A 144,179-nucleotide genomic window follows, 5' to 3' on the forward strand; every position below is an offset into this window, starting at 1 on the left:
GCCAAGGCCCCACATGCTCTTGAAGGAGCCCCTCCCCTTGCTCTCGGCACCTGGGTCTGTCCACTCCCCTGGCTCAACTCCCAGCCTCTGCCGGAGCATGTTCCACGCTCTCTGCCTCCCTCCACAGTTGACTTCTTGCCAGGATCTCTGTTTTTTCACCGCCAAGTTTCTTGAGTGAGTGATGTGCACTTGATACACTCATTTGTCACCTTCTCCACACCCTCAGGTCTCCAATAGATACCTTTACGTCCGCCTCCTGCTTCTGCAGCATTTGATGCTACACACCAAGACCTCCTCCTGAGCTTCCCTCTGGCTTCCAGGATTCCTCTCTCAGATTTCCTTGTGCCTCACTCAGGCTCAGCCCTTCTCTGTCCCTCTTTCACATGTTGGTGTTCTAACCACCCTCTTCTCCCCAAGACCCTAAACCTAGCTGCTAACTCCCAAATCTCTTCTCTAGCCCAACCTCGCTCTTGCCTGCAAACCATACCCTCTAGACATCTTCATTGGAACCTTAAAAATTACATATTTAAAAGCGAATGATATATCACCCTGCCTAGACTCCTTACTCTTAAATGTCTTTTCCACTGTGTGTCCTCTTTCATCCATCTACCGAGACCAGAAAGAAATGAGATCCAGTCAGGGTCCTCCGTACCTCTCACTCTCTCACATATGTGGGCCACTAAGTCCTGCTAGTGTCACTTCCCAGCTCTCTGGTCCCCACAGGCATTGCCCTTGCTGAATGTGATGCTCTCATCATTTCATACATGAACTGTCACAACAGCCTCTAAACTGGGTTCCTCACCTTGTTATCTCCTGTCCTCTCTATACCCTCAAGGCATTTGGAAAAATATTCTAAACCTCATACATGAACTTCCCTTCCCCAGTCACTGATTTCCATGGACTGTATGATCGAGTCCAGACTTCTTAAGAGCATATGAAGGCTCTTGAGGACTTGGTCCTTCCCGCTGGTCCAACCTTGCCTCCTGCCACGGAGACTGGCCATGCCACCCCCACACTCGTCTCTGGAGCTACACCTCACCCTGTGGTCTAGCCCCAGGGTGGCTCCACATCTCTGTGTCTTTTCTACTTCTGCTCTTATCAACCTAGAACAACAGGCCTCTCCTTGTCTGATTTGCAAACTTCTGCTGATCCTGCCACCTGAACTCAATGATTGCTTCTTCTGAAGTTTTTTTCCCTTACCATTTCCCCTTACTATTGTCCTGTTTCATTTTCAGAGCTGCTCCAACCTTCTTGCACGTGTTCCTACGAAAGCACCCATCCCCGGCAGCTATCACAGTGCCTGGCTGGAAACTAAACCAAAGAATCAGAATCACGAATAACAGTTTGGAAACGTGATTCATCTAAAGGCTAGCCACTATATCAAAAACCTAGGCATCTGCATAAGATTTACAGCTCTTAGCAAGCAGGGAAAAAATATAGCAAAAAGAGATCCAGAGTGCCTGGAAGTGGGGAGAAGGGCAGATTACAACTTGAGGTGGGAAGGACAGAGTGAGTATCATTGAGAAGGGAGTGTAAAGCAAAGATTTGAAGGAGGCAAGGGAGTAAGGAAGACCACGTTCTGGAACATCTCAGGCCATTGTGCCTGCCCCAGAGCGAGTGGGAAGGAGGTCAGACTGGATGGGACTTTGCCTGAATTATAAGGACAGTGGCTTTTCCTCTGAGGGGAATGGTGATCGTTGCACCGTTTTGAGCAGAGGCAGGAGAGATCTGCTTGCTTCATTAGGAATCACTACAGCTGCTGAGTTAGAAGAAGCCTAAAGGTCAGTGCAGAGGCACAGGTGGGGCAGGAGGCCATTCTAATAATCCCACCAAGAGCGGGCAGCAACCATGGAAGAGGAGCAGAAAAGGAGTTGCATTCTGGGGAAATCCAGGTCCCCAAAATCAAAAACATGTCTTGGGAATCAATTTGGGATTTTCCAAGTCCATACATCCTGGAGCCATAATCTCAAGAAATTTTCTAGCTCTGACCTATGCATTTATTTGGAAGGTTTGGTATGTATCAACTATGATAGGAAGGCTAAAGTGTCTCTTCTTTTTCCTGTCAATTTCATTCTCCTTAATTACCTTTTTATATTTACATTTATACATTTGATAGGGTTGTGCAATCGAACTACTCTATAATGATGCAGGTTTAGAAAAAAAACTACTGCTCAGCCTATGGGCTGGGTTTCGTGTGTGTGTATATATATATATACATACACACATATACATACACCTATAAATATGTATATATGTACATATATATATATATACAAAACCCGAAGCATGCATTTATTACTCATAATTATATACCTGCAGGTATACCTAACTCCATAAAAATATGAGTTACATTCTAATGGTGTCTACCACATTTGAATTATTTAATTGCCCTTCACTATGAGACACTAGTGCTAAACATAAATGGACAAATCAAAGAATCAGTAATCAGACATTGAAGCTTCTTTTTAATAGACAATGCTTTCATTCGAGGCTATCAATCCTTCAATATCTCCACCAACGTTTGTGAGCCCCTATTTGCACCAGGCGTGATCCCTAACACTAGAGATATAAAAATGAACGGGCCACAGTCTTTGGCTTCAGATCGCTGACAGTCTAGCAGGAGAGACAAACAGACTTTACAGTTTAAACTTCACCCCCTGTAAGACTTCTCTCGCTTGAGCCTATTCCTTCTGCACACTGGCAGCAGTTGTGGCCTTCCCACTCTTTCCTGCCCAAACACTCTATTGGGTCCTGTCTCCCGTACTTCCCCTAAGTGAATTAAACATCAGTGGTGGGAGGCCCTGCCTACACTTTTGTTCCTTCACTTTCAGGAAAGGCACAGGGACTCTTCTAGTCTACCTGGGCTCTAATTCATCCCAGGGGGGTACTAGGCAAAAAAAAAAAATAGCATAGAAGAAAATGTAAATAACTACTTCTAGGGGGATTTTAAATTCTGATAAATACTAACCCTCTGGCATAGGGCAGGGCATTGGGCGTTGTTAAAAAACTCCCTGGGCGATTATCAGGTCTACCCAAGAATGAGAATCCCTACTAGGAACTGCAGATAGAGTACATTTTTGCTTTTGATAGCTCTTGTTTCAGTATTTTGTTAAATGATAACAGCACACTTCTGAGAAGCACTGTGAGGCATCTCTCTTGACCCTGGAGAGTTTCTGTCATTCCTTCGCAAGGAGAGTTACTAGTGATGTCCTGCACCCCCTTGCCACTTGTTCAAGGGCATTTACCTCCTCCTTGCTAATTCCCCCCTGTGCAGAATTCCATGTTCGGAATTTACGTTCCAAGAATGTTTAAGGCTGGTGGCCCATGCTCACATTTTTCAACCCTCAAATGCAAATTCCAAGTGTCGCCAAGCAATTCTTTACCTCCTTCTGCAGCAGGGCCTTCCCAGGAGGGGTCAGCCAGGACCTCCACGTATTTCCTGTAACTAGAGTCCCGGCAGGGCATGCTGTGCTTGTCAGCCACTAGCTGCGTAGCCACTGCGTATCTGTCATAGGGCGAACCCAGGGAGACATCGGTCATGATCATACACAGGTCATCAATAGTGATCCGGGTTCCCAGCAGATCCTGTAAAACCAAGATTCCAATAACCCATTAAAGAATATGCATGCTCAGCAATAAAAAAGAATAAACTCCCAATGCATGCAACAACATGGATGAATCTAAATGCAATATGCTAAGCGAAAGGAGACAGACTCAAAAAGCTACATGCTGCACGATTCTATGTAGAACATTCTGGAAAAGGCAAAACCATAGGAACAGAATGCTGATTAGTGGTTGTTTCGGGCTGAGAGAAGGGACTGACTGTAAAAGGCTGGGAGAAGTTGGTGGGGTGGTAATGGAAGTGTTCTGTATCTTAGTTGTGGCGGTGGTTACTAGAATGCCTGTGTTTGTCAAACTCAAAACTATACACTAAATTCACTCACTCACTGTATGTAAATTATATCTCAATATTAAAAAATTTTTTTAAAGAATATACATGGACAAAAACTATGAAAATTTTAAAAACTAATAGACATAGAACTAGCTTTCAAGTCTAAATGCAATTTAAATTTGAAGTTTATTTTAAATGTCTAAAGTGGTTGCTTTTATTTAAAGAAGATACAAATAAAATAAATACAAATTCCTACAGGATGAGACTTCTGGGTTACTTAGCCTGGAAGAGGATTATACAAGGCTACTTCTTGTTTGATTTTTTTCCCTTGTAAAAGATGGGAAATAAAAAAAAAAGACTCAATTCACTTAATTGATTTGCAGAGATATTTGGGGGAAAAAAAGAAGAAGAAGATAATCTCCTTGTGTGAGACACATTTCTTACAACTCCTAATTTGCTCTAGCACAGGGGTCTCTGGGATTCTTGGCCTATGAGTGAATACTATACTTCTGCAACTTTCTAAAGTTATAAAACTTTGTACATTTGCCATATTCTCAGGACTGTGGTACACAGAAGTATAAGGCAGCATGCCTGCCCCTGGGAAAGCCAATCTAGATGAAAAGACAAGACATAAGGCAAAAAATAATACATGAAAATTAGCTGCTGGTGGGCTTCCTATGTAGGAGAGCCACATGGGATTAAGGAATTACTGGAGGCTTCTGGAGGAGCTGAACCCGCAAGGTTGGGCAGGTGCAATAAGAAAGTGCATTCTGGTGGCAGAAATGATCAGCCACTAAGAACAGCCCAAAGAGGGAAACAGAGAAATGACCTGGCAACAAAATCATCCTTCGCCTTAAAAGCAGGGTAGTGGCTTTTCAGCTAAGCAGTAGGTCAGTCTGGGCTTTGGTGGGTCTGGCAGACCCTGAAGCCAGAAGCTCAGCTTCCCTGTCGTCAAAGGACTCCGCTGCCAAACCCAACTTCAGCCAGGTCAGTGTTCACCATATAGCTCAAGGGGCCTCCAGCGAGTTGGTTGATAACGTATGGCTGAAGCTTCGTTATCCCAAGGTATGGATTAGATGTTTTGGATTGAACCAGGGGAAGACGCCTTCGATAGCATATTTGCTGAGTGCATACCGTATGAGCGGCACTGTATTGGGTTTCATGGAATAAATGGTTTTTCCTCATTTCTCTGAGGCTCTCCAGGAACAAACGTCAATCTTCACAGTAGATCTATACATTCAGGTCAGGATTTTAAAAAGCCACAAGATTTTCAAACCACTTCCTACTCCTTAATGTGAAAGGAACCTTTGTTTTTAATTTTAGTGTATTCGCAAAATGTAAGATTGATTTTCTTTTAAAATGGCAAGACAGAAAATTTGAAATTTGCAGTTACCAACCCACACATGTCCAAAACTGTTCTGAGATTCTCTGACTTAAAAGAACAGTACAGTCCCTTAAACACACATACACACAACAACAACAATGAAACACGCGTATACTTAGCAAACTTTAAATGAAGGATCAAAGAGAAAAGTCAAGTCTTTCCACTTGTGTCTTTTAGTCACTTCCCATAAAACTCCACCCAGAATTATTGGGTGTGGTTTGTTTTAAAAAGAACTAAGCCAACACGTGCTGAAGGAAGGAATCTGGTTGGCTGGTCAAGAACAAAGTGTGAGTGTGAATTAGGACACTGGTTTTCATCAAATACCACCATCGGCTCCAGGGAGACCTTGCTGTGGATCAACATGGTGGGCTATATTAGTTATTACATAGCTGTCCCTAGTTAGCCAGGTGGTTACCTCACTGTGCATCAATGCTCTTAACTAGAGGCATGGAGATTAAAATGTTCGCCTCCAGAGCTATTATTCCAAATAAATGAGAAAAGGTTTATGAAGCTGCCCAGCAGAGTAGTGGGCACAGAATCAGTATTCAGTAAATTGATGGTATACTCATGACAGTGTGAACATTTAATTTAGTAAAAAAACAGACCAGTAGAATGGAATCATTGGATTGATAGAGTCCTGAGAATCAGAGTCTTTGCTCTAATTTGATTACATGTGAAATTGATCAATAGGCCACTTGTCCAGGTGTGAACAGGGACTACAATGACAGGGCAAGTAAGCCAGGGCCTTGGGAGTCAGACAAGTTCTCAATGAACCCGGCCAGTTGTTCACGTCACTTCAGACAAGTCACTGAAACTGCTCAAGTCTCAGTTCCTCACCTGTAAAACAAAACTAACATGGGGAGGATTACAGAAGAGAAAGAGCAGAGACCACTTAGCATACGGCTGAGGTCAGCTAAGTTCTTGGTTTATGGAAGGTGCCATCAGTATTGTTCATTAACTAAATGGAACGATTCAGAGAGCTTCAGTGTTCATTTCTGGGCAAATTTACTATTTTTACAAGTCCAATTAATTGGCCAAAGACCAAAATGCATGCTCTTACTTAGCCTTCTGGTAGAACAATTCTGTCTGCATTGGAAATTAACCTTTGAACATTTTCCAGATCACTGGAGACCAGCCAGTAAGTTCTGGACCGATTGTCACCTTTGCAGAGAGTTCCTCCCCAAGAAACGGGACACCTAATGCCCCAGCGATAAAGCAAGCAACCACCTTCCTTTTAGTCACAGGCGAGATAGGCGGGCATAAAATTAGTGATACACGGATAAAAGAAGCCAAGAACCCCTCCCTGTATAAATTACAGGGGAAGGCATTGGTGCTAAAATGTGGATCTTGCATATCCATAAAAACATAAAAATGCATATTCAGTCTACTCAGTTATTTAAAGTGATACAAAGACTTACACCAAGCATGCAAACTAAATGAAGAATATGCAAATTATACAGCAGATGCCAAATCTATCTTGGAATTACCCTGGGGGAAAATATGAAGGCTACTTCCAAAAGGAAGAAAAAGGAATTGTGACCTTTGTCACTTAAACAAAATTATCCAGGTGTATTTTGTTGGGAAGGAAAGTAGTTGTAGATGACTTCACACATTTCAGACCACTTGAAACTGCATTTTTGGAGTGAAGTTGTTGAGGGGATTTGCTACACGGTGCTAGCCTCACGATGGCAACTCTTTTCCTCTGGCTAGGTCTAATTATTCCTGCAAACTTCCTTCTGAAAAGAACCAAACACAGGAATTGGCTGGGCGCGGTGGCTCACGCCTGTAATTCTAACGCTCTGGGGGCTGAGGCGGAGGTCAGGAGTTTGAAACCAGCCTGAGCAAGAGCAATACCCCGTCTCTACTATAAATAGAAAGAAAACTAATTGGCCAACTAATATATAGAGAAAAAATTAGCCAGGTATGGTAGCACATGCCTGTAGTCTCAGCTACTCGGGAGGCTGAGGCAGTAGGATCGCTTGAGCCCAGGAGTTTGAGGTTGCTGTGAGCTAGGCTGACCCCATGGCACTCACTCTAGCCTGGGCAACAAAGGGAGACTCTGTCTCAAAAAAACTCCAAAAAACAAGGAATTATTAAAAATACAGAATAAGAGAGAGGCTTATAGGGTTAAAAATATATCTTTTTTATACATATCTTATATATTTTTATATATTATATATATTTATATATATACATATTGACATATATATGTATATGTGTTAAGCTTGTGGTTTTATATTCAGTAGGGACCACTGTCTAAGGTTTTTTCTTTAAAGTGAGATTTTATTTTGCCTCATAAATGTTTTTCATATGATCATCCTTTGTAGAAAATTTTAAGAATACAACCCAGCAAAGAGAAGGAAATAAATTATACCATATTAGTTTATATCAAAGATTACAAGAAGTGGCTACGTTTTTTACACACAGTAATCACTATTTTATGTTTTGAAATAGCTTCTAAATATTTTAATACAAAAGATGAGTAAAATACAGAATTTTGAAATAACGTAGTAAAAGGTGTGCTCATCATTGAGCCTGTGCCAACTCCACACTAAATGATTCATGGTCCTGAGGACTGGAGATGTGTGTTTATTTGTTCATGTCTAAAGAGAAGCCCATAGCCTAGGTACCTGGAAAAGTAGACTCTTCAGTGTAATCTCTCTAACCTATGCCTGACGTTGACAGCTCTCAGTAAGAGGACACCCACTTATTTTCTGTCCTTTCTCCCTCTCTCAGCCCTTTTCTTCCTTTCCCCATTTTGCTTACCCCAAAAGATGTGTCCTGTCTATTAAACTGAACAGCCTCCATAAAAGGACTCGCCAGACAGTCCAGGAAATAGGCTGAATCCATTTCCGAGTTAATTTGCAGAGTTTCACACACTCTGGAGGAAAGAAAAGCATGAATATAATTTTGATTTCCATTCCATTGAAGTTGCAAATGTAGAAACAAAATGAACCAATGCTAGAATCAACCCTAGACTTTAAATAGTTTACGTTGTTTCTTGCAGGTTTATATTGGTCGAGTTATCAGTTCCAGCCAACATTTTTATTTTTCAAAGGGAATGGTTTGTAAATACAATTCCAGCTTACTTTATGTACCATGGCAATTTTTCAAAGTGATTTTATGTAAGGTATTTTAAACGTAGATTAAACTTTTAAAGTTTTATAACAAAGTTTGTAAAAGGGTTTTTGTATCATTATGAATGAAACACCACACTAAGAATGAGACGTTAAAAACATAAATTTGGTTTTTTATAATCAATACTAATGAAATGACATCTGTAAGCTATTATCACTGATTCAGTGAAATATTTATTACCGAACAGAACGTGTTTACACAATTTATGAAAACTGGCCTTAAAATGCCTGCATATGCCAATCATCACAGTCTCTTTCTTGGACTTTGTGACACTGTTAATTATTTACTCTGTCAATACTCTCAAACTGCTATAAATGCCTATTAACTCACTGCCTTTTGGGTTTCCTGATCACTAATTAAATTAATTGCTGCCGGTCACAGTGGCATACACCTGTGGTCCCAGCTATGAAGTAGGCTGGGGTAGGAGGCTTGCTTGAGCCCAGGTGTTCAAGGATGCAGTGAGCTATGACCACCACTGCACTCTAGCTGGGCAACAGAGTCAGACCTCGTCTCCAAAAAAAATAATAAATTAACTAATTCTTATAAATTGCTTAAAAAATAGGGTCTGACACAAAATAAAAGTTCAATAAAGGTTCCCTCTTACTATTATCATTTATTATTAATGAAACCCAATTGCCCCCCTCATTAAGGTTTTATAGAAATGTGATTTTTTTTAATTAGGCTTATTCTAGAGTTAGAACTTTAATTTTCATTTCTTAACTTCCTTTAATATTTTTATTTTGTTTCCATTAAAAGAAATGTGAAAAGAAAACTTACCAAAGAAAATAAACTCCTAATTTTATTTTAGATATTCAGACCTATTGTTTAGAAATTATGGAGCAATATTATGTCCTTGTCTAATTCCTGCATAAAATGATAAGTGCATTTGTGTGCATACACATTCATTTTATATTAGCAGATAGAGAGGGAAAAAATTCTGGAAAAAAGAATAGACACCAGATTGTTAACAATGATTACCTCTGGGGATGGGATTAGAGTAGATCTATCTTTATTTCTCAAGCTATATAGTTGTGTTAAAATTTTAATGTTTCAGCAGTTTAGACTTTCTTGTAACCATGAAAACAATGAAAATGTTAAAAGATAATTATCTTTCCAGTTATATTGGTCAATACAATCCAAATTTTCTGTAGTTACCAGCACTATTGTGTGCATGTGTATGTGTACACACATATGTGTGTACAAATATTAAAAAGCCCAAATACCGTGTAATAATGATGCAGAGATTATTAAGAAAAATTAAAAGTTCTATCTCTTTTGCCCATAGCCCTTTATACCTTTCTGATTCTGTGGCCCACATCTGCTTCCATAAGATTCCCACCCAGCCCGGCCTAGAACACTTGCTTCCATCATTTTCACCCAGATCCTACCCTTTATCCCAATGGCCTTTGGGTTTGGAAGTGACTGCGGTGTTGGATCCTTGATGCTTCTCCACAGGTCACAATGTGAACTGCCTGATGCTGCCCCATCCTCCCTGAGCTGGAATCTGAGTCAGTGTTTAGATGCATTTCACACTAGGAGATTCCAGATTTCCCCAGAATAGAATTTATTCCGAGAAATCTGAAGTACTTTATAGAAGCTATATGCCCTACTATGTGTTTCTAAATTCACTGTGGATTTGCCATGGGCAAGTTTGGTCATGGTACATGTCTCGTCGCAGCTGCCTTGATACTGTGTCTTTCACATGGAACAAACTTGGGGCCAGGAGCAGTGGCTCATGCCTGTAATCCCAGCACTTTGGGAGGCTGAAGCAGGAGGATCACTTGAGCCCAGGAGTTCAAGCCTTCAGTGAGCTATGAGAACCATTGTACTCCAGCCTGGGCAACAGAGTGAGACCCGGAGGGAGGGAGGGAGGGAGGGAGGGATGGAGGGAGGGAGGGAGGAAGGAAGGAGAGAGAAAAATTATCTCCTGATTGCAGATTGCATTTAACCTCAATTAGCCATCTTGAAACCTGATGGCCAAATATCTCTGGGCTCCAGTTTCCTTAGCTTTGAACCTGACAATATGTTGTTTTCTAAGATCCCTGGGAGGTCCAGCTTCTAGGATCCCATGGGGCATAGCCAGCCCACTAGCTAGTCCAGAAGAGACAAGGGGGTGTAGAGGGTTTGTTATAACCCTCAGGGCTCAACCATCAGGACTCAAGATAGTGCCCCTACACCTGAAAGATGTGGTGCAACTTCTATAAAAAGCCTTTGTCCCCACGTCACCTATTCCAGGTCACTGACTCACAGTGCCTGGCTGTGTGTTTAAGCTGACTTCCCATTAGAGGTGCTGGATTTACATCAATGCCTTGACAGTTGATGGGACTAGAAGTTCATGGCACAAAACAGAGCATATGGGGATAAAACCTATATTCTGGATCTCATTAGAATGAGCCTCTAAGGAAAGGATCAATAAGACCCTGGTTTGTAATACGTCAAGTCAGCTGTTAAGGAATTTTAAAAGAAGTAACCAGAAGCTATGATTTAAATGTTAGCATAAATTAAAAATTGCTTTCACCTGGAGAGGTTTCATTGGTCATGACAGTGTTTTAAAAGATTGCAAAACTTTATTTTCATCTGATTAAAAGAAAAGGCTGCCCATAATGATTGGGTTGTGTTAGGTGATAGAGCGATTCCTTAGAACAACTGTGAAGTGCTTCGAGAATGATCAAATGCACTGGAATTTTTTCTTTTTTCCTGTTGTACAGTTTCTTTGCCTAAATGTTGTGAGTTTCTAGGTGACCTCTAAGTTGATGTACAATCCAAGTGGCCACAACAACCAGGGGATTTGATGAGCCTCCCCAAAAATGACAACCTCCTTTCCTGCCATGATATAGAACATGTGATTTGACCTTTGGCAACTATCAGGGGACCTTTGCCATCTAGAAAGGGTAATTTAAGGACATGACCTCCCCTGGTCTCTCTCCCTGTCTTCCACAACACTGGTGAGTTTCATTATCAAAATTAATCTTTGGGAAACCAAAGAGGGACAAAAGAGTGAGCAACTGGTGACAAATTCTGAAGATGAGCTTTCTAGGTGTCAGGTCCCTTCATAGCTAGCAAAATTCCTTTTCCAAAACATATCCTCAGTTCCAGAAGTGTCTCCTTGACCTTTCTGTAGCCTTTGGCCTACGACAAAACTGTTTTCTAAGTCCTCCTGTTTTTCTTGATCCTAAGACCCATTGAAGTATTCAACTGTGACTGGCCTTTGAGGGACTATCTTCCAAGACAATAGTATGCACTCTTATATACAACAGTATATTCTTCAAGGAAACAGTGAGAACCACTCCTATATATCCTTTAACGATATCTTACTTTCTTCTACATTCTTCTCTTCAACAGAACTCTATTATCTGATAAGAAGCTCTTTTACTGTCATTTCAACTACACTCAGAGCAATCAACCAAACATGAGACTTTCACCTAGAGGAGGAAAAAAAATCTCGAGTGTAAACAATACTTGTGTTTGGTATAAACAAGACTCCTTGACCCACTTCATGGTTTTGAGAGCCCAAAGTCCTCAAATCAGTAGGTTTTAATTTAAAGGAATGTTAGTGATGGTAAAAAATTCAGAGTCTGTGTCAGGATTTTAGGACCTGCAATCCCCTCTTTATTGTCACATAGAAACCTTCACTCACCTGAAATCTCTTTTCAGTTTATCATAGTTTTCTGGGCTTTTCAGCATCTCCACCACCATGTCAGAAGCCTGTCTCACCATTTCTGGGCATTCACTATTATGTGCAGCCAGAGAATTTTGAATGACTTCAAGGTATTCTAGAATATAGAAAAAAAATTTAAACAAGGTCATTTAATATGATTGGATGTTGATAATTTAAGCACCAGAACAATTTAATTCTTTTAAAGTTCTCTGTGACCTCCTTTTTAATATAGAGATCTAGAAATTGAAAAATTAAATGATTTTTGTCAGGATGGAACAAAAAGTCAATATGGGAACAGAGAAGTACAGCCACATTCTGCAAGTGCTTGTCGATTAATCAACTGGGACTCAGTTGTGCTTTCTAAAAGAGGTAAGAGAAGAAAGATTCAATTTGGGGGTTTTATAGACTTAGAAAAGAATGAGCTTATAGTGAGGCTACAGAAACCGGAAATAGTATACTATTTAATACTTTTTCACGTTGAAACATTTAAATATTAAAGCAAATTCTACCTAAAAATGCATCTGAAATTATTTATTTTAGAAGTACCTATCTGATTAGAAGTTTTATGCCTTTCCTAGTTTGATGTGAATGATGAGTGTTTAATCATATAAACCCCAAATCTGAAGATATTAACTGTATGTAATTTGCCATAAAATAGTTAATTAAGACAGGTTATAGAAAGGAGAAGAATTAAAAGGCAACTCTGAAATTAGAAAACCATACCTATCAAAAATAAGAGCTTTTCTTTCATTTCTTTAGAAATTCTAGATTATGATGTCCTTCCCTCTTCAAATCACAACTGAGATAACCCATTTTAAAGCCAACCCAATCTGTTACCTTTATAAATAAACTACTGTCACCCTGTGTGGCCTGTGCACCTCTCGTGGAGCTATCATCATACAGTGGGGGGTGGAGGTAGACACAGGTCAAGTTGGATGACCCTGCGGGTGATCAATCAACTTATTCCATGATTCACCTACTTACGGAAGTCTGTTTCTGCATTAAATGTAAACTCACCATAAAAATCAACTTTTGCTAGGAGCGGCGCACTGCTGCCCACAGCCACAGCAAACAGGTCGGGGTATTTCATTCTCAACCACACTGCAAGGGCTCCTGCATAAGAACCACCAAATGTGACCCACATGTTGTTGGTGAGCCCCATCTTCTTGGCCATGACGTTTCGGAAGTTGGCAAGATCGGCCAAGGCTTGCCTGCTGCTGAGGTAGCGGAGGCTGGAGGTGCTCAGGTCTCTGCAGTGAAAGCATAAACACGCTTTGCTTATGACGAGGGTCAGAGGGGACTGACAGGCTACTTAGCACACGCTTGACTACGAGGCCAAAATGCAAGCATGGAAAGCATATTGAGGATATTCCCTGCTTACACTTCGAACATTTTCACAAAGACATGAACAACAGTCTAGTTAACAGTGACACGTAAATGCAGGCAGCAGAAAGCAAAAGGAGCTGCCATTTCTCAAATCTCTTTTGAGTAGGATTCCCATCCTCAGCCCTGGGTAGGAATTCCAGAGGTTCTCCCATCCCAAGACACTCCTTCCTCCTGCCCCTTGCAAAAGGAAACAGGGCAATCAACTTATCAGCCTCATTCCAAGGTAGCTCATATTTGAAAGAGATAAGCTAGCATTGCTTCACTGTTTTCCAAGAATTTAGAGAATCCATGGTTAATTGTGTGGAGGGTGTTTCCTGGTCTTTCTGGTTCACCTGCTAACATCCAGACAAAAGCATTGGGTTTTCTAAGGAATAACAATTTACCACTGAGCTGCTGTTCGGTGGGGTTTCCTATAAGCCTAAGGGAGTCTGTTGTTTGTGTTAAGGTTGTTTTCAATCCTCAGCACCAAAAGAAAGGATACATCCTCCTGTCTCCTTGCTACTCATTCCAAGCAGCATAGTCCTCCGTGGGGCTAAATGCATATCTCAAAAAATGGGCTACAGACATAAAAAGACAATTCACAAAGAAGAAATACAGATAGCCAGTGAACATATGAAAAAAAGGTAGTCCCACTAATAATCATAAAAATGCAAATATAATAATGATGTACTTTTTTCTCCTATCAATCTGTCACATCTTTTGTTTTGATGACAATAGTAAATGTTGGCCACCACTGGATGAAGCAGACAGTCTTGTGCACTACTGGAGAGAGAGTAAAGTGGGAAATCATTTCTGCAGAACATTTTGGCCCCCTACATCAAGGGCTTTGTGGAAGGTAAGGGAGCATTTGACCCAGTAATTTCACTACTGAAAATCTGTGCCAGAGACTGCGAGGTGGACCCAAATATTCATTTTCCCCTTCTTCTCTTAGGGGGAAAAATAAATTCAGCTAGGCTCATAGAATTAGTACTACATTTCTCAAAAAAGTACTACCACCAAAAAAGGAACCATATTATATGATTCACAAATTTTATCCAATGCTTAATACAGTAAGAATCACTATCATATTACACAACAATCAACTAGCATGACAAATTAGCAGTCTGGGGCAGAGTAGTACATGCTAAAAAGTTTGATTTTTTTTAAAAAAATTATGTAACAACTTATTATTTCAATAATAAGCAGTGATTTTTCTAACCACCAAACACAATTTCCATTATAGATAGATCCTCTGAATAAATTGGTGAGGAGGGGTGTCACATTGCTTAGGGTTCAGTCTATAAATTCATGTTTAAAGAGGCACAATTCAACAACTGATAGCATTTAAAAGGGAAGTGTGTTCCTAGCAGGTGCACTTCAAAGAATATCAAAAAGCATAACAGCCATAACTCACCCTAAAACTTCTCAAAACCTCCTTCTTCCGCTCCTAATTCTATTTAGGAAAATCTCACAAGCCAAACTCTTAGTCTCAACTCTAGAATTTCTTTTTTTTTCCCACTCTCTCTAGAATTTTTTCTGCATGTGGATCAACCTAATATCTTTCCCAGGCAGCATAAAATTCTGCTCTTTGGGGATTAGGGGGCAGGGTGAGCATGAGAGAGAAAGGGACCTGGCACGTAAAGGATTGTCTATAGTAAATGAGGAGGGAGGACAGCTGTAAATACTCAGGACGCATAAGCTTTGCCCCATCAAATAAAGGCCAACTCCGCCCCAAAATAATCAATTGGATCGCTTTCATATTTTACAGATTAATTAAATTAAGAGTTTGAGTTGGTTATTGTTTCTGACCTCATCGACACATATTGTAAATTTGGTCAATACAGGTTTGTTCCAGAACAATGCAGAACGCCTACTCTTGAAACATCTTATAGAATATCAAAATTCCAATAACACCCACACACAAATCAAAGTTTCTAAGGAAAAAAGTAGAACTAGTGAAATTACTGAACTGTTACCACATCATAAAGAAGTTAGTAACTTAGAATTCCAAAATCACATTCTTTTTGAAGCTAGAAAAAGACCTATGCTATTAACCTAAAATTATTAATAGTTTCTCACTGTAATGGTACCAAGAATTATGACTCATATAATAAAGATGTCATTTTGCTGACATTAATAGCATTCTCGGGATTGTAAAAAGCAATGCATGCTTCTTGTTAAAATGAGATTTAAAGACCAAATTTTGATATTTTTACAACTTTCAGAAGCACTTTATAATCCCTTTTGTTTGTTTGATTTTACATAATGATATTAATTATAAGTAAGTTTAAAAATTATACTTTTCCACTACACCATACTCAACGATATCAGACGGGAAGAATAAAATCTTGATGAACAACTGAGTCTCCATATCCTGCCTCTGTGTTGCTGCTGTAAGTCAAAACTTGACATTACACTTAACAATGACAAACTGCTTTTAATAAAATGGTCACTACTGCCTCTGAGTGGTGGGTTATTTTCAGAGTTTAAATTTCATTAATTTCAAGTCCTCTCAGCTTAGTAGGAGAGAATTTTGAGACTGACGGAGTATATATCATTTCAAGTTTCTGTTTTGAACATAAGATTATAGTTTAAGAACATGAAGAGTATGATTTTGTTTAGAGAAAGAGTACAGAAAACTCATAAACATACGCAGTTGGCCGGCTTTGTCCGTAAAATCTGTGTTCCACAAAGAAGCAGAGTGCTCCCAGTTTCTCGGCATATTTCATCCAAGGAACATTCCTGGACAGCCATACGGTATCAACAGCCCCCTCACCTCCAACAATCAGAAACACTGGGCCACCAGGCTTATATAATTCATCTGTCATGAAATACCTCTGTGGAAAGGAAAGTATCATTTTAAATCATTAAAGCATTGCAGTTAGGATTTGTTGCTTGCTTATCTAATTATTATTTCTAATAATAGAGTGGTAGCATGATTTAGTTAGTCACAAAAAAAAAAAAAGATTTGGATGATGGCCTGATATTTGATCTAAGCAAGTAACATTATAAATCACTGTTCCTGCAAATTGTACGTACTTATTGAAGATTTGAAGATTATCACCCAATATTATAGGGGGATCAACACCATTAAGTATATTGGATTCTGCACTATATGATAGATTACTACTTTCTTCTCCATTCTGAAATAAACCATGCACAAAGAAAATTAACATAAATGGCAACTCAATTTTTGAGTAAAATAGGAACCTTGGGAAGAGCTGGAAAAGGCACAGTCTTCTCCCAAGTGACGAAACACCCATGGTACGAGTCAACGGCCTCTAGCGTGGTACAAAAAGACCTGCACACATGAGCTGGGCGGGGGCAAGCAGAAGCCCCCTTGAGTCCCATGTGACACCACAAGGGACAGTAGAACAGTAATAAATCAATGAGACATCCAACCCAAGTACCTAGACAAACACAAACAAAATGGCCCCAAAGAAAGCCTGAAATAAATAATGAAGATAAAAGAAGAAACAAATAAATCAGGAGAATGAAAAATAATGGAACTAAAAGTAAATCCAAGAACTTGTTCTTTAAACACTAAATGAAATTAAACACACACACACACACTCACAAAATAAACCATTACCTAATCTATTGGTTCTAACACGTGTGATTTTGCTTCACTCCCCTCCCCAGGAGACATTGAGCAATGTCTGGAGATACTTTTGGTTGTCACAACTGGGGTGAAGAGGTTGCCACTGGCATCTGCTGGGTAGAGGTAAGGGATGATGCTAAACATACGATGACAGCCAGGAAAGCTCTCCACAACAAAGAATCATTTGGCCCCAAATGTCAGTAGTGCCAAGGTTGAGAAACCTTGATCTAATATAATAAAAAAAAAAAGGGTAGAAAGTACACATAAATATAATAAGAATGAGGATGGAGAAATAACCTAACTCAAGGACATTTAAAAAAATTATAGAACACTTTACTCAAATCTAAGCAAATAACTTTGAGAATATGTATGTAATTAATGATTTCAGAAAATAAGAATTAGCAAAAGAGGTTGCAGAAAAGATCAGGCTTCTAAATTAATTATCATAGAAGAAACAGAGAACACTGAAAGAAAAAAGAATATGCAAGAGGAAATGAGAAAGAGAAATGATTCTATCAATTTTTAAGGAACAGATTGTTCCAATGTTATTTAAATTGTTTCAGAGAGTAAAGAGGAAACCTTCCTGTTTTAAAAAATTGGAGTTATATATAATACCAAAACACGACAAAGAGAGCCCATGAAAAAGGAAATTACAGAGTGATTTTAATTATAAATTTCAATGTAATAAAATATTGACTGGATGATTCTATCAGCACTTTAAAGCAATAATGCATGATGCACTAGTGAGATTCATATTAGGGAGGGAAGTTTCACTATTAGGAAATCTAATATAATTTACCACTTTAATAAATTACAAAAAATTAATATGATCATCTTTATTATATCTGAAAGGCATTTAATAAAATTCAATATATGTCCTTTAAATAAAGAATAGACACATATTATTTTCATGTTGTGATTTGATACACCTTGATAACTATCCATAGGATATCCATACATATATTTTTGTAGTTATGTTTAGTTCAGTGTAAATGTGTGTGTTAAATATATATGTTTTTTCCTAATGTCACCAAGAAGAAGAGAAAGGCTTTTTCTCAGGATAGGCTATTCCCAATGTTTCATAGCCAAGGATACAGAGATTATTCCAGAAAGGAGCACATGACACAAATAGAACCAAGTGAGTTCTCTCACCTAGAATTGTGAGTTACCCTTGGAAAGCCTTTCTATGCTGTTGGAGTCATCAGTCTGACTTTGGATTTCTGATTGCAGACTCTAACCAAGCCTTTGAATCCAGAGAATCCAGTGGAAAGTATTTACAAAATTGTGAGAGTTCTGATCCTACTAGATAGGAAAGATATGAAAAGAATTCAGAATGGAATCAAAGAATTAATCATTGAATCCAATTCAGTGTTGAGCATGTAAGGGCTACGTTCTCAAATCTAACTGCAGAATTAAATGACCTTAGAGAGGCCTGTAAGACATCCCATTTGACAGGCATGGACTGGAAGTTCCTATTGGCTTAATGGCCATTGAAAAAGGCTCTACTTCTCCCGCTGGGCAGCGAGAAAAATACCCTCCTATTGTGCCCCAGATATCATGTCCCAACCAAGATTTCTGGTTGTATGCAGCCTTGTTAAGAATAGAAATAAAAACAATCTGTGCACATTCAGTAGCATAAACAATGGTAATACTGTTAATGCCTAAGAGAATTTGCTTACTGAACAGTTTAGTCATCCCAATATAAAAGGGCATTTGGGTAATTGATTTAGACTTGAATTTTTAAGATGAAAGGAATAAGAGAAGTTGACTAAGGTCACAGAGAGTATGAGAACATTTAAGAGAAGTTAAGATTCTGCATATGTACAGCTTTAGTGCATCTGATTTATCAGAAAATCTAAGATTTGGGAAGGTTTGTGTGTTAATCAGACATTTGATGTACTTCCAAGAAAATGGAATATATTAAACTTATAAGTGAAATTTAAATGTTTAAGGGAATTTTATTAGGTTATAAAAGCCCCCTTAAAAGTGATTGTTGAAATTTGCTAGATATATAAAACAGGTGACAAGATTTGTAATCTCATTTTTAAAGCTTAAGGAAGAATTAGGTACCTAAAATTTGTAACTTATTAAAGTTATGAATTTTAATAAAGTCAGATTTTGACTAAAGTCAAATTTTACTTTTCTATGTGCGGATTAGATGTGAGTAATCTTGTTTGAGCACAAATTCCCCCCTCCATGACACTAAAACACTCACTCTGACATGGAAATCACAAGCACCCAAGATCCCTTAGCCGGGAGAGCCCAGAGGCCATCTCCAGTTCTACAGAGAGAAGCCTGCCCAGGAGCAAGGGCAATGCAGAAGGCAGAACCAAGAGATGGAGAGAGATGACCTTTTCCAAACTTCTGTATCCCACCACGCCTGAAGTCTGACCTACCCTGAACTTTTGTGAGCCAATACTGTCCTCCTTTTTCTTTAAATTGAGTTGAGTTTATCTCACTTGCAAACAAATGCACCTGCCTCAGCACCTCCCTCCTGCCATCTTCTCTTCTTCTCTCCCAGCATGTAAATTGACAGGTGATGTTAGGGTGACCAATATTTAAACTTATGTTTCAGTCTATTCAGACATAAATTGCTTCCAGTCCATTTTTGATGTGGTTAGAAAGGAGTCAGGCAAGTTATAGCACTTTCTATCAATGCAACTCCTGCAAACCAGAGAGGAAAAAAGACAGAACTCCCAACAGGAAAATGGGCAAACAATATTAACATGTAAATCACAGAGGGAAACTGACTCCTCATTAGGGTGAGAGGAATGCAAATTAAAGTAATCCTGAGATACTATTTTCACCCATCAGATTGTCAAAAATTTGGAATATTGATAAACTCATTTGTTGGTGAAGATGTGAAAAAACAAGAATCCTTATTGCACTTCTAGCAGGATCATAGCTTGTGTGTTTTTTGGACAGTGATCTGGCAGGATTTTGTGAAATTGAGCACGCCAGTGCCCTCGTACCCTGCTTTTCTACTCATGAGTCTATATGCCAGAAAAATTCTCTCACAGATGCCCAGGGGACCATGTACTAATGGGATGAATACACCATTGTGGTTTCCAGGAGTCAGAGACAATGAAGATGCCCATCACATGGGAACAGGTGAGGGAAATGTGCATGGCACATGCAATAGGATGTTGCACAGGATGAAGAAGACAGGAAGGAAGGAGCCAGCTGCACATATAGCAACATGCACAGATCTCAAAATCATAACACTGATGGAAAAGAAAGTAATGAATTGATCCAGAGTACCATACCATTTCAGTACATTTTTTTAAAGCAGAAAGCAATACTGTATGTTTTTCATGGACACTCATGCAAAGAAACTTACTGAGAGTCACTTGGAAGGGCACATGCAGTAAATACATAAGACATGAGGTGGGGAATGAGAGGAGGGACCAGAAGTGAAAAGAGAAGAAGATAAAATAACATTTAAAAAGAAGAACTAAGCATAGAATGTTGGTGATGACATGCCCTGAAATTAGGAGCATGATCAGCTCAATTCTATGCTTTCAAACGATCTTTGGGATCATACTGTGCAATTAAAAGACAAAAAAACAAAAAACAAAAACCCAAGAGAAATAACTAATATTTTCCCCAAAGGAAATTTGGGCATATTAGCTCAGTGGAATACGGAATGGCTGGTAGCCACTACAATTTACCATGGATGCTAACTGTGTAGCAAAATGGAAGTTTGTGAATTAATATTTTGCAACCCTTAGCAGAAGGAAAGTAGAACACAGAATTACATGGTTGCAACTACGATAAAAAGGACAAAAATGCGTGAGAACACAGGGAAATAGAAATACTTGTATAAGGGGGGTGGTATGTGTAAAATTTCCTTTAATAAAAAAAAATCATTACAATGCTTTTGAAAATAAGGCATTAACAGAATATAAGAATTGATACAAGAACCACATCACAATTGGTCTTCTTAGCAGCCAAGTACTGGCTTTCACTTCCTTGCTTATCTGTTTTTAAAATTACAGCAGCCAGGCTTCTCCCACACGCCCTCAAAGCAACCCCTTCAAGGTGGGAAGGCCGAGAAGCTAATCAAGACCCCAGAAGAGATGAGAAGGAATCCGACAAAGTGTTTACATTGGCTCTAGGCAGGCACCATTGCATAAGCCCATGATGTTATTTCCTGGACTATGTTGTATATCTGAGAGATTTCCTAGTTAAAAGTAAAAATAAATCAGCGTGATAAGATGCAGAATGGCCAGCTCAGAGCCTGGCCCCTTCCCCGGCCCTCCCGCAGCTGCCCCAGCAAGGCCTCAGGCCCACCCCGTCCCTCACCTGGCAGCACCTGCCCCGCGCTCTTCGCTTTTTACCTGTTGCCAGACTTGCCCGCTTCCTTCGCTAAAATGGTCGAGCTTTTGTGGGAACCACTGCGCATTTTCGTCCTTCTGAGTGGACGGTGGCGCCGACCGTTTCCACCTGGGGATGAAGCCGTGGGTGGAGGAACACAGGGACAGCAGCAGCAGCAGCAGCCACCCCAGCGCGCGGGCCATGGTCGTCCGGCCGCAGCGGCCGCTGCTGTTTCTCCTGCAACCACCGCACCCACCCAGGTCCCTGGGCAGGTCCCCCAGGCATCGGCGCCCTGTTCTGGGCCCCTGGGCTTCTTTGATATCAGCAATTTAAGATGCACCTGGCCATCCCCAGGTGGGGACATTCTTGTTTTTTTTTTTTGTTTGTTTGTTTTTTAAAGCCTGAAAGTGGAGGTGAGAATCGAGAACTTTCCCACCAGCAAGGGTCAGAGATGCCTGCCAGTGGCCGCTCACCCGGTTTTGCAAGGCCGACGCCCTGGGCTGTCGGTTCCCCGGGGCGAGGTGCTGAGATATCCCAGGACTGCCTTCTGCTGAACAGTTCCCCTGACTTTTGTCCTCGTCTGTGAACCATCCTGCCTCACTTATTGTTGTCTGCTGGTGGATGTCCCAAGACCCCAAGCCTGAGATGACAAGATCGCAATGGGTGCAACCGTTTTGCTTGAATCCAGGGCTTTTGAACCGCAGGTCTCTGTTTCGGTCTTCGGATTTCCATGGTTTTGTTGAGATCTACCCCTGGGTAACTCTTCTTCCTCCTCCTTCTCCAGCTTCTCCTTTCTCCTCATTCTTCATTCTCTGATTACCAACCGCGCCCTTGTGCTGGGTTCCCACACATTTCCAGGGCTTCCCTGAGAGCTAAGGAGACTCCAAGTGCCCTGCCCTGAAAGAGCGTCCAGTGTAGCTGGGAGAGTAAGAAACCACAGGGAAAGTTGAAGAGCAGCAGTGCAGCCTGTGCTGAGTGCGAAGCGGGAGTTGTATTCTAACTAACACTAAGTCTTACTGCATTCAGAGCCTCCTTCAACAGCCTAACAGGCAGGAACCCGGCCCAGGGCTGAGGGTGGAAGGTTAAATGGTCAGAGATTGGGGTCAAAGGTCAAGGCGTTATCAAGGCTTTTTAATGGTAGGAGGATTCAGCCCCCTTTGCATGCTCAATCGCTAGCATTTTTTCAGAGCCAGAACCCCAAAGAAATGCTACAATTATAAGAGACAAGAGGACATAATTCTAGGGAAGGCCTTGGACAAGCTGTCTTGGCACTGACTGGAGATACCAACTGGCTCTGACCCAGGGACACACAGGATAAGCGGGGCTGTGAATGTCCTGCCCTCGGGAAATCCTAATGACTCATCAGCCAGGTAGCACTCTGGGGCAGCTAGCTGAGTCTTTTTTCCATTAGTAATAATATTTCACTTATTTTAATTTCCAATGATTGGAAATGTCCCCGCTCAGGTTCCAATGGGCCATATTAGTACAGAAAGTATTAATAGCAGTTTCAACCGTAGGCTCAGTGTATCATTTCTAACGGAGTCCCCTAATGTTTTTCTCCAGGAGGTTAAGACTATAATGCTGTTTAAGATGTTTCAAACTAGCATTTCAGATAACCTTCACTTGCCTGGTAACTCTTCCTTTCAAATATCAGGTACCTTCTATCTTTTAAGATCCTGATTAATTATAAGATTCTGATTATCTTTTAAGATCCTGATCTGAGAATATCTTAATAAGGCCCATATTCTTATTTTTAACTAACCAAAACAAAAATATCCATATTTCCCCCCTATAAACACACACTTCCTTTCATGTTTGGCAAAAAATATTTCCTGTTCGATATTAAATAACACCATTAGAAGTTATGTATGCAGCAATGATGGGGTAAGAGAGTGATGAGAAAGGTCAAATTAGGAATAATAATAAAAGACTAGGAAAAAATATTATAAGAACAGCCTCTCGCCAAAATAGTGTCACAGCCACCCACGGACAGCCTTCAAGAGACAGACAAATTACAGAGACAATGTAGCAACTGATAAGAAAGAAATGAGTGACTATGGCATAGGAGAAGATTAGCATTTAAAATCTGTGATCCTCCTAATTTGGGAGGCAAAGCTAGTTTCTGACACATAGAAAAAGGTTTGTGTTACTTTAGAGCCAATATGAATTTTTCCATTAGTAATATTTCCCTAATCTTAATTTTCAATGGTTGGAAATGTTCTCTCTAGATAAGGTGTACAAAATATATAGTCTGATTTTGTAATACATAATCCTCTCATCCATAAAAATTATGTTAACTCAAATAGGAGGTAGCATCAATCATTTTTGACAATTAAACACAAAGAAATGAGTAATATTCATCTGTGAAGCAATGTTTAAAACAATTGGGAGTCCCCAGGAATCAATCTAACAGGTGTCCTTGTATTTTTTGTAATTGGCCCCAAATGTACTAGATTGGGCCCATCTGAAAATAATAAGAGTGGGCTAGAGACACGGAGAGTCAGTGGCCTAAGGTTTAGGGGTGTTTTTTGCCCACTTTAGGTTAATGTAGATTTTTTTTTTAATTCAATGCAAATTCTTTCAAATACATGGAAAGCAACAAAACAAGAAAATGAAAAAACTGATCAAAAGCAAATGACAGAAACTAGTCCATATTTAAAGGAATCATTGCATAATCAGCTCTCAGAATAAAAACACTTCCACTTATGATCACAAGGTGGCAACAGCACCCTACTCATTTGATACACATGAACCCAGTGCCCTGGGAGTTTGTGAATACACATTAAAAAACATGAGAGTGTATATTGCAGATATGAGATATCTTTTACCTATGTAAATTACCAAATACTCTGGCCACTATTCCTCTGTCCTAGTCACCCCCAGGGCCAGGTACCAGACAACTAGATACAGTCCCTACACCCCAGAGCCTACTGAAATTTTTCAAACTAGTCAATCTTTGCCTGCTTACCCTGCCGTGCCTGTTAATTCCCATGGAAACCACAATACAGGCTCTCACAATTTTCCCTCGCTCCCTCTGCCGTCTGACTGAGCTTGGTGCGCCCCAGTGTGGCCCTGAATGGTGCAGGATGTCCCTCTGTTGGGAACTGTGAGCAGCAAACTATCTCTCCAATGGCAGCTGGCAGTCCTCTCCTGATCTAGTGGCCACACCATACCCGAATAATAATAAAACCTACATTTTAAAACACCATTTTAACAATGTGCAAGACAGCTTGAAACGCTGATATTTTCAGTGTTATTAGAATTAAATTCTACACATAGACATTCCACCCATTGACCATATCCATATGCTAATTATAATGCACAGGTTAAATTATTATTTAACCTGTGTTATGAGCTGAACACTCTATTGTGTGATTTGAGGAACACAATAATTTTAAAAAGTAATCTGCAGTCTTCATGATCTTACCCTCCTTAGAGAAATCAAGTATATGCACAACATAAATAACATGGATTACAGGGCAAACTGTGATCACTGCAATATAGGAACACTAGAAAATCATGTGAGAGTGGGAAAAGGAGAGATTAATCCTAGGAAGAGATTTCCATTATTGATAAAATCCAACATTTTTATTTTCTCTCACGCGTTCTACATTTATTTATTATACACAACTAAGTCTTTTCAATGTTAATTTGGAGATTTATAAAGAATTTAAAATCACCTTTTTTAAAAAAAAGTATTTCTTGATTAATTCAAGTAAATCATTGCCACCTACAAGCTTTTTATGCTCCAACAGAACAAATTATAAGTCTTTACAGCACACAATTCCTTCTAAGAGACAAATGAAGCATTGGAATGTGTTTATACTTGGAAAACTCAATCATATATGTGGGCAACTTGTATTTGGTTGCCAACTAACTTGGCGTAGTGACAATCTAGTAGGCTGCATGTGTTCTTAGCATAAAGCTTAAACAGGAATAAAAATTAGTAAAAGAATCTAGAAATTGTTTTAACCTTTTAATATATAACTTGCCTGCCTCTAGGATTATCATTTTTTCACTTATGGGTTGATTTTTAGGATAAATAAAGTATTACACAAACAAGAATTTAGGCATCAGCCTGTGACATAGGGGAGTCATCTTACATAAAATGACTGCAGTGGATTTTTAATATAGAATTTCTAGGTAGTCCCACTAAGACTTCTTCACGAGGCTGTCTTTCCTGCCATTTCGCAGTTGCCTCTTCATCTCTTCCTTGATAAGGCCATTGCTTTCTGTCACTGTCCCCTTCCTGCCATGCCTTCCTGGGCCCCTATGTATGGCACCCTTGAGTAAATTAGAAAAGGGGCACATTCCTCATAACTCTCAACTGCTGCCTTTGGGAAGTGACAAACATGAATGCAAAAATGTTCAAACAATGATGGCAGCTCCTCGCGTGTGCACAGCCAACCTGCACAGTCATATGAGAAGGAGCCTGAGTGCACCCATGAAAGAGAAATGTGCCTTCCTTGTCTATCTCAGTCAACTCTGGGTGTCTGTATCCAAGGCTGTTTGATAAAAATGCTAGTGTTTTGCAATTAGTAATATAGAACCAAAATTTATATATTTTTGTTAAGACTCTACGTTATTCTGATTATAACCCCACTTCCTATCACTTGCATTCTGATAATCTTTCTGAAGCAGAGTCAAAAGAATGAAGTTTATGCTGGCAGAATGAAAACATCCCTAGACCTCAACCCCTAATGGTAGCCTGGGATTGGTGTGCTGAATCGTGAATTTTGTTTCTCTGTCTCTTTTCCTTGTCCTAACTATGGATACATTTTTATTAAGAAAAGGGCAAGAAAGGTGAAAATGTAGAGTATACCTACATTTTTTGGGAGTGCAGAATAATGTGAGAACATTTCTGTGGTTATCAGTAGAAGTTAAATCACCAAATAAAACTAATGAGGCAAATAATACAGTATATTATCACAAAAAATCAAGTAAGGTTTATATAAGTTTATTCTTCAATACTACTTTGTCTTAGTCCATTTTGTGTTGCTGTAACAGAATACTTGACATTGAGTAATTTATAAAGAAAAGAGGTTTATTTAACTCACGGTTCTGCAGGCTGGGAAGTTCAAGATTTGGCAGCAGCATCTGACGGCTTCTGGTGAGGGCCTTGTGCTGCTTCTAAATGTGATGGAGAAACAGAAGGGGAATGGGGAAAAGTGCAAAAAAGGCAAAACACAAGAGGCAACCTCAGTTATGACAGCCACTCTCCCAGGAACTAATACATTTTCTCAGGAAATAACCCAGTCTCAGGAGAATGACACCAATCCATCTTAATGACCTAATCTGCATTTAAGGCACCACCTCCCAACCCAGCCACATTGTGATTGAGCCTCAACATAAGTTTTGGGGGAGACAAACCATATTCAAACTATAATATTCTTTGCAGAGTAAAAGTAATTACATTTAAAATAGTACATTCCGAATGTTTATAGCAGCACAATTCATAATTGCAAGGCTGTGGAAACAGCCCAAGTGCCCATCAATCCAAGAATGGATTAATAAAATGTGGTATATGTATACCATGGAGTACTATTCAGCTCTAAGAAACAACGGTGATATAGCACATCTTATATTTTCCTGGTTAGAGCTGGAACCCATACTACTAAGTATCCCAAGAATGGAAAAACAAGCACCAGATATATTCTCCACCAAACTGGTATTAACTGAGTAGCACCTAAGTGGACACATAGGTACTACAGTAATAGGGTATTGGGCAGGTGGGAGGGGGGAGGGGGACAGGTATATATATACATAAGGAGTGAGATGTGCACCATCTGGGGGATGGTCATGCTGGAAACTCAGACTTGTGGGGGGGGAGGGCATTTATTGAAACCTTAAAATCTGTACCCCCATAATATGCCAAAATAAAAAAAAAATAACACCAAAAAAATAAAAAATAAAATAGTACATTCAATTAATATTCATATTTTCTCAAAAAATGAATTTTGAGATCTTTCATGTTACTGAACCCCATATTTACACCATGTGTTTATTATGCCTTGCCCTCACACATACAAGCACACATGCATATACACATACATTTGGTGGGAGTTGAGGGTGTCAAAATGTGGGTATGCCCATGGACACATGTTTGCCTTGGGGACATCATCTCTATGTGTTTCTGTGAAAAGAGTTGAGAATTACAGTGTATGTGTTTCCTGTGGCTGCTCTAACAAAGTACCACACACTTTGTGACTTAAGAAAACATCAATTTATTATCTTATAGTTCTGGAGGCCAGAAGTCCACAATGGGTCTGACAGGGCCCAAACCGAGATGTAGGCAAGGCCAGCTCCCCAGGGGTTCTGGGGAAAAACGTGTTTACTTGCCTTTTCTACCTGCTGGAAGTCGCATGCATTCCTTGGTTCCTGACTCCATCCTCATATCACATCACTTTCTTCCTCCTCTGTAGTCAAATCTCCCTCTGCTGCCCTCTAAAAGTTCACCTCCAATAGGCACCACAGGATCATCCCAAATAATTTCCCCATGTCAAGACCCTTAACTTAATCACGTCTGCAAAATCTCTTTCACCACATAAAGTAACACTCATAGATTCCGGGGGTTAGGGCCAGATATTCCAAGGTGCCCTTACGCAGCCGGCCATGTAGGTAACGTCATGAAGAGTCCAGAATCTGTGACCTGGACGGCTTGGGCTCTCCTTACTAGCTGTGCAAGTGACTTCCACTCTTTTTGCCTCAGTTTCCTCATTTGTTAAATGAGGGTCATAATAATACCTCCCTTGTAGGGTTGTTGTAAGAATGAAATGATTAATATTTGTAAAAATCTTACAATGCGAATTGTACACTTCAAAAAAATCTTAGATCCTCAGACATTTTGAGAACTCATCCTGATTATTACCTTACCAAAGAACAGCGCATCCCCTGGACAGAGTGCCCAAGTCACACACAGCCTAGTCTCACTTCGTCTTTTCTTCACTTGCTTTTTTCTTACCTTGGTTCCAGGCCCACAGCCAATGGGCTCTGGCCACGCTCTGTGTTTTCCAAGCCCCATGTTTAAGATGCTCAGGACCCTACCCTTCTCCCCATGGCAACGCCTCCACTGAGGGTCAGGGACCTTGGTTCAGTTCCTGTCGCACTACACAAAAGGTCCTGTTGTCATGGCCATTGTCAACTGACAGCAGGATCTTGGACCGATTCATTTCCCCATCTCGCCATGTCATGGTGCTCCCCTCCCCCTTCCACCATGAGTGGAAGCTCCCTGAAGTCCCCACCAGAAGCATGTGCTGACACCATGCTTCTTGTACAGCCTGCAGAACCAAGTGAACTTCTTTTCTCTATAAATTACCCAGCCTCAGGTATTCCTTTATAGTGACACAAAACAGACTAAGACATCCCAGCAGGCTCATGCCTTCCTTCTCCCCTGGGCTTCCTTCCCCTCCTCTGTGTAACAAAATCACCATCCAGAGACACACTCTTCTTTTTTCCTTCAGTGTCTCTCCCAGGACAGACCTGTGCCACCCAGTCACTGCCAGCTCCCGAGTTGTCCATCCTGCAGCAGGGGACCCCACGGGATCTTTGTGCGACTGTGACCCAGAGGTAACTAAACAGAAACTACAGAGCTGTTGAATGAAGGAGGCAATCCTCTTGCCCTTATATAAAAACGAAGGTTCTGGCACCTGTTTCTTAATAAATGTTAAAATATCACTCATCATTGCTTCTTCCTGGGCCCCCTCCTCATAACACCACTGGGAGTGGGCAAGAAAACTTGTCACAGCCACGTGCAACTGCTGAGAGAACAGAGGATATTCATTTATTTCATTATGTACCTTTCTATTTTCATCCAGTTCTGTAGGCTTTCTGCAGAAGTAACCCTACAAAACCTAATATACGCATAGAAACTTACAATCCTCATTTTAGTACAATATAAGATAGAGATGCGTCAGTCTGCAGCATCACTGAATGGTGCGCTACATATGAAATTCCAGTGGTGACAAAGGGCACATTTTCTGACTTAATCAAGACCACCCAGGATGCAGTTACACGTTCACCTCTGTCCTAAATAATACAACAAAAGAGAAGCATTTTCCTTATGAAGCAGACTTCAGTTGCCTCATTGGATTATCTCTTTTTGAAATGCAAACTGCAAATATTCACAAAGTCAAATTGGGCATACAGTCTCTTTGAGCTAGCTCAGACTTTCATGGGTGTGGCTGAAAGCAGACTCTGGCCCACATCGGTGTGGTAGAAACTGATGAGTAACCATCTACGGAGGTGATGTGCTAATTATGTATCTCACGGACCTGATCCCAACCTGGTGCTCATTCCTTAGGTTTTCATTCCTATGGCGGGTTTTTGTAGGGCGACATTTATAAAGCAACGCTTGTGTTGTTATGCTTTTGCACTCAGGGAACATTTCTGTGGTGTCTGCAAGGGCCTCTTAAAGCTTGCTCATTTAGCACAGCAATGTGCAATGTAATTGAAACCTGGTTCTCTGGTTTACATCGACTACTTCTTTCAGAAATGGGAGAACTGTTTTCTCCTGAGAAAGCTCCAATGATCAATTTGTATCTCTTTGGTTGCAAACCAGGCCAACATTTCCTAAGTGTCTAGCACTTTGCTGCTTGGTAGGAGGGGCTCGAGACATTGTCGAGAGGCTGTTTGGAAACCCTCCACACACACAAGGTGGACACACACATATTCTCAAAGCTGTGGGGCATCACTACTGTCATTTAATTATCTTTGTGGCTGCAAAGTGTCTCAATAGAAATTACTCCATTAATACTTCTTCCCAGCAGGTGTTTCAGACTGATGAGGTAGCCACTCAGGTGGTAAAGCATGTTAATTATGATTTTTTTTTTTAAATATCAGATTGAAGGCAGTCAAAAACAAATTTTAGCCTCCAACTTTTCAATTTATTGGAACCAGTTTAGTGTCCCTGTGAAGACTCCCTTTCAAGCCTCAGTTGTTCAGGGGCAATTTAAGAAAATAAAAATTGGGGAAGGCAATTGACTTGAAAAAGGAGAGTTAGAGTGAAAAAAATACTTAAAGGCTCTGGCTACATGTGGCTCAATGATTGGTAACTTAGCCTGTAATTTGATATGAGAAAAATATTGGGAGACGGGAGAAAAGCCAAAATTATTTACAGCTGAATGGGCAACTCCAATGAAACCAAACCTATGCAATATGTGGGCTGTATTTATACTTGCCTTTATTGGTTATTAATTCCCAGGGCAGCGTTTAGTATAATATTTGGCACATAAATTTTATTGCTCTGAATTATAGGGCAGAAATGATTACCTAGAATTATGAAAAACAGGCCTTGGGGAGTGTGTATTAAAACCAAGGTCAGAGATAACGTAAATACCCAATACTGATACAATAGGTTAAGAGCAGCACGTGTATGGATAAAGTGCTAAATGGCCACAATCCAAGGAGATCAAATCTTTCATTCTTTCCTTCAGTCAGTTAATGCTCGCTGAGTATCAGGTGCAGTTTTAGGTCTTAGGGATGCAGTTATGGAGATGACAGACAGGTCCCAACTCCTATGCAGTGAAACAAGGACTTGGGTGGCAGCACGGTGGATGGGCAAAGGAGGGTCACAGATGATGCAAATAACTAAACCGGAAAAGACTGCGTTTAAGTGCTCTGTAGTGGGTTGATTGGTGGCCCCCCAAAAGTTATACCCATATCCCATCCCCGAGAACCTGTGAATATGAACTTATTTTGGAAAAGGGTCTTCGTGGATATAACTAAATTAAGGATCTTGAGATGAGCTCGTCTTGGACCATCTGGGTGAGCCCTAAATCCCATGACAAGTGTCCTTACAAGAGACAGAGAGAAGACATGAAGAAGAGAAGGTGATGTGAAGAGAGAGGCAGAGATCAGAGCTAGCAAAAGCTGCAAAAGGCCAGGAAGGATTCTCTCCTTGGGGCTCCAGAGGAAGACTAGCCCCGACAACGCCTTGATTTTGGACTTCTGGCCTCCAGACTGTGAGAGAATAACTTTCTGTGGTTTTAAGCCATGAAGTTCATGGTCATTCGTTACAACGGCGCTAGCAAATTAATGTCAGCTCAAAGGAAATAAAGTATACGGAGGGACACAGTGTGCTGGCAGGTCTCACACTTTCTAAAGGCTCTAAAGAGACGACCCGAAGCCCACGTGCAGGGACCCCTCACAGGGAACATGCAAAGGGTCATCTGCTCTTGTTACCAGCTGCAGTTTGGCCAGGAGTGGACGCCTGTTTTTGTTGTCTGTGGCATCTCTTCTCACTTCTGACCAACAAAATTCTCTTTCCTGTGCGGAATCCTGCCGTGCAGTTGTGGTGGGGCCACTCCAGCCCCGCCGGCCTCCCAGCCCCGCCGACCTCCCAGCCCCCGCATTCCCACAAACAGACGCAGAGCCAGGGCCTCAGCAATAGGAGCGCCTCATCCCCCAGAAGAAGCCGTTGGTCCATAGATAAGCACGTGACCCAGGCCAGGCCAATCAGAGACCTCGCTGAGAATTTCCTTCCGGAACTCTCCAGAAAGACTCCCTAGTCCCATTAGGGGGCTAAGCTCGTGGGGATGTGGTTCCCTGGCAGTCTTTTTAGCTACTCGACCCAGTAACTTTTCTCGTACCTGTTTTAGCTTAAATCAGTTCTCAGTGTTTCTTGCTTGGAAACAGGAAAGGGCTCTGGCTAATTCGAGGCCCTGTCCTGTAACGTAGGCCAGACCCCATGAAGCCCATAGGATTTGGGGGGGGGGGGTTGGTTTATCCTGGACGGAAGTCACCAGGCGGACCTACCTCTCCGAGGGGCTCCGCCGCCCTCCAGACGGGTCCCCTCCGGCTTCCTTCCGGAGCGCCGAAGCAGCGGGGGCTGGCCCTGCCGGCCGTCACAGCCCTGAGGGAGAAGAAAGAAGCGATCCTCAAGGAAAAGAGTAAAAGAATCAAAGCCAAGAGAGCTTCAAAGAGACACAGAACCCCTAAAGAATGGTTTTTGACATCTTTGTTTATCCCCTTGAAAATGTAGTTCCTTATGGGGTGCCCCAATTTTAGAGTTGGCCTTAACCGCCCTCAGTGCCGCGCCTGTGCCAGCCTCCGTTATTCGGTGCGAGAACAAGACTGATTCTGGCTGATTCCAGCTGAGAACGAACGATCAGAGGCTGCGAACTGGGCTCGGAAAACGCACAAGAAGGAAGGAAGGATGAACTCGCGGATGTCATCCACAATCAGGCCACAGAACCAACTGGGTCTAATGGCCCCATGGCCACCGGGCCAAAGACTGGACATGGCTTCTCCCTGGGACCCGAGCAGTGCTGCCCACCTGTCCCCCACCGTAAAGAAGTCTGCTTCCCTGCGTGTGAGCATCAAGACTCCAGGTGAGAACACATGATTGGCCACGTCTCATTTGTGAGCCCAAGTCGGGGGAGATGGGGATGCGACATCTTCCAGGTGAGCTCTGCCTCCCACTGAGATTCCTATGGGACATTTCCTAAACCTAAATTAATCTGTAAATATCTACTGTGTCTTCTCTCGTGGTGAAGCAGAGAAAACAAAAGGGCTTGGGGATGCTCCCACAGTAATTCAGATTGTGTTACAACAGTGCCCTCTGGTGACAGGCTTATGACAGGGTAAAAAAAAACAAGGTAAATATTTACACGCCCAGTAAAAAGTCCTACTGGAATTGAGTCTCACTTAATTTTGTGAATTTGACCACTGCACAAAGCAAGAGAAAATTCTAAAATGCAATTGCAATCCTGTGAGAGGGATATAAAAAGGACCATGACTTATAATGGGTGTTTGCTTGAATCAGTCACAGTCGGTGCCTGCAGGGATTCAAACAGCAAGACTGTAGCTGTCTGCAAGCCAGGAAGGGTCATCACCACAACCCAACCATAATGGTACCTTGATCTCAGACTTCCAGCCTCGAGAACTGCAAGAGATAAATGTCTGCTGTTTAAGCCACCCATTCTGTAGTACTCTGTTAACAGCAGCCCAATGTGACTAAGACAGTTTCTTACCCTCTGGTGTCCAGAGAATGGAAGCCTCTTCCGTGCCTCTATTCTTTGCTGTGCATTTGTTGAACAAACTATTTGTAAGAGCACCTATTTGTGTGTTGGGTGCTGGGGCTCTTTAATAAGGCCTCAGCTGGTCAGGTCCCCTGCAGCAGGGATTTTAACCTGAAACCTAAATGACAGCAAGGAGTCTGGGGCAGAGTGTGCCCCAGGCAGACAGGACACGTAGGGCATGCTTGGGGAACAGAAGGGAAACAAGGGTGGCATCCCAGTCATTTGGGTGCATGGCGTGGGGGCAGTTTGGGACCGTGCTGAAGCTTGGACCACCCCTTGTTGCACCCCCTTTCCAGGGGCAGGATGCTGGAGTGGTTGGAAGCACAGACTCCAGGTTCACACTCAGGATTCTAATCCTGACTGTGCCACTTACTCATCGTGCAATGAGGCTCCAGACCTCTCTGTGCCTCAACTTCCTCCTCTGTAAAATAGGATAATCACAGCACCTACCTCACGGCGTTGTTGTGAAGATCAAATGCTGAGCACAGTGCTTCACATATAGGAATTGCCAGACAGGTTCGCCGACATTAGCAGCTGAGATTTGGTATCATTGTCCATCCTTAGGATTATTGTCATTAAAAGACGAATCTTAGAAACATCTCTGGAAGAACTGGGATTTGTGAAAACTATACTTTTCTTCTCACACTAAGCAGAGACCTTGTTGTGTGTTCAATAGCCTACGTAGATTCTCTGAAATAATAAGGCTTTTTAAATGATTATGTTCGAAAATAGAATTTAGTGGAATAAAGTTTTTAACATCATAAATCCTAATTAAGTGCCCTGGGGGCCCTAAGCACCTTTGCTTTTCCTATTATGCGCTGCAGTGATTTTTTAAAATTGCAAATTGTGAGAAATGCTCAAGAAACATCCCAAACCTCAGAGAAAGCTTTCGCAGGTGCAAAAGGAGAGAGCCAAGGACGGAGAGATCAGTTTGTTCCTAAGTGATGGGGCTTCACTTGACGGAGAGCAGAATCCCGAAGATGAATTGGGAACTGGGGAGAAATTCCTCTGCTAAGGCCTCTTCTTTCTCCTCCTCTCTGGGCTTAGCCAGGGAGGCCTGTTTAGAAGGTGCAGCCACGTGTCTTCCCCCAGAGGGAACCCCGAGAGATGCAGCAAAGAAAAGGTGTTTGAAAACACAGCAAAAAATAGAGAGAATATCACATTGATGCACAAGATGAAGGGAGGAGGAGAGGGAGGGAGAGGAGAAGAAAGGAAGGAATGAAGAGGCTGGGAGAGGGGAGGGAAAGGAACAAACAGAGCCCAGCCTATGATGACTTAGAGGAGATACCAGGACGGATGACAGCATTGAGTGATTTCGGCAATTTCTGAATATGTAACAGAAATGAAATTTAGGAGTTTTTAATTGACAGAAAATGGGGAATGTGCTTGTGGCTCCATTCTCTTGTTTTTTATTTTATTCCCCTTTCTCTGGGGAAGAGGAAAGGGGCTTTTCCACCAATCCGTGTGTAACTGGATTATTGGGGAGTGATGGGAAGACCCAACCCTTCTAGAGTTCTCATTGGAGCAGGCGGCACGTGGAGGCTGCAGCTGAGATGTCAGCTCCACCTGCCTTTGAAAATCCAGATGTGTCCATCTCTTTGAGCCTCCTTCCTCTCCACCCCAAATCCCACTTCCCTTGCTCTACTTCTGCTAAGGAACAAATATGTTTGCAAGTTCCTAAATGTTACCATTTCTGTAAATGGTTAGCAATGTCCAAATAACGTTTGCCAAAAAAGTGCGAAATACTATTAACAAGGTTAAAAATAGACAAATAGCTGCAATGCAACTGATTTTTAATGTATGTATACAGGTATACCTTGTTTTATTTCACTCTGCTTTATTATGCTTCACAGATAATTGTGTTTTCTACAAATGTAAGGTTTTGGCAACTTTTTATCAGGCAATTCTGTTGGCACCATTTTTCTAATAGCATGTACTCACGTTATGTCTCTGTGTTACCTTTTGGCAATTCTCACAATATTTTGAGCTTTTTCATTTTTATTATATCTGTTTTGGTGATCTTTGATGTTACTGGTGCAATTGTTTGGAGGTACCATGGACCGTGCCCATATTAGACAGTGAACTTAATAAATATTGTGTGTGTTCTGACCACTCCACCCACCATTCCAATATCCCTCACCGTCACTATTCCCTGAGACATGACAATATTGGAATTAGGCCCATGAATAGCCCTAGAATGGCCTCTAAATGTTCAAGTGAAAGGAAGAGTCATATGTCTCTCACTTTAAATCAAAAGCTAGAAATGATTACGTTTAATGAGAAAGGTATTTTAAAAGTGGAGATAGGCCGAAAGTTAGCCAAGTTTTGATTGCAAAGGAAAACTTTTTGAAGGGAATTAAAAGTGTTACTCCAGCAAACACACAAATGGTATGAAAACAAAACAGCCTTGTTGCTGATGTGGAGAAAGTTTGAGTAGTCTGGATACAAAATCAACCCAGCCGCAACATTCCCTTAAACCAAATCCTAATCCAGAGCAAGGCCCTAACTCTTGAATTCTATAGAGGCTGAGAGAGGGGAGGAAGCTGCAGAACAAAAGTCTGAAGCTAGCAGAGGTTGGTTCACAAGGTTTAAGAAAAGAAGCCATGTCCTTAACATAAAAGTGCAAGGTAAAGCAGTAAATGTTGGTGTAGAAGCTGCAGCAAGTTATCCAGAAGATAACTTGTTAGGATACCTAGTCAAGATCATTGATGAAGGCGGTATACCAAACAACAAATTTTCCATGTAGACAAAACAGCCTTCTATTAGAAGGAGATATTATCTGGGACTTTTCATAGCTAGAGAGAAGTGAATGCCTGGCTTCAAAACAGGACAGGTTGACTGTAAAGCAATGCCTGCCTTTAAAGGACAGGCTGACTCTCCTGTTAGGGGCTACTGTAGCTGGTGACCTTAAGTTGTAGCCAGGGCTCATTTATCATTCTGAAAATCCTAGGGCACTTCAGACTGATGCTAAATCTACTCTGCCTGTGCTCTGTAGATGGAACAACAAGGCCTGGATGACAGCACATCTGTTTACATCATGGTTTACTGAATATTTTAAGCCAACTGTTGAGGCTTACTCTCAGGAAAAAAAAAAAAGTTTCCTTTCAAAATAGGAAAGCTCCTTGACAATGTTCTTGGTCACCTAAGAGCGCTGGCGGAGATGTACAAGGAGATGAATGTTGTTTTCATGCCTGCTAACTTAATATCCATTCTGCAGCCCATATCAAGGAGTGATTTCAACTTTCAAGTCGTATTATTTAAGAAATACATTTTATAAGGCTATAGCTGCCATGGACAGTGATTCCTCTGATAGATCTGGACAAAGTATATTGAAAATCTTCTGGAAAGGATTCACTATTTTAGATGCCATTAAGAACATTCATGATTTGTGGAAGAAGGTCAAAATATCAACATTAACAGGAGTTTGGAAGATGTTGATTCCAATCCTCATGGATGACTTTGGTGGGTTTAAGACTTAAGTGGAAGAAGTAACTGTAGATGTAGTGTAAATAGCAAGAGAACTAGTTTAGAAATGGAGTCCAAAGATATAATTGAGTTGCTACAATGTCATGATCAAACCTAAACAGATGAGGAGTTGCTTCTTATAGATGAGCAAAGAAAGTGGTTCCTTGAGATGCTGTGAACATTGTTGAAATAACAATAAAGGATTTAAAATATTGCATAAGCTTAGTTGATAAAGCAGCAGTAGAGTTTGAGAGAATTGACTCCAATTTTGAAAGAAGTTCTACTGTAGGTAAAATGCTGCCTAACAGTATCGCATGCTAGAGAGAAATCTGTTGTCAAAGGAAGAATCAATCAATGCAAGAAACTTCATTGTTGTCTTATTTTTCAAAATAGCAACAGACACCCCATCCTTCAGCAACCACCACCTGGTCAGTCTGCAGCCATCAACATCGAGGCAACCCCCTTCTCCAGCAAAAAGATTCCAATTTAGTTAAGGCTCAGATGATTATTAGCATTTTTTAGCAATAAAGTATTTTTAATTAAGGCACATACATATTTTTAGACATAATGCTATTGCACAGTTAATAGAGCTCAGTATAGTGTAAACATAAGTTTTATATGCTCTGGGAAACCAAAAAATTCCTGTGACTTTATTTATTGAGGTATTCATTTTTTTTGTAGTAGTCTGGGACCAAACCCACAATATTTCCAAGGTATGCTTTTATTTAAATAAAATGTTTTGATCATCAAAAACTCGTATTTAAAAAGTGATACATTATACAGCTTAGGAAATACAGTATAATTATAATTAAGTCTGATTAACTTGATAAATTGGGTTAAGCTAATTTATAGTTTCTCCTTGTCCCATACAATCTTTATTGAACTTTAGGATTTATTTGACTATTGGTTACACATAGTTTTCCTCTTAGCTATAGAAATATAAACAAATGGCACACATAATAAAAATGTTAGAAAGGTGGATTTTGAATTGTCTCATTGATTTTACTAAAATTGTTTCATCAAAAATTCTTTGTTCTTATGATATTTGTAAGCTACGGGTTTGAAGGACCAATTATATGAATAATACATATTATATAAAATATAATACAATAATAAGATATCTCACACATTTATAGTGCTTAATAATATTCAGATGCTTTCATATACATAATCTTGATTCTCCTGAGGACCTTTTGTTGAGTAGATAAGGCAACAGAGGATCAAAGAGCTTGACATGTTCAAGGTCTCATAAATAGTAAATTTAAAAGCTGAAACCAAAATCTGGGCCTCCCCCACCCAGTCCACTGGTATTTCCATCCCATCATGTTGTAAATTGAATTCCTATGTTGAGTAGGAGAGAGTAGGTGACATTTTAAGAGTATATTATTTTACATGTCAATTTTGTAAAGGCACTCATTCAAATTTCTCAGTATTCTTTATAATTTTCATGCACTTATAGTCTTACCCATGTATTATGTTAAGGAAATTTAGATAACAGTAAAAAAAAAGTGGAGTAGAAATTTCAAAAGTTCTCCCTGCTGTGCCTTTCAAGACAGCTCAACAGTTCAATTTATATAAGACTTTCATTTTTTTAACTCATTATAAAAAGCCATACCAAAATTATATTCTTTACTCCATTTTCTAACACCAAATTTTAATCTAGGGAAGAGAGAGGAAATGGAAATGACAATATATTGATGTTTTAAGAACCAAAAAAAAAGAAATCAATTTAGAAATCTTGTCTTTTTTCAGTTGCAATTCTTCTTCATTTCTGTCCCTTCACTTCCACAAGATTTGTCTCTTGGCTTGAACTCACCTTTCTTTCTCTCCAGTTAGGTGTACTAAGTATGCAGGTCTCCAAGTGATCCAGCTTGAAAAAATAAATTAATTTTTAAAAAAAGAGAGAGATCCAGCTAAATTAGCATTTATATTCTTATGTAACATCTCTCCTGGAGAATGAGGTTCATTGAGTAAAATAACTTTATAAATTAACTGAAATACACAGATCTCAGATTTTTAAAAATGTTTGTATAGATCTAACCCAAAAATTCAGCATATGGGCAATATCTATACCTTATATACAATGCCTTATTCAAACATGGATGTTCAATAAATATTTATTGAGTGAATACATAATGAATGAATGAGTATTGCAAAGGAATTTGGGGATTCAAATATGGCCAGAAGAATCCAAGTCCTGCTCCAGTGACCTGGTCAACCAGTCCAATCTTCCTGCCATGCTCAGTGGAGATCTCAAATCATCCAATCATCCTATGGTCCTTCTTGATTTGTAACAAGAACCACTGTCTTCTTGGAGTAGTGAAGAAACAAACAAGAAAAAGAGGAGTAGGAAAACTCTAGAGCTTAGCATTCATTTTTAACCTGATTTTCTGGTTTCCAGTGTGTGGGTTCATTAAACAGGAAAAAAATAGATTGTTTTTAATTTTCAAAACACTTTGCATTTTTACTTATTCCAAATTCAAACAACTTTAAAGGCAAAACCATGAGAGGGTATGTGATTAACAGTGCCTAGTTACCAAAGGAGGTCACATAAAAATTGAAAAGCACTAAAGAATGAATATACCCCATTCTGTCCAGGGGAATGAGCTATGCAACCCAAGTAAAAATTAAAACTAAATTACATACACTAATCAGCACTGCATAACACATCCAATTCATTTGCATACAATGCAATTATCCTGATAGGTGCTGAATTCAACACCTCCAGCTGGGTTAGTACACCTCCAGGGAACACAAGCACTGGGCTTTGTTCCTGTGCATTGGCTGTGTTCTCTTATGAGTTTGATGGTAAATAAACAAATCACTCCCAGCACCTTTAGACTTTGAACATTTGAAATAAAAACAATACAAATCTGTGCATGGGTAGCACTAGCACAGCATTCAGGCCTCCTCAGAAGAGCAAAAAACAGGCTGATTCTGGGTCAGTGTTCCATTTCTAGAACATTCTATCTGCTCTTGTGTTTTAGAAAACCACATTTGTTTTACACTATATAAAGAATTCTTCTTCTTCTTCTTTTTCTTTATCCTGGAGTTGCAGAGGAAGGGAACATTTTGAGGTTATCTTTTTTGTATCAGTGACCCTTTGTCCAGCCAGCGACAAAGGATAGACTCTTTCCTGAAGGACTCTGCTGGTTTTGGAGGTAGCCACCCCTAAGGAAGAGGCTGGCAAGCAGGATGGTGGCTGGCTGGTCTGCACATCCCTTGGAAACCTGCTCAGAAAAGATTGCCCGGGTTCAGAATTGACGGCAGTGAACCCAGTGTCAACATTAGTCTCTTCCTCAAGCTTCTGAAAGCTGCTTTCCCAGCTGAGTACCTTCATTCTGGCCCCAGGTTCAAGGTGGGGAGAAGGCAGATGCAGCTGGGCACTTGTGGGTGGGCTGCTGGCCTCGAATGACCAGCCAGGGCGTTTCCACAAAGTGCTACTAGAGCTGACTGATACTGGGCCCCCACTGGGCCCAGGAAGCTCCAGAGAATGCACCTGGAACCTCCTGGCCCGGCTCCTCCGGCTCCTTGATTCTAGAGTCCTCTTTGCAGAGACAGGAGTCTGCCTGAAGTCCTGGAGAAGCATGTCAGCTCCCACGGTGCCATTCAGGAAAGAAAGTTCTCCATTCCTAACACCAACTCCTGGATTTAACTGGATCTATGGGACAAGGAAAGGAGGAACAAATGAAACATGTTTCCCATTAACTAAGTGCCAAGAGCAGACCATGCCTCCTTCACCCTCTGCTATGCCATGCCCATAGTAGACACTCAATAAAAGTTGGTTGAGATGAAAAGAAGTGACAATTCTATTCAATTATGAGGTGTATAATCAGCAACAGCTCTAAATCTCTCTCAGGCTCCCTAAATTAAGACTTTGTGGAATCAAATGGCCACTTGGTAACACCACACTTCTGGTAGATCAAGTTGTTAAACAATGCAAAGATGTTCATAGATGTTATTCAGTGACCTCACTTGATGTTATAAACAATATATTACCAACTATGCAAAAAGAAAACCAAAGGATCATAAAACATGTGGTTATAGTCAAGATAAGGATTGGAATAAGAATTCAATCTTCCAAAGTTGGTGGTCCGCCTTTTATATCATGCTAATAACAATATCTATCTTGAGCCATTCTAAGACATACGGTCACTCCAGGTACGATAATAATTTGGCACCTTTTGAAAATCAATAGTCTTGAAATTTTGGGGGCACCATTTATTTAGAGTAGAGGTCTGGTATTGTGTGGGAAAATAAAGAAGCAGACTGCTTATATGGAACCCCTGGTGTTTTGATCCCTGGAAAGTTCACTTTGGTTCCAAATTTACAGCAAGGTAAGCAAAACTCCCATGCTGCAATTGACTATACTCTCCCTCCACAGATTGTAGTTCATTGACTCATCTTCCAGACATGAACTCTTGGAAGCCTTACAACACAATCCCCTACACAACATTCTCCCCCAAAGTATTTCTGGAAAATGATGGGATTAAGACCACTGGTATTTAGGGATGCTATGTCCAAGGCTGTGAGAGGAGAGGAGGTGAAGGAATTGCCTGAGCAGAAGCCTAAAATAAGGGAAGATGTTAACTGCCTAGTTGGGGGACATATATCAGCAATCTGGGAGTACAGCAAAGCATGCTCCAACCTCAGAGCCTAAGGTGTCTAATGCCTGAAAAGCCATGGAGTGGCCTGACATGAAAACTTCTCATGGCTGTAGAGGTAGATTGCAACATGTCAGCCTGGAAGAAGGGTCTCAAAGCTTCCATTGTTAGAACACTTGGCCAAGCTCCTTCTCTCTGTTTCCCTCAACAATGCCTCAGTCAATGTAAAACCAATCTCCCAATGAAAAGCATGTAGTTTCTTTGTTCCTTGATCAAATGGGTCGCGGCTACTGAAAGTAAAGATTGATATCTATGTATATAGCTTGAGGTTGGGATAAAATTAGTTAGTTTATCTTGGGACAGGTTGTACCTACTGAAGAATTATGTCTTTTCACTTTTAGAAAGGAGAAGGCAATTAGCTAGGACACCTTGTGATTTGGGGGGAGCCCTGAGACTTTTCTTTATTGTATCCCATGATTTTTTCACATGAGATCATTTTGCAGAGTGGCAAAGAGAATAAAAAGCAAGTGCTGGGTTTCAGTCACCACCACCTTGGCACCGGAGTGCTGGTGGTCCCCTGATTTCCCCTCACTCTTAAAATTATTCCTGTGACTGTGTCTGTGTCTTTGTTTCTTTCATCTCTTGCAATGTATTCTGCCCAGGGACCTTATCCTTATCGGGGACATCATAAAGCCCCGATAGGAAAAGACAATTTTCTCCATCTTGTTAACAGCCCTTTGAAATTGGTATGTAGGACCCATCCCTGCCTGGCCCCAGGATTTTGTTTAATCAAATATCAAAAGAATGGTACAGAAGAACTTTAAATGCATACTACTAATTGAAAGAAGCCAGTCTGAGAAGATGACATACTGTATAATTCCAACTCTATGACATTCTGGAAAAGGCAAATCTATGGAGATAGTAAAAGATCAATAGTTGCCAGGGGTTGGCGGGGGAGGGAGGGATGAATAGGCAACGCACGGGATTTTTAGGGAAGTAAAACTATTCTGTATATAACCATAATGGTGGATATATGTTCTTATGCATTTGTCAAAACCCATGGAATGGACAACCCCAAGAGTGAACTCTAATGTAAACTACTGACTTTGGGTGATAACGATGTGTCAATGTGGGCTCATCAGTTGTAGCAAATGCACCACTCTGGTGGAGGATGTTGATAGTTGGGGAGGCTGTGTGTGCAGGGGCAGGGGGTACATGGGAACTCTCTGCACCTTCTGCTTAATTTTGCTATAAACCTAACACTGCTCTAAAAAATAAAGTATATTTAATAGGGAGGGGAAATGGTATATATTTATCTCACAAAGCAAGAAGGCATAAATCAGGACACTGAGAAAGCAGGTCTAAAAATGAGTAAATTACCATACATATTAACATAATATTTGTATATATGATACACATGTATGTTCTCTCAATTTTCTGTCTGATGGAAATGGTGAGGTGATTACCAATTACCAATTACTAATTACCAAAGCACAAAAACAAAAAACAAAAAAACAGGGACTTCTATTGATTCTTTAACACAGAAGACAAATATTTTCTGTGATGCAGCATATAGTAAATATCTGAGGCTTTGCTGGCCATGTGGTCTTTATCCCGACTACTCAACTGTGCCGCAAAATAGCCACAGACTATACAAAAATGAATGACGTGGCTGTGTTTCAGTAAAACTCTATTTATGAACACTGAAATTTGAATCTCATATAATTTTCATGAGTCGTAAATTTTTTTACCAACCACTTAAAAATGGAAAACTATTCTTAGCTCCCCAGCCAGAGCCTGCCAACCCCTGCTCTATCAATGATTCTCATTCTCTCTCCCTCTCTGCCCCCACCACCGTCCCTCCTCCCCTCCCCATCCCCCCTTGTCCCTCTTCTCTCCTCCCTCCCTCCCTTCCTCTCTCTCCTCCCCTCTTAAGAATAAGAAGGTTTTATCCAAACACTATTCTTCCTGAAAGCCCAAAATATGAAATAGTTCAATTGGAGCAGGCCCAGTTGAAGGTCAGGGGTAGCCCCTGCCTTCTGGGTTGACCTTAGCTCCTCCTCCTCCTCCCAGGTCCCTAGGCCTTCTCAGAACCCAGTTTGAAAACCACTACTCTAGAATCTTTAAATTCTATTCAAGCCAGTTCACTAGAGAGCCACCCTGCCCGAACTCTCCACCCTGTCACAGATGTGCTTCTGCTGAGCCACACCTCCACCTCGTGCTGGGAAGCGCTTCTGCCCACCAGAAACTCTCTCCAAGAAGGCGCTGTTGAAGGGATGCCACCCCCGTACCACAAGACAGGCCCTCTGTGCAAACCCACAGAGAACCATCTGTTCTAAACTTTGCTGCACAGTGGAACCACCTGGGGACCATTAAAATACTGTGATGCCTGGCTCCTGTAGAGGATATTAGAAAGGGCATAAAGGCCCGGGTAAAGGGACTGTGACAAAGGTGGAAATCTGGCAGTCCCGCAAATAGGATTTGGGGTATGATTGTTATCTGCCAGCTTCATACAGTAGGCTTTGGAACGCATGGGAGTGTGGCTGATGTTAGGTCCCTGCCCTTTCCTTGATAGCCTTAAGAAACAACAAGGAAATCACAAGATAATTATGTTTAATGTGTATCACTAAATAGATTTGTTTAGTACACGTGTTTAGTACACGTGCTTGCCATATGACACCAAAGATTTTACCTGTATGCTCTTTGCTGTAAACACGTATGCCTTTCCTTACAATAAATACGGAAATTTGGAGAGGTTCAGGAGCTCTTTGAAAGGAAAAGAGTCTCTCCTCCTCCTTCAGCCTGGGATTGTGGTTTGGAGCGTTCTTCATTGCGCTGTGACACTCGTAGAGATGCTGGACCATCTCTACAATTGGTGACCATGACGTGATTTGGCCAATTCACACGTGGAGAAGTTTCCACGGACTAATGGAGAATCCCAGTAAGGGACAGTCCCACTCTATAAGAGGATGGGACCTATGTGTGTAATACTAGAGGGGGATTTCATCATTTAATTTTGAGTCATGTGTCAGGAAGTCACTAAAGAACAGAAATTGTACTTTAAGACTTTACAACAATTACTAAAAGCAATTCAATGTACAATGGAACCGAAGGCATTACAACAACTATTACTTTCTATTTGTGAACACTGTCCTTGGTTTCCAGATGTCGGCACTCTTGATCTTGAGCTCTGGGAACAGGTAGGACGAGTTTTAAAGAGACGGTCTGAACAGGATCTTATGACTAACATTACTCTGCTGACAACCCGGAGCTTAGTACGTGGTGCTCTTTATCGATTACATATGACAGATCACAATGATCCAGATCACCCCTCTCCACAAAAGTGGAGGGATGCCTCATGAAGAAGCAGGGCAGCATATTGATAAACCTGAGTCTCTAATGTCTTTGGATTCTGGTGAGTCAGATGTGAAGGAATTGCCATTTCCACCACCATTAAAAGAGCAGGATGAAGCACAGCCATCTGCCCCTGTGGCTCACCCTCCTCCTCCACCTCCTGTGCCATTGTCAGGAGGAACTTACCATGAACCGCCTCCTTGGACTCTGCCACCGCCTAAAGCTTTTTTTCAGAAACTAATTCAGGGTCACGACCCTCCTTGATTGAGGGTTGTCTAATAGAAGGGTTAAAAATCAGGAGATCTGATGCCTTCATGGCCACATTCCCTGTTGTGGTGAGAAATGATAGGAGACAACATGAAACTCTCCCTTTTACTGTGTTTAAGGAACTAAAAAAGAGTATCCCAGAAAATAGACCTCACTCTCCATCTACCACCAGCGTGGTTGAGGCATTGGGAAATAGTTATGAAATGACTCCTTTTGACTGGAAAACATTAGTTTGTGTCCTAGTTTAATCAGCAGAATATACGCCATGGCTTATGGAATATAATGACTTAGCTATTCAAGAATCCTCACAAAAGTGAGATCATGAAATACCAATTACTATTGAAATGGTACAAGGCAGTGGCGCCTATGCTACAGTTCAAGCTCAAGCTCAGGCCGATGCTAGACTGTTTGTTCAGTGTTCAGCCTTAGCCATTCAAGCATGGAAACGTATCCCTATTATCCAAACACAGGGATCGTTTGTTACTATAAGACAAGGCACTTCTGAACCTTATATTGATTTTATCAATAGACGGCAAACAGCGGTAAAAAGACAAGTGCCTAATCAAGACACTGCTAAGCTTCTCATCCTACAATTGGCTTATGAAAATGCTAATAAGGATTGTCAAATAGCATTAGCTCCCATTCATACCTCCTCCTCAGACATAGGAGCTTTTATTAAGGCCTGTCCACATGTGGGCACTACTACTCATTTAGCTCAGACCTTTGCCACCATGATGCAAAAAGATGCTTGCTATAATTATGGGAAATCTGGCCATTTAGCAAAAAATTGTAAACAATCATGAAAAAATGGTAAAAGCAAGAATTTTGGGAAAGAAAAACAGCCTTCTAAAACCTGCCCAAAGTGTGGAAAGGGCAAAGATTGGGCTAATCAGTGCCGATCTAAGTTTGATAAGGATGGTAATCCTATATAGGAAAACTTGAAGGGGGACACTCCCTCCAGTGACCCGAAAAATGTCTGGGGGGAGGGCAGCATTGGCCAGTTAGGCTCTTCCAACCCTCGACAATGAAATGCCATTGCTGACCTCTCTGCAGCAACAACCGGTATGCCAGGTTGGACCTCTCAACAGAGAAGATAGTTCTTAAGGAAGAAGACGAGGTGTATCTTATCACCACAGGAATTTTTGGGCTGCTCCAGAAAGGATTTTTTGAGCTATTACTAGGAAGATCTAGTTGGTCTTTAAAAGGAGTACAAGTTTTACCCATAGTAATTGACTCTGATTATCATGGAGAAATCAAAGTAATGGTAAAGCTGTAGGCCTTCATGTTTTACCAGCAGGAACACAAATAGCTCAGCTCCTTTAATTCCTTATTTACAGAGCAATACTCAAAATAAACAAAGAAACAGTGAGGGATTGGGTCATTCTAGCTCTACTGCATTCTGGTCTGCTTCAGTAATTATATAAAGGCCTCAATTAATAGTCACTATTAAAGGAAAATAATTTCATGGAATTATAGACACAGGAGCAGACAAATCTATCATAGCTTCTCAACATTGGCCTACAGACTGGCCTATGATTAATGCCCCTGTTATGGTTTAAGGTGTTGAGGTTATCAAATACCCAATTTAAGTGCGTTTTGTCTTACCTGTGAAGGGCCATGAGGTAAACCAGCCAATATCCAACTTTTTGTTCTGAATATTCCCATCTCCTTATGGAGAAGAGATTTACTTCAACAGCAGGGACTGCAGCTTTCTATTTCCCCTTTCTAGGAGGGGCCACTGCTCTAATCCAGCCTTTAAAACTAGTGGAAAACAAATAAACCAATGTGGGTTGAGCAGTGGCCCATTAAAGCTGAAAAACTTTTATATCTCAAGGAACTCGTTCAAGAACAGTTAAAAACTGATCATATAGAGGAATCCAACAGTCCTTGGAATACTCCTATCTTTGTTATACCTAAAGAGACCGGGAAATGGAGGTTACTACATGATCTTAGAGCTATTAATGCTGTTGTGAAACCTACGGGCCCTTTATAACCTGGACTGCCCTCCCCAGCTATGACCCCAGAAAATTGACCATTAATAGCAGGCGTCCTCAAACTATGGCCCTCGGGCCACCTGCGGCCCACCAAGGACATTTATCCGGTCCGCCAGGTGTTTTTGCCACCGCTGCCTGTCCTGCTTAGCAGCCAACTCATCCCGGCATATGTGGAATGTGTACTGCACTCTCTAAGGGCCCTCCAACGGTCTGAGGGACAGTGACTGGCCCCCTGTTTAAAAAGTTTGAGGACCCCTGATTAATAGTCATAGATCTTAAAGACTGTTTCTTACTATTTCCCTACATCTGGATGATAAAGAAAAAATTGCCTTTGCGGTACCTATAATCAACCATCAAGAATCAGTAGCCAGATATCAGTGGAAAGTTCTGCCTCAGGGAATGATAAATGGCCTCACCATCTGTCAATATTTTGCTCATAAGGCCTTACAGCCTGTTAGCAGATGTTTCCACATACAAAAATATTCCATTATATGGACCATGTCTTACTTGCTGCAGCTACCACACAGGAAGTTGAACAAGCCTATAAGAAAGTAACCCAAGTTACTCATGAACAGAAGTTACATATTGCACTGGAAGAGGTGCAGACTTCTAATCCATGGAAATACTTAGGTGATATTGTAACACACAGGAGCATTCACCCACAATTTACAAAAATAAGTATTCCTCAACCTCTCACTTTAGACTTTTTACAACAATTACTAGGACAAATAATTTGGGTACATCCCATCTTGGGTATTTCTACAGTGGAATTAACACATTTATTTAACACTTTAAAAGGTAACTCAGACTTAAATTCCCCTTGCCCTCCCTCCGAACAAGCATGACAGGAATTATCATTGGTGGAGGAAAAATTACAAGGTTGTTTCTTACCTAGAATTAACACATCTTATCCCATTGATCTTTTTCTCAAACATAGCCCGTCTGGCTTGTTAGGACAGTTTATAACTGAGTTACACTGTTTAGAGTAGATATTTTTAGGCCACACTTACTAAAAAACTTTTAATAAAGTCACAGACACGTTAGCTCATATTATACAAAAGGGAAGGGCATGCTACATTGAGCTTTCTGGTTATGACCCAGCACACATATGTGTTCCTTTAAACCAACAAAATGTAGACACTTTATTAGCATAAGACTTAAATTGGCAATGCGCTCTTTCAGATTATCTTGCTAATTCATTATCCTTCATCCAAATTGTTATAATTTTTTCAAACTATTCCTATCGCCTTACCTAATATTTTACAGTGTACCCCATCACAGGTGCTAAGATCATCTTCACAGTTGGCTCTGGCAAAACAGGCAAAGCAGCCATAGCTTAGAAAGATACCAAATGGAATTACTTATATAAGAAAGGTTTCCAATCCACTCAACAAGCTGAAATAGGAACATTAATACTAGTATTAGTTTTTCTGTGCAGATCTTCGTGGTTCGCCTGGCGACGGTTTCTTCACAGATTTCACATGTGCCCCCCATTTTGCCCCTATATGCCACCCGCCGTGCAAGCACGATGAATGCATCGGGCCGAATAAGTGCAAATGTCATCCTGGATATGCTGGAAAAACCTGCAGTCAAGATGAATGCTTCTAACCAACTCCTCTTCACCAAGGCAGTGAGCAGTCTCTGTTCCAACTTTGGGATCATCAAGCCACAAGTTTACCTTCTCGGGGTGAGCGTGCCTTGCCTCAGGTGGTCTGCTCCCCCACCTGCACGGCTTCCTGCAGTCCTGTCACTTCTCGCAAGTGTGCTGGACACTCGTCCGGAGCGCCCAGCCCTCAGCCCTGAGCATGAGAACCGGGTGGCAGGAGCTGCCGCCAGCGCTGATCCTCCTTGCTCTGAAAAGCATGGAGCTCCACCATCCTTTAAACACCTCACGTGTTATTGCTTTTCTTCTTCTTTTCTGGGCTTTGAAGTGTTTTCTAAAAGTCAGATAGCAAAATAACTTTTTCCTGTGTAGGCAAAATCAGGACTTCCAAAGTGACTGAAATTGGAGTTTTCACGCCTTTTGCCAAGCAGATTTTAGATGTGGTCAAATCTTCTTCCCCACAGCCATCTATTTGAGGCGTAAAGTTTTAGTTTATCTGGAAATCAAACCCTACCTTAGTGTCTTGCATTGGGTATGCATTTCGTGATACCAGAAAGCCTAAGTTTTCTGGTTCCAGGATGGCACTTAATTAGCTGTTTGATTGAGAGCAAGTTGTTTTAATGTGTCTGGGTTTTAGCAAACCACTTAGTAATGGGGCGGGGGGCAGTCATTCCCGCCCTGTTTGCCTAGGGGTGGTTGTGAGGATAAAACACTGAAAATATTAATGTCTTCATTATGCTGTAAAGATTTGTAGAAAAGTAATGATCGGAGCATAATTTTAGTCTCTCTTGTAAGAGATTTCATTCCTCACCCACTCGTAGATTTAGAAACTTAGAATAACCAAATTAAAATAGTTTAAGTTATTAATTGTTGTCTCTCTGCCAATAGGGAGCTTGATGCATTTGTACATCTTGTGCACAAGGAATTGGGGCAGCGGAATTCATTCCAGCGTCATTGATAATTTAAAGAATAGAAGTTATGGTAGCTGACAGATTGACATGTTTGCCTATGACCTCCACTTTAGACAAAATTTTAAAGTTTAGATTTCTGAAACATTGTTTAAGCATCAAAAGGGGGAAATTCCAAATGCATTAAAATGAATGCAAGTTTATTTTCCTTAAAAAAATCCATTGGGTTACCTTATTCCGTGAATCTTGAGATTTTTCAAGCTATTTTTCAGTGTCTACGTGCTAATAAAATTTCTGATTCTTTTTCCTGAAGTGTAATAATCATGCTATTGCAGCTTACATTTCTATTCTGGACCAATTCCCTTCTCCCTACCCCCTTCTTCCACCCAAGCTCCTGAATTCACCAACCCACTTAACTGTACTTCTGACAGTAATAGAATTGTATAATTAATAATTAAAGCATTTGAATATAAAAAATACTAGTATTAAATACCTCTCCTAACATTCCTATTAATATTATTAGTGATTCTCAGTACGCTGTGCATACTCTCTAAAAACTTGATAACTCCTTCATTAAGGACATACCTAACAAAACTTTATTACATTTATTTATTAATTTACATGCTCTGTTTTCTCAGCAACATCATCCACTTTTTATTACACATATTAGATCACATACCTTCTTACCTAGGCCACTTACAGATGGCAATAATTTTGTAGACAATATTGTATCTACCCAATTATGTCTCCTTGCCCAAGATACTACAGCCTTTCAGCAGGCATGCCTAGATCATGACTTCTTTCATCAAAATGCTAAGGCATTGGAAAAACTTCATCCCATTACTTTAACTCAAGCAAAATTTATTATCAAAACGTGCCCTGATTGTCAACAATTCTCTTTATCCCCTATTACACTGGGTCCCAGAGTGAGCCCACGAGGGCAGTTGCCAAATGATATTTGGCAAGCTGACATTACATAATCACCTTCCTTTGGAGTCTCAAATACACACATGTCACTATTGATACACATTCAGGCTTCATTCATGCCACGCCCTTGTCAGGGGAAACTAGCCGTCATGCTATCCAACATTTGTTGGAAACACAGTTTTAGGATTACCCAAAATTATCAAAATGGGCAATGGCCCTTGCTATTTATCGAAAAAAATATAATTCTACCCTTCAAAATTGAAAATTAAACATATCATAGGAATACCCTATGATTCTTCCGGATAAGCTTTAGTACAACATGCACATCATACTTTAAAACTTATCTATTAAAACAAAAAAGGGGGAGCAAGGGACTGTCACCTAGAGAACAGATAGCTAAAGCCTTATTTACTTTGAATTTTCTTAATATGGTAGATGATGGCTATACTGCTATAGATCATAGACGGGGAAAACATAATTTTAATCAATTAAATCAAAAGAAAGTGTTGGTTAAAGACTGGGTTAATCATTTGTGGCAAGGCCCTTTTCTGACATTAACATGGAGTTGAGACGCAGTTTGTGTCTCTTGAGAAACAGGTCCAGAGTGGGTCCCTACAAAGAGGTGAAGCTATACCGTGAGCTAGAAAACACCGGACAACCCCATCCAGCAAATGATGAATCTGATCCTGGAACAGCAAAGCACAACGTTGACCAGGATGAGACAAGCTCCTGACGTGACTTGGGGATAATTGTAGGACTTGATCAAAAGGCAGTAACAATAATTAGACAGGCTGGGGCTACCCTGACTGCAGAAAATTGATTTTTAGTATATTTGACCATCATAGGCGAGGCTTCTGAATAGGTAGGATGACAGTTTCTACTCCTTTTGGGATGGTCTTGCTATCTTCAGGTGCCACAGTTTATTAGGGTCATTTATTGAATCCACCTTTATTTCATGTGCTTACATAGTGGGATGTAAATCCTCCTTTGTCTTCTAATGACACAAGGTGGATTGGTGGCGCTTGGCTATCACCATCAGGACTATTAATGTCACATACAGAATGGTTACATAATAATGATTCTACACTATTTACTGCCAGCAACCCTCCTGTTTGTTTTTCCACCGTATTAAATGTTGAGGGTTGTGTACAAATTATTCCTCAAGAATATTTACATTATCAACCTAAGAGTGGCAACAAGACAGCTAATTTAACCTTTATCTCTGCTGTAACTATAAATACAACTATAAATATCAATGCTACAACTTTTACTCCTGACCTGCCCATTTGCAGACCAAAAAGAGATTAGAGATATAAGTTTTATTCAGTACAATGGGCCACATGTAGAAGAGAATATCCCAGAGGATTAACTTTGTTTAATAATGGAACTTTATGGAATTGGGGACCCCATGGGAAACGACATTCTTCGGGTAGAGAACTAGAATTTGGCAACCCATCTTACTATTCCATTACTTGGAGGGAACATAGACTACCAGGTCCTGTTCTTCAACTATAAGAGTCCTATCCATACCAAAATATGGAGAATGGGATTGCCATTTATTAATCATGTATTATCTCATGGCCCTTGTACTAACTGCACTGGCATTTACACACTGTTGTTAAACAATAATGTCAGTGATTCAGTGATGATTTGTATCACTCACTCTTATGTTTTCTTTTTTGGACAAAAACCTCCTACTATAACTCAACTTAATACCTATTATAATATCTCTTATGAGAGTCCTTCTTGGTATAGTTCTTGTATTAAGTTGCAAAATATTACCAATCTTAATATCACTTATATATTTATATTTAAAAGATGAGTACAAGCCTGGACTCCTATTAATTTAACAAGGGCATGGCAAGGAGAATCTTCCTTATAGATCTTACCAGTCTGCCTTAACAGAAATTAGACCCAGACGCTTCCTGGCTACTCTTATTGCTTTCTTAGTTTCAGCTATTGTTATCTTTGCTACTGCTATGGTGGCTGCTGTGTCTCTTACTGAGCCGATACATACAGCAGCTGTAGTGGAAGCAGTTCTAGTAAACGTTACACATAAAATGCAAGAACAAACTGAAATTGATAGGGGCATACATAGAGACTATAAGCACTTGAAGTGGCTATAGAATGGGTCGGAGACCAACAACAAGCATTTACTACTCATCAAGGCCTACAATGTGGTTGGGAATACCACACCCAGTGCGTTACACCCTTACTATATAACAAATCTACTTATCCTTGGATTGTGGTAAAATCTAATCTTCAGGGCCCTTTCAAATCTCATTTAGAATCTCAAGTACTACAATTGGGAAATCAACTACAAAATCAAATTCAACAACTCCACTCAAATTTACAAATGGATATTTTTAAAAAGCTACAAGATAGTTTTGCTTGGTTAGACCCCAAGCAATGGTTTATGGACTTAATATTAGAATTTGGGTCATGGCTGGAATTATCATACTCTTTTGTTTTCTGTTTCTAGCAATCTGCAAACAATTGATTTCTATAACTCGCTGCATGGCTGTACACAAGCAGAAGCTGGACACTTCCGTGGCCTTCAATATCTACTATCAAGAACAATTTGATCACAATAAGAAAAGGGGAGATGTAGAGGATATTAGAAAAGGCATAAAGGCCTGGGAAGGACTGTGACAAAGGTGGAAATCTGGCAGTCCTGCAAACAGGACTTGGGGTATGATTGTTATCCGCCAGCTGCATACAGCAGGCTTTGGAATGCATGGGAGTGTGGCTGATGCTGGGTCCCTGCCCTTTTCTTGATATCCTTAAGGAACAAGAAGGAAATAACAAGATACTTATAAGTTTAATGTGTATTGCTAAATAGATTTGTTTAGAACAGTGTGTTGTTATATGATGCCAAAGAACAATGCTTGTTATATGATGCCAAAGATTTTACCTGTATGTTCTTTACTGTAAACCGGTATGCCTTTCCCTGCAATAAATACGGAGATTTGGAGAGGTCCGGGAGCTTTTTAAAAGGAAGAGTCTCTCCTCCTCCTTCAGCCTGAGATTGTGGTCTGGAGCGTTCTTTGTTGTGCCATGACACTCCTAGAGATGCCGGACCATCTCTACAGCTCCCGCCCCCAGACATTCAGATTTCACCGCTGGGGGTTGGGGGGAGGGCAATCCAGGCATCAGCAGTTTTTAAATGAGTCTTAACAGAGGGGCATGTCAATTTTTTTTAAAAGAGAAGTCTAAGATCCTTAGACCATATGGCAATAGTGAGTTAACAGAAATTATTAACAGAAATGCAGATGTGTGCTGTTGGAATGAAGAATTTCCAGGAGAAACATAACGCTGAGTGATTGAGATAAATCCCTTGAGGGGGAATCAAGCTTGCCAAAAAAACAAACTGAAATGCATTTGTAAGAATGCTGATCATTTAAAGCTCATCTTTCTAAGAAATATTTGTAAAATGTTACAAATTGAGAGCTAGGTTTCTCAAGTTCAAGGAACATTAGCAACTATCATGATTAACAGGAAGATTGTCACTCATTATGATTCTAATCTCTCGAAATGCAAGAGAAAACACATCATTGAAAAATGATTAAGCTCCTAAGGGGCAGACTCACATCAGGAAGGGAAAAATAATATTGTTTCTTACTGAGAGTGATTCCAAGAAGATAGCAGAAGAGGATTTCTCCAACACTGGGAAAAAAAATGATTGCATGGAAACAAATTCTGTGGATCCTAAGAAACCCCCCAAACAGTGCCAGACTCACTCAGGAGTTGACACCAGTCTTTTCCAATTAACTGATCTTTTCAAAGGGACTTATTTTAATCAATTGGTCAAAACCACTGATGTCAACCTGCCCTTCTATAGCAGCAGAAACCTCCTGTGCAATGCCTCTTTCACAGCAACGGAAGCAGAGCACGAGTGCAGAAGTGTGGGGGGGGGCAGGGGTCTGGCTGTGTAGGGTATTTTGCGAGAGGTGACAGAGAATGAAAGGGAAATGAGCAGAGGAAGGAAGTAGGAGTTAATAGAATCCAAGAGAGAACATCTGAGAGACTCAGAAATGAGAAAAAAAAGATCCCTTAAGAAACGCTAGAGAAGATGAAAATAAATTACTTACTTCCAGAAAGACTGTGTTCTCTTATTTTTAAATGGCTAATAAAGAATATAAGAAGGAACATACTAACTATCTGTTGATAAAATGAAATGGAACACATGCTTGCTTAAGCCAAACTGGCTTCTGCAGTATATACCTTCTTTAAAGAGATAAATTTAGTTCCTGAAAACAAGTAGTCAAGTAGTCAGCAACTATTTCACACACAGACTCATACGCAACTGGAAATAAACATTTACAATGAAATACTGAAAAGAGAGGGAGTGTCATAAAGTCACGCATTATATGACACAAGAATGGGGAAATACATCATTATCAGTTACGTGCTACAAAGATTTAGGCGCTGACTGTTCTAGTTAGGAATGGGAATGAATGTGCACTAGAGCCTCCCAGGAGGTTTCAAAGACAAAGTGCAATTTGATCAGAGCCTTACAGTTGGGGAACTGAACAGGAAATGAAATAAATCTCGGATAAGGAATATCAGGCACTACATGGATGTAGATATACATACAATGGAATATTACTCTACCATAAAAAGGGATGAAATTCTAATAAATGCCACAACATGGATGAACTTTGAATGCATCATGCTAGGTAGAAATAAGGCAGACATGAAAAGACAAATATTGTATGAATCCACTTATATAAAGTACCAATAATAGGCAAATTCATAGAGACAGAAAGTAGAATAGAGGTTACCCAGGGCTGGAGGGAGGGGGAGAATAGTGAGTTTGGTTTAATGGTATTTTGTTTGGGGTGATGAAAAGGTTCTGGAAATTGATAATGGTGATGTTTGCACAACATTGTGAACGTGCTTAATGCCACTGTATTGCACACTAAAAAAATGGTCAAGATAGTAAATTTAACATTATATATATATATTACCACAATTTTAGAAAGATTTTCTGAAATTAAAAAAAGATGAAAATGGTAAAGTTTTATGATATTATATATTTTACCACACACACACACAGAAAAAAAAAAACAAAGGTGCAGGACTGAGCCTGGAGTTCTGGAAAGAAAGGGAGGGAGGGGAACAGGCTGGGCTGGGCAAGGAATGAGGCAGCAAGGGAGATATTGGGGGGGCGGGCTTTTGCATTGCTTTAAAGGAAATACCTGAGCCTGGGTAATTTATAAAGATAAGAGGTTTATTTGGCTCACAATTCTTTAGGCTGTATAAGAAGCATGGTGCCAGCATCTGCTTCTGGTGAGGGCCTCAGGGAGCTTCCAATCAAGGTGGTGGGAGGAGAGGGGTACAGGCATGTCACATGGCGAGAGAGAGCAGGAGAGACGGCAGGCGGTCCCACATTCTTTTAAATAACCAGCTCTTGCATGAACTAATAAAGTGGAAACTCACTCCTCACTACACACAACCCAAGGCCTCCCTGAGGGATCCACCCCAACGAGCCAAATACCTCCCACCTCCAACACTGGGGATCAGATTTCAACATGAGCTCTGGAGGGGACAGATAACCAAACTCTATCAGGCCTGCTTGTGAAGGGCCTTGAAAGCCAGGCAGGGCGTTTGAATGTTATTTGCTTGCCTTTCATTATTGCCTGAGAAGGAATGTAAATTGGGCAGCCATTTTAAAAGGTATTCTGATAGCTATGGGCAGGCCTGGAGCCAGGGTGCAGGGTGCAAATGCTGTAACAATGCTGCTCATTTGAAGTTACTTGGGCTTCAAGAAGGAAGGTGGGAAGAAGAAATGACTCCAAAGGAAAATTAGAACAGCTGGGACTGATTGGATATGGGGGTTCTGAAAACAGGAGCTTTAAAAATAACTGGGGTTTCAAGACCTGGGCAAATGGGGGAAGACTGAACAGAGCAGGAGAAGCTGGAGGTGGGGAAGGGCTGTGAATGATGACTTCAGTTTTGCTCGGATTAAAATTTGACCTGAGGACGAGACACTATGTTTAAATGGTCGAGTAGGGAACAGAAAATGGGCTAAAACCTCAAGAAACAGGGGAGATGTAAATGCAGGATTAAGTTAAGCAAATCTATAACCAAATCTATAAAGTGATGCTTTTTATTCCTTAATCTTAAGGGGAAACCTTCAGTGTAGGGCAGTGGTCCTCCACTGGGGGTGATTCTGCCCCTCAGAGGACACTTGGCAAAGTCTGGAAGCATTTTGGGTTGTCACAGCTATCGGGGGCATGCTACTGGCATCCAATGTGTAGAGACCAGGACACCGCTAAACACCCTACAATGCACAGGATGCGTCCCCAAAACGAAGAATTATCTGGCCTAAAATATCCATAGTGCCAAGGTTGAAAAGACCTGATTTAGGGAAAGAAAGACACAGTTGAGTCTTTGAGAAAAATAAAATCAGAAAAGGAATAGTCAGAGAGAATGAACCTTAATTAAAAGAACTGGGTTATGGAAGTGAACAGAGGGGAGAATTCCAAAAAGGCAGGGTGGCCCACATGCACCAGTGCTGCTGGTGCCTTGTCCTCAAGCGCTGCTGGCCTTTGAGAGAGCAGTGGTGTCACCTGTTGCTGGAGGAAGAAGTGAGAGCGCAGGAGGACTGGGGCAGGTCGGCAACTCGAGGTGAGGTGGCAAGAATGTAGACGACTCAACTGAGAGACTCGGCATGGAAAGAAGGCAAGATGCTCAAGCTGTTGAGTCGAGGAAATTTGCTTGTTTGAGTCTGAAGGAGATGCTACCTCTGTTACCTCTGTCTGGTAACAGAGAAGAGACCAAAAATGCCCTGAGCTTATCAAGTAAGCAAACAAACAAGCGGTAGACCCAGCTCCAGAACAGGAGGAACCCCCAGAGTGAAGAATCCGACAATGGGCTTGAACGTGCACATCCTACCAATCAAGTCGATTTGAGGAAAAATCCCCCAAATACTTGTCAATAAGCTTATTAAAATTATAAGCTTGAAAGTAACCTCTAATTATAAAGAAATATTTGTTGGTACTACTGCAATTAAAAAATAAAACAAAACAAAAAAACCTCTGCTTGCAACCTTATCCAGTAAGTTATTCTTATTAAAAATGTTCCTAAGAGAAAAAAGTAGCATCAGAGAAACTATCATTAAACTCGAAAAGAAGCAAAAGTGTTAGGTTTGGCTACAAAGTTAGAAATAAAAAAATTATCTAAAGATAGGCTGAATTATCTTGATTTAAAGGATTTGTCATAGGTACTACATTTCTTAAAATTCTAATAGAAATCAAAACACTACACACTAAAATATTTTATAAGCAAAACAAAAATTGTGTGTTCAAAGCTTGAACTTTGGAGACAAAGAGACCTGGGTCTGAAAGCTGCCTCTGTCTTTTGCTTCCTGTATGACTGTGGGCAAGTTATGTAAGCTTCCTAAGCCTCGGCTTCCTGATCGGTAAAATGGAGATATTTATAATGAAGCCATGCAACATGGTACCTACATCTAAGTGTTCATTAAATGTTATATCTAATGTCATCTTGTTACATTAACTCTCTGCTTTCCATAAATAGATTATGAAAAGCTATACACAGTGACTTAAAAGATTGAGAATTGTGTCAAATATTTTGGAACATTTTCAGAAACCTGACTTTCAACGTTAGTATAGAAAACATCAGTCTCAGCACTAGAGAGGTACATATCTTATGCTCTTGAAAAGTAATATTAAAATTGCTTAATATATCTAATAAAATTGATGCTAAATATCTTTTAACTATTTCCAAAAACTGAATTGAATTCCACCCTTAAGAGACGAAGTTTTGCCACCAGTACACAGCTATAGTAGCTCTAAGTCACAAGAGATTTTAGAAATGACCTAGGTCAGTATTGTCTAATGCAGTAGTCACCAACCACATGAGCCTATTTAAATTATTTAAATCAAATAAAATTAATAATTCTGTTCTTCAGTCTCACTAGCCACCATTCTAGTGCTCAAAAGCTACATGTGGCTGATGGCCACCATATTGAACCACACAGATGTAGAATATTTTCGTCCTCACAGAGAGTCCTGCATTAGTCTAGAGAATGGGTCTCAATTACAGAGAAGAAAGAGGAGTGTATGTGTGAAACTGAAGCCCATGACTTCCTCCCACATGACTATGTCTTAGAGATTCATGTGGATTTTAGTTCTGACGTTGATCACAGGGGGTCCAGAGGTGAGGCTCAGAAATGACAGGCAGGATGTGCAGGCAGGACTTCTAGCTCATTCTGATGAAAAGATTGGGAAAAGATACCAGAATGGGTGGCTGACAACCAATATCTGTTGTCAAGGCTGGATGCCCCAGACCATACTGACGCTGGGCTTGTGCGCTAATGTTATTGATCCACCCTGCCCAGATCCCAAGAATAGGACACCACCCTGTTCAGGGAGTGGGGACATGTGTGTGCATTATCCATGGAAAAACTGTCTTCCATGAAACCGGTGCCAAAAAGGTTGGGGACCAATGTCTTATGGCATATTACAACCAAGCCTTTGTATACCTTCCTCAGGCACTTTTATGATATGAAGCCAGAAGCAGTATTTTCCAGAAGACAATCCCCCACTTTGCAAAAGCTCAGACTTATTGACAGGGAGGAGACTAAGGGGAGGGGACCCAAGCACGTTTTGGAGCAAGGAAGCAGAGGTCCACGAGGTTTGGAGCTCCCCAAGAGCTGTGGAAGGGAGTGGCATCCCCAAGGGGGACACTGAGAATGAGGTACTGACACTCTGCCCTGGACAAGGGTGACTGCTTCCCGAGTGGCTCAAAGGGATAATTCACGGAATTATCAACTTTCCAAAGTAACTGAGTTGTATGAGCTGTGGTTCCAAAGTAAAAACGTCAGAATGATTAAGAAGTAGGAATGATTAAACCTGTGTCCCTGCTGCACATACATATTATAATTTTTGTTTGACATTGAGGTTGCTTTTAAGTTCTGGAGATTCACTAAGACTGGCAGAGAAACTTTAGATGCCTTGGAAATTGGGAAGTTATATAATAGGCAACATACCTATCCACCTATGTGAGTGAGACAGTAAATAATTTAGAAATCATTTCATATAGAATCAATATGATTCATATTTTATTAACCAAGAAGCCAAAGTGATGACAACAAAATTAACTAAAGGGGAAAACAACCCACCTCGCAGCCTGTTATTATTATGCTTTATCCAACAGGCTGTAAAGGGGTTTCTGATCATTTCTCAAGGACAGAAGCCACAGAATATTTCGCTGTGAATAACATGTGCCTTGGGCAAGTAACCAAACCCCCTTTACACCTCAGTTTTCTCATCTGCAAAATGGAGAAAATAGTGGATTCCTAGGTTTTTACAAGTATTAAATAAAATTATCAATTAAAAATTCTTATAGGGCATAATATGAACGATAATAGCTAAAATTAAGTTGTGGGTGCTCCCTTAACCATGCACTTTATAAGTGTTAGGGCATTTAGAGTGGATTGTAACTATACTATAGGAAGATGCTCATACTGTACAGCCTTCATAGTGCTGATGAAGAAACTGAGGCCCGTGGTCCCACAGCTACTAAGTGGCAAAGCTCAATTGCCACATCATACACATAAGAGACCACATGTGGTAGCTGTCATGATCAAATACACGCACACTATGTTAGGTTTCAATAGCATGGTTACTAAAGAAGGCTTTCATTTCAAGATTTTTTGTCGAAAGAGTTCTAACCAAGGTGATTGCGATAAAATTTGACAGTGATACAAGATACTTAAAAATTAAGTCAACAGGACTGCAAATTTAACATCCCCAAACATAACTGTGACCGGAACTTCCTTAGGCCAGATGGAAAGAGCCCAAAGAGTAGGCAAAGGGTTGGCATATAGTTGATCAGCACAGGAAAAGGCAAGCTGAGAAAGAACACATTGTCTGATTCAACTACGGAGTACTTGTGTCAGCTATAATTTCACTGAGTCTGAACTTTTTATCTGTCAGATGAGAAAATTTTATTAGATCAGTGACTCTCAACCCTGCCACATCTTGGAATCATCCAAGGAGCTTTGAAAAAGATACCTAGGCCTGGGCGCCCCGGAAGATTCAGCTCTGCCTGGCCTGGGGTGGGAATTTTTGAAAGCTTGGAGGGATTCTAATGCACAACCAAGTTTGAGAACCCCTGGCTTAGGCCTATTCAGATGTCAAATCACCCAGCTCCCTACGCATCTAGGAGGTCATAGAGACAAAACAGACATACCTGAAGCAGAATCTTGTTGCCGTCGTAGTCCTGAGTCTGCCACCGGGTGCTGCTGATGGGAACGCAGGGATTGGGTAGGAGAGGCACTAACTGGCCGATCTCCTGAACCTTGAACTGCAGCACCGAAGACTCTTTCGGGTCCACCGACATTCCCAGGGGCAGCTGCTTCAGGGCGAGCTGCAGGACAAAGCTCTCAGTGGCGTAGAGCACAAAGAAACAAAAATTGCTCTTTTGCAAGGTGGCTTCTCTCTGCAGAATCATCTCGTAGAGCCTGATGGCATCCTCATAGTTATCAAAACTGCAGTAGAGCGTCACCCTGAGGATCTCTGCGCCCCGGTGCACCTGCCTCACGCCCCAGACGGGCATCTGGCTGTCCAGGCTGTAGAACTCCTGATTGGCAAGGAGGTAGGGACACAGCCTGCCCTGTGCATCCCGGGTGGGGTAGCACTGCCACGGCGGGCGCCGGAGGGAGTCCAGGGCACGAAATAGGCGCTCCTCTCCGAGGCTTTCGTGCAGGAAGAGCAGGACAGACATCCCCGGGAAGCGGGATCGCCTGGGGTGGGCCTTTTCATAGGACTTCACTGGACTGACCCGCTCAGACACCAGAAAGAGACGGACCTCTGGGCAGATGCAAGCCAGGAGCTGGTCCAGAGTCTGCTGCAGAAGAGAGCCGTGCCCCGAGTTGGCAAGCAGATGGACAGTCATGGCCAGAGGCCCCTGTGTCTCATCCATGGTGGAATGCGACAAAGAAAGCGAGCGTGGAGGTCCCAATGTTCAGGCTTCTGAGATAAATGAAGGAGTGGCCAAGCCTTCAGCACGCCGGAAAACCCTGAGCTGCAGCAGCTACCGAGAGCCGGGTTCCTTACGGGACTAACGCGAGCTCCTGGCCACCTGGGCACTTGCAGGGACAGCAGCTCAGTCCAGCCCAGGCTCAGCAGCCTCTGCTACACACAGCAGCGGTGCGGTCGCGTCCTGCAGCTCGTGCACAAAGTTAACTGTTGTGTTTGGCTTTTTCAGGCGTTTCCCAGGGTTTCTGTTTGACCTAAAAACCTACAATCCTGAGAAACACCCAAGTGGGTGGTTCTAACAGACACTCAGTATAAAGGAAATGACCGGGCGAAAGGGAACATGAGTCGGCTCTGTTAGGCTGATAGCAATCTGTTTGGGTGAAAAGACATCCATTTTACTGACCCACAATGGGTTCTGATTTCCTACTTAGTGTTTACAGTAGCCTGCCAGGCCACCTGAACACAATGACTCCTTTAAAGCAATTCTCAAAACTTGTCCCCTTGCCAGGTTTCTTTTACCCTTTGTCTTTTTATTTCATTTTGTTTGTGAACATTTTACGCTAGGGCATGAAGAGAATCTATTTTATCTAAATAATTTTGACTTCACTGAAAATTATGTGCTCTACTGAAAAGTCTGAGTGTGCTAAAAAGACATTGAGAAACCAAGTCTTCCTTGATTTGTGCAAATTCTCTAGAAAAAGTGAGAGCTTTCTAATAATAATGGTTCATATAATTATAGTTAGCAATTATAATAATAATTTTTTATATTTATTGAGGATCTACTATGTACCAGCCATAAACTGTTCTAACATTTAATATAAATTAATTTAATCCTGCAGCCAACTTATGAAGAAGAGACTACTATCCCCAAATTGCTGATTAAAAAACTAGGGCACAGAAAAGCTAAATAATTTGCTCAAAGTCTCACAGCTAAGAAGTGGCTGAAGGAAGATTTGAACCTAGGAAATTGCTGCACTGCTTCTCTGGGGTCCGAAGTTCCAGCCCAGATTTTCTTCCTATGAGTAAGGAAGAGATGGCAAAGCAAGTTCTAGTTGAGGACACATTTTAGCCAGACTCTCGCGCTGCTGAGTCTTAAGTGGAATAATCTTCAATAAGAATGTCATCACACTGTAAACATAACACTCACCCTAATGTGTCCTCAACATCAATTTAAAAGTCATTTGCTATTCTGATAGCTGTGCTGCCAAATAGGTGTAGACAAGCACATTTTTCTAAACATAATTCTTCTTAAAAGAAGCAATTTACTAATGCTTATAATGGGACATGGTGTGACTTAATTTCTTGTAAATTAAAAAACTCTTTTGTGATGAAAAATATAACTTACCCTAACTTTTATTTTATATATGTGGATTCCTTTAAGAGCATAATAACCATAAATATGTTTATTCATCCCAAACATTGAGAGCCAGGCACACTGCCAGGAACAGAGGATGGATAATCAGCATGTCCCCACCCTAAATGATATGGTCAGTGCCAGGAGGAAGGTCACTGTAGGATGCCACGGGGACCCCCAGGAGGAAAGTCAAATATTATCATCCAAGGAAAGGAATTATTTCGGTTCAGATTTACTTTCTAAATCTAACCTACATTTCTCATCATTTGGGTTTCATAATTCCAACACTTTCTGCATTGGAAAAACATATAAATACGGATTTATAACAGATGAATTATTTTTTTAATTACCATGAGCAGCTCAGCAATTAAATTCATTTTGCTTTAACTTTCCAAAAATTCATTAGCTTTTTTTTTAAAGGCATCACAGCTCTCAAGCATTTTTTTTTAACGTTTACCTTAATTCATGTCACATCACGCGTTGGCATTGGACGGCAATAACCTTCTCATTCCTCCAAATGAGCGCACGCTCCTTTCCCATCCTTCCCCTTTACGGCTCACTATACTTTTGCTCTGGGCAGAGAACTCTGGTTTTGGAAACAGACTGTGAAATTCTGGAAATAACTGTAAAGATTCAAGGAGAAAAATTATACCCCCGAGACAAAGGTATTAACTCACAACATTTTGTACAAGGGAAATGTTTAAGCTCTTTTCTAGGAAAAGGTTTTGCTTTGTGATTTGTTTTAATCTTCCACCTAATGCTGAAAACATATTCTTTTCCTCTCCAGGTTGTCATTTCTGACAGGATGGAAAAGATTGCTTTAATCTGTTGGCAGCCAAAATGACAAGAAATGGGGGCAGAGGCCAAGAGGCGGGAACCCCCATCTTCTGACTGATGTCTCACAATGACTTCCCCAGGCACGACGTCGTGAGATCCCCACACCCCAATAACTGCCCGCACTCCGTCACCTGCTTCCACCCACCGCAAATGCCAGAGTCTCAGCGATGCTCCACAACACTCTGCATTTTTGCATGATGTTTCTGTTGAAGGCACAGACAAAAACACGAAGGGAAATCATTAGCTTTGACTCTCAGCACCTATAGACAGCTGATGCTCCATTCTCTACCTTGTTTTTCTTAAACTTGGCAATGATGCCCAGGTTTCTGACAGCCACCAGCTCCCGGGGACATCCAAGTGGTTCATGCCTCATGGCAAAGTGGGGTACTGGTGACAGGTAGTACAAGGAAACCTGGGAAACAGCTAGTAATGAGGATCTGTTAGAACCTGTGGAAGTCCTCAGGGATTTGTCGCTTCTGCTACTCTCATAAGCCCTGTGGGATACATTAAAACCCCAGGATTCCCACCACTGCCCCAGGAAAGTTTTGAGAAAGAGTTTCTTTCCATCTTTAATTTATACAATATGTTTATTTATCTCACATAGTGAGAGCCAGGCACAGTGCCAGGAACTGAGGTCACCACCTTAAAAGATGCCATCAGGACCGTGAGGAAGGGTGCTATAGGATGCCATGGGGACCCCCAGGAGGAGCCACTAACCTGGTTGAGAGGGGCCTGGAAGCCTGGAGGAAGAGATGGTACTCGAAGTCCTGAAAAGTGAGGGGGAATGAGCCAGGCAGGTGAGGAGATGGGGTGGGGACTCCAGGGACAGGGGAGAGGCTGCACCCAGAGAAGAGCCTCAGGCCCATGTCCCCCTGGCCATCTGTAGCAGTTCAGGCTGGCTGGAGGGTGGGGACAACAAAGCGGAGGCTGGAAGGCAGCCAGGGCCTGACCAGGAAGGGCCTTGCACGCCTGCGGGAAAGGGTTGGGTTCCACTGTAATGTGAAGAGCACCCGGCACGTAGAAGGATATACTGCTTCGAGGAAACCAGGAGCCCGTGTGGCACATGCAAGGTCCCCGGACAGTCTCGTCAGCTGGTAGGATGTGGGCAGAAAGCCACAGTGGCCAGTCCTGGAAGGCCTCCCAGCGTGGCACTCACAGGTGTTTGGGTGAGGCCATAAGTCACCAAATAGGGAATCCTGGAGAGGGGGCGTCTGGAGTGAAGAGGAGGCGTGCAGGGTGGCCGTGTGCGTGCAGATGCCGTGGGGCGCGGCCATTTCACGGCAGTTTCGGGGGAGCAGCAGACCAGAGGGTACGGAGTGGGGAGCTGCGGGCCTTCAGAGAGCTGGGGAATGGGTGTGATGGCCCAGAAAGGGAACACAGGACAAGCAGAGGAGAGGGAAAAGGACATGGCACTGCCTGGGTAGACGTGGTCATTCACTGTTTGAGGATAACGTCTGTGACACTCCAACTTAGTCAAGCAAACTCAAAAGAAGCAGCTGTCACCAAGCAGACCTCAGGGCCATCCAAGCCTCTGTTTTCCTTGTTCCCAGAGCAACCGTAACTCTTACTTTTTGTCTGAGACTCAGTAGCTAACTAGGCGCGAGGCACTGTGGAATGTGGGGCATCACCTGGACAAAAGGTGCAGGAGGGGACCACAACAAGCTGATCTTTATACCCAGACAGCAACCTATAACCCTGCACCCACAGAGCAGGCACCAGCTGGACCTGCTGAGGATGAAGGAACTTTGGCCTCTCCTAAGGGAGAAGCCCAGAGAGGTCAGGGACATTCCCTACGCCACACAGCTGATCACAGGCAGACCCTGGGTTCTGGGCTTAGACCATGCGTCCCCAGCCCTAGGGGAACAATACACAGCAGCTGTGGCTCTAAGATAAGAGCCATTTAAGTTCAGGACACTTAAAAAGGAAAAAGAAAGAGCCAAGGAGTGGGGATTATTTGTTCCTGTAGCCTGTCCTGTAGCCTCGCGTGCTTCCCGTTGGAGGCGTTCCTGAGCCATCGCCCTGCCCCGCCGCACGCGCGCACGCATGTGCGCGCACACACACACACACACACACACACACACACACATCAAAGGCCCTGGGGTCACAATCCTGGGGGGCGGGGGTGTTGGCAGGAACAGCAGCAGGCAAGCCACAGGGCCTGTGCACGGCCACCGCTCTGGGCCCCTCCCAGGGCAGGGAGGGGAGGGAGGAGGAAGCCACAGCAAGTGACTTCTCCAAGCTGTCTGGTTCTTCACCCAAAGCTTCTCTCCTCGTTTCCCTGAGGACACCAGCTCCTGCCCACGCCAAAACAACGCTATCAGGTTCCTATTAAACTGCCATCTGCCTCCCCCTTTCCCAGGACAAGGCAGCCCAGCAGCAGCTTGTGAGCTAATACCCTGCGTTGTCACAGGTGGGGACAAAGAAGGCATGTTTCCTCCCGGCTCTTTGTTGTGGTCTTCTGCCGTGACTTAGTTTCCCCTGCTCCGACCAGTCACAGTTCTCAACTAAGGCAGAGAAGTCGAGGGGAACAAGCTGTGAGGCGGAGGCTGGGCCCTTCCACCTGGCTCTGCTGCTCACCCAGCGAGGACCTGAGATTCCTAATCCTTCAGGTTTGCTTCCATCATCCATTGAAGAGAAAAAGTAGCAACGGTGATCATCAACCTGACTTTCTCAACAGAGACGATCCAATGAGTTAAAATACCCCAGAGGACCTTCCAAGTGCTCAAATGCTCTACTAATGGAGCGATTTCATTATGAAAGATTTATATCTCATATTGTTTTAACTCCCCAAATAAAATCCAGCAAGTGCAATAGGGAAAAGATGAATAAATTAGTGGACATTATTTTGACAGAATACTATACAGCTGTAAAAAAAGAAACAAAAGAACTTTGGAGATGCAGGGGAATGACAAATGGCTTCCCTTCACCCTTCTAGGTTTGCTGGGCTATAAATTCAATTGACATAAGACAGATTAAAAGGAGAAAACCCATATTTAATTACACACACACATGGGAGTCCCACAGAATATGAGACTCGAAGAAGGGACAGATGATTGAAGCTTATATAGTATCCTGAGCTTCCGGAGCTGGAGGCATCTGGGGGTGGGGTGGGGTGGAGACACAAGTTATGGAAAGGTGTGGGAAAATGCACCATAAATAAGGTTGTCATTTTGTGCACTATAGTTATCAATCATTTATTGTCTATTTCAAAATAGCTAGAAGATTTGGAATGTTCTCAACACACAAAAATGATCAATGTTTGAAGTGATGGATGGCCCAATTACTGATTTGATCATTATACATCATATGCATGTATCAAAATAGCATAAGCACCCAACCCCTATTATTATGTATCAATTTAAAGATAAATAAAATAATTAAAAGTCTCTCAAGTAAATAAAGTTGTCTTGGAGCAGCCTTCCTCCTGATAAGATACTTTTACCTAGATAGATTTCCTTTATAGATGTAAATTTCTTTTACAGAAGGACAGCTTTTCTGAGCTACTCCTGTGTCTGCAGTTTCTCAGAATAACCAGCTCAAAATATACCAAAGAAGTATATTTTGGGGTGGCATATTCTGGTCTCCTATCATTATATTTTGGAGTGATGTGCTTTAAGCCCCAACAGAACTAGATTTGGCAATAGCTAATGAGGTTGAAGATATACATATCCTACACCTCAGCACTTGCCCTCCCCAATATGATCTCTCAAGAAATTCTCTCACACATGCACAGAAGAAGGCAGATTGAAGACTGTTCGTAGCTGCATTGATTGAAATAGCAAGGAGGGGGTAGGGGAGACGAATATCTAAATGCACACCAGCAGAAGAAAGGATAATTAATTATATCATATTATTGCAGAATACTTTTTGTTAAGGGAAATAAATGAACCTGCAATACCCATTTCATTTTGAATGAATCCCACAAATATAATGTTGAGTGAAAAAAGCGAGTTGCAGAAAACACATACAGGATTATACCATTTATATAAAATTTGGAAATATGCAAAGACTTTCCAATGGTTATAGATATCAACTTCAATAGTGCAATAAATAAATAAATGCAGGGGGGATGAGAAACACCAAATTCAAGGTGACAGTTGCCTCAGGTGTGGGGGGAATGTGATCAGTGTATTGATAATATTTCATTATTAGGCTGGGTGATGAGTACCTGAGTACTCATTGTATGGTATTTTACAGCTCTCTGAAGTATATTATAATCGTTTTAATGAGGGAGAACTATTATGTACAGACCTTAGAAAGATGGCTCCACTATAGTGTTAAATAAAACAAATACATAGGTAGCACATGATTCTATTTTCATTGAAGAACTATACATGTGCATATGTGTATGTGTGTATGAGTGGTAAACATAAGGAAAAAGCCTGAAGGATATAAGCCAAGCTTGTATTAATACTGTATCCATAATGAATACCTCTGGGAGATGACATTATAGGGAACAGTTTCATTTCTTACTTTATATATTTCTGCATTATTAGTATTTATTATAAACATCATGTATTAGCTCTATAAATAAATAATAATACATACATCAATTCAAAGAATACATGAACTACAGCCTTCTTATCCATTCTTTCAACAAATGTTTATTTAGCACCTACTATATAATTCAGGGACTGGGATGGATTCTGGGGATACCATGATTAACAAAAATTAATACTTCCTTGGTTCTCATGAAGCTTATATTCCAGTGGGAGAGTCAGACATTAATCAAATAATTACACAATTAAATGCAACATGGCACTTGTGCTAAATGCTAGACAAGTGGTGCATAGGATCAGATGTGTTCATGGAGGTCAGACAGGCCATCTCATCAGAGCTGTGATCTTTGAAGAGGAGCAGGAGTTAACTGGGAGAAGTCATCCTTCCAAACATTCTAGCACAAAGAAGAGCATATGCAAAGGCCCTGTGGCAGATGAAAGCACAGTGGAATGAAGGACTGGCTTATGGACTGGTGACACCATTGCTAAGAGAGGAAATTCTGTAAGAGAAGCAAGTTTGGCTAGGGCACAGCAGGAAGGTTTTTGATGGATGAGCTTCTGGGAAAATGTCATATGATTCAAAATGCTCCTAGCAACCCCGAGAAGCTGCAAATCCAGACAATTACTGGACAGACAATAAGAAAAGTTATTAATACTTATTGAACACTTACTTTGTGCCAGGCACTGTTTGAAATGCTGACACATAGTAATTAATTAAATCCTTACAACCACCTTATGAAGTAAGTACTATCATTATGCCCATTTTACAGATAAGAAAGCTGAGGAACAAGTGGAAAAAGTGAGAACATAGAAGTTTTAGTCATATGGCATCTAGATATGCAAAGCCAAAAGAACCTTTAATTATTAAATAGAAAAAAAAGAATATGTATGTGTATATTTTATTTTACAAAAATTTTGAAATTCAATGAACTGGAGAAAATAACTGTGTGCTCCTAGAATGCGGAGACCACATCTGTACAGCCAACCACTGGCGCGATGCCTGGCACCTAGTGAGACCTTCATAAGTATTTGCCACATTAAGCTGTTAGTTGGATATAACAGATAATAATATGAAGAATTCTCTACTTGATACATGTACATAACTTCCAGTCCCCAGATAGAAAAATGTTAGCTATTTATCAATAATTTAAGTTGTAAGTCAACTATCATTAAGCAATAGCAATCTTCCCCCATGAGGAGTTTAAGAAATGATCCCAAACAAACAAAACAAAACAAAAATCCCGCCAGGGTTTGCAGGAGTCATCCATGAACACTCACCCTGCTTTCAGACAAGTGCCTCCGCAACATATGAACTCACATTTATGAAGTGACACATCCATAAATTGGTAAGCATGACGCCGGCTGACTTTGAACTCTGAACAGTTTTTGAACATTTTATGCACATGTAATGTGCACCTTTAAAAGTAAGCTAGAAATGGGCATTATGGTACCACACCTCGAATTTTGCCAAAGATGATGCTCCATCCAAAAAGCCTGGCTTTAATTGCCACGTAGATTACGAATGGAGATGGATAGTCTCGTGGCAAGAAGCACGGCTTCCTCTGCCAACCCTTAAATCATTAAACCTGCTCAGCACAAAGCCCGAGAGTCAATCCCACCGAAACCGACGTGCCCGGACGGGTCTGCCGCCCGCCACGCCAGCCTGGGGCTTTGCTGTGCTCAGTCAGCTGCTTCTCTCCCAAAGGGCCGCAGCTCCCGCTTTGTATTCCTGTCCCAGCTGCTTCCAAAGGCCACGGCTGTGCCAATCAGACGGCAAAAATAGAAGAGAGAGGGAAATAACCATACACATTAACAACCGCTCCATTTTCAAAACACAAAGCAGGGATTTGGGTCTATTCAGCTTCATGAAAGGACTTTCATAAGACACAAATTGAGGCTGTGGTTTCTATGGCTGCCTGGTACAAATATCTTGTGGCTGAGTTTTTCTCCAAATAGGAATCATTCTGAAAAGCTTTCTAAATTTGTCTGTGTGGTATCTGTTCTGTAGGATACCACATGAGAAAAATGGGGACAGATCTCGAATTACACACAGTCTAAATATAAACAATAATATTGCTCAAATATACAACTTAAAAAGTTGAGTTTGAGCACTGGGAAGAAAACTGGTGTGAGCGAGGAGATCTGAGTTGGAATCCTCACTGTATTATCTGCAAGGTCAAGTTGCTTTGCTCGTTCCCCAAATGGGCTGGCCAGCTTGTGGTGATCAGTGAGATAATGAGGCTGCATGTGCCCAGCGCAGGGTCTGTGCCCAACAGTGCATTCCTCTTTTTAGTGCAGGCAATGCATGTACTAAATTTCAGCTATTCCATTCAGTACTACTAATCAGTTCTAGGCAACCCTCTGACAACACGCATTTCAACATAAATGCATTTGGATTCACTGGTCTGCAGCAGAAACCTAAGAAGTTTCTATATGTGGGAAACCAAACGCCTATAGACCAAGACATGAACTTACCTGTTCGGCAAAGTTATACTTGAAGATTAAGAACAGGGACCTCTTGACTCATGGCTCCCTAACCATTACAGAAGCTTTCAACACGCACAAAGGCAAGAGCCCATAGGAAGAGGTTACTTATGGGAGGAGGAGAGAGATAAAATGGGAAAATTGGAATTACTATTAATATGATTAATGCATCCAGCTCAACAGCTGGATGGGACCTTGGATATCTAGTCCAATCTCCTGACTTTTTAGATTGAGAGTGTGAATCTAAGGAAGGTGGGTTGGTTGCCGCAGGTCACCCAAGTTTAACATGGCTTAGCTAGAACTAGAATGCAGTCTAACGGAAGCATTTCAGTCACAAGTGAAAGAAAGCATAACACTTACCCCATGCTAGTTAATGAGTGGGTACCATCTTTAAATATTTCATACAGGAGTCATATTTTTAAATGGTAATTTTCTTTCACTGTGAACAAAGAATCCTTTCCCCCACCCCCAAGGCATGTGCACTGTAAAATTCAAGGTTACTGGAGGAAATACTGCTACTAATTACCATTCTGTCACGGGGCTTTCTTTTCCATATGGGAAAAGGATTGAGAAGCAGATCAGCTATAAGCAACTGCAAGGGAAATTCAGTACACCTCATTTCACTCAATCTAGTCTCCTTAGCAGGGAGATACTTCATAGCGCCGGCGGGCGATGGGATACCCTCCCAAGGCAGCCCACCTGTACAGATTATTGGCTCTCCGAAAAGCGAGTTGAGGATCAAGAAGAGGGAGAAGGAAATCACAGTGGGTATTCTAAGAAACTGGGCACCAAATCAGTGAAATGCAGCCATTGACTCAGAGATTCATGGAACTAAATCACAGGGACTCTGTGAAACTCAAGTCAAGGTCAGATTTTTATTTTGTGTTTTGTTTTCTTTGCTCTTAGGGTTGGGTTTCAGTAAACCCCACATTAAAATTATCCATCATAGAATAAAGAAACTAAGTTTTATTAAGCTGGCAAGACTATTTTGCCCATCATTGTTGCCTTCTTGTTTAACCATTAGTAAAATAAAGCTAATTATTATAGAATAGCTGGCTAGATTTCTTTATTAAGTCAATGAGGTAGAAAGAGAGAGAAGGGACTTATCTAGGCTAGAAGACACATAACAACCTAATGCAATGTGTGGACCTTAACTGGATCCTGGTTCAAATAAGCCAAATGTAAATGGCACTTAGGGACAATTGGGTAAATTAGAAGAAAAAAAGATGAGTGTTAAATACCACTAAGGAATTACTATTGATTTTGTTAGGTGAGATAATGAGCATTGTAGTTAGGTAGGAAAATGTCCTTACTTTTCAATGATGCATAGTTAGGACTTAAGAGAGAAATATGATATCTATGAAAACTTTAAGAAAACCAGTAGCTTAAATAAGTTAGCTAATTAGTTGTTACTCTGCTCTTTGGCCATCCAAAGCAAACAGACCTTGAGATTTCATCTGGGGAAAGAATGGCCACTCTTTGATAGCGCTTGAATTGGCTTATATCCATTTACTATTACACTGGTACCATGGAAACTGTATTTCTTAAAAGAAATGGAATACTTTTGTGTTTTAGTTAGGATCCTTCGAAATTGAAGACTACTAACTTTGAAAAGGTGTGATTTTATAATATCCTATTTATTTATTTTCTTAATGTCATTAACAGCACTTGATTTTGGAGGTTTCCTAATCATGCAACGGTTTCGGACAATAGAAATGGTAAAAATGAACAGGATGAGGAAAAGGGTGGAGGGAAAAAAGCTGCAGTCAAGTTCTCCCAATAAATGAGAAAATATATTTCTCAAGGCATGAAAGACATGATCAGAAAATCCTTTGTCAGCCTCCTTTCCTCCACACACAGGTTAGTCCAGCCACGGGTTCCACTCTAGGTGGGTGGGATGGTCAGGTGTGGGTTTGAAAGGGCAGGCGTCGTCGATCTGATCTCATCGATGAATAGCTGCGGAGTGCTTGTGATGTGGTGAGAGCCACGCCCAGGGCACGCCACTGACTCCTGGACTGCTGGACAGGAGGTGTGTTTGCGACTAGTACTGCCAGGGCTTCCTGCAGGTGCCAGAACACCGTGCACTTCCTCCCTCCTGTGAGCACGGACAGGGCCCTCTTCGTGCTCACCTGAACGATCAGCTTTGACAGTTGACACTTGGCGCTGGCAAGGTAAAGCCAGGGTGAATTCATCAGCCATGTTTTTAATTCTCTGTTAACTAAGAACAAAGTTGTCACGTCCAAGGATGGTAATGGTAGTAGCACCTCTTCTCCAGGAGGGGAGCCACAGGTGAAGGGACGTTTGGGCTGAACCATTTTCTCCCCTTGACCCGGTTCCTTTTCCTACAAATAGCCTTAAGTTTTGAGACAGCTGGCAAAGGTGGAGAGAATTATGTATTTGGCATCAATGGAATTGCTTTTCTGGTCTTGGGGGATCACGTCCCCATTAGCACCACATTCTTATCAAAAGAGCTGACTTCACTCTCTCCACTCTACCATCCGTATTAATTTTGTCTCTGTTTGCTTTTTGTACTTAGAAAACTGCTTTAGACGATTTCTATAAATAGCCTAATCAAAGTGTCAACAAACAGGCTTTAAAAAAAAATCTTGTAAATAATAGTCCATTTGCCTAGTAATTAGTTAATACCCAAACATGCCTTCAAAGGAAAGCATGACACAAGCACAGCGATTTCTATCTCTGTGAGTCATGCAAGCTCCTGAAAAACAGGAAATACAGTGTGAAAGGAATTTAACTCTACTGGAACTGTGGCTTTGAAGATAGGAATATACGTGCCAAGCTTTGTTGTTATGAAGTTACTAGGACTTGCTACCAGTCACCACCTGGGCTTGTAAGAAGTCTAAGAAGAAATTTCCATGCTACGTGGATATATTGGATTCCACGGACTGCAGAAGATAGAATTCTACGTGAATGCCTACTGTCTGTGTCTACACCACACACATACACACTTGCTATTAATTTGCTGTATTTCACCACAAACCTGTGAAAAACTCCTGTGTTCAGTCAACACACTTTCACAATTCTATACTTTAAGACACGGATGGAAGAGCCAACCATATTCATTTGACTGGGAGTAGTCACCTCCTACCTCATGAAGAATGAAAATGACTACTTTCCAGAAAACTTGTCAGCCTGTTATAATTTCAATTGCTCACTTGTTCTCAGGTTTAAAATATATACACGTATTAAATGTCAATGATATCTTCTAAAGATGCTTACTTACCCAGTGGCCTAAATCTGACAGGATGTGCAGTTGGGAATATGGGATTCACAAAGCTTGAAATCCTGTTTTTAGGCTCAGCACACTAGATTTTCTGGGTCTTTTGATACTGCTTCCTTTCATCTCTCTTAATCATGCCCTAAATTTCTCAGACACCATGAGACCAGCTGAAATACAGGTATCTATTCAAAAATTATAGTTTTTCACTGATGCAAAGGAATGCTCTGGGAATTTAAATTAACCCTCCTTCTCCACTTTTCTCTCCAACATACAGCTCAGAAAACCACATACTGACATTTCAAACACTAACATTTCTCTCTAGAAAAATGGGGAAATAAATGTGCAGGAGACTTGGGATAATAGTGTCTTTGGGTGTGTGTGCTTTGAGGTAATTTTCTGGGCGAGACTGCCCCAGAGTGGGGCCACTCTTGTACCTTAGGAACACATCTCTTGGAAGGAATCTAGCTCATACTGACTTTAGAATGGACTGAAGTGGAATGCCTCAGAATCTCTGAAATACAGTAATGGACATGTGAATGCAACTTTTCTGGAAAACAATTCAGCCATATGGTATTAAGAGATTTTAAAATGTTAATACCTTTATCTCAGTCATTCTTCTAAGAAGCTATGCTAAGCAAATGTTAGAAACTCTGACAAACTCTTGTGCACAGAAATATTTATCGCATCGTAAATTCATAAAAGTAGAAACAAATAGCCTAAATTTCTAATAGGATAATAATACATTGGAATGCATCCACACAATAGAATAGTGAGATAAATCATGGTACCATCATTTTAAAAGCTGCTTTCAGATAATATCTACAGATGTAAAACTGCTTATGTTAATGTTAAATTTTAAAAGGGAGCATATAGTATTTTATATATATTTAATACTATGTTCCAGTTTTGATAAAGAAATATTTATAAAAAGAACAGCAGGAAAATACAAATGTGAATCTTGGAATAATGGAATAACTATCATATTTCTTTTTGTTTCTATCTTTTCATATTTTCCAAATTATCTGAAATGCACATTTAGAACTTTAAGAAGAATAAAACAATAAATATCATTTTTTAAAGAAAATGAAGTAGCCTAAACTGAGCACAGTGGCATGTACCTGTAGTCCCACCTATTTGGGATGATGAGGCAGGAGGATTACTTGAGCCCAGAAGTTTGAGGCCAGCCTGGGCAACTTGGTAAGACCCCATCTCTGAAAATAAATAAATAAATAAAGTAGCCTAAATGCAGCACCTCCCTCTTTTATCCTGCACCAAAATTTCAGATAAAATGAATCCAAATAAATTCAAAGGTTATTGGTGGAGACAAAATATTTAGACCTTGTAGTAGGTACTGCATTGGTTTTATAATAGATTGCAAAATGTCCAAGTAGATAAAACATAAAATAGAATTATATACTTCCATGATGTACATTTTTTTATATGTTAATGACAGAATCTTAACTGTCAAGCTCTTGCATGAAACTTTCTTAAAACTGCTTTCAGTGAGACGTGCACCATCTGGGGGATGGTCATGCTGGAAACTCAGACTTGTGGAGGGAGAGAGGGAAAGGGCATTTTTTGAAACTTTAAAATTTGTACCCCCATAATATGCCGAAATAAAATAAAAATAAAAAACTGCTTTCAATACTGACACTTCCATTTTCTGGGACCCTAAAACATATTTTTTAGTTCTTTCTTTTTATTAATAAATATGTATTGAACACTGATCATACGCTAAGCACTATACTAATGACAAAGGATACATTAGTAAATAAATCAGATATGATCTGTTCATTTTCTCTCACTGTCACTAGGATATAAGTACCAATGAATAGTAGGCAAATACTCGTTACAGATGACGAACAGTTTTATAAAAGTAAAAGAGCCAAGTGGGGGCCCAGTATCCATCAGGAAAGATTTCTCTGAAGGATGAAGAAAAACCAGCCACAGAAATAGCATTCTTGGCAGCTGGGGCAGCATATGCAAATGTCCTGAGGCAGAAAGGCATTTTCTGTGTTTTAGGAACATCCAGGAATCCAGAGGAGCTGAGGAAGCATAAGTGATGGGAGGATGACATTGGGTGGGGTTGCAAAGGAAGTTGGCAGGTATCACAGCAGGCAGTGGTTTCTGCAGGCCCTGGTAAGGAGTTGGATTTGCTGCCGCAGAAGCCAATGAAGATGAAGGGTTTTCTTCCCACTGAAGCAAGTGCTTAAAAACTTTTTATTATATTTTTTTATATTATATTATATTAACTAAATATAAACTCACAGGAAGTTGAAAATTTAGTAAAGATTTCTGTGTACCCTACACCCAGTTTCCCCAAACAGTAGTATCTTATATTTGTGTAGTATAATATCAAAATTGGGAGATTAACATTGGCACAATACTGTTAACTAGCTACAGACATTATTCAGCTTTTACCAATTTTTGCATGCATTCGTTCATTTCTATCTGTGAATAGTTCTATGCAACTTCATCCCATGTACATATTCTAATGAGGGATTTTAAGTGAGTGATACAATTCGATTTATGTTTTTGACATCAACCGTTGTGAGAAGAATGGGTTGGATGACAAGTCCAGCTAAGAGGCTGCTGCTATAGTGTAGTGAGGGCCAACAGTGGTTCAAACTACTGTGGAGGCAGCAGACATGGTGAAAATAGATGAACTTATTTGGGAGGGAGAAGAGGGGGAGCCCATGGGCTTGGGGTAAACTGGATGTGGGGGATGAAAGAGGAGAAATTAAAATACATCCAGGTTTCTGGCTTGAATAGCCAGGTGGATGGGGATGCATTCACTGGAGGATGCTACTTGGTCCAGGAGAAGATTTGGTGGAGGGCTGCCTTGCACATGCAAATTTGAGATGCAGTTAGTAGGACATCGGGTAGAAGATAAACATTTGAGAGTCAACAGCATAAAACTGTATTTAAAGCCATTAAAAGTCCTTGAGCAAAATCACAAGGGAGTGAGTATAAAGAGAGGAGACAGCCCAGAGCAGAGATCTGAGCCACTCAATATGATAAATAGCACATGCTCATCTACTCTACCATTTGCTGATTGGTCACTGCATTGGTTGTCTTATCTCATTAGAGTGACTATAAACCTGCAAGCTGAAGAGATCCTGCCTTATAATCCTGCTCTACTCCTATCAATGCCCGGTATTGTTTTGTGCATGCTGGGAATGCTAACTAAAATCAGTTCAGTCCAATAAACATTTGCTAATCATGACCTGTTACACTGGTGAGACAAAGAAGAATACTGGATAATTTGTTCAACAGAGTCACTCTTGACTTCCACCTGTATTAAAACAAGGAGAAGAATGGAGTCAGAGTGGACATTTTCCTCTCTTCTAATACTGATTTGACTGCATAAAAAATATGCCAATTTAGAAGAAGGATATCATGTTTTCTTCTCAATACTAGCACCAGCCACCTCTAATGATATTTTTTAAAGTATTAATTTCCTATTGAAAAGGACACCAAAAATATGGAAAAACAATCCATGCTCATGGATTGGAAGATTTAATATTGTTAAACTGACCATATTACCTAAAGCAATCTACAGATTCATGCACTGTATCAAAATTCCAAAGATATTCTTCATAGAAAAAAAAAAATAATCCTAAAATTCTTATGGAACTACAAACTACCCCACATAGCCAAAGCAATCCTGAGCACAAAGAACAAAGCTGGAGGCAGTTATATTACCTAACTTCAAAATATATTACAAACTATAGTAACCAGAATAGCATGGTATTGACACAAAAACAGATACACAGACCAATGGAACAGAATAGAGAACCCAAAAATAAATCCACATATTTACAGCCAGCTGATTTTTGATGAAGGCACCAAGAACATACGTTGGGGAAAGGACAGTCTCTTCAATAAATGGTGCTAGCAAAACTGTACATCCATATGCAGAAGAATGAAACTAGATCCCTATCTCTCACCATATACAAAAATCAACTCAAAATGGATTAAAGACTTAAGCATAAGACCTGAAACCATGTAACTTCTAGAATAAAGCATAGGGAAACTGCTTCAGGACATTGATCTAGGCAAAGATTTTATAGTTAAGACTTCAAAAGCACAGGCAACAAAAATAAAAATAGACAAATGGGATTAGGTTAAACTAAAAAATTCTTCATAGCAAAGAAAATAATCAACGGAGTGAAGAGAAATCCTATAGAATGGGAGAGAATACTTGCAAACCATTCATTTGACAAGGGACTAATATCAAGAATATACAAGACACTCAAACAATTCAACAGCAAAAAAACAAATAATCTGATTTAAAAATTGGCAAAGGATATGAATAGAAATTTCTTAAAAAAAGACATACAAATGGCAAATAGGTATATGAAAAAGTGCTCAACATCATTAATCATCAGGGAAATGCAAATCAAAACCACAATGAGCTATCACCTCACCCCAGTTAGAATGACTATCAGCAAAAAGACAAAAAAAATATGCTGGTGAGGATGTGGAGAAAGGGGAACTGTTATATACTGTTGGTAGGAATGTAGATTAGTAGAGCCATTACGGAAAACAATACAGAGGTTTCTCATAAACTAAAAATAGAACTATCATACAATCCAGCAATCCTATTCCATTCAAGAGAAAGGAAATCAATATGTCAAAGAGATATCCACCCCGTGTTTATTGCAGCTCTTTTCACAATAGCCAAGAGATGGAATCAACCTAAATGTCCATCAACGGATGAATGGATAAAGAAAATGTGATATGTATGCCCAATGGAATATTATTCAGCCATAAAATAATGAAATCCTGTCATTTGTGGAAACATGGATAAGCCTGGAGGACACTATGTTAAGTGAAATAAGTCAGGCACAGAAAGATAAATACTGCATGTTCTCACTCATATGTAGGAGCTAAAAAATATTGAGCTCATAGAAGTAGAAAGTAGGCCTGGCACAGTGGCTCATGCCTATAATCCTAGCATTCTAGGAGGCCAAGGTGGGAGGATTGCTTGAGGTCAAGAGTTCAAGACCAGCCTGAGCAATAGTCAGACGCCATCACTATAAAAAATATAAACATTGGCAGGGAGGCTGAGACAGGAGGATGGCTTGTTGCCAGGAGTTTGGGGTTGCAGTGAGCTATGATGATGCCACTGCACTCTACTCCAGGTGACAAAGCAAGACCTTGTCTCAAAAAAAAAAAGAAAAAGTAGAGAGTAGAATGGTGGTCATTAGTATCTGGGAAGGTTAGGGGGTAGTGAGGATAGGGGGAGACTGGTTAAGGGATACAAAGTTATAGCCAGATGTGAGGAATAAGTTTTAATGTTCTGTAGCACTGTAGGGTGAGTATGTCATTTAAAATTTATATTAATTTGTATGTCTTTCTCTTGTAAATCTGTCATTTGTTATAGGAGCCTTAGCCAGGAAATTAGGATGAATGGAAGAAAAGGTATTTTCCTCCCCTAAAATCCCGATCACCCTTCTAGTCACTTCCAGGTTCTTTCTTGCTTCTTCCCTCCTCTCCAGCAGCCATGTCCCCCTCTGGTGAGCTGGCTTCCTGATGGATCATTCCTGCACAAGTAGAACAACTTTAGACTCATTCTAACATCATCATCACCCCAGAAGGGAAAGGTGCAGAGTCCTCGAGATGCAAATCTCCATGGGATCCTGCTCAGGCCTCTGTTCTTCACCTTCCTCCTCCTGAACATGCAGTCTACACTGGCCCATCCCCGCCCATGGCTTCCCTACCACCCTTGTCACATGAGTCTCAAGTCCAGCTTCCTCCTCCTGATCCACAGGCTCAGCCAAGCATCCTCACTTGGGGGGCCCATTGACACCTCAAATACAACAGGTCAGAACTGAGCTCATTCCTCCCCACCGGCCCCAAACCCTCCCTCCTTCCTCTTTTCCTTTCCTTGTTTTTAACACCTCACTCCCCCAGACCACCAAGCCAGCACCCTGGGGCTCACCCACAAGCCACTCTCACTCTCACACCCTATTACTTGCCAAGCCCTGAAGATCTTATCCTTTAAATATCTCTTGAATCAACTCTCTGGCCCCATGGCCTTTCATCTGGTGAGCTTCAAACAGCTTCCCACGGGCCCCTCTCTCCTCAATCTTTCTCTGCTGGACCACAGAGCAAACTTTCTGAGTCCCTATTTTATCACTTCACTCACTTCCATCAACATCAGCCACTGCTTACTGCGGTGGACCGCACACGGTCCTACATGCCTTACATATTTGAAATCGTTGAGCCATCCCAGTGATTTTATAAGACAGGCCATATTATCATCCTTGCTTTAAGAAGAGGAAATGGAAGCACAGAGAAGTTCAGTGACTGGTTTCAGGTACACGTACCTGGCAAGGAGGATAGTTGGGACCTAGAGAGCGCCAGCTGGCTTCCAGCATCAGCCTCTACCCGGGGAGTATTTGCCTCTGGGCACCTTCTTCGAGCCTCCTCCACCTTCACCTTCACGACCCATCACAACCATCCCCACTTTTACTTGCAGAGGCTGAAAACTTGTCAGGGTTCCCACTGTCTACCCTGCAGAATAGATGCCAGCCCCAGGGCTTGACACTGAGAGGTTCCACAACCCCAGCCAGCCTTTCTGTGGCTGGCTCTCATACTTCCCATGAGAAGGGTTTCCAGCTGTGCTCTCCCGCTTGCCGCTGCCCCACAAGCTGCACTCTCTCTGCCTCTAGCATGTGTTATAATTCCCTCTTAAACGTCTTGGCCTAAACCGCATCCCCACCTTGCACCTGGCGAATTCCTGCTTTCTTAGGGATTCAGTATTAGCATTTCTTCCTCCAAAAGCCTTCCCTGAGCCCTGCAGGCCACGCTCACACCCATATTCCAGCACTCGGCACATTGCTAGCAATGTGGATTTGATGTAATATCCACAATATCAGTTGTGGGATTTTTTTGTTTTTAGCTACAGGAAGGATGCTAACTTTTATAACTGCAGGACATCTTTAGTTCTCACACTTTCTGATTATACATGTAAATTGGTACATGCACGTGGAATTTTTCTTCTATAAACCATACTTGATCAGACAAATAATGTTACTATATTGGGAGGGTTTTCTTTTTAAAATAAACGTTATCAAATAACACTTCTTCAGAGTTAAACTTTATCCGATCAAATTCAAATATCACCCAGCCCTAGAACTACTTTTATAATTCTTTTTTTTTTCATTATCCCTTTTTAAAAAAATTTTTAAATTTCATTATGGGGTACAAATGTTAAGGTTATGTATATTGCCCATTCCCCCCTCCCCTCTTGGGTCAGAGCTTCCTTTTATAATTCTGTACGTAAATCTTACCTTTCAGAGAGTTTCAAGAGTCTAACGGGGAAATGTGTGAGAGATAAATGTTGTGACTAACATGGAAGTCCAAAACAGAATGTGTCTGGACAGACATGTCCATTTACTACAATAATAGCACAATAAAAGTCACATCCCCTTTTGTTCAAGGACTTCCTTTTAGGAAGAACTGGATTCTGTGCTGACATAGACCCATCCCACATTAATCACTGATTTCCTCTTGAAAGAGTCAGATGAGACAAGAGTAAAATTCTCCATGATTATAATGACAAAATAGTTTCCCTTCAATTGGTTGAAAGAATTTATTCACGTTTATAGTAAAATCTCCAAGTAGGTAGCATTTTTTTAAAACGAAAGGTTGCCTTTAATGTGGTCAGAAAGAGGAAATTTGCACTAAACTACTCAACTTTGTCACCAAAGCCACTTCCTGAGAACTCCACCTTCAGCTCAGGCACTTGGTCCTGCTACAACTACCTCAGAAAATAACTTTCATAAAGCTAACACTGAGCTGAGAGACATTCACTTGTGAAGCAAAATTCAAATGGTTCACACCTGTAATCCTAGGACTTTGGGAGGCCAAGGCAGGAGGATCTCTTGAGGCCAGGAGTTCAAGACCAGCCCAGCAATAGTGAGACCTGGTCTCTACAAAAAATAGAAAAATTAGCCGGGCATGGTGACACACACCTATAGTCCTAGCTACTCTAGGAGGCTGAGGCAAGAGGATCGCTTGATCCCAGGAGTTGGAGGTTGCAGTGAACTATGATGGTGCCATTGTACCCTAGCCCAGGTGACAGAGCCAGACTCTGTCTCCAGAAACAATAACAAAATATGTTTCATATACTGTAGTTACAAAGGCAAGAAATTAAATTAGTACATTTTCTAAGATTTTCCAGCACGAGCTGATATGCCTAGCACTAGATATTCCGTTTACCAGGAAAATCCAAGCTCCAGGAGCCACTTGCTCCACTGTGATGGCTCAAGCTTTCAAGCTTTTCCAGAGTATTTCTCAGGATACATTTGTATTCTACAAAAATGAGAAAGGTGTAACTCGACAAAATTTCTTTCTTGGATAGTTCATCAACTGAATGCAGATAGGAAAAGGCAAGTAGTTACAAAGAAGCCTCTTTGAAAGGGTGAGAAATAAGAGGAGAAAGAATTATTTGAACATGTGAGCATCACCACCTTGTGCAATAGTCTGTAGAGAAAGAATACTTCAAGGGCTTTTGGGTGCATTTTCTTCTATCCTGTGCCGCTACACTCCCTACCCCAGGGTAGAACCATTTTACAGCAGAAAAGGGTGTGTGTGTGTGTGTGTGTGTGTGTGTGTGTGTGTACCATTTAACATGAGGGTCTTCTGCCAGAACCAACATGAGCCAATCCTTGAAAAGGAAAACAGTCCATTTCATAATTGCAGGAAGGTTTAAAGAGCCTAATTTCAGATTACCACCCTGCAACGGAAAGCAGATTTCAGCTAAGTACAAAAAAGTTTCTAACAAATACAAATGTCCAGTACTGACTGGGCTGTTACTGGAAATTTGAGGCAGTTTTAAGCAAGGACTTGAAGGTCAGGCTTAGTTAAAGAGGTGGGCCTGCCGTTGTCCATGCGGTCACATCCTTGTGGTAGACAGTCTGCATAGATAGCCACCAGCACTTCCTCCCATGCAGAGGTGGTGTTTGCTTCCCCTCCTCTTGGATCTGGGCTGTCCCTGCAACTTGCTTTGCTTGACAGAATGCTGCAGAGTAGCACTGGGACTTGTAGCCTCTCCCTTAAGAGACATTGCAGCTCCCATACTTTTCCTCTTAGAAGATTGGGCTAACTTACTGAAAGATGAGAGGCCATGGAGAGAGACAGACAGACAGACACACCTTCCAGAGGGGCTCCAAGCCCCAAGCAAACAGCCAACAGCAAGGCCCCAGACCATCTTGGATCTTCCAGCCCCACGTGAACCACTCCAGCCAACATCATAAGGGACCTAGCCCAGCTAGGTCTCTATGGATGAGGTCTCTATCATCCCTGATGACCTGCTACAAACCACCTCAATCCCCAACCCACAGGATCTGAACAAATAAAATGGTGGTTGCTTTAAGTCCACCAAGTCTGGGAGCAGTTAGTTATATGGAAACAGATGATTCATTCCCAAGATGTGGCCAGTTATATTAAGAGTGCTCATTTCATCCCATTGGTGAGAAGCAGTGAATATGTGTTATTCTGTGAGCAGGGAATGTGCTTAGTACTGAATGAGGCTGAATGACCCACCAATAATGTTGTAATGGGTGTGTTGTGGTTGGAATATCCCCTCCAAAACTCATGTTGAAATTTAATCCCCAGTGTGGCAGTATTGAGAGGTGGGCCTTTAAGAGGTGACTGGATTGTGAAGGCTCTGTGCTCATAAATGGATTAATGCCTTCATGGATTAATGGGCTAACAGATTAATGCCTTATCATGGGAGTGGAGCTGGTGGCTTTATAAGTAGAGGAAGAGAGACCTAATACATCAGCAAGCTCAGCCCTCTTGCCATATTGTCTCTGGACTCCGCAGAGAGTCCCCACCAGCAATGAGGCTCTCACCAGATGCACCTGCTCAGCCTTGGACTTCCCAGCCTCCATGATTGTAATAAACAAATTCCTCTTCTTTATAAATTATCCAGTTTCAGGTATTCCATTATAAGCAGCAGAAAATGACTAAGACAAGAGTTTTTTCTTCGAGATGGAGAATCTTCCTCATACACTCTTAGGCCCTTTCCTATCCACATATTCAGTGGGTGCTGAGACCAAGGGGGAATTTGATGCTTCCTGGTCTTTGTGCCCCTAATCTGTGCTCACCTGCAGAGTAGAAAACAGCACATTTCCTGGGGAAGCCTCAGTCCCTTCTGTGGAGGCCCCTCCTACAGGCTCCTGCAGAGGGAACAGCCTCAGACATTTCCTAAAGCCCAGTCTTCCAGAGTGACACCCCTTCCCTGCCCCCATGAGGGGTGGACAGCCTAGTCTCACCTCATGGAGACCAAACTGGACCAGTTGGATATTCTAGGAAGACACGAATAGGCAACACAAAGACAGTAGATATCAGAGACCCCAGAAGGAGGATTGGTAGCAGAGGACTCGGTGCTTTGGTGAGCAGCAGCAAAAGGGACAGAGCAGAGACTCCCAGTCGCCACAGTGGAGGATGATAAAAGGTGCCTACGGCAACCTGGTACCTGGTTCCTGCATTCTGCGCCTCCAACCATGATTCTTTTATGGCCTCTGTGAGGCATGCCAGGTTTCTGTAGGAAGAAACTAGGGCTATAACCACCCTCATATCTTTATAATAAAACTACATCTTTTGCAATTACCATAAGGTTAATTTTATGTGTCAACTTGACTGGGCCATGTGCTGCCCAGATATCTGGTTTTAAGCATTATTTCTGGGTGTGCCTGTGAGGGTGTTTCTGAAGAGATTAGCATTTGAATCTGTGGACTGAATAAAACAGCTGGCCCTCCCCAGTGTGTGTGGGCATCACCCAACCCACTGAGGCTGAGTAGAACAGAAAGGTGGACAAAGGTTGAATTCTCTCTCTAGCTGCATAACTGCTGGAGCTGAGACTTTGGTCTTCTCCTCCCCTTGGACTGAGACTTACACCATCGGTGCTCCTGGTTCTCATGCCTTCACACTCCGACTGGAATCTACACCACCGGCTTTCCTGGGTCTCCAGCTTGCAGAGGGCAGATCATGGGACTTCCCAGCCCCCGTTATTGCATGAATCAATTCCTCATAATAAATATCATCGTATACATGCATTATATACATATATATCCTATCGGTTCTATTTTCCTGGAAAACCTAATACAGTTCCTTCTTCTTCCTCCCTCCTCTATTTTCCTTCTCCTCCCTCCCTCTTCTTCCTCTTATAATTTAAAGGATCCCAATGATATAAGAGACAGTGTGGGAAGGAGGAGTGTTTTAGCCACCACTATTTCCATAATCTACAGTCAGCCACTCCACATAAATCTGCAATCTAACTAAAATCAGTATGTTTGAGCTGCAGCTTCCAGGCAAATACTCCGAGATGTCCCTAAGGAGGTGGCTGTCCCAAATCATTCGCTGCACTGGAAATCCTGGAGCTGCCACAGAAGACACAATTGACTTTCTTTTGAATCTTGTCATTCTTCTTCTCATTTGCCCTTTGCATCACCATATAATTCCTGTTCAGGGCTTTAAGGCTCATTCATAGCTGCACATTCCTTTTCCCTCCTGCCCTGTTCAGCATGGCTAAGCACTCTGGCCTCTTTGCATTTATGAGCTAATTTCTAATCCCAGCACAAATTCTTCCATCTCCCAACTCTACACCATCACTAGGATGGTCACAGTGATATATAAGTCACTCCACTCTTGACTACAGCACACTTCTCTCCTCTGCCACAACCCCTACGTCAAGCTTTTGTCCATACATTCCCCTGAGCTGTGCCCCCTCACCACACCCTCCCACCTACCCAATCCTTTGATATTCACTCCACGCAGCATTCATCGTAGCACTGTTCACTCAGTTTTACGTAGAATTGGGATCTTTTATAAATATTAATAACCTTCAGTGAGTCAAGGCAAGTCTTTGCAGCAAGCTTTTGCCTAAGAGAATTCAGTTGTAAAATGGCTAAAGGGCTTCTTTATAATATAAACTCATCCTTTGTCATGTAAATCCCACTGTACGGCCCCATGAGCAAAATGAGAGCAAAATTAATTTACTTATTATTTAATTATTCTTCCTCTTCCCTATCACACCTGAGATGTGAAAATTCCAGAAGCAGGAAGAATAGCTTCCACTTTTTTCTGACATTCCAAACCAACTTTGCACCCTTGAAAGGCTAAATGCTGCCCCTGAGAATGACAAGAAAAATTGTGAAACACCCGAAATCAAAATGGACTTTGAAGGACAAGGTGTTTCTCTGCACAGTCCTGACTATGTTCCCCTTTCTCATTCTTTCACTTTAATCAATCATAAATTTGATTACAAATTTGTTACAGCAGTATGTAAACTTTTCTATTACTCTTAAGTAAAATCAACCTGTTGTGTAACACGGTCAGCCCTTTAGCCCTTTGTATTCATGGGCTCCATATCCACAGATTCAACCAACTGTGGGTTGAAAATACTTGGGGAAAAAATGGATAGTTGCATCTGGACTGAACATGTACAGGCTTTTTTCCTTATTAGTCTCTAAACAATACAACTATTTACATAGCATTTACATTGTACTAGGTCTTATAAGTAATCTAGTGATGATTAAAATTATATGTGAGGATGTATGTAGATTATATGCAAATACTACAATATTTTATATGAGGGACTTGAACATCCTTGGATTTTTATTTCCAAGGGGTGTCCTGGAACTAAACCTACCCAGAGATAATTGTACTGTCTTTTGAATAAAATAGGAAGTATGTGACTATATGTAAGACATAGACAGTATTATTAATGAATTAGGGTCCTTTGTTTATTTAAGAAAAAAAATTTTTTTTTTAAGAGACAGGGTCAATCTTGCTCTGTCACCCAGGCTGGAATATAGTGCCATGACCATAGCTTACTGAAACCTCAAACCTCTAGGCTCAAGAGAACCTCCTGCCTCAGCCTCTTGAGTAACTAGAACTACAGGTGCCTGCCACCACGCCCAGCTAATTTTTTAAAAAAAATTTTGTAGAGATGGGGTCTCACCATGTTGCTCAGGCTAGTCTTGAACTTCTGGCTTCACATGATCCTCCTGCCTTTGCCTTTCAAAGCGTTGAGATTATAGGCGTGATCCACCGTGCCCAGCCTAAAAACATTTACTGAGTGCTTATTAAAGCTGTGGCATAATTTCTACAAAAATAGTTTATTGTTATAAATACTAATTTCAATGACAATTATACTTGTTAATAGCAGCTACCCAGGTGTACATAGGCACTTTGTGTCATTTCATTCTCATAGCAATCCTATTTAGCAGATGAAGAGGCCGAGGCTCTGAAAAGTCATTACCTTGCCCACCCCTGCAACCCTCAGCTTGGAAAGGCCTGAGGCAGGATTGAATTGATTTCTTTGGACCCCAACTTCCGTGTTCTCCTACAAAGTCATATTCCAAAGCAGAGAGATGGGATGAATATCTTCAGTCTACAAAATACTTTGTATGGCTTATCATTAAAGCCACATACATTGCCTGTCTTTGGCTTGCACACAATTATCCAGTCCATGAAAATCCAGTTCCTGAATTGGGTTTACTCATAATTGCCTTCCTTCACTCAGTTCAACTTGACATTTTAAAGTTTTTTCCCCATTTTTCTTTTTCTTTTGCCTAATCCTCTCCAGCTTAAAGCGGTGCAATAATGACCCTTCTGCATCATGTTTACCTGTTGGGGACCTGCTCTATGTGACATTCCCTAGCTACTTAACGCGCTCACTTGAACTCAATCCCTGTTCATCAGTGTCAAGATTCAAAGGGGTAAGCGCCTTCTCATTCCTGCAGTTTACCTTCCACTCCCCAGGTGCTGAGGTTCTTGGGGACAGCTCCTCTCTCTAACTTGAACCATTTTCTCCAAGGTGTTAGTTTGGCAAGCAAATGGCAAAGTCCCATTTGGATCTTTCTTTTCATTGGGTCAGCAATGCATAAGTAACCTGTAACAATGTGGACTTTATAAAACAAAACCTGATCGACCCAAATTAGAAAGGGGAAGGGAGAATCACCACGTTCCATTCTGCAGTTTAGCAGTTTACTTAAGTTCCACGATCTCTTCTGGCCCAGGCATTGGGTCCTCCCTGCGGCGGCTGCTGGCTTGTCATTCAATACAAGTGGCTTCGCCCCAGCTACCCCCCTCCCTTCCTCTTTACCTTTTCCTCTAACAATAATGCTGGCACCTTTTAGTACAATGAGGAAAGAAGGAAAACGCTTTTCAGTACCTAGAGGAAGACAGCGTTATAACCACCAGGGGGAAAATAGAGATGGAGAGAATGGATTTCCACAAACATGCGTCCAAAGCGGATGGGTGGGGCTCAGGGCACCCACTGAGCCCAGTTTGAGAGCCTGTCAGAGAACCGGGTTCTAACCTTGCTACTAGATCTTTTTCTGACGGCCATGGGGGCGGGGTGGGACCCGGGGGTGGTGGGGAGCAGCTGGTTAGTATTTGCACGGCTTCGTGGGGGTGCAAAGCGACCCCCGTGTGCTGTGAAAGATGAGGAAGGAGAAGGGCTCTGAGCTCAGAAGCGATGGGTTGGGGGGATTCCAAATGGGAGGCCTAACTCAGGATTCAGGAACCAGTCCAAACTAAACCAGGCGACGAAACAAAACCGGAGACCCAGGATGCAGAGCCAGCGAGGGAGAGGAAGGACGCGGGGAGCCGCGGGTCGGGAGCCCGGGCGGAGTCGCGCTGCTTCCCACGGGGACCCGCCCCGCCGCGCCCTTGTCCGGGCGACCCGCGAGCCCGGCCGATGAATCCGCGGGGACCACGGCTGGCTGCGGCCTCTCCGCCAGATCCGCCGGGCTCTGCGCTCTCGGTCCCCCTGGAGGCCGCGAGCTGTTCCCTCCCGGTCCCCTCGGGACTCCAAACCGGGCCACTGCCGCCGCGGCCCAGTCGGGGTCACCTCCTGAGACTGCATGGCCCCCCCCCCCCGCCCCAGAACCAAGAGCCAAAGACAGGAGGGCCGAGGCCGCCTGGGAACGGTCCGCCCAGGCGCGCAGGGGCCCGCGGGGAAGGGGCCTGTCCCAGCAGGCTCCCCGAGCAGCGGCGGTAAGGATGGAATTAGGACTCTAGGCCGAGCTCGGTATTTAATGGTGGCTCGCCTGTCTCCTCTATCATAATTATTTTCTCAGGAATCGCAGGCGGCACCACCCGGTCCGCCAGCTCATTAAGCAATACCGCTTTGGCCAGGACCCTCCCCTAGAACAACCTGTGGCTCCTCATGCCGGCACAACGTCAAAGCGGTCTCACCCGGAGGCCCAGCCTTTGAGGCTTGTCTTCCTCAGCCCTCCACCTGCCTGCCGGGGGCTGCGCACGGCTGGGTTTCAGCTCAGTCCCCTGGGCCCAGCAAGTAACGCGACCTACAGCTCAGAGAAGCAGGGACCTCCGTGGCGCCCACTACCCCTGTCGCTGCAAAGCCACCCCTGAACCGTTCTGCAGTTCACGGCATCTTGCTCCGCTCTAAAAACAAAATGCAAATTAACTTGTAAGAGCTCTGGGTTTCGGTTTTATAATTTTTTTCGTTCTTCCCTTCCTCCCGAAGCATCTGCTCTTCTGCAGGTTTGATTCAGAGATGACCTGTATCTAGTCCTTAGGGGGTTCTCTTCCTCAACCCCAAAGTCCTCACCCGGTAGGGGTGCGGCCTCCACCAGACCAGGTAGCTGGTATTCTGTGAGATGATCTCAAGTGAGATAAGCACCAAACTGGAGGCAGCTAACTTCAGGAGTTCCCAGTTTTATAATGCTAAGTCTCAGATAGCTTCGACATGTAAAAACCACAGCCAGGCTCTGTGGGAGTTATTAATTTTCTTAGAGTGACATCATGTGGTGGAGGAAAGACCACCCAGCTTGTCTTTTAAGTACTGAGACATTTTGAAGAGATTCAAGAGGTGGGAAGTAGGAAGAGAGAACTCAAAAGTCGTGAACTGTAGTCAGAAGCATGGGCTCTTAAGAACTGAAATGGGACTTAGGAATTTCTGAGTCTCCCTCCCACCCAGTCCCAGAAGCCCCTGGGAAGGCTTCCCCCAGCTCCCCTGCAACCTGTGCCTGGAACTGGAGGCTCAAGGATATTATCCAACCTTGCCTGCAAAAGCCACGAGCCACCCATTCCCGACTAGAAAGGGAAGCCAGACCACTTGTGACAGGGCTGTCACTACTGGGTCTCAAGAGACAAATCAGAGTTCCGTCACAGACTGAACGCTGGAAAAGTTCAAAAAGATGTTTTTACAAAGGGTTTGTCTGATCTCTAAGGTGCCATGAGCACTGGGTTCCTTAATACTGTCTTCTACTAAAGACCAAAAATAGCATTTTCCAGAGTGCACTCTGTAGGAGTCAGTACGTGTTAGGTGAATAAAAGGGTTCCATAGTCAAACAGATTAAACAAATACTGGACTTTTTTAAAAAACTGAAGTAACAGGGAAACATGAGGTATCCTTACAGTGTAAGAACTGTTCTACATCTTGGCTGTATCAGTGCAAATATTCTGGTTGTGCTATTGTACTATAGTTTTGCAAGATATTACTGTTAGAGGGTTTGGATGAAGGGTAAATAGGATATCTCTGATTATTTTTTATTTATTTTATTATATATACTAGAGTAATATATACTATGTTATTTCTTAAGTGAATCCATAATTATCTCAAAATAAAAAATTTTAAAACATTAAACAATTTACTATAGCATTTCTTAGAGAATCTAATAAGCTATGTAGAATTTTAATTTGTAAAACTGCACTGAATCAGGGCTGGCACGGGTGACCAAGAGAAGACATCGGGGTGTGATTTCCAGAGCCAGGTCAAATATGCATTAAAGCTTCCACTTTGATGGGGGTGAAGAAAAGGGAAGAACATTAAAAAAAGAAAAAGCTTCCACTTTGGCCTCTTGGATATATATAAAACTGAATTTGATTTGTTAGTATTTTAATTAGGGTTTTTGCATTCATATCAAATGTGTAATTTGCCTGTGACTTTCTCTTTTTGTACTATCTTTGTCCTGTCTTGGTACCAAGGTTATATGAGCCTCATAAAAATAGCTGGGTAACTCACCCTCTTTTTTTTTTTTCCCCCTCTCTCTATAATGGTTTACGATATGTCAACAGAAAAAACCCAAACTCTGTAAAATAATTTTAAAAGGTTTATTCTGAGCTGAATATGTGTGACCATGGTCTGGAGAGCCACCCCCAACAATCCTTGAGCAAGTGGCCTTGCCATGGTTGGGTTACTGTTTGGTTTTATACATTTAGGGGAGACAGGAATTACACATGAAGTCATAAATCAATACATGGAAGGTTTACATTGATTTGGCCCCAAAAGGCAGAACATATTGAAATGGGGAATTATAGGTTATAGGTGGGTTTAAAGATTCTTTGATTTGTAATTGGTTAAAGAAATGAAGCTTTGTCTAGAGACTTGGAATATTTTAAGTTAAGATAAGGAAGTCTGTTAATCAGAAACAAGCTTCCAGACTATACCAAGACTCAAGTGATCTGTTAAGTAAATTGATGACCTGCAGGTGTGGTTTAACCTTTGTCGTGCATGGTCTTAGGCTTGTTAATGATTTTGTATCTTATTGTTATGACAAATAACTTCAAAAGGGACAGGCAATAATGAGGCTTGTCTGACCTCCCTTCTCCACATGGCCAGCAACTCAGCTTTAAGGGTTTTTTCTGGGAGGGTCCCGTTGGCCAAGAGGGGGGTCCATTTAGCCGGCTGGAGAGCTTAAGATTTTATTTTAGTTCACAGAATAGGACAAATGTTCATACAAGGTCCAATTGGTAAGACCCTCTATATAGAATCATCTGGCCTGGTGTTTTTTTGGAAGGGATGAGGGAGAATGCTGGAAGAACCTTTTGATAGCTAATTTAATTTCTGTCATGGCTATTGGTTTATTCAGAATTTCTTTGTCTGGAACAGTTTATGGAGTTCTAATTTTTTTTTAAGAAAAGTAAATATTTTATTAAGGTTTTTAATGTTAATGTATAGTTTTTAAAATCCCCACTAAATCTATAGATATAGCCTCCTTTTTAATTCCTACTATTGTTTGTGTGTCCCATATGCCTTTACTCTTATATTGTTTTCTATTTTTTTATTTTAGCCAAAAAATGAGTTTTTGATTGTGTTGATCTCCAATTTCTTTCATACTTCTTTCTGCTATTCTTTTAAATTCCTTTCTTCTTTCTTTTTATTTAATCTTTGCTAACTTCTTTTTTTTTGTTGTTGTTGTTGTTTTTTAGATAGAGTCTCACTTCGTTGCCCAGGCTACAGTGAGTGCCATGGCATCAGCCTAGCTCACAGCAACCTCAAACTCCTGGGCTCAAGCAATCCTCCTGCCTCAGCCTCCTGAGTAGCTGAGACTACAGGCATGCGCCACCATGTCCGGCTAGTTTTTTCTATATATATTAGTTTGCCACTTAATTTGTTTCTACTTATGGTAGAGATGGGGTCTCGCTCTTGCTCAGGTTGGTTTTGAACTCCTGAGCTCAAATGATCCCCCGGCCTCGGCCTCCCAGAGAGCTAGGATTACAGGCATGAGCCACAGCGCCCTGCCATAATCTTTGCTAACTTCTTGAGTGCCTTTCTCATTTGTTTCTTCTTCAAAACTTACATTTTAGCCTACAAAATGTAATTCTAATAACTGTTTTGCTGCATTCCACAAATTTTGATATGTAACAAATTTATAATCATTCTGGTCTTAAATGTTAATGTCCTTGGTGATCTCCTTTTTAATCCACAAGTTATTTAGGCGTGCATTTGAGAGTTTCCTAATGTATGTATATTACATAGTACTTTATTAGTACTTATGTTTATTTGTTTTACTATTTTTATTGTTGAATTCTCACTTCATTTCAATGTGGACAGAGAATTAATGTGGTCTGTGTTAAATTTTGGTTTTTGGGTGTTTTAGATTTTATTATCTATTGTGTGGTGAATTTTGAAAGTGCTTTTGAAAATAATCCATTACATAAAGTTTGTTAATTTTATTTTATCCTTACACTTTTTAAAATTAAGTAACCAGTCAGTATCTTACAGAAGTGTGTTATAATCTTCCAATATACTATAGGTTTGTCTATATTCCTTATGTAATTTTATTTTTGCCTTCTAGATTTCCCAGCTACTTTTTAGGTGCATATAAGTTCATGAGTACTATATGTTCCTTTTACTATTAAGTTCTTTCCTTCTTCGTTCATGTTTTTTCTATAAATTATATTTTGTCTGAAATTGAGATTGCTATTCTAGCTTTTTACGTTTATTATTAGATGATTATTTGCATGGGACAAGTTTTTCCATCTTTTCAGTTTCAATTCATCTTGTTAATTTTATTTGTATCTTCTAGGAGAAGACTTTGTGCTATGGTCTGAATGTTGTCTCTCCAAATTTTGTATGTTGAAACCTAATCACCAATGTGGTGGTATTAGGAGGTGGGCCCTCTGAGAGGTGATTAGGTTTAAGACTGAATTAGTAAAAGCAGCTCCAGAGAGTGGCCTTGCCTTTCTACCATGTGAACACACAGCTGGAAGGCACCATCTGTGAAACCTAAAGTGAGCTCCACCAGAAAGTGAATCTGCTGGTGCCTTGGTGGCAGACTTCCTGGCCTCCAGAATTGTGAAAAATAAATTTCTGTTGTTGATACCTAGTATATGGTTTTATTATAGCAGCCTTAATGGACTAAGATACTATGCCTAGAATTTTTAAAAATTTTAATTATATAGTCTCTTACTTTTTGTAATGAGCTTATTCTATTTTCAAATTTTATAGAATTGATAGGTTTGAAATTATTTCTACCTTCTTAGTTTTGATTTTCTGTTCACCTTCATTTGTCTTTGTTTCTTTGCTTCCCCCTTTTTACAGTCTATTAAATTAGTGAAGCTTTCTATATTTACACCATTTTTGGTTTGGAACCTATTGATTTTGTTTTCATATTTTGACTGTTTACCTTTAATTATGTAACATATATATTATGCTATATACTTTTCTAAATAATCCAAAATGCTCACTAATTTTATTTTTTTTATTATTATTATTATTTTTATTTTATTATTTTATTTTTTATTTATTTATTTTTTTTTAAGCCTACGGCACCCGGTATTCCCAGGCAGTCTCCCATCCAAGTACTAACCAGGCCCGACCCTGCTTAGCTTCCGAGATCAGACGAGATCGGGCGCGTTCAGGGTGGTGTGGCCGTAGACTCACTAATTTTATTTTTGTCCTGAACAACAGCAAAAGAGCCCTTTGTACACTTTAACTATCCACTCACATTTCCTCTTTATTGTTATCTAGAATTTCAGTTTTGTACTTCTTGAAACAAAACAAAAATTGAGATTTTTTTATAGTCAGTAGTTAATGAACATTTGTTTTCATTTCATCAATTTTCATGCTTCCCCCCATTTTTTGTATTCCATATCTTTCCTCTACATTCCTTTTTCTTTTTACTGAGGTATATTCTTTAATAATTATTTTAATGAGGATTGTTGTGTGGCTTTGGCTCTGTGGATTGCATGGCATTTCTGATCAATTTGTGGTCCCTGAAATAATTTGTTTTTAATCCAAACTCTATCTTAACATTTTTCTTTTTTTATAGGCTATCTGTCTTTGATATGGGTTTTGTGCAAGGGAGATGGGTCAGAATGTTAACTTATGGAGTTGTCTTGAAGAGAAATTAGAATTAGTGACTGCTGAGTTTCTGGTCCTCAGAGGGAAGGACCAAAGCAGTGCAAAGTAAACAAGAATGGCAACTTGCCTGGAAGGAAAAAAAATTTTTTTTAATTATGGGCATATGCAAATTTCAAAAGATATTTGGCTTTTCTACGCTTTCTAAATTTTATTCTTGGTTCAATTCACATTGATATCGGGGTGATAATGCTTGGTGTACTGACCCCTGGTGGATCAGCAAGTCATATTTGTGACAACTTTGGAATTGGAACAGACCTTACTCCAGGAGTCACAGGCTCAAATGCCTTCACAGGCCAGGCAGGTTATGTAAACGTGCTAAGTAACCCAGTATGTGACAAAAGATCATGGTGCCAAGTGGGGTCAAACTGGCAGGCTCCACCAAAGGCACATAAGACCAAAAAAAAAAAAATGTTGGCAAAACACATGCCATAGAAAAACCCAGAGTGACAGCTTGATTGGGCCAATCAATTTGGCCCAAAGTACCATATTTAAATTACACACAGAAAGGTTATGCTTCTGGCCTGAGTGAGGCCACACTCAAAGCTTGGTATGTGTTAAATTAACAGCTAACGCCCCTTCCATGACCCACTCTTACTTTCCAAAAGTATAGCAAAAACTCGTCAGTGATATAGTGAATTATTTTTTATAAAATAAGGTTAGTCATTTGCTGACAAGACCCAATGGGGGAAAATATTATTGTTCAAATGAATTCATGTATTATTTCTGTTTTTAGTAAAAAACTTTGTGTTATAAAAATTATTAGAGATGCTGTATAACAAACTTCTCTACTATAAAACATCAAAGGTTATACTAATTAAAATTTTTCTCTACTTTTATGCAGTTTACTTAAAGTTTAAGAACTTAAAATCAGAAATGAATCCTGATATACTATATTTTTAACTGGAGCACATAATTAGAGAGAATAAGAGTGGATCATATAAGAGTGGCAACAGCAGTGGTTTTCTACAGTCAAATATATTATTTTGTTAAGGTTCGGAAAAATCTAAATTACATTTCTAATAAGGATATGTTAATTAGTTTTAATTGCAATTGAAGGGCCTTTAATCTTTTTTTTTCCAAGTTGATTTAAACTTACTTATCTAATTCTTTTCCAGGATGTGTCTGATGTCTCACTTTGAAACTGCAGTGGCTTATTATTTACCATGTTTAATAGCAAATTTTAAGGTCACCAGTCCCCACTATCATTCCCTTTCTTTTAACCACTGTATTTCTTTATTATTTTTTTGAGACAAGGTCTTGCTCCGTTGCCTGGGTTAGAGTGCAGTGGCATTATCATAGCTCACTGCAACCTCAAACTCCTGGGTTCAGGCTATCTTCCTGCCTCAGCCTCCCCAGTAGCTGGGATACAGATGCATGACCACTGGGCTAGTTTTTCTTTCTTTTTTTTTTTTTTTTTTGTAGAGATGGGGCCTTGTTATGTTGCCCAGGTTGGTCCTGAACACCTGGCCTCAAGGAATCCTCCCACCTTGGTCTCCCAAAGTGCTGGGATTACAGGCATGAGCCATTGTGCCCAGCCTTAACCACTGTATTTCTAGTCTTCACTGTGCCATCAAGGAAAATCCACCCTTCATGTGAAGGGTGTCCTGTTCTCAGCCCTTGGCCTTCCACGTTTCACACAGAAGTTGGGTGTGTCCTCCCCAAAGCAAGTCTCCAATTCAGTTTTCAATCCCAGTGAAGGAAGGTAGAGTTCTTGGTTTTGGTCCTTTATACTCTCTTCCCTTGATATGCCACTATTCTCTAGTATGGTCCCACTCACAGCGACTCAAGATCCTGACAAAACTTTATGGTAGCACAAGAAACCTGAGGAAACCCTAACTTCTTTGCATGTGTATGTATATGTGTGTATGTGTACCTATATATATACACACACAAATACACACACATGCACATGTAGCTATATGCATGTATTTTGGTGACTTGAATTATCTAAGAGAAATTATAAAATTTTAAATAAAATATATAACTTCTTATATAAGACAATAACTCAAGTATCTCCAATTAAAAATCACATGTAGATATAAGCTCTAATATTTACAAATGCCAGCCACCCATGACATTTACTTACAAACTTGAATTGCCAAGACAGTGTTTCCAATTTTAGCATGCAATAGAAAACTTTGTGGATGATGTTAAATTTGAATATTCCTAGACCCATCCTTCAGAGATTCTGATTCAATGATATGGGGAGAAGTCCAGACATTAGGATTTTTTGCAAGCATCATGAGAAAAGTAGCTCATGGATGACACTGACACACAATACCAATGGAAATAACTTTTCTCCAAATAAAATAGCTCCTTTCCTGTTTCTATATTTATGAATGATGTGCTTATTCTATGATTAAAATTCTGAAAATACAAAATGTAAATTTCAAAATCTTCAGTCTTACCAATTTTTGGATTTTATAATGTTTGTACTTTTTATTTTAAATGTCAACTAAACTTCTCTCAAATTGGTTTTTATTTACAGTAGTCTTGTCATTTATTAAAATACCTAGGATTTTTTCCCCTCAATTAAACACATTTTCTTAATTCTGAGAAATATTTTAGTCAGCATATTAAGAGTCCCTTTTAAAAATATGCCAATAAGGAGCCTTTCTAAATTTACAGAAAAAAGGTTTACTACAGTATTTATTGTCCTTGGTATGTTTCCACTAGATTTAGAACAGATAATCAAACACAGTAATTGACCTGATTCTGGAGTTTTAATCGGATATGCCTCATTATTTTGAAGAGATTAATATCATGGGGACTTTAGGGGATTCCTAGGAAAAACTACATCTTTTCCTCAATTGATGTCAGAACTTTGATACAAACATTCCTTTTCTTAGAACGTCTCTTAATCACACAAGGCTGGGTAAGGCTGACCTTCTACTGGCAAAGGAGAGAGAGATGTGAACAGTCTCTTGGACTCTCCTGTACCACTCAGGGCCCAGCTGACTATGACAACTGTAATGTTACTTTCTGCTATAGGAAAGCAAACCTTTGTTTGGTTTCAGAGTTTGCAAGACATACTTTAGCTATTGGAAAACATCACATGTAGGGCTATTAAGACACTGTAGAGACCACCTGAGTCATCTGAGCCCAATGCCTACATTTTACAGATTGGGTAAATAAAGCCCAAACTTGCAGGAACCCCAAGATCTCATTGAGGGCAGGATGAGTCTTATGACAAGCCTGTGTGTAATTTTTAGAACATTAAGTATTAAATAGATAAACCAGGTTTGTTGGATGAATAGTGAATGAATCAAATAACTGATGGATTTTATAGTTCCAAAGTCCAGTATCAGACAATTTGATACCAGAAAGACCTTTGGTATTTCCTGCAGGTACTGTGGACCCTGATATATTTTAGTTATTTCAAACTGAATACTATGTCTGTTTTCCTGTATCTTTACCAACACTGAGCAGTAATCAATATTTTTTACTTTTTAAATTTTTATAGGCATTGTTGTTTTAATTTTTTTATTAAAAATATTGAGCAGCTTTTCTCATGTTTGTTGGGAATTTGTGCTTCTGTGAATTTGGAATGGATTTTATTATGTTCTAGTTTATAATGTTGCTGTCAACAAAAACAATTCACTCTGATATTTGATATTTGTGTGAAACCTTTCTCTCTCTCTTGTCTAGAAACTTGTAGGCTCTTCTTTTGTTCCTAGTATTCTCAAGTTTCATATCATGGTGTTATACTTTGGATTGGATCCATTTTGAGCACTTGGCAGCTCCATTTCATCTGAAAACTCACATCACTTAATTCTAGAAAGTTTGTTGAACTATTTCTTTGGTAATAGCCTTTCTTCCATCTTCTTCCCTACCTCCTCCCACACCCCCTTTTCTCTTTCTAGAACTCCTTTTATTTAGAAATCCAACCTCCGGGACCAGTCCTCCACTTTTTCCTCTCCTGTTTTCTCCCTACTTTCCAGTAAATTTCCTCAACTTTATCTTCCAATCCTTCTATTGAATCTTTCACTTCTATGATGGTATTTTTCATTTCTAAGAGCTCTTCTCTAAATATCCTTTCTTTGGTGCATCCTGTTCTTGTTTCATTTATACCCTATCTTCTCTAAGCCCTCTGAAGATACTGTTAGATCTTTTGAAATGTCCTTCTCCTTGTAGAGGGTCTCTGTGCCTTCTAAGTAACTTTTCCCGTTTGTCTTGGTCTTTCATATTATATACTTTTATCTTCGGCTGTTAAAATAGGTCATCAAAAAGTAGATTGGAAGCTCTGAATATGTGTGTAAGGTTTTTCCACTGTGGTCTTTAATTTGTGATGTTCTGGCTAGGCCATTTCTTTTAGACACCCCTGATGTTAACATCTTTGTGTCTCTTTTCTTCGAGGAGCCCAGTCCATCTGCCTAGAGGACTCTGCACAGCTGCCAGCGTTCTGAGAGCTCTTCTGGGAAGAGGGCTGCAGGTCTCAGCTTCAACGCATCAACTTACATTGACCTCTCCTGCTCTCAGCAAAATATCCCCACTCTCCACTTGTTCTGGTGCCCCCTGTCTTATTCTCTCCAGGAAAACTATAATTCCAAATTAACTGGGTGGGAGACAGCCAGTTAAAAGGCTTTGTGGGGATTATGGAGGGAACATTGAAGTCCTAACTTCTTAAACAGACTAGCAACCAATCCTCTTTGGTTTTTAGCTTCATCTTTTCATCCACTTTCCTAAATTGTCTATATGCCCAATCCCTGACATTTTGAAAGGTTTTCTAGAGTAAATCAGATTGCTGCTTGGTTTTCTTCACTGCCAGCTGATAAGTCAGCTTTCTAGGAATTGCTACAGATCCTAACTTTGGTTACTGTTTTCTCCTGCCCCCTGTCCTTGAGGATTATGCAAAACAGAAACAAACAACTAAAAACTCCTTTACTCTCAATTTTGTAGGATTTCAGGAGGGAGTGGAGGTTAAATGCCTGTGTCCAATCAAACCTCTTTAACCAGTGGTCTCCATTTACTTTCAGATGAACTTGAGAACCAATTTGTTTACATCATTGACCTATTCACTCCCACCAAGGCCAAACTCTTGGTTTTGTCCATCACTTCTACCTTCACTTGCTTACCCATTAATTTTTTAGTTTTATATTATATCATTTTATTTTCCTTTGACTTGTTTTGTGATTTTTTCATTATATGCTTGAATTGACTGCTTAGTCTCTTTCCTGCTTAGTAATAAAAGCATTTAATCCTGAATTTTCTTTAGTGTATGGTTGTGGCCAAATTCTGTAGTTATTGATACCTAGTATTCTTATTGTTATTCAATTCTAATGAGCTTGTAATTTCAATTTGATTTTGTCACTGATAGGAGTGTTTTAGAACAGTCTTAAGTTTCTAAATGGGATTAAGGGTGTCATCTTTTTCTTTATTGATGTCTAACCTTGCTTTCCTGCCTGCCTATCAAGAGAAAGTACGTCTGTAAACATTTTCCTAAAATTTGTTTACTTTTTTATATTATGTCATTCCTATTTTAACAATTCTTTTTTTATCATCTTAAACTTCATAACTACCTTATGAAAATTATTTAGATTTAACCATCAAGTTTAAGTCACATAGCACAGAATATTTTTTAAAACATTTATATGATTTTCTCTTCTGCTTTTTCACATATGAGTCTAAGGTGTTCATTCACCATCAAGAGATGTTGGAAAATGAGAATTATTAAGATTCCTTTGTAGAAAGGAAATGTAATAATGGACAAAGAGTTTTCAGTTTCTGACATTTAAATGGCATTTTGCAGTAAGACAATAGGCAAATATGCTTGAAAGTCAATTGAAAACAAAGAAATGCCTAAATTCCTTTGCTTCCACTTAATATGTCAAATGTTAGTCTTGGGCCAGAAAGATGTAAAATTTCTCCCAGACTTCAGAGACAATCATCTTGTCTGCCATTGGGGTTTAACCAGGAGGCTGGACTCAGGAAGGCAGAGGATGATAAACAGAGGAAGTAAAGGTGTTTGTCCCTTCTGGTCCAGGCTTTGGACTGTCTTCCTTCTCTGCCCCTTGACAGTACATGGCTGCTTGTTCCTTAAAGCCCTAGCTCAAACTGTCATCTTCTAAATAAATCTTCACTGATCATCCTATTTAAAATTAAAATTTAAAATTATGACTTACCCCCTTCCATCACACCAATCCTCATTTCTTTGTGCCGCTTTATTTTTCTTCATAGTGTTAGCCAGAGACTAAATCTGCAGGTGGCAGACACAGGCCAGGAAGGTGGTTCCTAGGGGCAGAGAAGACGGGGGAGGGGGAAGGAACTGAAGGGAAAGGCAGCTAACCACCACAAAGAACAGGAACTTGTGGTTTTGAGGAATACACACTTGTGGAGCTGCAATTCTAAGAACACCTGTCAATCATGCATATCAATCATATGGTAACATCCCACCCACCACCCACCCCCACCCCCCCATAAGCCCTCCCCCAGACCAGGTTAATAAACAGAAACCAACATGGGAGTCTCAGTATCTTTCTCCACTTGTGGAGACTGACCTGTTCCTCTCTGGAATGTACTCTCGCTTTGTATAGCTCCCTTCTCTTCTGCAATAAAAGTTGTTCATGTGAAATTGCTTCCTGTCTGTGGTCACTCTGTCGCACTCTGTCACACCAGCCCTGCTTGTGAATTTTCCAAGCAAGGAGCTAAAGAACCAGGACAACAGTCCATCAAGAGGCTGGACCTAACAATAGCATTTACTGCCTGTTATATCATTCCTTATATTTGGCGATTCTCCCTGATGTACTTACTCTTCTTGTACAAGGCTTTTTTGTCTATTGTGCTCATGGCTGAGGCTTCAGTGCCTAAAACCCTTATGTGGCACATAGAAGGTGCTCAACAAATATGGTAAAATGAATCAATTCTATGAAAAAAATGTTATTCAGTATATATTTCATCACATTTACATTCTTTAAAGTTAGTAGGTTATGTATGATACATGAATTAGGTAACAGATTTGGAATGTTCATTTAGCAACAATCACCCAATTCCACCCGTGGATGGATGAGAGTTCACACCACCAATACAGAACTTTTGCAGACACACACGTCTTATGAGTTTGAACACACGCTGTCTCTGGAACAAGTAATGAACCAGTGCTCCTTGTGCGGTGTGGTGCCTGCCATAGTCCCCTTTCCAATCTCCTCACTCCCTCTCAAAGGTGTTTTCCCCTGTCTGGACTGAAACTTACAAGAGTTAGAATTTTTTGTCATCTATATAGACATCTTTATATGTTTATGCATTTCTAGTACAATTTTTTTTTTTACCAAAAAGGAGGCATTCACAACGTAGCATCTGATGATACACTTAACAATGAAAAAGTAACTTATAAACATTTTCTTAGTAAAAAAATGTCCTTAAAAATTCCATCTATGTGGGCTTGTACGTATATATACATTATTTTGCTTAAAAGAATTTTATTGATATTTAGTAATACTTTCTTAGCAAAGGTGGTAAAATAAAACTAGGGTCTAAACTCATTAGTACATGGTCTGTCACTTGAACTGTGTATCTAGTAATTCATAACAAATTACCACTCTCCCCTTCAGCTATCTGCTTTTAAGATCTAATGTCACTCATGCATACACAAATGTGCACACTCACGTGCACACCCATAACCACATGCACGTATATACATGTACAAAAACATTTACACAAAACTGGATTTTAACAATGTGACTGTTTTATAATTGTTTTAGTAAGTCCTTTTTGCGTCATATTAATTGCAAAAAATAAGTGGGGAAAATGGGACTTTTAAGGACTACAGGAAGTTCACAGATTAACTAGTGTATTTCAGGAAGTTTTACTAGCTCAAACGAGAGGGGAGAGTATTATGATCTGGTTTAGTTTATAAACCAAAATTTCTAGGCAAAAAGCTCAGTTGATTACAGCATGACGTCAGAAGGCTAATGGGACAGCTTGGGTTTCAATGCAGTGCTATTAACTTTACAGGTAAAGTAGGGGGACCCTACCCATTGTCTCATTAAACAAATGCTATTATCATTAACAGGTCAGAATGAAATTAGCATTTATTTAGATACCCTGCTAAGAGCTGTTACAATGAGAGCATGCCACAAGCTGCTCTTTTGGAAACTGAAGCTCCAGTCTTCTAAGATAGGGTACAGAGGGAAAAATCACCCACAGGAGTGGCAAAGCCATGTGTCATCCAGATCTGCCACTGACTGGATTCACAGTTGAGTCCTATGGAGAAGAAAAGTTACATAGAGAAATATATCCACACTCAGGGCCCAGGGAGCAATTACAGTGCCAGGGTCATGAGGCCAGCAATGTTTAGTGAGAAGTCTCCAAAAGGGAAGACAGATCTTTAGGGGCTGAAGTACAGGCTGGAAGGGGGGCCCTCTTTGCTTTACCAACCTTGAGAACTGGAATTTGTTTTTTGCTAAACAGCATGTAGGTTTTCTTACACACCTTACTTAAACTATCCCTCTGATGAGGGAGCTAGTTTTATGAATCTCATTTTTGTTTTCAAGAATGAGAAAAGTTTTAGAAACACTTACTTTGCTTAATTACTGGTTCAAGAAAATATAGACCATTCTATGATAGTTCATTACTGAGTAATGACTCAAAACTTACATTTGAGCAGAGTCAGGAGTGGCATGTTCTTAAGGCAGTCCTCATGTCAGATTAAGTGGATGATCATCAAACCAAAGATTCAGACTCACTAGAAACACTGCACCATCTGGATGACAATTAATAGCCAAAAACCTATGGTTTACATTTATGTTTATGATCTCAGAAAGTTGGCAGCACAAATATCTCAAATTTTGTCACCCAGACCTCACTAAATTGCTTCACAACTAATGGTTTACATGGGGGAAAAAAACCTCAAATTTGTTCAGTAGGCACTTGATTTTTTCTTACAATCACTCTTTTAGTGTTGCCATTTAAACTCCTACAAATGGATAGAGGCCACCAAGTTTGAACACTTGGTTTCTAGATTCAGTTTCTCCCAGTGGAAATGCCTATGAAAACTGTAAGACCACAGGTTTCCCTTTGGCTCTGAGGACACTACTGCTGGTATTCTTCCCTTCCCTCCCTCGCTTTAGGACCCACTGATGGTTAATTGTTGGCTGTGATTAATACTGTGATCTGTGGCCACGAGCTTGAAATTAACTGGCCAACTTTATAATTAAACCTCTTGACTTGATCTACATGTTGCCTTTAACCAGCAGAGGCATAATAAGTACATGTAAAATATGTTTAAAAAAATCTAACAACTTGTATATCATATCAATGTTCCCATCTAATTAGGGAAATTGGGAGTTTATATGCTTTATTATATACAGCACATATAATCTAAAGAAATGGTTCTCAAACTTAGCTGCCCAAACAAATCACCTTAAACGTATTAAATCATAATCCCCACAAGAGGCATTAGGGTTATTTTTCCTTCTTTTTACAGCTTCCCTAGGAAATTCTGGTGTGCAATTAGGTTGGAAAACACCAAAGCACTTGCTACTTCGCTTTTCGAACTGCTTTTTAGTCTGTAGCACTCTTGTATAACTTTAATGATTATAAACCTTAATTTGAGAATGGTCTGCATTTTTAATTAGCTCAAGTCAAGTCTGGTGAATACAGAAGCCTTATTACAAACTTAGATAATACTAATTTTGATCAAAAATAGTAAGGATGCTTTTCTTAGGAGTATTGCATGAGGGATTTGCGGGCAAACTTAATAGGGGAATTTTTAAAATGTGATAAACATAGTATATGTAAGCCCTTCTTGCTATGAAGTATACCATCCTCATTCAAATATACAAGTTGCAACAGGTTTGTGACAGTCTCACTATTTCAGTCACACATACACACTGGCTGCCTATTGCTAGAGTAGCACTGGAACAAAACGCAGACTTTGTCCCTTTCCCCCACTTGATTTCATGGTCTTTAGCTAAGTTTCCTCAGTCTGTTTCAGTCTACAACTCCATTTAATTCATCTAGTGGTTATCTTTTAAACACAGAGTATAGCATTACACAGAAAATAAAACAAGCTTAATTCTATAGGTATTTATATCTGACATCAGTTCTATAAACTTATTATAAACAAAATAGTCCAACTATACCATATACACCAATATGCACAGCTAACATTATCTGGTTTTTTTCACATACAGAATCTATGAAGGTTTCATGGTATCAAGTTCTCCAAAAACACTTTCTAATAAACCAACACAAAGTTTCACCAAAATATTTGCCAAGAAAATCTACCTTCAGGTCCAAATCCAATTTATAAAGCTCTGTCCAGTCTGACAAAACAACCTGTTATTGAGGACACATGTCAACAAACATTAAAATCACAGGTTTTAGAATTAGAGACTTTGGCCCAATTCTTGTACCCTGTTAACTATTAGTGGGATCTCACAAGAGTTTTTATGTCACTAATCCTGAGTTTTTCATAGTATCTCACATTAGAATCACATAATCTAATACTGGTAAAGTGCTTATCACAGCGATGGTACATCAAGAGGACTTTAAAGGCAGCACTTAATACTTACCTGGAAGACCCTAGCAGCTGTCTATAATTTCCACTTTTTACCTAGTTGAAATCAAAGATGAAATACTTTTCATTTATATTAAAAGCTAAAAATATAATCCTACACCAAGACTGTCACATTCCCAATATGGCAGTGCAAAATTTATGAAGTTCATTCAAGACTTTCTTTGAAGACACTTAAGTGATCATTAAGCACATTCATCTGAAATTTACTGAGTGCCTACACCCACCACATACCAGACATTGTGCTGAGGAATTTATTCAAGAATCACAACTACAGAAAGAATCCTGACGTAGAATTTTAATTTTCCCACACTGCAAAAATTCTTATATGCAAGAGATATATATATATGTTATTTGAACTGTACTGTTATTAAAATACTGAAATTTGACAATTTCATTAACTCGCTGAAAAATATACAAGTTTATTTTGAGCTCTTCAAGCATAATTTTAAAGCCATTTTTGCATGGTTCACTCAAGGTCAACTTAGATATTAATACTGAGGATTAAATTACTTAAGTGATACATTTACAGATTTATGATTTCTAAAAGTATTGAAAACATGGGGTTTCAAGACATTCTAGCTGTTTGTGTTCTCCTGAAAGCTAGCTTCACGGCCAGACTCTGTATCAACCTATTATATTCTGTCATTCTTTTGTCTTTCTTCTCTTCCTTTTGGCTAATAATTGATTTGGTACAGGAAAGGCATGCAAAGGAAAACACTTTTATAAAACTGTAGATTTGAATTTAAATTATCTATCCATGTTACCCACTTATGTAAAACTTTCACAAAGATTGTGGTGTGGGGAGGGGCGTATTTTCTTTTACATGGACACATTCCAGAATAGCAGCCATCACCTTTCCCTGCTCTCCCTCTCCTACCAAAAGTTATCAGCAAATATAAAAAAGCCAACAAAAATATGCAAAACTCCATATTGTGATGCTTCATGTATTATCTTTACCCTTTAGTTTGCCAAATTATATAGTCTTTTACTTAAGTGAATGAGGTACAAAATAAATGGTACATTTTTTAAGTGGAAAATCACATCAATTTACAACATAAAATATAAAAAGGCTTAGGATCCAGAACCTAGGTCCAACTCCTGGCTCTGCCACTTCCTACCAGTAACCTCAGACAACACTGGTATAATAATGGTTACCCCATAGAGCCAATGACAACTAAATACACATACATAAAGCACTCAGAATAGTTCCTGGCACATGGTAAACACTTACATCTTATTGTTTAACATTTCACATTATTTCTGCTTTGGGGACTAGAAATAATTTAGAATAATTTTGCTAACCTGAAATGTTTTAACATCCACACTAATAAAATGCAAAATACTTATTGACTATACACCATATATACAGTAAAATACATGATTTACAATCAATGTGTAACAGCTTTCCCTCCAAGATCGAGCCAATCTAACAGTGTACATCATATAATTTATGAAAAACCAGGCTATAAAATTTGAGTCTTATAGTACAAGGCAAAGAGAAAATCCTATAGTATTAGTCAGTTATTCAAAATATTTAAAACTGTAAACATTATTTTCCAAATCGAGCAACTAAATAATAGTATTTAGAAACCTAAGATGATGCCATCTTACAGATGTAGGCATAATCTTAAAAATCACTGGTTCTCACCTAAGTAATTCCTGTGAACCAACATCCTAGGTGAACGGAACACTGACACTGCTTCACTACGACAAGGACTCTTACTGAGAAGGCTTATCAGCAGCATCTTGGGGGTTTGGTAGTAGCATATGTCTGTGTTTACAATGCTACACAGGTAACTCTAGCATATCCTTTAGAAAGGAACATATCCCTTCCCCTATTGCCTTTTTAAATTCACTGACATAAAGAATCCTTGCAATCACAACCACTTTTTATTTTGTGAGGCTGTGTGTTCCCTAATTGCAATGGATTTTCAATCTTTAAATAACAATTCAAAATAAACACTGTTCTGGATTTGAAAATGATAGCAGATAATTACAATTTAACAATTACTGAACAGAGATTACATTTTTGCAGTTGGAAAACTATATATCCACCCTCCTTAAAATTCAAGTAAGTCTCTAACATTTATTCACACCTATAAGACTGAATGGTTAGGATGCGTTATTCTTTCAAATTAAAACATTAAAAACTGAGAAAAACACCATCAATGACCTCCTGCTGAAAAGAAAGCAATGGCAAATGTATATGGTTATGAGATTTATGCTTTAATACTTATGGTGCTAACACATATAAATATTTTGGTGACCTAATTTTGTTCTTCAATGCAGCATCATCAGCATTCCCCAACCATTCAAGTCAACTGCAACACAGAAGTGTGTTTTAACATATTTATAAGCACTTAGAAGCGTATCAAACTTGTCCTCCAAAACAAGTATGTCCCTAAACTCTAGTTCTGCTTTGTACAGCCATACTTGAGATTATGACATAAATTTAACTTTAAGTTTAAACTGATTTTTAAGAGTTTAAATTAGTACTTAAATTTTGTTTTAATGTCTCATTTAGGAGATTTCAAATAAAGTTTGTTAACTTGACAATCTGAGCTATCCTATTTCCCAAAGTGCTATATATCATTTAATTGGGAATTTAGAGCAATACAAAAATTCTCAAACCTGAAATAACACTATCTTCCTATAGATAAACAGCTTACTATTACAGAAAATTCCAATTATGTAAAAATCAGAAGTGAAACCCTTCAAGCTTTCCATGTCACACCTGACTTACTATTGCTCAAGTATGGTGAAAGCATCCTGAGAGTAATGTTCATGATATTTTTCATTGGCATCTTAACTGCATCATGTAAAAGTGGAAAATGTAGAGATTAAGAGCATAAGGCTTATAATTCTACAGTACAGATGGAGACAAAATTAAATGCAATAAAAGCATATTTGCAAATCTAAAAGTAAAATTATAACCCAAGACGCATGGGGAAAAATATTTATGTGGAGCTTTTAATCCATATTAGAATTCAGTTGTTGTAACTTGACCATAAACTTAAACAGAAACCATCTTCTGAGACATACAGTCTAATAAATGTATCAACAGTATTGATAGTCAACGAAGGGTCAGTTATTTGAACTTAATGTTAACATTTCATTTTTCTATCCAACAGAAATCTATAGTGGTTTGCCCCAATTACATATCTGAAACATTGTCTTATGAAAACAAAATGAAACAAAATTAAATAAAATTGAAGATAAAAATATTCTGGAAGCACAGGATAACTGACAGGAATCTTCAGCACAAAGCACATCTTTGAAAACGTGAAATGACGACTCTTTGGAGGACAATAGCTAAATATCCAAGAATCATCAGGTTTGAAAAATATTGCTTAATCACTTTCCAAAACACAGTTAGCTGTAAGAACTGAAGATTTTGTTAAAACTATCAAGGTAATCATATTTATTGCATCTTTAGATTGCATTTTGAAACAGAAAATTAATAGTGCACCACAGCTTCACCAAAATATATATTTAATGAGGGGGACCCTAAGATATTTATAAACAAAGTGTAGAATGTATGTGCTTTTCAAAGGGGCTGAATTAAATATAACCAGCTGCCAACTTTGTGCTCTGACATATTTGAATTAGTGGGTATATGTATACTAAATTCATTTATTCTTGTCTACAATAAATGAAATAAAAACACCACCCTATACAATCCACTATTAGCAGTGAGTACAACAGCAAAAAATTATTGTACAATTTATACATACTAAAATATTTTCTTTCTCTAGAAATAACTCAGAACAAAACCTAATCAATTGTAAGACTTAATTTGGGAAATTTCAAATTACAATAGGGAAAAACCAAATCAGGGTATGTACTGAGCCCAAAACAAAGGTTCCTGGTCATAAGGCTATAAGATTAGTAAGTGCAAGTGGTAGAATAAAGCATGCTCAAATCGTATGCTTGGGTCTTTGTATATTTACCAAACCTTTAAATTAAACAAGACTAGCTAAAGAAAATGCCTTAAGCAGAGCAAGATAATTGGGAATTCTGCAGTTCTTTTGCCAATTTTTTTTTTTACCCAACTTACACAATGCGCAAAGTGCTAAGCAACACTACAGAAACACATTTACATCAACACTGAAGACCTGGGGAAATGAAATCCAACAATTTTATTTTAATGAGCTGTATTTTCTAAATTTTTGTTTTATTTTTTCCTGTTTTCATACAGTATTGAAAACAAAACGCGGCACATTCACATTTTCCCGAGGAACTGTAAAGATGATCTCTACAGGGATAAACGTTGTAAAGCCTGAAGCTCAATCAACTGATGTTGAAAACTCTCAAAGGGAGTAAAGGCTTGATCTGAATGGTCTAGAACATGTACTGTAATTTAATAGAAGAGATGGTCGTCTTAATATTTAATGATTTAAAAGAACTTCCCAGTCCATGCGAAGAGTACAGTCCAAGAATAAATCAAATTTCTGAACGCATTTTATGCTACATATGTGTATACTTTGCGATCCTCAGGTGTTCGTGCCAAATATTCTCTCTCAATAAGTCCTTCAATACGTTTCTTAATAACAACTGGACTTGGTAAGAATCGAGCCTTCAATTGCTGAGTTACCTAAAAAAGAAGGTAGAAAGACTAATTCCTAACATTTCCACATAAAACACAAAAATTAAAAGTCCTACCTTTGAATAGAACTGATGTGTCATTTTAAGACACAGAGATAAAACTTCAGTAACTAGATTACCAGTTATAGGTACAGAAAATTCAAAAAGGTTTTATTTGAAAATGTATGGTCAGAACACAGTTTCTCACATCAGAATGTGAATGCTAAAGTAGATTAGTTGAACTAGTAGAATATATGGGTATAAATATACATCACCTAATAATTTAACCATGTTGCTGCTATTATCTACTAACTTGTGGGTTACTCACTCAATTCACACAACTTGCGTAGCATAATATGTTTAAAGAGCACAAACTCTGGACCAGACTGCCTGGATTCAAATCCTAGCTCTACCACTTACTAGCTCTGAGACCCTGGGAAGTTGGTGTGTACATTAAATGAGCTAATAGATGTAATGCCTTAGAATAATGCCTACCCACAGTTAAATGGTACTGTTGTCATTCTTTTCTCGAACTGCTCTCAGGATCCTAACTATTGTGATAACAGTAATAATTAAACATAACAATAGCAGCAGCCACAAGTATGAATGCACTATTTAACAATCATTTTGCATATATTAACTTTTTTAATGCTCTTAATCTTGCAAAGTATGTTGTCTCATTTTACAAATGAAGAAAATAAGCCAGAAAGGAAAAATTAGATGAACAGTAAAAAAAAAAACCGAACCAGCAGACAGAGATGCATCTAATCCCTTCTGGTCTCAAAGTCCATGTTCTTTCCACTAATCCACCCTGCCTCGCTTGCAGATGATCCCTCCATCCATGAGCCAGCTTTTCTTTTACTCTTGTTTATCAGTTCATTTCCCAAAGCCACAATGGATTGATAACTCTTTGAAATCTAAAACTTCAGCACTTCACTCTGCAACTAAAATCTACCATGCTTCCAGGATTACCAGGCCAATATCTACAAAGTTGCTCTCCACTCACCACCTGCGATCTCTCATCCTTTGACCCTTCTTTTCCCAGGCTATTAACGGATTCTTCTGACCTTATTTCATTCCTCACAAGGCCTAGACTGCATTCAAGATCACTTCAGCTGTCCTCAACAGTACCTCCAACACCCTGATTCCTTTGGTCCTATTCCACAAACACCCTTTGATCAAATCTACATTCTGTATCTACTACATCATTACAAATTTACTACAGAGTTCTCTGCTGAGTGAAGTTGTAGTTCTTACAACATTTGTGTAAACTAGGAGTCAGCAAACTATAGTCACAGGCCAAATACAGCCTGCTGCCTGGTTTTGTAAAATTTTACTGAAACACAGCCACACTTTTTTGTTTATATATTGTCTATGGCTGCTTTCATGCTGTAACTGGACAATCACAAAAATGTTTGCCAACCTCTAGTACAGACTGATAATGCAAATTTATAGTATTCAAGTTCATCAAGTTCCTGAGCACCATTCTTTGACAGATACTATTTCAAATTTCTGACAAGCCCTTTAAACTTTTTAATCCAGTCTTATCCTATAACCTGATATCCTGTTTTACACAGGGGAAAGAGGCCATTTCGCTTTGAAATTCCTCAAATTCCCACCCCAGATATGTACACTTATCCATGCTCATGTCTATCCTTGCTTAGCATACATCCCCGTACTAACCCTGTCCTGGGTTCTCAGGAAGAAGCATATTCAATAACGCTCACATTAATATATCTACACCCACCTATATTCTCTATCCAATCCTTACCTTTCCTTTTCTAGACTTTGGTATTATCCTCTTATCCCATTTTTCCTTTTGTTTTTAAACATCCCGTCCTTATCCTTAGGACATAAACATGCTCAATATCTTCCCATCTAGAAAAAAAAAATCCAGAACCCCTCAACTCAACACTTAATCCTCTACAGTACTGCTCTCACTGCCCTTTCCCATGACCAGTATCTCAGAGAACAAGCCACTCTTGGTGGTTTCCACCTCCACTTACTTCTTAAGGCATTACCATCAGACATCCACTTTTACCAGTCCAATGAAAATGTCTGAAAGTTAAATAGTCATCTAACAATATGTTTTAAGTGTTTTTCAACTTGGGCTTTTCATGATTTTTAAAATTACTGACTATATACTCCTTGTAATTCTCTTTCCTTGTCATGGGACACTGTTATTTTTTCTTTTCTTTTTCCTCTATAGCAGTGTTCTCAAATTTGTGCATCAAAATCACCCAAAGTGCTTGTTAAAACCAGAGTATTGGGTGACTTCATAGTTTCTGATCTAATAGGGCTAGTTGGAGCTTAAGAATCTTATTTCTAACAAGTTCCCAGGTGATGCTGATGCAGTTAGCCCAGGAACCACACTGTGAAAACCAGTGCTCTAAAGGCTTTCTTTAGTGGCTTTATACAATGACCTTTGTTCCTAAAATGGTTGAGGAAAAGAGTTGATCCTACAGTTTTCTCTTCTTGCTCTCCATGATATTCTAAGCAATTTAATCCATACCTGTGGTTTTAACTACATTCCTATGCACTGAATTCCCAACTCAACTTCTAGCCCTCATTTTTCCTTTACTTTTGGCTGGTATAATGGATACTTGCTACTGGATATGCCAAAATATAATAAAGTTAACTTGTATAAAACAGTATTAACTGGCATCTAGACCAAAGCAGCCAATTACCCTTCCTTTTTTGGTTAAAGAGACTAACTTCATCTAGTCACTCAGGCCAGACATCTAAAGCATTTTCTATTCCTTTCTCTCATTTCTCAATATCAGTCAATAAATCCTGTTACAATTCTATTTCCCAATTATTTTGATTTAGCTTTCTACCCTCTATCAATAGTCTACCCAGGCCTTGGTCACCTACTACCTGATTATTTTAATGGCCCCAATGGGTCTTCCCCTTCTTAGTTTCCTAATTTGTAAAATGGAAACACTCAATAAATGGTAACAGCTATTAATTTTTAGAAAAAATAGTAGTTTGCTTATACAAGGCATTAAAAAGCTGTAAAACTTTTTTTATTCTTCATATTCAATATTCTATTATTTTCACTCCAAATACCTTAGTTCTTAAAGTGTGCACATACTTCAATGTATCACTATGTTTAATTATCAACTGAGTGCTATGCTTTGAATGAGAAGTGTTAAATGATTAAGGTTTCCCAATTTTTAAATTGCTTTTAAATTTAGTGGAATATAGTAATTTCTTAAATTTAAATTGTTAATAATATTATTCTGCTTTTTCCATATTAACCCAGTCTTGAAGGGTCCTCACCTCTGCTACTAAAACATTGTGCTGCATCTTCTTTCTAGATTTCATTATCCGCACTATAGCAGCTTCTATCTCATGTTTTCTGTCGTCGTCTACTTTCTGCCTTGTTTCTTTCCTTTCTGGGTCTGATTCACCTTGTTTGGCAGCAACTAAAAGAGAAATAAAGGCATTTATCATAAATGTAATGAAAAAATTTGGCTTATAAACAAAACTAAAATATAACTTAGCATTATCCACAGAGAAAAACCAATTTCATCCTGAGTACATAACACACACTTATTAATTCAAGTACCAGTCAAAAAGTGTCTCAGTCAATGTTAAGTTCAATACTAAATTATTCCTTACAAAAATTAGGAATTTAATTTTACTGAGAAAATAAAATCAATGTCATTTCTATAGAATACAACGTAATTCCTTTCCTGAAAGAAAAATGAAAGCTGGATATCTTCAGTAGTAAAACTATCAGTAAACAATTTTCATTGCTTATGATTTCCAGAGGTCCACTAATATTTTGGCATCATGACTCCAAGTTAAACCTCACCAAAAGGAGCTCAGTTAAGTGTATGTCTGTTAATTTACTAACTCAAATGTATCTATAATCTCTAATGCCTTTCACAGGGAGGAAAGCTATGTATTGCCAAGAGTCAGCCAGCTAAATAAATAATTAAAAAATGCCACTAGGATGTCAGTCAAAGGAATTCCATAACAGTGAAGTAATTAATTTGTATCTCTTAACAAAATCTCCTTGGATTCTATTTATCTAACAATTTCTTATCATATATTTTATTAATTTTTTATGTCACAAACTTAGTATCACAAATTCATTCATACTATATTCTAATTTTTAGGAGAATCTTAGTCTGTTCTTCCCAGTAGTCTTGAAAGCAAGTGCTAAGGGATTAAATACATAAGACCACTCTCCTACAACTTTGCTCTAATTGAAATAGCAGGGAAAAAAATTATAACTAATTTTTTTTATTTGGTCATCAAAAGGACATAGATGTGAAGTTTCTGGAGGTAGAAACTAGAAAATTACAAAGCAGCACATGAGACATTGCTGACTTAGGCATGGACACAGCCACGAGACAGCAGAGTGTACAATTTAGAAGATCATTCTGGTGTGTATATTCATTCAGCTGTTTCTAATTAGAATCCCTTGGTTAAGAATACTACATTCAATGTCATTTCCCAAGTAAAAAATAATTAATATCTTAACAAAAAAGACAAAAATTGTATTAAAATAGCCTAATAAGAATAGTGCTTTTCTTCAAAAAGTCAATGTCATCAAAAAATAGAGACAGAAGTACTGGTTTAAATTATTATAAATAGAACTAAAGAGACATAAAAATTAAATATAATGTAGAAACCCTGATGGAATCCTAGATCCAAATAGTAAGCTATGGAGAAGATTTTTGAAACAACTAAGGATATATAAATCAGTGGTATATATGAGCATATGGAATTATTAATTTTCTTGGGTGTGATATAGCGTTACAGTGATATGGGAAAATATCTTATTCTAAGGAGATGTATGCTAAAGTATTTAGGGGAGAGATATTTGCAAATTAATTTCAAATGCCATAGCAAACATATATACACACATACGCACATACATGCAAACACACACACATACATACCAATGGGGGCAGAGAGAAAGAGAAAGCAAGTGTGGCAAAATTTTATTGACTGGTAAACATAGATCACAGCTATATTGATGGCCATTACAGTGTCTTTCGCCTTTTCTGTGGATTTGAACATACTTAAAAAGCTGAAGGGAAAAAAACCACATAAATAGTTTAAACGATTTGTTTGGTTCATCTGAATTTGGTTACCTAAGTAAGTGTACTTTATAAATACCCACTGAAAAAAATAAATGGGAAGATTTCGTTGGTGATATGCACTGAATTACTATGTTTTGTTTTGTTTTTTAATGTGAGAGCAGAGGCTCACTCCCAGAGCCTAGCATAGAAGGTGTTGCTGTGCATGTGCCTACATAAGATCTACAGGGTTTTAAAAGGTGAGCGGTGGTGAAAACTGTCAATTCTGGAAACTGCTGCAGATTACAATGAATCTAATTCTTTTCAAAAGGCCGTGTTGAGTAATTTATTTACATTCTTTGTTTGAACTTCTGTTAACCGGCTGTATAGTAAAAGTAACATAAATAGGTAAAGGTTTCAGTGTTTGATTATGTTACTGACCCTTTTACAATTTATTAAAACTAACATGGTCACAATGTTTACCATATAAGAGAAAATTTTGACTTGAAATAGGAGCAAGAGCAAAGATCATCTAAAAATGATCCCCAATTAAGTGCACACTTAACATCAAAATCTAAAAATCCATGAAGGAAAGACTACTTTTTTGGATAACACTAATATCTGATAATATTACTGCTAGGCATGATAGAATCTAGGATTACAAAGACAGTTACACATTTAAGATAAAAGAGGGTAAACCTAGGTAATCCAGATATATATATCCCCATGTATTTTCCTCCATATTTAGAATACTGAGCTCTGAAATCCAAAACCTTTATCTGCCCAAATCTATATAGTAATATGTCTTACACTGGAAGAGAAAGAAATTTTATTTCACAACACTCACTAGTACAGTTTTATTAATATACATTTATGTCACAAAGACATGGATCAATCTTGGTTCATAAAGATTACAATGATAAAGTTCGCAATTACAGGACAAAGGAGTCAAAGCTTTAACACAGATACTAACCTGCTTTACAAAGCATACATATAAAAAAATTTTTATGTGTGTGTAGTTCTATGTACACATCAATATATTCTGACAGTCAATGGTATATTTAACATTAAAATAATTTTAAAAGGTAATATCTTTCATTACTGTATAATATAAACACAATTTTTTAAAAATCAGAAAATTATAGTCATTTTAAAAATCTCATCTATCTTAGTTTACAATCTGTGTTTTCTTACACAGATACATCAGTTGTAATGGATACATTAGTACTGGGAAGCTTATCTAACACTGGTTTTGAAACCAGGTAGCAAACTGCATTAGCTTTTAACATCAGGAAGAGTGTCCCTTTCCCCCTTAAACACATAAAAAACATGCAACTTACATTATGTTAAATATATTATGAATTGGATTTTCACTATCAACTTAAAAGTAAGGCTATACTAAAAACTTCACAACAATGTCATTTCTATGTTTTTAAATTACAGATGAGTTTTAGGACTCTGAAACTAAAAAATTATTTATCAGAACATAAATTGCTACATTTAAAGGTCAAACTTTATATGGGTAAACTCCCAATTCTGAAAAATCTGTAAATCAACTTTAAAAACAGACTTCCACTAATTAACCTATCCAGTTAAAAACAATTTTAAGTACTAATATGTTCATAAAATTATATTCCATTTTTTGAAAAACATGGAAAAGTATCATGATCACACTGTGAATTACTTTTTTAAATGCTTACTGTATTTGGATTCAACTGTATTTCGATATAAACACATATCAATAAAAGCTGCTTATTTTTTACACCTAAGTGTCACGTAGCATCAGAAAAGCATTACTTTTTTAAAAGATAGAAATCCAACAGATTAGAATTTTTCTAGAGAAAAAAATGTATAATTTTTTAAGAGGAAAAATATAATTCCAGATACCTGTTTGAATCTTGACTCTGTGTAGTTTGGATGTGAACTGATCATTAACTGTAAATATGTGACCATTTTCTATTTCCTTTGACTTGGGTTCTTTTGTAAGAACCCGCTGTGTTGGTTTGCCACAGGCGAGGGACTGTAGGGCTCTAACAAGCTCTCTCTCAGGGATATCTGTCTCTTGTTGAATTTCCTGAAATTTCAACAGATTGACATAATTAGACTTTTAAGATAAAAGCAGATTAGTTAATTAGCAAGTAAATTGACCAAGCAGTAGTCACACAGAGGTAATTCCATTACAGAAATAATTTCTAACAAAGAATTCCCTGAATATTATGACATGTCACTAAAATCTCATTATTTGAACAAACTTAAGGAATAAGTGATTCAAATTATAAAATATTAAAAAGACATCTCCTTTTTCGTTTCAGAAGACAAAATGCCTAGTCTAAAAATGTCATCCAGCAGAGATTATTAGTAACTTGCTTTAAGTATTTAGGCAAAAATAGTGTTAGCCTACATATAACTGCTAATTTTAGAAATACTTCACAATCTTCCATCCTCGTTTATCCACACTACTCTATTGTTTAGTAATCCTTAAGTAGAAAAAAGCAAAGTAAGCCTGACCTTAGGCCTTCCATCAAACAATCAAAATTTACAATCCAAGCTGACCATATACACTGCCTGTATGACCAAATAGGTAAAAAAAAAAAAAAAAAAAAAAGATTAAATACCTGGAAATCAACACTAGACAATGAAAATCAATAAGAAACATGTTTTGATTTTTGCTATAAATTATGGTATGAATAAAATGCAATACTGGGGGAAAAAACAGCTGGGAAAAATGCTGTATACATTTTAGTTCATTTTTCTCTTATGTTGATGGACAAGACAATTGTTCACTTGTGTGATTTAGTCCCTGTAAGTCTATAGGGATGTACAATTAAGTACAAGTTTCCACACTAGGATTTATTGCTTCCATACCCTGTATAAAGTTGCTTCTTTCTCAAAAGCAGCTCAGTAAGAGTGGGCATGAAGATAGTGATATTTAGATTATCTGAACAACTGATTTGCAGAGACATTCTTTCTATAGTACAAGAGTCTCCAAACAACAGTGTCGGTTTTTCTAAAGGACAGTCAAACACATGAGGATTCAGAGAAAAGTGAATTTCAATAGATTAAGCATATTCCTTTTCTTCAAATAATCCCCGGTTATATGTCTCCCTACTTAAGACATTTCAAATACTATAAATGTTAATCCCAGAAAATTAAATAGGTGCTATTATTTGAATGGAGATGGTAATTATTACACACATGCTAAATGTGACTTCTTTATATATTTCAGTTACACTGCTTAATTATATTCAAAGAACTAGAAATATCTTTTTAGGTGATATTTTTAATTTATAGATCATTTCTAGAGGGAGCTACTATAATTCAATATGTATCTTCTATGCCTTTTCCTATTCATTTATACACACACACACACAAGAATACAAATACAGAGGAATGTACATGAGCACATCCTCCTATACACTAAGATTAGTGTAAACACAAATGAGGTTATAACATATGAATTTTTCTATTAATTTCTTTAGGCTTTCCTTGTTAACATAAGGAGATCAGGGAATTCCATACTACTCTAACAGGATACAGATGGAGATTCAGACTGTATCCAATTTTCTGTTGGTAAGTGCATTTCTGTCTTTGAACACAAAAGCCAGTTTTCTGAAGCAAATTTCTAGAAATGCAGTTGCTTCCTCAAGTTTATAAATATTCTATGTTTGACAGATACTGACAAATTATCTTTCAAACTGCTTAACAATTTAACCCCACAACAACAGTGTATGAGTATCCATTCCCCTACACCCTCAACACCAGATTTTCTTTTTCTTTTGCCTGTTGGGCTAAAAGTGATGTCTCATTATTTTCATTTGTACTTTCCATGACCACTAAGGGGGAAAACCCATCTTTTTATATTCACAGGCTATTTGTAATTATTCTTCTGTGTTTTATGCATTCATATTCCTTGCATGTTTTTCTGCTGAAGTGTTTTCACATTGATTTATTGGTTCTCTTTATATATTATGGTTTTCAATTTTGTTGCATGTTATAAATAATTTACTCCAGTCTCTTTATCTTTTAATTTAAGATATTTCACCATATAGATATTTTATTATTTTTTGTGTGGTTAAATCTGTCAGTCTGTGTCCTTGTGGTTTTTGTAATAGATTTTTTAAAAAGACCTTTCTCAAATTAAGATTATCAAAATAGGCTATATCTTCTTCTATTATCTTTATAGATTTGTGCTTCTATTTAGATTTTATCTATCTGGAATTTAATTTTGTGTCCAACGTGACACATAGAATTAAGGTACTGATATTACCTCCTCCCACTCACACAAATAAAAAAACAATTATTTTAATCAGGTTAATTAGAAATGACAAATTTATCCTATCTCCAACACCCACAAATCTATCAATTTGCTTCTGGACTCTATTTTCTTCAAATAAGCTATTGTCTATGCATTTTAAAATTAACTTTATGGTATGTTTTGGTATTAGGATAAATTTCTTCCCTTACTTGGGTCCACTGAAGACTCTTCTATTCCCAAAAATAAATTTTGCCTATTCTTGTGCATTTTCTTGTCCAGATGAATTCTGGGATCAGCTTGTCAAGTATTACAAAAAAATATTTTGGGGGATTTTGATTCAGATTTCAATGAATTTATAGGTGACTTTAAAAAATGACACCATTGTAACATGCAATCCTCCCATTTAGGTACATTTATCCTTTCATATTATTTCACTTTTATTATCTTCTTGGTATTAAGTCATCTGTCTACATTTCTTGTTAGAATGATTCCTAGAAGGTTATGATTTTTTAATTGATTAATTACATTTATACATATTTATGGGGTACATGTGAAATTCTGCTACATGCATAGAATGTAACAAGGATCAAGTCAGGTATTTAAAGTATCCACCACCTCTAGTATTTATCATTTCTATATCTTGGTAAGATTTCAAGTCCTCTTTTCTAGCTATTTTGAAATATACGATATACTGTTAACTATAGTCATCCAACTCTTCTATTGAAGATTAGAACTTATTCCTTCTATTACTTTAATGTTTGTACCCACTAACCATCTTTTCTCCCTGTCCCGCCCTTCTCAATCTCTGGTATCTAATACTCCACTCTTCTATCTTCATGTGCTCAACCTTTTTTAGTTCCCATGTTTGAGTGAGAACATGTGATATTTTTCTTTCTGTGCCTAGCTTATTTCACTTAACAACCACCAGCTCATCCATGTTCCTGCAAATAACATGATTTCATTCTTTTTAATGGTGGTTCTTGATAAAACATATTTTCTCCATTTCATTTACTGATTAATGTGGATTTATAGAAAAGGTGACAGAGTTTTCTCAGAGAATGGTTTCTCATTACCACTACTGCCAAGTTTACAAACATACTGTCTACAAAATTAAAACAATTTTTTTCATTTCCTTCCTGATATTTACAAATTTACTTTCTTTTTCTTTTCTTAGTTTACTAGTTAGGACCTGTAGAGAAAGGCAGAATACCAGTAGTAAAGATAGGTATCCTTAACCTGTTCCTAACTTTAATAAGGTGTCTAGTATTTCACTCTCTTCTTAGGTAGCTAAGAGTCCCCCACTCTAGAAATAAGGAATGAGGACTGACTTTCAACAAACACATTTTGTGTATCTGTAGAGATAACCAATTGGTTTTCTCTTTAAAATGATGTCTGGCAATTCAGCAACTGCTTAACCTTATAATTACTACCATACTTTAAAAACTATCCTTTCAATAAATTTCCTTATACTGACCATTCTTTGTATTACAGGGATAAATCCTATTTGGAAATAGTGCATTATTCTTTCAATATACTGCTGAATATAACTTACTAATATTTTATTTAAGCTTTTATGTTGAATAACCTATAGCTTTCTTTTTTGTCTTCCTCATTCAGTCTTAGTAATGAAGTTTTGCCAGTCTCAGATATTTCCCAAGAGTAATATGTATATTTTGCTTTCTGAGTTCAAAGTTCTCTATATGGCTTTCAATTGTAACTTACTGATTGTGTTATTCAAATCTTTAACAATCACTTTTTGAATTTGTAAGGGACGTCTATGACTGTATGGGACTTGCTAATTGTGTTATTCAAACCTCCAACAACCAACTTTATAATTTGGAAGGGACTTGTTACCTTTTCTATAAATCAGCATTTATCAGTAAATGACAGGAAGAAAAGGGTATTTTACCAAGAACCATCTATTTCTCCTTGTACTTCCATTCTCCTTTCTGTATTGTGAGGTTATACCACAAATAATTGTTATAAATTCTTAATTAAATATCAAATATCACTGTTTAATGGTTTCCTATTTGAATTCTACTGTCTCACACTAATACTGCTATTGTCTATAATTAGTTTTTATAATTGAGTCTCATTTTCAGAAAATTTTAGTACAACAAAGAACATTAAGAAAAGTATGTATTAATAATTATTATCCATACCTCTTTCAAACACCATCTGCTAAGCTAACTAAAATCCAAGGCACAGACTATCACTGTACATATTTCTTATGTTTAGCTGTTCTAAATCACAGTAAACTTATCTTTAGTCATTCAAACAATACATAAAAGTAAAGGCCATAGCAGCCCAACTAGTATGTATTAAATATAACAATACAAATTAATGCCACCTGTTGTAACCAGCTTCTAATATAGTTTGCAATGATCCTGGTATACTTTAACCACATGTAGTCCTCTCGCTCTATCAGGGCTGACCTGGGTGACCAAGAAAATGAGGAAGTAACCATATGTGACTTCCAAGGCCAGGTCATAAAGACACCACAAGCTCTGCCTGGGTTCTCTGATAGCTCACTCCAGAAAAAGCTAGCCATCAGGATTTGAGGACAATCAAACAGCTATGTGGGAAGATCCATGTGGAAAGAAACTAAGGCCTGTTACCAACATCCAAAACAAACTTGCCAGCCATCTGAGCCACGTTGGCAGTGTATTCTCCAGCCCCAATCAAACCGTTAGATGACTAAAGCCCAAGTCAACACCTCAATGCAACCTCATAAAAGACTCCAAGCCAGTAACACCCAACAGAGTCCCTTCTGAAGCCCTAAAGCATAGAAACCATGAGAGATAATAAACTGTTAGTGATTGCTGTAAATCACTAAGTTTTGAGATTTGTTATGGGGCATTAAATAACTAATACACCATCTTACTGAACTCATAAAGAATACTCAGAGATAAAAAGATCACCTTTCTTAAAATTATTATAGTTAAATACTTTGAACTATGTCCAAGAATTTGTGAAGATGATTTAGGTATAAGAGCTAGCTAATAAAACTTTAGCAGCAGATTGCAGAGAAACATAAAGCATGAGTAAAGATAAACTTCTTGTGTCGTCTCACAATGCCCAGAATTTGAGGCGTGAGCAGCCTGAAAGCTTTGCAGCCACATAATATGGCGTTCTATATATGCTACGCTCAGGCTTGTGATGTGTGTTTAGCTAAAGTTTTTAAAATTAGAGAAATTTCATACTTCTTTTCCCAAACTGGTTGGGAAAAAGAAAAGTAAGCTTGAATTACTAAAACTTCCAATTTCAATAATAGGTTTGTATTTTTACTTATCTCAATTTTTGTACGAGTTCTTTATATTAATAAATTAGGACTCTGAAAAACAACTCTAGCACATTTTCAAAACATAAATAAATGAAATTGAAACAAACCAAAAAACAATACAAAAGACCAACAATACAAAAGACCAATGAAACAAAAAAATTGGTTTTTTGAAAAGATATACAAAATAGACACACCTTTGGCCAGACTAAGAGAAAAAGAGAGAAGACCCAAATAGATAAAATCAGAAAAAGGAGATATTACAACTGATACTGCAGAAATCCAAAGGATCATTAGAAACTACTATGAGCAACTGTATGCCAATAAATTGGAAAACCTAGAAGAAATGGTTACATTCCTAGACACATACAACCCATGAAAATTGAACCAGGAAGAAATCCAAAATTTGAATAAATAATAAGTAATGAGATAAAAGCAATAATAAAAAGTCTTCCTTCAAACAAAAGCCCAGGACCTGATGGCTTCACTGCTGAGTTCTACCAAGCATTCAAAGAACTGCTACCAATACTACTTAATTATTCCAAAAAAATGACGAGGAGATACTTCCAAACTCATTCTATGAGGCCTGTATCACCCTGATACCAAAACCAGACAGTGATACAACAAAACAGAAAACTATAGACTAATATCTCTGATGAACATAGATGCAAAAATCCTCAACTAAATACCAACAAACTAAATTCAACAACACATTAAAAAGATTATTCATCATGATTAAGTGGGATTCACCTCAAGAATGCAAGAATGGTTCAATTAAAGTGATACATCATATCAAAAGAATGAAGAACAAAAATCATATGATCATTTCAATTGATGCTGAAAAGTATTAAATAAAATTCCACAACCCTTCATGACAAAAATTCTCAAAAACACTGGGTACAGAAGGAACTACCTAAACATGATAAAAGCCATATATGACAGACGCACAGCCAGTAACATATACAGAATTGGGGAAAACTGAAAACCTTTCCTCAAAGATCTGAAACAAAAGATGCCCACTTTCACCACTGTTATTCAACATAGTACTGGAAGTTCTAGCTAAAGCATTCAGATAAGAGAAAGAAATAAAGGGCATCCAAATTGAAAAATGAAGAAGTCAAACTATCCTTGTTTGCAGATGATGGTCTTATATCTAAAGAAACCTAAAGATGCCACCCACAAACTATGAGAACTAATAAACAAATTCAGTAAAGTTGCACGATACAAAATCAACATACAAAGCTCAGCAGCATTTCTATATGTCAACAGTAAACAATCTGAAAAAGAAACCAAGAAAGTAATCTCATTTATAATAGCTACAGATAAAATATAATACCTAGGAATAAACATAACCAAAGAAGTGAAAGATCTCTAAACTGAAAACTAAAAAACACTGATGAAAAATGCTAAAGACACAAAACATGGAAAGATGGCTCATGGATTGGAAGACTCAATACTGTTTAAATGTCCATACTACCCAAAGCAATCTACAGATTCAATGCAATCCCCATCAAAATACCAATGGTATTCCTTCACAAAAATAGAAACAGCAACTCTAAAATTGATATGGAACCACGACAGACCCAGAATAGCCAAAGCCATCTTGAGCACAAAGTACAAAACTGGAGGAATCACATTACTTGACTTCAAATTATACTACAGAGGTGCAATAACAAAAACAGAGTGCTACTGGCATAAAAACCGACACAGACCAATGAATGGAACAGAGTAGAGAACCCAGAGATAAATCCACATATCTACTGTGAACTTATTTTCGAAGAAAGTGCCAAGAACATACAGTGGGGAAAGGACAGTCTCTTCAATAAATGGTGCTGGGAAAACTGGATGTCCGTATGCAGCAGAAGGAAACTAGACTCTTATTCTCTCACTATACACAAAAATCAAATCAAAATGGGTTAAAGACTTAAATCCGAGACCAGAAACTATGAAACTACTAAAAGAAAACATTGGGAAAACTCTCCAGGACACTGGTCTGGACAAGGTCTTTATCCCAAACCATAGGCAACCGAAGCAAACTTGGACAAATGGAATCACATCAAGCTAAAAAGCTTCTGCACAGCACAGGAAACAATCAACAAAGGGAAGAGCCAACCCAAAGAATGGGAGAAAATATGTGCTAACTATCCTTCTGACAAGGGATTAATAACTAGAATATATAAGAAGCTCCAACAACTCAATAGGAAAAAATCAAATAATCTAATTAAAAAATAGGCAAAGGATCTGAATAGGCATTTCTCAAAAGAAGACACACAAGATGGCCAACAGGTATATGAAAAATTACTCAACATCATTAGTCATCAGAAAAATGCAAATCAAAACTACAATGAAACACCATTTCATCCTAGTTAAAATGGTTTTTATCAAATGCTGGCAAGGATGCACATAAAGTGGAAACCTCGTGCACTATTGGCTGGAATGTAAATTAGTGAAAACACTATGGAAAACGGCATAGAGGTTCCTCAAAAACCTGACAATAGGAACTACCATATGACCCAGCAATCCCACTACTGGGTATATACCAAAGGAGGGAAATGTAGTATATCAAAAAGATATCCACACTCTCATATTTACTGCAGCACTATTCACAATTGCCAGGATATGGAATCAACCTTCGTGTCCATCAATGGATGAATGGATAAAGAAATTGTAGTACATACATACAATGGAATATTATTATATAGCCACAAAAAGAAGGAAATCCTGTCATTTGCAACATGGATGGAACTGGGGAACATTATAGGAAGTGGAATAAGCCAAGCACAGAAAGACAAATCTCACACGTTCTCACTCATATGTGGGAGCTATATATTAAAAACAATTAGTCTGGCCGGGCGCGGTGGCTCACGCCTGTAATCCTAGCTCTCTGGGAGGCCGAGGCGGGCGGATTGCTCGAGGTCAGGAGTTCGAAACCAGCCTGAGCAAGAGCGAGACCCCGTCTCTACTATAAATAGAAAGAAACTAATTGGCCAACTAATATATATAGAAAAAATTAGCCGGGCATGGTGGCGCATGCCTGTAGTCCCAGCTACTTGGGAGGCTGAGACAGAAGGATCGCTTGAGCCCAGGAGTTTGAGGTTGCTGTGAGCTAGGCTGACGCCACGGCACTCACTCTAGCCTGGGCAACAAAGTGAGACTCTGTCTCAAAAAAAAAAAAAAAATAAAAAATAAAAAAATAAAAACAATTAGTCTCATGGAGACAGAGACTAGAATGACAGTTACCAGAGGGTGTGAAGTATAGCAGGGAGAGGGGAATAAAAACTGGGGATGGCTAATGGGTTAAAAAATATACTTAGACAGTTAGATAGAATGAGCAATATCTGATAGCACAACAAAGTGACAATAATCAACTAAGTTAGGGTACACCTTAAAGGAATAAAAATAGTGGAATTGAAATGTTTCTAACACAAAGATATGTTGAATGCCTCAGGTAGGGAATACCCCAAATACTCAGATTTGATAAATTCACATTGTATGTCTGTATCAAAACATCATATGTACCCTATAAGAGGTATATAACTATTTTGTACCCATAATAATTAAAAATAAAATTTTTAAAAAATAGAACTAGAATTTAATCTTTTTCTTAATTTCAAACTTATACTTTTTTTCTTCCTATGTTCACCTACATGTGAAAACTGTCTTTCAAATTAAGTATAAATATGGTAGTAATTTTGAAGGCTTTCAAAATGTTTATTCTTAATTTTAATCTTAGTAAGAATCACATGATCTTCATTTCAACCTAAGACATCATTTAAAAGTATAGGAAAAGACTAAATGAATTTAATGTAATCAAATCACAACTTAAGGAGGAGAAAGGACAAAGGAAAAATGAAATAAAAAGCATATTATAATTAATTAGTTACTCTAAGGGAAAAAAGATGGCACAAAAAGAAATTTGACTATGCTATCAAGATAGTGCAAATTGGCATAAGAACAGACACAGAAACAAGAAATAGATCAGACAGAATAAAAACAGACCCACCAATATATGGTTAATTGATTTCTTTTTAACAAAAATGCCAAGATAATTCAATGGGAAATAAACAGTGCTTTCAACAAATGATACTAGAACAAGCAACTGTGTGTGAGAGGAAAAAAATCTTAATCTTTACCTTACACCATATAAAAAAAATCAACTTAAAATTGATCACAGACCTAAACATAAAACACTAAAATTATAAACCACTTAAAACAAGAGAAAATCTTTGCAATTCTGGGGTAGGCAATGATTTCCTAGGACATCAAAAGCACAAACTATAAAAGGCAAAAAATGACTAAATCGGACTTTGTCAGTATTTAAAATTCTGTTCTTCAAAAGACATCAATAAGAAAATAAAAAGACACCTGGACTTGGTGGCTCATGCCTATAATCCTAACACTTTGGGAGGCTGAGACTGGAAGATCTCTTCAGGACAGGAGTTCAAGACCAAGCTGGGCAACATAGTGAGATACTGTCTCTACAAAAAAAATGTTTTTTTAAAGTAGCTGGGCATGGTGGCATGCACGTGTAGTCTCAGCCACTTCTAGGGAGGGTGGAGCAAGAATGCTTGAGCACAGGAGTTCCAGGCTGCAGTGAGCTGTAATTGCACCACTGCACTCCAGCCTGGGTAACAGAGCAAAACCCATCTCTACAAACCAACCAACCAACCAACCAAAGACAAAAAAAATAAAACAAAATGAAAAAAAAAAGAAAAAGAAAATGAAAAGCAAGCAACAGATTGAAAAAACATTCACAGAACATATACCTGACAAAAGACTTATAATCAGATTTATAAAGAGCTATTATAATTTAATAAGAAAATAACTCAATAAAGAGATGGACAGACACTTCAAACAAACAAGATAAACCAATGGCATACAAACACATAAAAAGATGCTCAACATCATCAGTCATCAAGGAAAGGAAAATTAAATCCAGAATGAGACACAATTATATATCAACTAAAAGAGCTAAAATTATAAAGACTTAAGAGGATGTAGAGCAACTGGACCTCTTTTATACTGCTTGTGGGAATGTAAAATGGTACAAATATTTTGATAGTTTAGAAGTTTCTTAAAAAATTAAATATATAGCCCTAATCCTAACACCCCAAATCTGGCAATAACGTAAATGCTCATCAACAGATAAACTGATAAAGAAAATGCAGCACATCTGTATTAAAAAAAAAAATCACTCAGTAGTAAAAGTAATGAACTACTGATACCACACATGTAACAAAACAGATGCAACTAAAAAGTACTATGCTACTGAAAGAAGCTGAACACCAACACTACATTATTTATATGATTCCATTTAAATAAAATTCTAGAAAAGGCAAAATTAGTCTATAGTGATATAAAGCAGATCCCTGTTGCCTGGGGTTGGAGGGTGGTAGGAGAAAACTGCAAAGTAGTACAAAGAAATCTTGGATGCTGGGCGCCGAGGCTCACGCCTGTAACCCTAACACTCTGGAAGGCGGAGGTGGGCGGATCGCTCAAGGTCAGGAGTTCGAAATCAGCCTGAACCAAGAGTAAGACCCCGACTCTACTTAAAGTAGAAAGAAATTAATTAGCCAACTAAAAATATATAGGAAAAATTAGCCAGGCATGGTGGCGCATGCCTGTAGTCCCAGCTACTCGGAAGGCTGAGCCAGGAGGATTGAGGTTGCTTGAGCCCAGGAGTTTGAGGTTGCTATGAGCTAGGCTGATGCCACGGCACTCTAGTCCGGACAACAGAGCAAGACTCTGTCTCAAAGAAAAAAAAAAAAATCTTGGAGATAATATTCCATATTTCTGGGTAATACTCTTGATGGTGATGGCAATTACGCAAGTGCACAAGTTTGACATTCACCAAATTGTACACTTATATGGGGTACTACATGAAAATTATACTTCGAAAAAGTGTAATTTTTAAAGTCAATTAAAAAAAAACCAAAATGAAACATAATAAATGTATGATGTTCATACAGTTCCATGGCCAATTTTATGCAATTTTCTTTAAAGGTATTCAAATAAGATAGAGTTAAATAACAACAGAGTTAGATTAGTTAAAATGTACATAACCATAACCCATACCTCAAATGTGTATTTTTCTCTATTATTAAAGAGCATTAATATGGTCATCTGGAAAGTGGAGACTTGCAATATGTGCTTCCGTGTATTAGAGCCGGTTACTTGTGCACCTCCAACACCAACTTCAGATCCATCTTCCTATTTTTTAAAGAAATATAAGATATAATTATCTCCTGGTGACTTTAACAGTATGTTTCAGAAATAGATCCTACAGTATCCATCTTCTCTCAACAAAACTACGTAACTTATTTCCATATAAAAAGGAAATCTATTTAAAAATATGTGTGTGCGTGTATACTTACACACACATACACACAAAGTACTTAGACTGTCTCCTTCTTCCCCCACTATGGAAATTTTAGTGTATCTGAGCAAGTTATTAATCAACAATTTATTATATTTAAAGCAAAAATTATTTTTACAGTATGCTACAGGATGATAATAATAATGGACTTATGAAACAACCCTACTATTACACTAGCACCAAAAGTAATAGGGTTAGGTTTCTTTATATGTGACCCAATCACAGTAAAAGATTAGAAACCAGCATAGCACAGGGGAGAAAACTGCCGTTCTCAAAGCCCATTCCTGCTCTATATGATTTAAGAGGTACAAAGCAGAGCTTGTAGTAATTAACGCTTGCATTATGTTTTAAAAATCTACAGTTCTATTTCATAAAACCTCAAAAGATAAAATGATTACTTTTACTCCTTTAAAACAAAAATAAGCAATAATTAAAAGCTAAGTTCTTTAGTTTCCTTATCTTTCCCACTTATACAAATATGTATTAATATCAAATATTATTCAACTAAATTAACTGTAAAGGACTACTTCCATTTCAATTAAATATAAAAATTAGAGTATTTATAGGCACTTTCAGCAATACTAAAAAAATTTTTGGTGTTACAGCAACTCATCATATAAAACTAGTAAGATCCTAATTAAAATCTAAAATAAAACCATTACTTGGTGCCTAGATGACAACTTAGGTATCTTTGATCTTTTTCTAGAAGACATTATATTTTCTTTTAAGGCAAATAATCCTGATTTGTTGAGTAATATCAAATAATGAAAATTATTACTCTAAATCTCATAATTCTAAACAAAAAACAAGCAAATTACTTTTTAAAAAAATGAAGGCAAATAACTAGTACATTTTTTTTTAAATACCTTCAGTAACATTTTTACATCTCCTAAATCTCAAGTGTGAATTTTCCCCATCTTGATTTATTGGAAATACGAATTACAGGAGACCAAGAATTTTCAAAAAAGACTCACGGCTTCCTACAACCTCAAATCAACTTAGATTTTACTATTTTAGGCAATGCTGTCCTAAACCTAATCTTACAAATAAAATGTGCAGTTATCCTAACATTATTTATTTCTTAAAGAAGGCTATTGGCATTTCAAATAAAGTTAGCAACTGAGGGAACAGAAGTAATAAATCAAAGCCAAGACTTTAACTTTTTAATTATTTGAGGCAGGTAGCAAATAAGAGAAATAATTTACCCAGATCAACATAAATTACAATCAATTCTACAGACTAATTTTAAGTTATTTAATATGTTCAAACCATCAATATTTACCTTTTTAACTGGTCCATAAAAGGTGGCATTGAGATCTGCAGAACCCATATGATGCTGGAGTGTGAGCTGTCGACCACTGTGTTTGGCTAAGTAGAACCTTCAGCAAATTAAACCAGGTTTTAGAGAACCAAATAATTTACATATTTGAAATTATCAATTACAAGCTAACAATCCTCAACAAACAAATATGTAAGGGAAACTTTAAAAGCTACAGGAAACCTTTGGAATTAAGTTCAGTTCCAACATTTTAGAGAAGAGGAAACAGGAGAGTGAGAGAGAGTGCACCACTACAAACAACTCATCTAGATAGTAAATGATAAAGGCAACACACTAAATTATTTCTACTGTATACTTTGCCTCAGCCTGCTGCTGCTCAGACCCTGCCATTCGTAAGACCACCTTTCTCCATATTAACCCCACAATCAATTAGTCCTAAGACAGTAGCAGATGTCAATAGTACAAAATACATTTCTAAACATGCAATAATGCTGAAGGGCATTAATATTCTTCTTTAACAAGTTTTATTCAATTCTTACATATTAAAAGGGTAAAGGATAAATTCTCCCTTTTTTGTTGTTCAAAATTTGCAATTAATTTTTCTTAAATATTTATGCTTTTAAAAAAAAGCCTGAGCCACCTTGTGGTTCTTAGCTCCAATATAATAATCATCCCCTCACTCTTAGAATTCCTTTTCCTTTGTCACGTTGCCTTTCTACGGTTTACATAAAATAAGGACCTTGGAAAAATCAACATTTCCTGTGAACTCAGGTGACTATATGAGTAATGCCCAAACAAGATGGATTAGGCAGGTAAAGCCAGCTGGATAGCAGGTATATCATGATCTACTGGACCAAGGTATATTTGCATGCAAGTCTAAAAGGTCATACTTAATCACTTAGATAGCATCATATAGGCTAACCAAGGTGAGGTAGGACCGTCCACAAGATAATGTGAATTATAGTGAGGAAGGCAGTATACAACATTCATAGATTAAAGACCTAGATAAGTAACTGCTTTTCTGAAAATGGTCTATGTTCTGAAAGACAAAGATCTAAGTTTATAAAAAAACTTTTTTTTTGACTTATGAAGATTCAAGTTACTAATATGCTAGTTGTTCTGGTTTAAAATGAAAGCAACTGGCTATGATAATGTAGAGAAGACAGCTGAACTGCACCAGAATATTTAAGACTATTTTACATTACATTCTGAGTTACTTCACCTTATAAAAAACACATGTTATTATACTAAACACTCAACAAAGATCCAGGATATGGTATATTTAAAAAATACATTTCTCTTGGATCAGCACCAAAAATATCTTTAGTTTCTGTACAACCTGTGTCAAGTACAGGCAAGTAAAAATTATTTCTGATAAAAACCATAAACTCAACAGACATCATTAAAGATTTATCCACATAACTTTCAAATACATTTTGACATCCAGGTCAAGCAACTCACTTAGAAGACATTGTAAAGAGCACCACCGAATTTTTTGTAGTGGGATATTTATTTGATGTCAATTTTCATACTATGGAAATATTTTATATTTCACAAAAAGGAAGCACTGATATTTAGAAATTTAAGAGAATTACTAGAACCATTAAGACTGAGGTGAAAAATTTGTATAGCCTTCCAAAATTTCAAAGAAGTAGTGATAGATACTTGTCCTCCTGGTGATATCAAATGCAGTTTCTTCCAAGTTGTTTTTCAGACCTGGTTTGATGTAACAGTTCACCAGGATGAGTTCTAGGATATCTTTGCTGTCTCTGTTCCCAGTAGCAAGATGCAAGGGGGTCAAGAAGCCTTTTGTTTGGGCACTGACATCTGCATCATGCTGAAGAAAGAAAGAAGCCACTCTGGTATCATTCCGTGTACAAGCACTGTGCAGGGGTGTCCAGCCATCCACTGTCGCTGCATGAACATCTGCCCCTTGTGCAATCAGCTCATGGACCATATCTAAGTGTCCACTGCAGGCTGCTCGATGAAGAGGGATATACTCATCTTCATCCCTAGCATTCACATGAGTGGCCTTTCCAGAAAGTAGTCTCCACACTGTAGTAAGCCAATTTTTTTTTTTCCAGCAGACCAAAGAAACCATTTGCTTGGATCTTTTTCCATTTTTTTTCTCGCAATTGATACAATTATTCATTTTGTTTTCATCTTTTTTATCTTGATCAGAATTGCCTACCCGGAGACTAGGTGTCCATGTGTTTCTAACAATTGAAGTTGGTTAAAGTGCTCAGTAAAGTCCACAGAATTCTCTGGGTCTGGTTTTCCATCATAATTTACTCTCTCTTTTTCCATTTTCACTACTAGTCTAAATAAAAAGCATTTCAAATGGCAGGGTATAAATAATCTTTCCCGAGATAAATTAGTCTGTTTTATTTTATTCATCAAAATCTTATAGAAAGGAAAATCACTGCATACCAGGATAAATTCTCCTTTTTGAACATGAGGTTTAAAAAAATGGAGTATATTCACCCTCAATTAGGGACATTACTAATGATCAAATTTATTTCAATTTTCAATAATTATCTGTACTTAGAAATACAAAGTCTGATTTAGATTTACCTTCTGAATATCTCAAAAGCATGTCTTGGTGCTGGTGGGATGTTGCACTTTGGTGTGGCTGACTGAGTAGGCCAATATCCTGTCGTGAGCACCCGGACTGTGAGATCAACACCACCTAAAGATACCTATGTAAAACAGAAAGAGATATTCCCCCCAAAATTAACTAGGATTTGTTACCTGTTCTGTTTAGACACTGTGTTAGATTTAATAAAGTAGTTAGCTCCTTGTCCAACATCTAATAAGTAAAACATTTTAAAGGTTAGACCTATCCAGTGTTTCCCAAATTTTAATTATTCTGGCAAACAGTTTTAACTATTGCTTAAGATATTAACTTAAAAATACTGACTAAAGGATAGTTCTTAGCATATGAACCAAGTTTACTGATATCATTGAGAACTGCAAAGTTTTAGCCTTTAAGCTTTTTTAGATAAAATGTCAAAGGGTCATATTAGTATCATTTTAAAGAAAATTTTAGAATAATATCTTTCAGTTTTAAAACATTTTTAACATCTTAACACACACAAAAAAACTCCAGTATCTCATCCTACGTATCAAAATTTTCATGATCATGGCATTCTAACAACCGCTGCAGAGAACACTGAAGATCCTGTGTATATAGCCAGTGCTTTACAAGTATTTGTACAATGAATGACTACTACTATGCCAGCATCACTGTCACAATTAGGTATTTTCTTTTAAACAAAGTAAATTTTTAGGAAATCAGCAAAACATCAATAGGAATTCTTAAGAATAAATATTATCTTTACTATTATTATTCAAAACTTGCTATAAATCATTCCATTTTTATCTAACCTCAATGATTTAGTAATACAGATTTTTTAAGTGGTGGGAATGAGTTTATAAATATCAAGACTTCATTCTACACTCAGATTTCTTCCCCAGTATCCACTAAATGATTACTCCACTGTAAAGAAATGGAAACTAGAAATCTTAGATGCTGCAGAGACAAGAGGATCACAGCAGAGACTCATAGATAATGCACTGGGGAAAGTGGAGAACTGCTTGTACACTTGCGAGTTGGCCAGGGGTAGTGGGAGTCACAACTTGGTCAGTTCATCCAACCTTTATCAATATGCATGTGATCTACTCTAACCTCTCTAGCTCTCAATGTGTAAGCTTAGTGGAAGAATAAAATAAATAGAAAAAAATTATTATATTGAATAAAAATTACATGAAAATATATCAATTTATTACATAGATTTAAGTACAAATCCCTAAACAATCTAAAAATAAAAAAAAAATCTAGGATAATCTCATTATTAAGTTCCTGCCCACCCAAATTTCTATTTATCAGAGACTTGCATCTTTACTGTTCCCAGCTCTTCTCCAGATATATTTATGAGGCAAATCATACAACTATTTACAGTAAAGTCAGAATGTCATCATATATATAAATTCCCACTCTACAGAATTAGTTATTTTCAAATATCTTGTTTGTAATGGGGCTGTGAGACCAGTCAAAGTGCTGATCTCAGTATTTAAATATCAAAGGAAAGATCTCCAAATTTGTTAATGATTGTGACACATTTAAACTGCAGAGTGGTATGTGGTCACTTAGAAAAATTTAAAAACTTAAAATTTTAACTGTGGAATTCTCTAAATTGAAGGTTAAGATTGCTTCCTTTACTTAATAGTATGTCTATGATATCTTTCCATGTCAATACATACAGGTCTACCTAAATCTTTATAAAGGCTTGTTTTTTATAGCCATTCCATTTTGTGAATATCTTACGATCTACTTCCAAGACTACTTATTGACTGGTAAGTTGAATTCTATTTTTAATAATTTAATAATTTTTTTACCTCTTTAATCCACTAAGAATTTATCAATATTGTCCTTTATTAAGATAAATAAGTATCTAATTTTGATGGAATAAAAATAAGTAAACAGATATGGTTAAAGCAAAATTGAAAAGTAGACTAAAAATATAAACAAAATTCTGAACCTCATTAAATCCTCACAATACCCTATCAGACTTCAAAGCCATGAAAGTTCTAGCTCACTACCTTTGGGGAGTCACAATACAAAACACATTTATAACACATTATTCTCTGGGTTTTTAAAGTCTTAGATCACTCTCCACCCACCCTTAGGATGTGAAGGCCTTTTTTGATAACCCTACATAAGAGAATGAAAATACTGAGATATAGGAAGGAGAGGTAACTTTCCCAAGATAACTCAAGCCTAGGTAAGGTAAAAAGAAGAGAGCTAAAATGCAGCAAACTTGCTTAAGCCCAGTATTCTTTCCACAATCTAAGATAATAATGAAAACATAATTATTGTATTTATTAAGTTTTCAGTATATTCTTTCAAGTGGGGAAGATAAATTTTTAAATAAAAAATGTCTTACCATAAATAAAGTTAAGAAAAAAGGTAATATGGGGGGAAATAAGTACTTAGACGATACGTATATTGTCACTAATGACATTTAAATGAAACTGTCATCTGCTACATGGATGAAAATGCCCCCTACAAAAGACTTTACACAAATATATGGAAGTAGAAATCAATTCAGAATCTTACCCCAGTTGCTTGTAGATGTTGCCTGAATTCATCCATTGTTGTGTTTGAGATGCTCATATCCCTAAACATTCCTTCCAGTTTTGATGTGAACTGACATCCACATTCAGTCTGTGGAGAAAAAACACAAATATACACAAATAAATGGTAGATATGTCTATGAAAAAATGTAGAAAGAAATAACTATTCTGTGTTATTGTAATCCCTTACCGTTGATGTTTTGTAAATCTTTCCAACAATTGCTCTATGCCTGTGGTTACCAAACTTCAGGATTTTATTTTTAAATGCAGAGTGCTAGATTCTGAACTCTGAATTTCTAACAAGCATCTCGGGTGATTTAGGCACAGGTATTCTATGGACCACACTTTGTGAAACAGAACTATATGGTAATATTATCTTTATTGTTTCCCTTTTATTAATCCTACCCCAGACCTCCATGAATGTATCCTGCCACATCAACAGAAATCCCAGCAAACTAGGACTGTCCTAGAACTGGCCTGTGTCCTACCCCAAAATAATCTATATTTATTTATTTCTAGAAATAAACATTTAAGATTAAGCAAATAATTTCCAATCACATTACTGGTATGCAATCATGTGATAAATGTTAGGTGCACTTCATTCCATCTTATATATATCTTACCTTTAACTTAGATATCATATTTTTTTCAGAATCATCAGAAACACTTTTATTTGTGAGAAGTCTCCTTGCCAAGTGTTGTTTATAATAACGTTCAAATACATCTTTTTCTTGCATAAACCTAAAAAGGACCATTGCCTTATCCAATATTGTCTCTACTTCTTGTTCTGTTAGCTGCAAAATTAAAAGACAAACAATTTTAGTTGTATAAAAATAGCTCAACAGTTCCCCTAAAACACTACTATTTGGAAATAAGTATAAATCTCTGGTTGATATATGTCAGAAGAAAGGATATAGTTTGAGAAAGCACCCCCTACTTCACATACTGACATAATCCTTCCACTCTCATCTAGTGCAGCATTAATGAGGGGTGAGAGTGGAATTCCATTCATTAGATGGCTACTGAAATGGGCACATGAAGTAATATAGGACTGGAGGAGGGATGACTGAGAACAGATAAAATAAAATTTTAGTCATAAAGAACATTTTATGAAGGCTTTGTATAATATTTAGGCAGAAACTGCATAGCCAAAAGACAGGTCTTTTCATTTAAGCTCATTCAAAACTTAAATTTTTCAAACAAAAGGTAATAATTTGTTATACTCCAAACAGTAAAAAGGCCACTTATCCTTAATTATTAAGGGCAAGATGATCCTGTAGCGGGTAGTGTTAGATATATTTAGAAAAATGGAAAACTTACATGGACATGTAATTAATAGTCTTTTCCATTTTGTTCATCCTCAGTGATCTTGTTTCCTTATTACACCTACTGCCTGTAAACCCTGTGCCCATTTGTTGTGAAATTTTCCCTTTTGTTTTACAAATTTCCAAGATGATATAAAAAAAGACCAATTCGCATGATCAAAATATGCTTAAGTTGATTTTCTATGCTGTAGTGAGCTCCCATGGTCCCAGAGATATAATAAAGGCTTGAAACTGAATGCTAGTCTGTTTTCAAACTATTTTCTGACAACTGTTCTACCTATGCCTTTAAATTCTTGGCATCCAAATACTGTTTGATATATAACCTCCAGAATCAGATGAAACCAAGGAATGTTATACACTACTAGAGAGTTGTTTTCTAGTTCTTTGTTATCTATAGATGCAGTCCCCAACCATGGGCCAGACACCGGTACTGGTCTGTGGCCCATTAGAAATCGGGCCACACAGCAGGAGGTGGGCAGCAGGTGGGCAAGTGTCGCTTCATCTGTATTTACAGCTATTCCCCATCACTCACATCACCACATAAGCTCCACCTCTTGTCAGATCAGCAGCAGCATTAGATTCTTATAGGAGTGCAAACCCTACTGTAAACTATGCATGTGCGGGATCTAGGCTGCACGCTCCTTGTGAGACTCTAATGCCTGATGAGCTGAGGTGGATTTGAGGGGGTTGATGCTAGCGCTGAGTGGCTGCAAATATATCATTAACACAGAGGTTTGTGTAATACAATAAATGTAATGTGCTTGAATCCTGAAACCATTCCCACCCCACCTCCTCATCTGTGGATAAACTGTCTTCCATGAAACCAGCCCCTAGTGCCACAAAGGTTGGGGGCCGCTGATCTACAGTATACTTCTCGGTCATAACGATGACTGTTTAACAAGAGCTGTGTAGTTGTTTATATTTGATGCCAATTACATATTAAGTGAAATGTCAAAGAACTTCTGATCGTGTCAAATATTTCAAACAACTTTTTAATGGATTGCAGCACACATTTAAGCACAGGAACAGGTTATGCCTAATTTTCTATCTACAAAATGTCCAACTTTATATAAAATTTCATATCAACAAATTAAGTTAAATATATTTTCAAATGTATTACTACTTACCCCTTTGACTCCCTTTTTCAGCTTATCATCAATAAATAATGAGAGGTATTCGGGAGACCTGGAGTTGAGGTTGAGAAAATACTCAAAGTCACCCGCAATAGTTTGTTTAAAGAGCCGGTCATTATTGAACGATTCCTGGAGGAAGCGATCAAACCTACTCTTCAGATCCAATAAGCCCTTACAAATAAAAACAAAGGAATTTAGAAAACATGATATTAATTTTTCTATAAACAATACACTTATAACCATATATGTTTAACTTAACTTTGGTAGTAAAGTTTGTATTCAGTTTTCAATTTACATATTCTGTATGATTATTTTCAAGCCCATATCTAAGCCCATTAAAAACATCAGTCAGAAAGAAGTAGTATCTTCTACATATGTACTACTGTACTGAAGATGAACCAAAGACCTTCCTCACTACTGCTCATTCTCCTCTGCCTTGACCAAATGGGTTAGCCACAGAGAAAATTAACTGTAAAAATGCATAAAAGATGATTATTTATATTAAAACAAAAACCTGGAGCATAATTTATTCATAGTACTATTTGAAAGTATTTTGAAATAAAAAGCATTTAACTTAAAATTATTTTTTCTAACACACTGAAGTATATGAACACTTAGGCATACCCAAAAAACCAAACCAAACAAAAACCTCTCATTCACTATTGAAACCATTTATAAAGGAGGTCTTCATAAGAGAGGTTAATAAGTGAAAACAGCAGTTGAGTCTGGCTCCCTGCTATAAATATACACATCTTGCAAAATTTTAAAATATTTAGTATAATTATACTTACTAATTTACCACTGGAGCAATTAAGCTGAAAGTACATAATACATAGCTTTAAAGTGATCTTTCTAGCACTTGTCAAAATGACTATCATAAACTTTACATAATCTTCTATATTTACTTACCTGAATATAGTCAACAGGATTCTTTCCTTCTCCTTCCTCAGAAACAAGGGCTTTACCTTGTTCCCTCAAATAGGAACTCATACACTCACACATCGTTTTTAAACCATTTGGCACACGACTAAATAATTTGTACATGCAAGCCAAGTCTACAATCAGAAAGAAAACATAAATTGACTACAATAAAATTAAGGGAAAAAATGTGCATCTGTGTTCATGCTATATGACACTTAGAAACTTATTTCTCCATTACCACCATTTACTAATCACACGACTATTAAAAAAATTAAAATAGGGGAAAAAATTAAGCTAGTTAATGGCTATTATTGCAATTTATAAAATATAACTTTTAGATGAGATGCTTTGGAAGTATCTATTAAATGTCTTAGCAAATTTTAATTTATGTGGAAGAGAAGATGCCCAAATATTAACAGAACAAATATAATGTCGACAAAAATGAAAACTGAAGATTTGAGTTCATACATAATTGTGTAACTCTAATGTAGAACCTACTGATACTATGAAATGTCCACAAAAGGATAACTCTAATTATGATGTAAATTGGTAGTCACTGTAATAAGGAAAAATTTTAAAACAAAGTCTTAAAGGTATTTCCAAGCATCTCTATCTTAAAAAGTTCAGGTAACAACCCGGAAAACAAATCAAATATAACATGATATACTTCATTCCCCCTCAGGGTCAAGTTTTTATAAAATTTATAATATAAATATCTACTCTTCAACATTTTCCTCAGAGAAATCCCTAGTGTTTCCAAGGTGGAATCTTAAGCCAATATCGGTATTTTAAAAACTGGTCTATCTCACTATACTTTATAAATTTAGAATGAAAATTCTGGACTCCATCCATTTTTATGTAATTTTCACAAGACTAAAATGTAGATTTAAAATACTGTTTTTCCATATGTCTAGAGTTTCTTTGAAATAACAATTTACTGAGAGACTATATGTCAGAACTTTACTTTTGAAAATGGAGTTAGAATAGCAGTTTTCAGACCAGGGACTGGCAAATTTTTTCTTTAAATCGTCAGATAGTAAATATTTCAGGCTGTGGGCCATACAGTCTCTGACTCAACTAGTCAACTTTGCCATTGTAGCAAGAAAGCAGGCAGAGACAATACATAAATGAATATGACTATGCTTCAAACAAAACTTCATGGACACTGAAAATTTATATAAATTTTCTTATGTAATGAAATATTCTTCTTTTAATTATTATTATTTTTTTCAACCAAACAGTGGTGAGCCAGGTCTGGCCAACAGGCCATAATTTGCCCACCTTGGTCTACATTTATAAGGGCAAGTAAGAGCTTAAAACTAAAGGTGCACGTACTTTAAAAAACTTAAGACCAAGTTTATCAAAAGAATCCTCCAAAATTTGCTTCAGTGACTTTTAACAGCAAATTTTATCAACAGTAAGTTTCCATTATAATATATGCCTACAGAAACCTACAAATGGCAAATCTTATAGCTTCTCACATATTTAGCATATATTACAACCAAATTTCTCATATTAAAAACAAGTATTACAAACACAAGAGCAATTTGTGGACAAATACTACAGTAAATGTGGCATACCAGAAAACCCTAACAAAATGGTTCTAAACTTGTCTATCTAATTCCTATGTTGTTGCATGTTCTGTTTAGGTAATATATGTTGTACATGTATTTCTATGTAAACTAATACAATTTAATTGTATTTAATTCATTGTATTCAAATGTATGGGGTAGTAGAGAATATGAAAGAGTAAATGAAAATGATCTGGCATTCAAAAGTTAAATATCATTTCTGCTACATTTAATGAAGAGATACCATTTGAACATATTTTTCATAGTGCTATCTATATCTTACAACCAATCTAATTTATCCTTCATTTACAGTGAGAAAACTGGTTTTTTTTTTACCTTCTAATTGATGAGAATTTACCTTCCTAATGGTGAAGCTGTGCCTCTGAAATACTCTTAACAAGAGTAACTGTTTTTTTTTTTTTTTTTTTTTTTTTTTGAGACAGAGTCTCGCTTTGTTGCCCAGGCTAGAGTGAGTGCCATGGCGTCAGCCTAGCTCACAGCAACCTCAAACTCCTGGGCTCGAGTGATCCTTCTGCCTCAGCCTCCCGGGTAGCTGGGACTACAGGCATGCGCCACCATGCCCGGCTAATTTTTTATATATATATCAGTTGGCCAATTAATTTCTTTCTATTTATAGTAGAGACGGGGTCTCGCTCTTGCTCAGGCTGGTTTCGAACTCCTGACCTTGAGCAATCCGCCCGCCTCGGCCTCCCAAGAGCTAGGATTACAGGCGTGAGCCACAGCGCCCGGCCAAGAGTAACTGTTTTCTAAGTTCAACATTTTTGTCAAGAGCAAGGCCTACCACAATTAAGATTTTGTAGCCAGGCACTGTGGCTCATGCGTGTAATCCTAGCACTCTGGGAGGCCAAAGCGGCAGGAATGCTTGAGGCCAGGAGTTCAAGACAGCCTGAGCACCATAGCAAGACCCTGTCTCTACAAAAAAAATACAAAAATTAGCCAGATGTGGTGGCACATGCCTGCAGTCCTAGCTACTAAGGAGGCTGAGGTCAGAGGATCGCTTCAGCCCAGGAGTTTGAAGTCGCAGTAAGCTATGATGCACTCTAGTCCAGGCAACAGAGTTAAAATTCTGTCTCAAAAAAAAAAAAAAAAAAAAAAAGACATTTTGCAACTGGGTATCTAGTGGAAGGTCAGGAAAATTGAAGCCAGAATTTAAAAATTTAATTTGGAACCCCAGATAGCTACTGTCTTGCCGAAAACAGTAAGTACTAAATAAAGAAGAACTATGATAAGTAGTTCTTCTGATACTCCTTTACCTATGTACTTGTTAAGTACTTGCCATGTATGTTAGTCATACTTAACATCATTAACATAAATCTTCATGCAGGTTACAGAGATACTATAATTCAGGCATGCTCAACAACTTCTACATCAAACATTTCCTACCCCTAATCCCCATCCCATTTAATCATCCCTCTCCAAACACTCTGAAGGAGGGTAAGAAAGCACTGACTCAAAACCTACATAGTACATTAACATGATAATTTAGCAATACTCATTTTGTTGAAGTAGGACAAAATGCTTTGCATACAGCCCTAGTCTAGCAGGAACTATTTAGATCAGGGGTCATTAAATTAGAGCTCATGGGCCAAATATAGCCCACTACTTGTTTTTGTACAATTCATGAACTAAGGATGGTTTTCATATTTTTTAATGGTTAGAAAGATAAATGAAAAGAGCATTTAGTGACATGTGAAAATTATATGAAATTCAAATTTCAGGGCACATAAATAAGTTTATAGGAACACAGTCAAGCTTATTCATTTGTGTTATCAACTATGGTTACTTTCTCACTATGAAAACAGAGGTGAGTAGTTAACTATATGGCTCACAACTCCAAAATATTTACTATCTGGCTCTTTACCAAAAAAAAAAAAAAAGTTTGCCAACCCTTGACTTAGACCTTAATTTTACAAAACATGGCAAACATATTAGAAGGTGACTGTTTTTTCTTTTACAAAAAAGGTTTAACAGAAAAGTCTTTTAAAAAGAAAACAAATTTACACACAACTTTGCACATACTTACACATGTACAGAAATGTAACAATTTTAAAACACAAGGCAAGAATTCCACTAGAGGAGAACACAGATCAACTTCTCTTCTCACTAGTTCTTTTCACTTCCTCTGTATCCGACTCTCTTTGTAATTTCCCTTTAAAAAACTTTTCTCATTTCCTACCTACATCATGACTCCAACAGGGCAATACATTTACCAAAGGTTAGTCGCTAAATAGTGCTAAAATTTCATCTAGGAAGCAGGGAAACAAGGGTACCATGTTTATTTATTTATTAATAGTGCATCAGTGCTAAAGTGAAAGTTCTAAAGCAAAGCATGACAAGAATAAGGACATGATTATTGTTCTTTTATAATTTCTTCTAAATAAGTAGCCACAAAGAATAAATGCTAAAGTAAAAGAAAATCCAAAAGTAAGAAGCAATAGCTGCTCCAAATGAGAAGAAATCAGTGAAAGAACTCTGGAAGTATGAAGAATCCGAGCAAAAGGGAACACCAGCTCTCTAGCAATGGACACCAACCCAAATCAGAATATTGAAATAACAGATGAAAAATTCTGAACATGGATTATAAAAAAGCTCAATGAAATACAAGAGAAAATAGAAATTCAACACAAAGAAACCACAAAAACAATGCAGGACATGAATGTAAATTCACTGAAGAATAAAAAAAAATCAAATAGACCTTCTGGAAATGAAAAATTCATTCAAGGAAATACAAACCACAGTAGAAAGCCTTAATAGGTTACATAAAGCAGAAGAAAAAATTGAAGCTTGAAGACAACACCTCTTGAGTTAAACAAGAAATAAGAACAAACAAAGCCTATAAAAATATGAGATTACATAAAGAGGCCTAACATAAGAATCATAGGCATCGCTGAGGGAGAAGAAAATATACAAGGACTGAAAAACCCACTTGAGAGAATTGAGGAAAATTTCCCTAGCCTTGCTAGAAATCTAGATATCCAGGTACAAGAAGCTCAAAGGACTCAAAGCTCAAAGGAGATTCACCCCAAAGAGGCAAATACCACGACATATAATCATCACACTGGCCAAGATAAATAAGAATAAATGCTACGGTTATCTTAAAAATGTTCACTTTCATGTAATTCTCCTTTCTCTTCAGATTGTAACTTCAGAGTTCCCAAAACTAATCTACTAAAAATATCTAAATATATCAATATGGAAGACACAAATATTTTTGGCACCTTTATCAATACTAAATTCCAAATGAAAGGCTAGAAAAATCTTAAGATAGAAACTTCAGATTTTAAAAGAATAACAGAGAATACAGGGAGTATGTGAAAATAGAGAAAGCCCAATTTCTCTGATATATATAAAAAAAGTATAGGTATGGATAAGGAGCTCATTGGCCTCACCAATGATATTATGATAAGATTAGATTACCTCTAATCTTCTGGATTAACAAAAACACAAAATGACAAGACTTAAAATGGAAGACAGAAGAAAAATTTACTCAATTCATCAGAAATACCTAAAATTTTCATTAATAAGATAGTATAAAGCTTTATCACTAAATCCCATCAAAGTAACAATGGTGATAAACTAATAATTCATATCACAACTTCTTGAAAACTGATGTTCACAATCTGCTTTAACTGTAGGAATTTTTTTAAAAAATGACTTAATTATTCCTTGATTAATAACACTTACCTTCTGTCTTTCCATTTTTCAACATATGTACTAGCCCAGAATTCTCCATTTCTACTATAGTCTTCATATGCTTGGAAATGAGTTCCCTCTCAACCACCTTCACAATTGGCTCTTCGGTTGATTTGTCAAGGCAGTGCATCACCCGTTCTATTTCTTCATTAATTCTAGCTTCTACTTTCTTTATATATACTGAAGCACTGTTTTCTGCTAAAAATTTCTGGCTTTCCATCTGCAATTAAGAAGCATAATTTTTTTTTTTTTTAACATAGAAGGAAAATGTGTTTCTGCTTTTAACTGGGTTTCTACAATGTTTATCATAAATCAGCCTAAATAACATAAGGACTATTAACATTTTAGGTAATTTCTCATTATAAAGATTAATATAGTCTGAATTATATCCTTGAAAACATTTATTTACATAGTAACTATGAGAAAAAACTATCTACAAGGAGTATATTTCATACTTTGCTAATGTACTCCAAATAGCAGAAAAAGTAAATGCATGC

At 38.7% G+C, this 144,179-nt stretch overlaps 2 protein-coding genes, 1 non-coding gene and 1 pseudogene across 4 annotated transcripts in view; all 4 read right to left on the reverse strand.

Moving 5' to 3' along the window:
* Nucleotides 1-36,033: 36,033 nt before the first annotated feature.
* FAM124B (family with sequence similarity 124 member B) lies at nt 36,034-63,306 on the reverse strand. The gene is made up of 2 exons (XM_012749481.2): nt 60,716-63,306; nt 36,034-40,498 (listed from the first exon to the last, which is right to left on the reverse strand). Exons 1-2 carry the CDS (start codon nt 61,445-61,447, stop codon nt 39,845-39,847), a joined length of 1,386 nt encoding a protein of 461 aa, XP_012604935.2. The 5' UTR covers nt 61,448-63,306; the 3' UTR covers nt 36,034-39,844.
* Nucleotides 63,307-93,953: 30,647 nt separating this feature from the next.
* Nucleotides 93,954-94,072, reverse strand: LOC142872573 (5S ribosomal RNA). The gene has a single exon (XR_012920830.1). It is a non-coding gene; the product is annotated as a 5S ribosomal RNA (ribosomal RNA).
* A 15,112-nt stretch (nt 94,073-109,184) lies between these two features.
* Nucleotides 109,185-144,179, reverse strand: part of CUL3 (cullin 3) — a 106,696-nt gene continuing 71,701 nt past the window's right edge. For both annotated transcript variants that reach the window (XM_012749415.3, XM_076005980.1), the window contains 11 exons: nt 143,674-143,902; nt 138,386-138,531; nt 137,471-137,647; nt 135,642-135,812; nt 135,002-135,109; nt 132,457-132,581; nt 129,886-129,982; nt 128,303-128,437; nt 116,580-116,766; nt 112,939-113,084; nt 109,185-109,666 (listed from right to left, as the gene is read on the reverse strand). In XM_012749415.3, coding sequence (XP_012604869.1) covers nt 109,535-109,666; nt 112,939-113,084; nt 116,580-116,766; nt 128,303-128,437; nt 129,886-129,982; nt 132,457-132,581; nt 135,002-135,109; nt 135,642-135,812; nt 137,471-137,647; nt 138,386-138,531; nt 143,674-143,902 — 1,653 coding nt within the window. In that variant the 3' untranslated portion in view covers nt 109,185-109,534. The remainder of the gene's footprint in view (nt 109,667-112,938; nt 113,085-116,579; nt 116,767-128,302; nt 128,438-129,885; nt 129,983-132,456; nt 132,582-135,001; nt 135,110-135,641; nt 135,813-137,470; nt 137,648-138,385; nt 138,532-143,673; nt 143,903-144,179) is intronic.
* Nucleotides 129,989-132,450, reverse strand: LOC105862846 (ankyrin repeat domain-containing protein 49 pseudogene; annotated as a pseudogene).

Source organism: Microcebus murinus, chromosome 8 (genome assembly GCF_040939455.1).
Source record: "Microcebus murinus isolate Inina chromosome 8, M.murinus_Inina_mat1.0, whole genome shotgun sequence".
In the NCBI taxonomy this organism is placed as follows: Eukaryota; Metazoa; Chordata; class Mammalia; order Primates; family Cheirogaleidae; genus Microcebus; species Microcebus murinus.

Excerpts from the sequence above, each read along its gene's own strand:
- FAM124B (XM_012749481.2), bottom strand. The coding sequence starts at position 61,447 with ATGGATGAGACACAGGGGCCTCTGGCCATGACTGTCCATCTGCTTGCC. Across the intron at positions 40,499-60,715 it reads GCAACAAGATTCTGCTTCAG|ATCCAGTTAAATCCAGGAGT; the intron begins GTATGTCTGTTT and ends CTTGTCCCATAG.